The sequence below is a fragment of the Pezoporus wallicus genome, unplaced genomic scaffold, assembly GCF_028554395.1.
Source record: "Pezoporus wallicus isolate ANWC-B61680 ecotype Strahan unplaced genomic scaffold, APGP_CSIRO_Pwel_v1 contig_5418, whole genome shotgun sequence".
Taxonomy (NCBI): Eukaryota; Metazoa; Chordata; class Aves; order Psittaciformes; family Psittacidae; genus Pezoporus; species Pezoporus wallicus.
In genome coordinates, this window is record NW_026640709.1 from 610,415 (window position 1) to 754,130 (window position 143,716).

The 143,716-nt window shown below is 43.8% G+C and overlaps 4 protein-coding genes across 11 annotated transcripts in view; 1 reads left to right on the forward strand and 3 right to left on the reverse strand.

Annotated features, from left to right (window-relative positions):
- Window positions 1-5,462: 5,462 nt before the first annotated feature.
- Window positions 5,463-38,699, reverse strand: PLEKHD1 (pleckstrin homology and coiled-coil domain containing D1). Of its 5 annotated transcripts, none has more exons than XR_008973589.1 (16): window positions 36,890-38,699; window positions 29,792-29,884; window positions 28,800-28,893; window positions 27,831-27,920; window positions 27,231-27,307; window positions 22,679-22,770; window positions 20,295-20,347; window positions 18,233-18,327; window positions 17,283-17,376; window positions 15,819-15,997; window positions 14,787-14,919; window positions 13,468-13,612; window positions 11,427-11,576; window positions 10,733-10,856; window positions 10,027-10,261; window positions 5,463-5,703 (listed from the first exon to the last, which is right to left on the reverse strand). XR_008973589.1 is itself a non-coding variant. In XM_057420066.1 (16 exons), exons 2-16 carry the CDS (start codon window positions 37,039-37,041, stop codon window positions 10,192-10,194), a joined length of 1,641 nt encoding a protein of 546 aa, XP_057276049.1. In that variant the 5' UTR covers window positions 37,042-37,253; window positions 37,386-38,699; the 3' UTR covers window positions 9,985-10,191. The 5 variants fall into 5 exon arrangements, 4 of the variants coding, with proteins under 4 accessions (XP_057276049.1, XP_057276051.1, XP_057276050.1 ...); XM_057420066.1 differs by lacking the exon at window positions 5,463-5,703 and having other exon boundaries at window positions 9,985-10,261; window positions 36,890-37,253; window positions 37,386-38,699; XM_057420068.1 differs by lacking the exons at window positions 5,463-5,703; window positions 29,792-29,884 and having other exon boundaries at window positions 9,985-10,261; window positions 36,890-38,698.
- Window positions 38,700-46,031: 7,332 nt separating this feature from the next.
- SLC39A9 (solute carrier family 39 member 9) lies at window positions 46,032-66,043 on the reverse strand. Of its 2 annotated transcripts, XM_057420061.1 has the most exons (8): window positions 65,976-66,043; window positions 65,350-65,467; window positions 61,511-61,619; window positions 58,084-58,275; window positions 55,739-55,807; window positions 54,455-54,540; window positions 52,400-52,534; window positions 46,032-50,393 (listed from the first exon to the last, which is right to left on the reverse strand). In XM_057420061.1, exons 2-8 carry the CDS (start codon window positions 65,443-65,445, stop codon window positions 50,163-50,165), a joined length of 918 nt encoding a protein of 305 aa, XP_057276044.1. In that variant the 5' UTR covers window positions 65,446-65,467; window positions 65,976-66,043; the 3' UTR covers window positions 46,032-50,162. The 2 variants fall into 2 exon arrangements, with proteins under 2 accessions (XP_057276044.1, XP_057276043.1); XM_057420060.1 differs by lacking the exon at window positions 65,976-66,043 and having other exon boundaries at window positions 65,350-65,764.
- A 56-nt stretch (window positions 66,044-66,099) lies between these two features.
- ERH (ERH mRNA splicing and mitosis factor) lies at window positions 66,100-74,081 on the forward strand. The gene is made up of 4 exons (XM_057420099.1): window positions 66,100-66,226; window positions 69,792-69,879; window positions 70,902-71,022; window positions 73,585-74,081. Exons 1-4 carry the CDS (start codon window positions 66,224-66,226, stop codon window positions 73,685-73,687), a joined length of 315 nt encoding a protein of 104 aa, XP_057276082.1. The 5' UTR covers window positions 66,100-66,223; the 3' UTR covers window positions 73,688-74,081.
- A 16,012-nt stretch (window positions 74,082-90,093) lies between these two features.
- Window positions 90,094-143,716, reverse strand: part of GALNT16 (polypeptide N-acetylgalactosaminyltransferase 16) — a 71,560-nt gene continuing 17,937 nt past the window's right edge. For 2 of the 3 annotated variants that reach the window (XM_057420051.1, XM_057420053.1), the window contains exons 2-15: window positions 126,661-126,833; window positions 123,461-123,559; window positions 117,496-117,563; window positions 115,014-115,079; window positions 113,920-114,041; window positions 111,728-111,815; window positions 110,919-111,003; window positions 109,780-109,883; window positions 105,638-105,764; window positions 104,603-104,695; window positions 102,543-102,626; window positions 101,381-101,522; window positions 99,910-100,026; window positions 91,049-93,037 (exon numbers count right to left, since the gene is read on the reverse strand). In XM_057420051.1, coding sequence (XP_057276034.1) covers window positions 92,900-93,037; window positions 99,910-100,026; window positions 101,381-101,522; window positions 102,543-102,626; window positions 104,603-104,695; window positions 105,638-105,764; window positions 109,780-109,883; window positions 110,919-111,003; window positions 111,728-111,815; window positions 113,920-114,041; window positions 115,014-115,079; window positions 117,496-117,563; window positions 123,461-123,559; window positions 126,661-126,833 — 1,506 coding nt within the window. In that variant the 3' untranslated portion in view covers window positions 91,049-92,899. Of the gene's footprint in view, window positions 90,469-91,048; window positions 93,038-99,909; window positions 100,027-101,380; window positions 101,523-102,542; window positions 102,627-104,602; window positions 104,696-105,637; window positions 105,765-109,779; window positions 109,884-110,918; window positions 111,004-111,727; window positions 111,816-113,919; window positions 114,042-115,013; window positions 115,080-117,495; window positions 117,564-123,460; window positions 123,560-126,660; window positions 126,834-143,716 lie in introns of those variants that run through there. The other variant, XM_057420052.1, reaches the window with a different exon arrangement.

The following is a 143,716-nucleotide window of genomic DNA, read 5'->3' on the forward strand; positions in this document are numbered from 1 at the left end:
AGATGTGCAAGGAACCCCTTTAACCACGTCAAAGTCAAGCACTGCTTTACGTCTTCTTTTTGTGCTTCTCTCCACAGGGATGCTGCTGCAGGCTGTGCCTGGGTACATACGCCAGAGCTTGTTCTGGCCAAGTTACAAGCTGCTTCCCAGGAAGGGCAATGGCTACACAAGTTCACAGGTCAGCTGGGGGATGGCATGAGCTGCCTTCTACTTCCACAAAGTCCAGCCTGGCACCTCTGCTTAGACTGGTTTTCACATTTCATTGAGCTTCACCTCTTCCCTACAAGTAGGCTTTACCCATGACTTCCCTACATCGCCACCATGTTCCAGCTGGACAGCAAGGCCACCAAGGGCAGGGTTGTTTCTTCCAGTGGATTTCCCAGCCCCAAGCCTCCAAAGGCTACAATAACTAGCCTGAGTAACAATACACCTTTCCCAAAAAAATGGTCTGTGTTTGTTCAGATACAAACAGCCCTTGGAAAAGAAATGTAATGAAACACAGCCCCTCCAGCAGTGAGTGTGAACAGTTTGAGAGAGCTACTGCTTTCCTTTTCCCTATTAGAGGTGCTAGCTCCATGAAAAGTGGTGTGGCCTGAAGATCCATCCAGCTGCATGAGATGGGCTCGCTTGCACCAGCACCTTGGTTCCCCTTTGCCCCAATGCTGCCAGCTGGATTTGCAGGTTTCCCTTGGGCACCCCTCTGCCTTCCAGCTCTCTGTGCACAGCGAAACCACAGAGCCTGCCGGGCTGTGCACTCCCCGGCCAGCTGATGCTCCTAAACACCTCCTGCAGGGTTCATGCTGGGGTCTGTTTAGGTATGTGTTGGTCCAAGCAGCATTAATGCAGGTGGAGAAGTCCCCGGTAAGTGCCAGAGATGATGTGCTGCAGATCCCATTCCCAAGCCTATCTTTCTCACCGTAGATTAGAACAACACTAAAATTCACCCAGTGATAAACAGATGAAATGTACTTGTCTGCGGCATACAGAAGAAGAGATTAGAGGCTGTGGTGGTCTTTCCTAATGTTAAACTTTTCATTAAATCTCTAAAGATTAAGAAGAGAGGAGATGCCATCAAATAAAATCTGATTTGCCTTTGGTGCAGCTGTCCATGCAAAGATGAGTACCCACATCCCTCTGCTGTATAATTCGCATTTCTCCACACACAGCCTCCAAAAAGTGAGCTGAAGTGACTCAGTAAATGATCTTACTGCCGTAATTAGCATCTATAACATGTCAGGCTGTGGTATTGAGACTGTGGGGATCACAAACACTGACCCATTTCTCCTCAGAAAGGAGACAGGATTCATTTCATGTTACCTTGGGAACTCACACCTTACCACAGCAAACATCACCTGGACAGGCAAAGAAAAGGCAGAATACAGACCTGTCTGTCCTATTGTCTCCTGACCTCATACAACATGTCCTCCTTCCTCCATAATTGATGACTTCTGCTGCAGAAGCAGCCACAGCTTCTGCTTCTCTGGCTATCCCATTACAGCAGTAGTAAGTGCAAGCCAGTTATTCTGCAAAACAATTCAAATGTATTCACTGCCTTAAACCAGGAAAGCTTTCTTCATAACACCACCTCTTCTTCCTGCAGCTACAGGAACTCAGCAGCTCCCTCCCTCCCTTCATCTTTCCCACAAGCCCACCATCTGGGACACACACATGCCATCTCCTGCAAGGAAGCAGTTACTGTTCTCTTTTTCCACAACATTCAGAAATACTTAGAACATCCCAATGCGTGTAAGAGGGATGTGTTTCCAGGGCCCTTAGGATATAGTTGCATTTTGGTTAATTATGCAGATAGGAAAACGCTGAGGAAATTTCTGTCACGCCAGCTGTCTGACCTGGCTTATTTACATGATGTTAGAGCTGGGAAATGCACTAATTTCATAGCTTTTGTGATTTCAGACCATTTATCCAGAGCACAAAGGCAGCAGCAAGGATGAGGCACATCAGGCTAACTACACTCTAACTTCAAAACCTGCCTTAGCCCCGAGCCTCATGCCCCAGCCTCTGCCCTCAGCTACATGTCTTGAGCAGGTTACTGAAAGACTGGGAAAACTGAGGCCATGGTTGGCATGGCTGCTGCAGGGTGGAGGAGCCAGAATGGGCAGGATTAACAGGATGTTGTCCTTGCCAGGTCTGTTTGCCCATGTGCAGCTATCTCTGTGGATGCCAAGGGCAGCTACAGTAGAAGCACAGCCCCCAGGGTGACCTTCAGTTGCAGAGCGCAGCATGTTTCACCTGCAGGTAAAACTTTCCCATCTGTACTCCGCCTATGAGGAAAGAAGATCAGAAATTACTTTCAGGCAAAACAAGAAAAAAAACCAAAACAACACCTTATTAGGAAATACTCCTTTTGATAGATGACATATATTTGAGGTATGTATTTAATACATGTTCTTTTTATGTATGTGTGTGTATACATATGTGCATGCATGTGTGCATATGTATGTATACGTGTGTAGGAGAGGCAAGTTGGATTCAGTGCTCATTAGCAGCTTGCAAGGGACACAGGACCCCAGTCACCTTCCTAAAGTACAGGCCCACTGCACCTCCCAGCAAAGGCTCAGACCAGATTGATGCAGGCACTGGTTCATCAGCCTGCCCCTTGCCCCTGGGCAACACACTCGGACAGGACCTGGCACACAGCCCCTGAAAGGGTCCACACTGCAGGGTGTGAGGCAAGGGAGGACCAGTCAGCTTCCTGCCCATCTCAGCACCTACAACTCAAGCCACATGTGAGGTGGGCCTGTGAAGCTGGGAAGGAAGGTGCCTGGTTAACAGCCTGGGGTGTTCACTGCCATCGCTGTGCATTTTCTGCATGAAACACTCAAATCAGAAAGACTTTGTGAGCAGAATGAATAATGTTTTCTAGACAGGAAGCCAGCATTTGCAAAAGGCATGAGCAGCTACGGTCCTCTGCAGGCAATCTCTCACCTCCTTTGCACTCTCCAAGGGGAGCATCTACCCAGCTCCACCATGGCAGCATAGGCTTCCTCTCTGCCTGGGACAGCACCATCCTCCCTGGGTGCTGAAGAGCCTGCAGGAGTGATGCTGAGTTCCACTTTGCAGAGATAGCCACAATTAGCCAAGAGAATGAACAGAAAGCAGAGGGAACAGGATGGAGGGAAATGCAGGGGAGAAGCCAGCTTGCCTTTCACAATCCTGCCCAGAGCTGGGAGGGAGCTGGGTGTGCAGGGGCAGGGAGGTATTCTCCCTTCAGGAAGTGAATGGGAGAAGAACTTTCATGCCTGCTCACAATGGCCTTTCCTAAGGCTGGCTCATTAAATCCCCTCTTCCTTTCACCCTGCTGCTGCAAGCTGGGTTTCAAAGGCCTGCCCTGGCGCTCTGGGATCCAGCAGGCAGTGGGGAGCCTGGAATGCAGGAGCAGCAGTTGGCACAGGGGTCTTTGCTCCTGTGTGGCAGCAGGGCTGCAGCTGAGCTCCTGCTCGCTTGCAAGGGGAATCCAAAGGCTCCCACGACATTGAGCCCCTCTGAGTTTAGCTGGGAAGGGTGTCATGCACATCCTTTGCTGAGGGTGCTCCTGGAGCCGCACGACTATCACTGCTTTGAACACAGCTGTTACTCAGCAGCACTTGGCCACAGCTAGAGGGATTTTCTATGTGGTGAGCAGCCACCAAACCTAATCTCATGCCAGAACTAGGAGCCAGCCACAACCTAAAAGGAGAACACGGACACATTCTCTTCAAGCTCCTTCAGCATGAGCCAAACCAAGGGGCTAAAGAATCTCCTCCAAGCAAACTCATTTTCTTTCTGCCTTCAGACTTTGAATATAGTGTGTCCTGCAACTCCTCCCCATCCAATCTCAGCACGTGTCATAAGCACACTTCTACCCACCTGTGGTAACTTTGACTGGTTGGAAATTTTCTAACCTCATTTTGAAGCCCACGTTCTCCCTCTGTAGGGAGGAAAACCAGCTCTGCCTGCACGTTTCTTCTTGTAATCTAAAATAAGTTCCACATTAAGCCTCACCAGCTCTGTATTTGTGTGCAGGGAGAAACAGGAAGAGAAATTTAAGAACAGGAGCAGAAGCACAAAGAAAAAGAGAACGCCTTGCTTCATTGCTATTCCCTGCACCCCTTCATGGGTCAGATTATCTGTCTGAAGTACTTCACGCTTGAACAGAGAGGGATCTAGAGAGCTTGAGGAGTTTCTGAACACCCAATCCATTGAGAGCTGCATGAATTTCCAGACTCTGCCAGTCAATATTTAGATACCCAAAACTTTTCCAGCATCAAATGACTGACTTGTGATCCCTGCACAGCCACCGCTGCCTGCAGAGGAGATCAGCCATAAGCCATGTCCCCACATCACCCAGCTGGGTCATGCCAGTGCAAGCTCAGCTGTGTTTTCTCACCGTGTCTTGCTTAGCAGCAGTAAGTCACAGGGAGGTAAAGAAGGGCTGAGCTGCAGACCTCTTTTCTTTGAGCACCTGGAACTCGACTCTGGTTGGGACCTGAGGTGGTTTTTGCTTACTGAGAAGGACAGCTCTCTTTTGGTTATTGAGATGCACTTGCCAGAACACATTTTTGTTTGTTTGCTTTTTAAACACATCAACCTCCTATCACCGGTGCTCTAGTTTTCAGTAGCATCTGCTGCACTCCTGACTTTCAATCTCATTCCTGTCAGAGCCTCCTCACCTTCTCCTCACTTGCAGCAAACACAAGTGTTGTGCCTCCAGCAGAATAAGGAAAAGAAAGGAGAAATGAAAGCAATGGCTATTCCACTCTCCCTGGCAATCTTTGCGGTAAGTATCTTGCTATAAAAGACACAGCATTCCCACCTTCTTCCCCTGTTATTTAAATTCTTCTCACAGCCTTGAATGCCACTGAGATGAGTGCACCTGAGAGCACAGCCTACTTCTGTCACCCAAGGTCACTGTGTGCTTGTGAAGCATCTCAGACCAAGCTCTGCATACACACTCTGCTTTCAGCACTGACTCTAACACAAGCCTCCAGCCATACTCCATGAAGGCTGAGAAACCCAGCACTCTTTTTGAACAGGGCCTAATCCCCTTGCAGTAAATGAGTTTTCTCACACCCAGCATAAACATCTTGTTTTCAAGCCTCCTTATTGAAATGGAGATGCTAACTATATTTACCCCTACTTTGCAGATTTTAGAACAAAACAAAAACAACAAAACCCAGAACCTGTTTTCCTCATGCTGGAGGAACAGGGTCTGGCATCTCCTGCAGGCAGCTGCAGATGCATGGAGAAACAGTGGAGCTCTCACCTGCCCGCAGAATTAATGATGAAGAAACCAATGGGAGCAGCAGCTCTGGGAGAGGACCTTATCCACTCTCGGGTCATTTCCACAAAGAGGTTTGAGGTAGGGGTGCAGTCAAGAAGAACTCAAGGGTAAGCAGAGTTCGCTTAGCATTTTAAGCAATGCAAAGTTTGCATTTTTCATGATACATCAAAATAAGAACAAATGATCCTGCCAATTTATTTATTGCAACACCTCTGAGTTAGCAAAAGATGCCTTTGTTACCCCCACAAAACGACCTTAATCATTTTTCTCCTCTGAAGTGCCAGATGCAAAAAAAAGATGTTGGTTCCAGCACTACAGTGTACGCTCTACTTAGTACTGGTGGCAGAAAGGAGCAGGAAGGGCTCACAGACCTGACTGAGTACTCAGTTGGATCTTTCTCCGTTTTGGCTTTGGAGTTTAGCCTGCAGGAAGAAATAAATGTTACTTGTATAGAAGATGGATGTTACCTCAGTGGGCAGAAAGGCACTGCAAGTTGTTCCACAAACCATATGTGGTTGCCAAGCTCATGGTCCCACCTGAGCCCACTCATCGTGACTGTCACCCTGACAGGCAACCAGGTGACTGACTATAGCAAATTCATCTGGCTTGCCCACGTCTCCCATTCATGGCCACACATCAGACTAGGTGGATTACAAATTGTCATGGACTAGGTGAAAAACTGCAGAACTGTCCTTGTGCCAAGCACATCAGGTGGAAGATGACAGAAATAACAGCACCCTTCACAGTCACACCAGCACAAAGGAGCACTGAGTGTTGAGACAAGGAGGCACAAAAATACAAAATGTAACCAGTTCTAAGTAATGTTAAGTTTGTTGGCTTTGTAATGGAAAATAACTGCGGTGCTTGAAGGTAGTTGACATAGTTTCAGGCCCTCAGGACCCCAGTACAAAAGGTGTGAGAAAAGCAGAATAGAAGGACAGGACCTGGGGATGGGGAGTATCTGGGACTAGCAGATATCCAGGGTGGGCACAGATAAACTAACTGATAAGTAAAAGGACAGGATGATTGCTATGCTTGGGGTGTTAATAAACCCATTAAGCTGGTGTAAGCATCTACTAGGGAGTATCCCGGACTAGCAGATGTCCAGGATGAGAGCAGTTAAACTAACTGATAAGTAGAAGGCCAGGATGATTGCTATGTCTGTAATGTTAATTAAGCTTGTTGGGAAAAGTAAACGACCCTTAAAGACCACCACATTTTTGTATGCATGCCGGAAACTTTTTGGAAAATGATGTAATATGCTCAGTGACCGTATAAGGATGACTGTATAGCAATTCGGGGACACAAGTTTGGAGGAGCTATCCCCCGTGTCTCCCGGCGCCGCAATAAAGAATACCTGTTTGTCAACTTGAAACTCTGCTGGCAAGTTTGTTCCTGGAGTTTTCTCCGAATCAGTGTCCAGGCAATGCCCAGGACCTGCCTGAAGCTAAGCCTTGGACAAAACTGTCAGAGCATGGCCACCTTCCTGAGCTTACTTACTTACTAAGCAAACTTACTAGGCACAACATGAACCATCTTCTGTTCCTCTGGCAGCCGCAAAAAGCAACCGCATTGAAAAAACATTCAAAACAGACTATTTCTGTGAAAAACTATCATTTTATTTTCCAAGACATACACTAATGTCCTAAGCACAAAGCCTGCCTACCATCCTGAACTGAAAAACAAAGCCATACTCTGCAACTGAAAATTGCTACCAGCCTGTGTCACTTGTGTGCCAAGCACAGCAATGCATAACATGCACCAGCAACCCTTTATCCTTTATTATTTACTTCTGACCCCAAGGGCAGTTTCCATTTCTCGTCCACTTTCTCTGCTTTAAGAAGAAGCACGTACTGCAGGCAGCGGAGCTCGTGCTGCCTTCCTTTCTCTGCCATTTACTTCTGTGCAAGAGCAAAGCCTTGGGGCAGCGAGCGCCCTGTCCTTATGCAGGAACCACTCTTCTGCACTGGGGACTAAAACAGCCAGGAGGCTTTGGAGGTCTTATGTGGAGGATGAAATTAACCCTTAAATTTACCTTAGCAGGAGCCACCATTTGTGCTGTGAAAAGTAGGCAAGACAATGCAGAGGAGAATCAGTAAGCTTCACCTTTGGCACTGTCTACAAATGAAACCATATTTTGAAGTGTCTCCAAATGTGACAACAGGGAAAGTCTTCAGGGAGAGACAAGTTCCCAGATGATAGCCAGAAGATGGACATGGTGGAATAATTATCACAAGCTTTTCAGGGCCAATCTAGTTTTTCTGCCATGTCTGAGAAGAAATCTTAGAGGTGCAAACCTTCCTCTATCTTCTCCTATCCTTGGACATGAGGTAACATTTTAGGGAGCTCTTCTCAGTGGAGAGAGTGCTCATCTCATTCCCTGTTTTCCCAATAGGAGAAAGTGATCTGGCCCAAGGTCACTAGTGGAGGTTATTTGAACAGAGGTAGGTCACTCCCTAAGCCATCTTCCTGTTACTGCACTGCATTAAAAATATGTAGATAGCATAGAAATCAGTAACTCTGTCCTTTCAAACAGAATAAGGAAACAGCCACTTAATTAAAATGCTATAGTTGCACAGACCAAACTCTATGGTGACTCTGACTCTGAGCTTATGGAGTAGGTTTCCCTGCAGGACTGGTATCTGCAGCAAGGAACAACTGATGGCAAGCACCTTGCTGCATGTGGCTTAGGGCATGCTTTGCTGGCTACACAGAGAGCTGCTCACTGGCTTCAGGTAAGCAAGTGCGAGATGTCTTCTTTAGATTTGATACATTTTGTCTTTAACTTTATACATATTTTAAAGTGTATAGAGGTGGGTAAGCAGGGTAAGAGCATTTTACATACACTCCTTTTGAGAGGTGATGTTAAACACGTAACAACTCAGTGAAGCAGAGGAAGAGTACTGGCAGTAAATGAGTATGTCACAATGATTTGTCTCAACTCTTGCAGAGGCAATTTAACATCATTTCAGTGACAGTCTGTCAAGAACACACAGGAATTCACTCTAGTGTCAGCATAACTTTTATTTATTTATTGCTGTCAATATGCACAGTAAAGGAAGACCTGATGTGGCTACCTCCTGAGTACAATAGTTTTGTAAAGACTGATATTGTGGCTTTTGATGCTAATAGATCAATGGTGCTGCATTGACAAGCCACAGGGTGATTTTCCTAACTGCCTGAATAACAGATACACTCCCTGGCTGTCCTTTTCTCTGTCCCTTCCAGCATCACATAATATAGACCTTGTAACTGGAAAACAGCCAGAGATAATGTGATGACAGTGTAAAGGGGAAAACCAGCTTTGTATTACTTTCTCTGAGCCCTTAAGCCTTGTAGGAGCAAGAATTCATTTGTGGCTTTCTAACAAGCAAGCACGAGTGGGAAAAAAAAAACAAACAAACTAAAAATCACAGAAGCATCAGGTATGCTAAGGAGGGATGCAAATCCTCTTTTCCTATCACATTACCTGCCATCACAAAAACGACAGCTTTCAGTGCTGGACCCTCTGATTGTATAAAACCTCCCATTGCCTCACAGAAAGGTACTGGTCACTAACTGCCTGAAATGGAAAGTAGAGGCTGTGCTTTCAGTGCTTTTCCTCTGATCACACCAGAGTGATGCCCTCCAGGAGCATCACATCCTCTCAATATGCTCCTCCACACAGCATCAGGCTTCTCCTCTGGCTGGCAAGCCAGGGCGCCCCTCCTGTCAGCCTTATCTCTGACTTCTCCCTAGAAACAGCACTGAACCTTTAGGGAAAGAACTTAGGCAGACAGAATAGAAAGCCTGGGACTGGACAGTGTCCCAGCCTGCATGGGAGAGGTAAGCAGCTACACCAGTGTTACTGAACATATGCAATACCCAGCAATACTGATGAGCGGCACAGCCCTGAAAGCCCCAGAAAATCTGCACACAAGACCCCTTGAGTCCCAACTGTACCTCTGTTGCTAACTTTATTCACATTTGAATTGTTTATTCCTTTGTTTTCCAATTATACCATGGGGATAACAGCATCACTCTGAGTGTGCTTGTCAAGTGCTCTGTAAGCACCAGGCAGTGCTGTTACTACAGCAAGGGTTATTAGTCAGCTGCTTGCTTAAAATAGGTGGGAGAGGCTGCAAGGTTTCCACCACAAAGTGATCCCTCTCCTGTAACATACTTAATCACCACATTGAGGGCAAATCCTTCCCTGCAATAACCACATAGTGATCACTCAGAAGGAGAACACAGGCCAGCCAGAGGCCCACCTCTGAATAGGCTGCCCACAGCTCCTCTCCCAGTGCAGCCTTGGCTTGCCAGAGATCCCAGTTCGACCAAGATAGCCTAAATTGCAATCAAGAGGGCTGGTAGAGAGCAGTACAATGTCTTGGACACAGGCTATTCACTGCAGCACAGAGATTATTTTCCCCACTTCCATAGCCCTGACAGCTCTCTGCTCACAATGATTAATTCTCCAAGCAGTCATGGGGTTTGTTGCTGGACACTTTTCACCCACCTGTCCTCCAGCTTGTTTTACAGAGGTGGTGAGGAAGTCATCGGAGCCAGGTCAAAGGCTCCTCCACACAGAACCTGCCCACAGACAACACCTTCTGCAGCACATACCTTTGTTCCTCCTTCCAGCAGTGACACAGCCACACATCCCAGTACAAAACAAGCGCAAACGTGGCCCCAGGATATTTTGCCCACAGTCAACACAACACAACACAACACCCCTCCAGCTTGTATTGATGCCACTGAGTTACCTATAAACTCTCTGCACATGATCCTCCTCGGAGCGAAATCCTCAGCATCCTCAGGTTGTCTTCACCTTGTGTTGTAACCATTTGCTTGAAAGGGTGTAGCATCAAGAGGCTGCCCTGTGTGTGATATTATTGCCTGTGCTTGGGAGGCTGGGACTGCTGCGGTCTTCAGGAAACTTGCCAGGAAATGTGCCTCACCAAAGTGCTGGTTGACTGGGGGTGTGCAGCGAGCCATTTCCTAGGGGGGATCAGGCAGAACAGGGTAAGCGGCGCCTGGCTGGGGAGGTTACACTAGTTGGAGCGTTGGCTGACAAAGGACTTTCTCAGAAGCACTTGTGTTTGGCAGACAGACTAGACAGGAAAGGAAAGAAGAGGCACTTCCTAAGCTACAGTCTGTGGTTCAGTATAACACCGACCGTGGTGTCTTGGCAAGTCATGGCTTAACATAAGCGGCTGAAGCAAACAGATCTGGAGTGACCAGCAGAGGTCTGCCAGGCTACAGGGAGCATTCAAACTAAAGCAAAGCCACTACCTGAGGGAATTGCCTACTCACAACTTTCCCCCACTTTTCTCACCAAGAGGCAAACCTCCCCTCTGACCCTAGTGCCCAATGGCATAACTTTTGCAGAGCTGAATGGCAAATTGAAATAGGAAGACCCCTCCCAGCAAGAGTCACTTTTCATCCCCTGAAGCAGAATCCTTTTGCGACCTCATGATCTGATAGAGAGTTTCCCTGAAGTGCTGGTCCCGGCTCAGTCTTTTGGCTGCTTCTTTCAGCTCCTCAATGTTTTCAGCTTCTGCATGCGAGAAGATGAAGGACTGGGATTGCTTCACTGAAACAAGAGCGGCACAGAAAGGTCAGCACCATCATCAGGGACACAAACTGAAGACAAAGCTTCACTAGAGCACACCAGCCATGCGATCAATGTGACTGAGAACCTAGCAAGGGATAAGCTAAACATTGCACTGAAACAGCTTCACTGTACTGTTTTCAGAGGAGGAAAATGCTGATGGCATGGAAAGAGACTTTCCTTTTTCTACAGCTCTCTCTTATTTAGGGTTCTACATAGAACCTGATCTAACCTTGCAGGTAGCCACCCTGAATACTTGATTGGACAATGTCTAGGTGTCTCTTCCAACCTAAATCAGTCTATGATTAAGCATTCAGATGAAGCTGGCTTTGAGAATGGATTTTTAGGGACCCAGGACCATCACAGCAGTTACCTTTCAATATACCTGAAGAGACAATCAGCACACAGATGGGAAGCTCCAAGTTTCTCTGTAACTCTGTGCTGTTGCTAGGGAATATGAAATATGAACCACACGACCTTACTGCTCTGTCAGCGCCATCTGCACATATCTGCTCCTGCAGCATATAGAGTAAGAAGCTGCCCAAAACCTACAGTCATTCCACGAAGCACTGGCTCTCCGGCGGTGGAAGCGGCAGCTTTTTATGCGACGAGTGGCAGCCTTGTGGATGTACACAGAGTTCTTCATGATCACAGGCATCTTGGCCTCCAGCTCAGCATTGCGGATGCACTCTTCAAAGAACTCTGCAAGGGGAGAAGACATCACTGTGAACAGTGATGGGAGAGACACTTCAAGCGATGAACCAGTCATAAGGCACTGCACATGCTAATGGGCTGAGTCAGGTAATGACATTCAAGACCTCCCTAGATCTTCATAAACAGCAGTCCATGAAGCTCCAGAATATCATCAGAATGAAAAAGTTAGTAACAAAGCCTTCCAGTCCCCAGCAAGTACATACTCAAATTATAGAAAGAACTGCAACCATCTATTCCCCATACCACTCATGATTCAGCTTCTGTTACAATAAAACTTCTCAAATTTCTTGCAACAGAGGGGTCTGAAGCTTTGCTCACTGCACTTTTTTTGAAGGAATGCTGTGTGAAACCAAGCAAATCTAACTGCAGAAAGGGAGGTGTTGGCATACATGGCCAGGGATTTCTTAATAGCATAGCAAATACTGGCACTTACATACACACATTACAGGCCCCTTGCAAAGCCCCGTGTCCAAACTCTTAACAATGTTACTCTGTCCTGATCTGGCCCAGAAGCTGCTTTTCCTGGTCCATTTCTGCTTGTATGGTCTAACTGGCATACCTTCTGATGTTCCAGTCTTGCTGTCCTCCTGCCTGTCACTGATGCCCTGCTGTTCAGAGGGCTCATGCACTAATGAGCCCCAACTCTTACAGGAGAGAGCAGAGCAGAGCTTCGGGAATCACTTGGAAACACTGAAGCAATCTGTGGTGGGACTGGCATTAAAATGCTGCTGGTCCCACACTTTCTCCAGTGTCTCACTCATGAGTACATTTTTACACTTTTGAAGAAAACATCCCCTAAACTTAAGACTGGAAATGAGTGTCAGGAGACACTCAGTGCCAGAAGTTACTCATTTATATCCTGCGCAGGTAGCTCAGCTCAAGACGAATGTTGAGCTGAACATGTCCACTTTAGCTCTGTTTTTTTTTTTTACCATGACTCTGAGTCAGTAGAATGAAGTTCAGAATCATGCCCTTTTGTCTTAGTTTAGAAAAATGATGTAGAAACTACTGAATAATACTTACTTTTCTACATATATCAATTATAAATATTGTATATAAACTATTTATACATGTATTTATACTTATATATGTAATAGTGTTCAAAATGGCTTAGGCCTTTTTGACTCTTCTATATTGGCCCAATATATCCACCTTTTACTGAAACAAACCACAGATACATGATCTTCATAACAGCCTTCCCCTGAACTATACTTGAGGATGGAAAACAAGCAGGACTTCAACACAGTTGAAGCTGAAAGTGTCAATTCCCAAAGCTGACTCAAGCCAGATGCTAGGATCATGCCCCATCTTACCAGAAAAATAAACAAAACAAAAAGGCAAAGAAAGGGATAAGCTGTGAGGAACTTTACACCTGACTGCAGTAATCTTAGCACAGCAGTGCTGGGCTGATGCTCTCTTTTAGCTCTGAGTAAGGATCCAGACCTCACCGGCTGGGTCACCTACCAGCACGTTGCTACAGCAACCACAGTCTTCCTTAGACTGATGATGTTCCCGTAACCAAGGCTGAGAAAAAATTATCCTGAGGGGAACTGGACCTAGCCAGCCTTCACAGGTCTGCCACAGTTTTCCCGTTTGACATTCTGGAACGCATTTGCTCATCTCTGCCCCTAGGTTTGTCTTCCACACAACAAGGAAGGCTGGGATAATTTTGCCCTCCTTTGATGGAGAAACACCAAGTGCTGGCATAGCATGTCCTGGCTTCTCAAAAGGAGGTGTGGTTGAGGTACAAGGGATTGGGAGAGCACGTTATGTGCAGCTTCACTAACTTGGGAAGTTCTTTTTGTGTCTGGGAAGATGGGCAGAAATATTTCCTCTTTCAGAACTTGCTGATCAGTAGGATGATGGATGACTGACTTACTTCTCAAGTTACTGACATCTGCTTTCATCTTCTCCTCTTTCTCCTTGTTGCAATCCAGGGAATTTAAGCCTTGCTCCAAGCTCTGCAATGCTTCCTCAGCTTCTCTCAGTCTCTTCTCCAGATCCATGCGCACCTTCACCTCAGCCTGAGGAAGAGAGTGAGCATTGCTGAAAACCAGCTTGTGTCTCAATAACCACCCTGCTAACTCACAAGGTCTGTGAGGAGCCCCCCCAGCAAATGAAAATGAAAAGACAACAGTCGGGAACACCAACAGAAATATTGTAAGACAACACAAAAGTTGTTCCTCGTGTCTTCAGACACAATCTGAAATTGAAATACACATTATTTTAGTAATTCTCCTTTGCTCTGACTTTCACTGCTTCTCTCTCATTGTATGTGGAATCAGAGGTGGAATTTCAATATGTGAGTTCAAGTACTTGCAGCTGAGGAGGAGCAGGAAGACATCTTTCCAGCTGAGACAGACTTGAGATAAAGGCAATCAATTCCCACAAAGGGGTGCACAGTACTTAGTTTCAGGAAAATTTAGAAATAAAGGATTTTATCAGTAGTAACTTAGCAAATGAGAATAATTAATATAGTTCAGGTCAACATAGCTTTAGTTTGGCCAAGCGGAAGGTTACAGCATAACAAAATCTTGGAAGTGAAGGAAAAAGAAGAATTGGAGGTAAGGGGGTTTGGACAAAATATTTGTAGCAGGAGGTTGAGTGTCAAACAGCCAATAATAAGTATAATCTTTACATTATTTAGATTAAAATATAATAGCACACTTTGTCCAATTACCTTTGTGTAAATTAAGGTATCTTCCACTACTGGGATAATGAAGGAGGGCTGGTACCTCACCTGCATTCCTCCGCTTTTGAACTCAGGTTCATGCAGATGTTCCTGGAGATTTAAAATCTTAAGATTGATTCCCTGAGCTCAAGTGAGGAGGAGAGATTTCTGCTCAGTTCTGCAATGTCCATATAAGCATTTGTTTGAAATAATATTTATTCTAGATTGTGTCTACTTTCCTCTTTTACTTGTTTTTTCCTCCCCTCCATCTTTAGGTGATGTTTTCACAGGAGCAATTGAAAAGACTTTTACTGAATGGGTTAATCAGGCCTTGGAATAAGAAAATAAACAGTAGTGCTACAAAGATACAACATGTCAACTTCACATGTTACCATGATATGAAGATTTGTGACCACAAAATGAAAACAATAAAACCAAGTCTCCCACTTGATAGGGGATAAACTGAAAGGGAAAATTAGAGGACTCTGGGCCCAGGGACAGCAATATGTAACATGCACAGGGGATACCTTGAGGTCTCTCTCTGTCTGCTGCTTCTCTGCAGTCAGCTCTGTGAGTGAGTTCTGTAATGCTTGTGACTGGGAAGAGTAAAACTCCCGCTCCTCCTCCAGTGCTCGGGACCTCTCCTCATTCTCCTTCATCCTGGTACATGGCACAGCAAAGGAAGATGACCATTCCCACCCCAGCACAACTCACAGGAAGGAAGGGGCTTAGTATTGTGATGGGGCATGCTTAACTACCTGGCTGCCCCGAGCAAAGGGGTGCTAACAGGAGCGCTGTCTGTGTTTCACTTTGGTAACACAGGCATTGCTGGAGAAAGCCAGGTGGACAGTTCATAGAATCATAGAATGGTTTGAGTTGGAAAGGACCTTAAGATCATCTAGTTCCAACCCCAGGGACACTTCACACTAAACCATGCCACCCAAGGCTCTGGCCAACCTGGCCACTTGAGCTCAGGGATGGATGGATCTCTTCCTTGGGCAACCTGTAAAGTTCTTGAATGGACCATTCTCAACCCCTAGACAAGGTCCAGAAGCACTAAACACTTCTTATGGACAAGTCCATGAACACCAGATGGATTCATATGCCTAAGTCCTGATCTGAAAGGAGCAGGCCCAAGCAGCAACAAGGAGTCCAACTGTCCTGCCTCACTCTTTTCTGTCTGAAGTGTTTATAATATCAACTCCTACCATGGGAACCAAGCAAGCTTCCAGACTTGTCTTGCTCTGGCAACTGAAAAGCACATCAGCAGACAGTCACAATATTTGGCAGCACTAAGCCTGAGCGGGGCACAAGTGTCCTCTTCCTTCTACTGAACCCAAGAACGTAAATTAAAAAGAATCTTGCCTCTCTGCAGGTCAGGATAAACAAGGAAACAGTTTTGGTGTGACCCAAATTTTAAACCTGGAAATATTTGATTTTCTGATTGCCTCCCACCTGCAAGGGGGAAAATTACCTCTTTTCCCACCACCCTCTTCACACTGGATTGTATCTTCTCCCACACCCCTGTCTCTGGCACCACCGTAAGATCCCCACTTCACCTCTTCTCTGCCAAGAGCTTCTCCTCCAGAAGTTGCTGCATCTTCTCTTCAATCTGTTGCAGGCTGCAATGCAGTCCCCAGATGGGGTTTTGCTCCTTCCTGGGGCTGGTTGGAGGTGGGAGATGGCTCTCATTTTCTTCCAGCATCTCCAGCATTTGCTGCTTTTCTAGGGATAGCTCCTTGAAGAAGGGCAGAGGTTGTGAGTATCAGCCAAGTCTAACATTTCTGCTCTTGTTCCTGCCAGGGTTTCCCTGTTAAGTCCCTCCGTCCTTAAATACACGTGCTTCATTCAGGTTAAAAACAGGAATAACAAAATCTGGTTTTCATTTTGGACCTCTCTTATGAGGAACAAGTGTCCACCATAGCCTTTGCTATGGAAGGGGATGAGAACTGACAGGCTGTTTTGACATGACCTGCTGTAAGAACCCAGCTCAGGAACTGGAGCCTTGTGCTTCCCTAGTGCATCACTGATGCAGGCAGCTTCTCTGCCTTCCCTCCTCAGCTTGCTCCTTAGTGTTAACTAGAGGCATCCACTGTGTGGTACTTCTAGGACATATCATGCTGCTTTCCTGTGAGGTGTCCAGTCTGGTGGGCAAAGAGGGCTTGAATGCTCCTTCCCTAGCTTTCCAGTTCTTTCATACCCATAACTGTGGGCAAGGAGATGAGCTCAAAGGAACATCAGCAACAGATTTTTGGACAAACTTGCATGATCTGACATGAACTTTTGGGGCTTCAGAAGGCAAACTGTGTGGAAATTTCATAAACCATATCTATTTAGAAAAGCCACTTTCCACCAAGAGTGATACTAAGGAAGGAAAGGGTTTAATATGTCAACACGGTTTCCTAAATTCCCATGTTGTACACGATTGCCTAGGAACCATGCTCTCTTCTGTGAACAAGAAATGTCTTTCCGCTGCTCCAAATTCCACCAGGACTTAGTTGCAGTTAGTGTATATATATACACACATATATATATAAAGAAGATATATATGTATTGTTATATATATGTCAGAACATTATCACAGTTTTAAAGCCATGTTGGCTGGAAGGGACCATCCGGTAGCCTCTTGCCCAGCCTCCTGTTCAGAACTGGCATGTCAACACAGCAAGACCTGTTCCCCTGTGGCTTTCTACAGTCAAGTGGTGAAAACCTTCCTACATGTAGGTTCTTTAGCCTCTCCTACCACTGGCCTCCCTCTGTGGTGAAAAGTCTCTCCCTACTCTGCAACCAAACTGCAATTTGTGGTTATTGTCCTACATCAAATCACTTGGTACTGGTGGGCTCTGCATCAGTCATTCTTTTCTGCAGGGGATTTTGGCTTTCATATCATCCACACAGGACTTAACTCTGGCACTAGTGCGTGTTAGATTCATTCCACAGGACAGCATTGCTTTCAGCCCTGGTCAGTTCTCATGGATCATCCCCAGAATGCTGTCACTCAGAGGGGAGAAGTGACCACTCACCTCTAGAGTTTTCTGTAAGGACTGTGTCAGGCTTCGCAACACTTTCTTTTCTTCCTCCACTCCTTTAAGGGAGCGGGCTGTGAGCTCTAGCTCCCTAAAGAAGCAAAAAGGGTGACAGCTATTGCAGGGGAACACCAGCCCCACACACCACGCTCAGACAGCACAAACTGTGGATCTCTTAGTGCACAACCTGCGACCAGTGGTTGATACAGGCAGCCCCGGAGAGTCTGGAGCTTGCTAGGAATCATCACGGTTTGAACAAGCTACGGGCCTCCAGGAACTTTACTGTGCCTCCAGGTTGCAATGGGAAGAGCTCAGACATGGCAGTCATATCTAAACAGATATAGGCCTATGAAAATGAAAATGGTTTGCAAATTCATACTGTCTTTTCTGACATGTTATTTAGGGAGAAAAAAGGGAATAAGAGAGCAATGGCGAAACATAGCCTTTCAAACACTCAGGGAAAAGCACTTGGATCCTTCCCTTTCTAAATACATTCATTGTTCATATCTTGGCTAGCAAAACTACTAAAATTACAAAGTTATTCTTGGTGAGGCAACTTCATCATTCGGCTGACGGTGGAAAACCAGATTCAGATGTCCGGAGCCCACATGGCAGGACCCTTAATCAAAATAATTCCCTCTCTGAAATCCTTTAGGACCTGTCCACTGCAGTGCCACTCTGACTAACCTGGGGTTCATCCATGTCCCAACCCTCTGAAAATGAAACTGCTGGAGCTCTGAATGCAAAATGAAGCTAAGGTGGATTCCATTGGTCACACAAGTGATAGTAAATGCAGGTAAATGGATCTCAGCCATTCCTGGTTTGGTCAATATAGCATGTATAAAATAGGTGGATTTTGCAAGCTGTTTGGATTCACCACCACAGCAGCACTTCTGCCCAGTGTGGGAATTCATGTCCTTTTCCTGCCCTGTCCTTTTCCACCTTACTGTCTAATCTGTTCCTGCTCCAGCCGCAGCTCCCGTACCACCTCTTCAAACTGGTGCTTCTCTGCTTCCAGCACCTGGTTCAGACGCTCAAGTTCCTGGACAGAAAGAGAAGGCAAGGAATGTACTTTGCTGACATGAATAAAATTAGGAAAGGCTTCCCTGCTGCCAATGCCTGTGACTTTTAACCTGAGCTATGCAGAGCCACAGGGTGTCCAATTCCACCACCCTTTCTTCCAGGAGCAGTTAGAATGGATTGAAGGTTGGCTGAGGATTTCCATACATCCGGAAGTCCCTGCCATGTTACCAGGCACCTGGAAGTCCTGGATATGCTCCCTGCACAGATCAGCTCTGCTGCAAAATACAGAGGGTCCAAAGCCCCCTGGGAAAGCTGGACTCAACATGCATGTACCATTTCCAGGCACCCACATGTACAGGTACAGAAAGCCTGGATGCAGGAAAGCCTCAGCACTGCAGTGTCTGAAGTGTGATATTTCTACTATCTCAGCCTCCTTTCCCATCCCCGCTGGAATAGGAAAACACAAACTGCACAGTTACAGCTTTGCACAGTTTAATCAGCCCATCACTACCTCAGTGCTAATAAAATCACACTTAAAGAGCACCGAATACCACAAGCTATCCTCAAGCAGTGAAATAGCCTCTTACCCTAGTCTAGGGAGCCGCTTTACAGAGACCTACTGCAAATGAAGGGACACAGGGACAAAGTACAGCGAGGGTCCTGGTCAGGTTCCCTTGCAGCCTTAGCTGTAGGCAGAACTCCTGCTGCAAGCCCAGGAAGGTCACAAAACACCACTGACACCAGGTAAGTCCATAATAAGACTCTTGCTTCATGACGCAGATACATGGTTCAAGCTGCTTTCCTAACATCGTGCTTTGAAGCCTTCAGGCTCACAGCAGGTCACACCAGCGCAGCTCAGTGAGCTATATATTCATTCCTTCATCAGTACCAAACTCCTTCAGACTAACCTGGCACTATCTGATCTTTGTGGACAACAAAGGTACCATGCATGGCTTTGTAAGAGCAGAGATTTGTTCCAGGACCTTTAAACAAAGGCATTTTCCTCTCTATGGCCGTGAGTTGGAAGCAGACTACCTTTCCAGAAAGGGATGTCTCCCTGCAAAGGCAGAAGTAACTTAGCTCTAAAGAAGTGTCCAAGCCACCTTTGGACTTGATCTCTCCAGAAACATACCCAGGAAAAACGTAGGCCTGAGAAGCCTAGGTCAGCACTGCTGTCTTTTGCTAAAGAGGGGACACAGCCATTTTGGATTAACTGGAAAAGAGCATGCAGCAGTTTGGAATATTGCAATGTGGTGGTTTACATCCATGCAGGCTTTACTACCATGTAATACGACAACCCACTTTCAAAGTTATTGTAAAATAACTTTATGATAGTGCTATAAAAACTGGTATAGGTGTAGTAAAAACATGAAAATGAACTGCTTTTATTATATTAAGCAAATACAAGTTAGGAATAGTTTGGAAAACAATAAACTTGTTTAATTATGATGTAATAGTAACATCTAAGGGAGTGCTCTCTTGAGTTTTCCTCACTGCAATGTTTATTATTCTCCCCATTTCTTGCATGTCCAGAGAACAAACGATGTTGCTTTTTGCTGCTGCTTGTTTCTCACGGAAGTATCTCTACACTAGAAGAGTGTCAGGTCTGTTCATCTGCTTTCTAACTGTGGAGACAGACAAGTTGATTGCCAGTTGTCTTGAATCTGCCAAAAAACACGTGTGTAATTCAATCCAGGGAATATTCATTTAATGCGCTCTTCTTCCCTTGTTCTCCTGAGACATGTATCACAAGAACACTGCATGGAAAGTGCCTGGGAAGGGCAGCAGGGATACACCTCCAGGACTGATCTCACGACACAGCTCTTACTCCCTTCTTTATCCACAGGACCCAGAGGTCAGCTGGAGGTATTTTCTGGCTTCAAAGCCTCCCTCCCCGAACCCTGATATGCCTTCCAACCAACAACTCCCTGCCTTCCAGTCCTGCACACAGAAGTTGAAGGAAATTGGCTTGTGATGAACACTCACCTCTTTTTGCTCCCTCTGCAGGCACAGCTCTTCTGTTTCTTCCATTAGCTTATCTGCAAACACACACACAAAGGCCAAATGCAGAGAAAAGCAATTTATATTGTGGGAATATTTATGGGCATGAAACACTGACCGAGGCTTGAAAATGCAGTGTTCCCTATTGCTCTGTGTGTATCTGTCTGGGAGAATCCAAAGGGTGAGATGACAGTAATGGGATGTTCTGTAATTTCCAGGTTGCTAAATGACTTAATAAACTAAGCACCCATATTGCTGTGTACTCCTTCTAAGGTTTCCTCTCAGCGGTCTTAAAGAGCATTAAAGAACTAACCTCTGCAATCATCCGAGTCAGGAAATACTCTTATCTCTTCTTCTCACATAAAGAAGCAAATGCCCAGAAAGTAGGTGCAGAGTCACACACCACTGCATAGAGAGTCAGTTCTCCTGCAGCTCTGTGCCCCATCCCTACCCTCCTGGCACATCACCCTCTCCTTCAGGCACCTGCCAGCTCCCGTTTGTGATCTTGGCATGTGCCAGCCAAGCCCAGAAATCAATCCCCTAACTTAGCCACAAAATTCCTTAACCATTCTTAACTATTCTTGTTAATAATAGTTCCCCTCAACATCAGTTGCTCTTGTTTACTAAGGACACATGCCCACTTGGGACTCTGCCCTGATCCTTACACTGTGACCTGATGCACCTATGCTCTAACTGTAAACAGGCTCTGCCTTGGGCAGTTTTTAATTGTTACAGCTTTGTGGGGGACAGTTGAGAAGTAACTTGGGGGATCCAGGGGATTTCCTGGAACAGTGTTTGCTTTCCCCAGAGAGCCTTGAGCTGCTGCCAGGAGCAGCACCTGACCTCAAAGCTTAACTACAGGAAGCACACAGATCACTGAAGGTAAGGTTATTGAGGCAGAAGCCTCAGCAGTTATATAGGAATAAATAGACAATAGCTGTCAAGAGAAAGTAACCAACTGTGACAACTGACCAGCTCTGAATATTCTTGTCATGGACCAAAGAGCCCAGTGCAGTATGTATTTTATATTCCAAATGATCTCCCGTTTGCCACAGAAGGTGTACTCCTCTATTCTTCCATCGCCTTGTCTTGTACTGTGGCACCCTTCAGTTTCTTAGGCTTTTTAGTCTGCTCTGGTGTTTGCAAAATAATGTTTTGACAAAACTTTCCTGTTTCTAGCTGTCCTCCTATCTCTCCAGGTCCTCCTCACAGCACTCCCTGTTATCCCTTTGTCAGGTGTGGAACCTGCTTGCCTCATATATGAGGCCTACGTCAGCTCACATGTGTGACTGGCACTTAGATGGCGAGAATGAACATGCCTTGGTACTTGAATTATGATCGCTGTTACATGTGAGACCACATACTGAGATCACCCCTGATCAGCATGAATGCAGAAATGCAGGTTTTTCAAGATCCCTCCAATGGCTTGATCATTAGGAGTAGATACCATGAATCCCTGCTCAAGGCATCACCAACCTGAAGCACTCAATATTGCTGCTAGATTGTTTAAAGCAGATGACTGTCCAGACAAGCCACTGAGTTCATGCATGTGACCAGCAGCCCCCAGGTCAGAAGGGCTCTTACACTTTGGGAAATGGTCTAACTTAGGGGTTGTCTGGGTTAAAAAGGCTACTCTCCCTTGGCTCTTGCTATGGGCAACATGGGGAAGAGACAGCTGGACTGCCCAATGCAGTCAGAGTACCCAAGGTACTGCCATGCAGAGGCTGGTTTCCAAGTAGTGGATCGGACTACATAACGTTCAGAAGTCTCTTCCAACCTAAATTATTCTATGTTCACCTGGAGCAACTGCTCGCTCTCCATTGCCCATGGAGAGAGGAATGGCAAATTAGCCATTAACATTAGACACCTCAAACAAGCCCATGTAAAAGCTATCCCTTCCAATATGATCAATGTAAGCAAATGTAAAGACTGAGTAAGGCCAAAAAACCCCAAACATCTGGAGGAGGAAAACTCATGCATGAAAAGCTGTGATTAGCCTCAGAAATACCAGTCCTACGTGATTCAGGGAGACAAAGGTACTGGCTCTTTGCCTGATGAGCAGCTGAAATCAGCACATCCAAACTTCCCAGGGACAGCAAACATTTGTGCACTCCAGCCATTGGGAGCTGCAGGACTGCAGCATGCTGGCCAAAGCACGTCCCTTTCATGCTCCACACAGATGTCCAGATCCTACCTTTACATTTTCATGTTTTAACTCCCTTCAAACCTGAATTTCAGCTGCTGACTACTGCAAAGCTTCATCCAGTAAAAGGAAACCTGTAAATCCTTGGCTTGGCCACACTGACAACTCCAGAAAAGCAAAATGGCTATTTTTGGATTTATGGCTTTTGGAAGTAAGAGTTTCCTACCTAAGTATTCCTGCTTCTCCTTGGCAAGCTGCAGTCCTTGTGCTTCCAGGCTCTCAATCATAGCTTCTCCCAGCTGAGCATTCTTCCAGGTCCTAGGGAAAGCAGACGCAAAGCAGACAATGTAAGAGAGAACTAAGGGTCCCACGGAGCAAGGCAGAGGACTCAGCCTAGCAGTCTATCAAGACAGTGGCACTGTCTTGTGCAGCATTTCCAATATTTTTCTGCTATAGCCACTCTTCCCCTTCAAACTGTTACTAACTGTTCATTGACTCCTTCACACAGTCTTCTACCTTCAGCCTTTCTGGTAGTCATCATCCATCCTGGAACCAATCAATTCCTCCTCTGCCAAACTTGCAAGCCACTAGAATTTGGTGTCTAGCCCTACACCATGTGTTAAATGCCTTTCCCTGTAAAAACAATGAAGAACCTGAGATAAAAGCCTGACAAGACACTAGTAAGTAGGGAGAGTTAAAGGAAGCAGGCATATTCAAAGAGTACCCTGAGTTATTGTAGGACTTTGGCCTAAGGATCTCAAGGTCACGTCAACGTATTAGGAAACTAAGCTGCTAAAACGAGGCCTGTGGAGCAGAAGCCCATTACTGATTGAGCTGATGGACCAGGTTTAATACAGATATTAAATAACAAGGACAAGGACACACAAATCAAAAAGGGAACCAGAAATTGAGTTCACTGCTCACTTCTATTAATGTTCCATAGAAAACAAAATACCTAGACACATAAAATGCATACGTAAAATTCATCCCAATCTATTTATATAGACATACATACAGGAACAGGAATTGCTGCCCAGAAATTCTGCCATCTTCAGTAAATCCTAAGGGAGCTTATTAATATTAAATACCTGTTAAGCATTCTGGTACCAGGCCTCTTTGTGAACCATTTGAAATTACAGGTTTTCAGAGCCTGTTAGGTTGGCAACCTCTTATAAAGCAGTGTCAAGGCAACCTGTACTTCATCTCTTACAAAAGCCAGACAATGACACTAAAAACACATTACCCCAGGGACTAGGCGGCTCACAGCTCCAGCAGCCCAAGCACTGCCTTGTGCTCTTTGCAGACAGCTGGGTTTCTTTTCAGCTAATGAGCATCTAGGATATTCAGAAGTGCAGAAGAAATTAGAATGCTAATTAAAAAGGTGATGTTTTGCCCACAGGTAGATATCTTCATCTTGAGTGAGAACATGTGAGTGTGAATGTGTTTTTCCACTAATACTCTCTAATACAGGATGAATCTAACCCCAGAGAAATCAAGAGCAAACATCACAAGAGTGGGGTGGGGAGCATTACAGAGCTTATTTTATGATTATTGGGAAGGTTCCAAAACAGCTGCAGCCTTTAAGGTGTCTGTTTATTAGATTCACCTTTTCAGTGCGACCTCCCTTCCCCAGCCTAACAAGATGTTTCCCTGTTTGTAACTCAAAGGTTACTACACCCACTGCTGTATGACTCAGAAGATGCACTCATATCACTGTGTAGCATGTAAGCTTTTATTCCTTTTATCTGCTGGAACCATTACCAGTGTGTAACTGCAGCCACAGGGAGGTTCATGCCATGACTTCAACTGAGGGGAGAGCAATTTTGTATTTCTTACCAAGTGAGTTTCCATCAGAAAAAGCTGCACTGCTTAAGGTACTGGGAAGCACAGGGTCAGGAAGGCTCCTGGGACGAGTAGAAAGCACTCCTATAATATACTTGTGAAAACTACACCCCAAAGCTGTGTAGTAGCTCCATTTGCTCTTCAGCTCAAAGATCATTTATCCCAGCCCTTTTGCAGCATTGGGAACATCTCCCTAGCTTTGCCTTCATTTTACCTTTCTCAAGAGCATTCACAATCAGGTATTTTTGTTCCATGGGACATACGTACTATGTTACCTGTTTTGTTTTGTTTTTTTTTTCCTCGTTGCCCACTTAAGTCTGCTTTCAACCAGTGCAGGGAATGCTGCTATGGACATAGAGAGTGTACATGTGCCCATGCCCCCTGTGAGGAGCAGCAGAAGCCTCTCTGGGTGGGAAGAGAGCCCATCCAGCTGGCAGTCAAGGCTTTGGCATTTCTGAGAAGTTCTCCAAATCTGACCAGTGTGGTAAGTCCAAGCACACCATGTCAGGAGGCTGAGGAGACCATCAGCTCTCCTGTGCACTGAGTAGGGGGTCTCCCTATCAAACCAGGAGGCTGGGAAAGGAGTGAGGAGCAGAAGAGATCGCTGGGCACATTGTGATGGTGGAGGTACTAGGCAGCTGTGCAGGCACACGCACCACCCAGCCCGAGATGTAAAGAGGCAGCAGACAGAAGTTGAAACAAAGGAGAGAGGAAACATATGCTTTTGATCCTCGGTACATTTTTTCTTCTTTCCCCTATTTACAAAATCTCAGTCTCTGGACTTGGTGTTTTCTGAGGGTGTTGGTTTTGCTTTTGTGTTGTTGGGGCTTTTTTTTTTTCTTTGGTTGGTTTTATAATGAGGGAGCAGGATGATAAATTAAGTGCTGCAGTGCCACTGGCATTACAATCTCCATCTAGGAACAGCAGGACACTAAACCAGGTTGCCTAGAAGATCTCAGCTGTGTCCTTTTAGCTTTCCTGTTCATTGCAGATCAATTTACTGGCCCACGCTGTGCCTTTCTGGCTGCTGCTTAGCTCCCAGCCTGACCCTGCTAGCATAAATCACATAATCTCTGCTTTCCCTCACGCACAGGCTATCATCAGCACCGATTAGGCAGGCACTGGAGCTTCATCACTCTCCTCCTCTGATGAAAGAACAGAAGCAGAGAGGGAAGGGAAGGGGGAGTCTCAGGCAGATTGTCAGTTGGGTGCCGGTGGTCTGCTGTATGACAGGATCCACAGTCTAGATCTTTGTTTTAAACATTAGTACTGGAATACTGAAGCAAGGACTATACAAAATGCTGGCTCTGTGAAATAAGCAGGTACACATGACTTGTTTGTAAGATCCCTTCCTGCACTGTACAGCCATATTCCTTCCCTCCCATACACTCCTGAAAGACTAATTTGGCCCCCAGATTACTCTCCTTGGCAATAGTCGAGTATAACATTGGTGAAGGCAAGTGCAGACCTGTGCTATCAAAGAAACAACTCAAAATTGCTCTAGGGCTAAGTCTGTGTCCCTCCTCCTCTGCTGTGGCCAAGCCTGCTCCTGCTGAGTGGGTGACTGATCTCTGCCTTGGGTCTTTGTGTCCCATGGGGCACATGCTCCCATGAAGCTATAATGACCAGCTTTGTATTTACGGTTTATACAATACCATGGAGGTTACATCTTGCTCCAGCACCAAAGCCAGGCTCACTGCAGCAGCTCAGAGCTTGGCTTGGGCTGATCCACCATAACACTGCGCTCCCCATTAATTAGAAATGAACATTTTCAGCATCATAACATTGGAATTAACCGAGATACTACCTTTGCCATGCACACATGCATACATACACTGGTATTAAAAGTTCAACTTGCTTGAAAGAGCAGCTTTTGTCCCTACAGTCACAAGAGACCACATACACACATTGCAGTGCAGCCAGGAAGGACAGAGAAAAGTTCTCACTGCTTCAAACTTCATGGCTGGATAGTAGGCTCTGCAAGCTTCTGCCTTGCTTGGGAAAGTCAAGTCCCTCTTTAAGTGTTATTTCTTCCTGCATCTGCTGAGATTTAGGAAGATCCTGCTTTGGGTTTGCAGGACAGCTGCTCCCTGCACTGTCAGACATCTGGGTACTGAGGGATTGCAGAGCTGGTGGCCAACAAACTGCAGATCTCTCCAGTATTCTCAGCAGACTATGGACTCGGTGCTGTACACACACAGCAATCAAACTCTCTCACCCCTGTAGGTGGGCTGGAAATGCTTTGCTAACACCTCCTCCCTGGGATCTAGCCTGCCTCCGCTGTTCAGAATTAAACTGTCTCAAGAAACCAAATCCTGCTGCTGCATGGCCTGAGCTCCCTAGGACCTGAACAGAAGGAATGCGCACCCATGGTCACACAGTTGCTTCATGGCTGTCACTGACATCTCAGCATGACCAGGACAGCTAACGAGAACAGCGATGTGCCGGTGAGGTCACTGCTCACCAGTGAGGTGCAGAGCCACACAGAGAGCTGCTCACAAGCTTTGCACCTTGCCTGTTCTGCTCTTACCTTACCCCAAATTCATACACCTGCACCCAGGGAGGTTTTCTGACCCACAGCTTTGTCAAGCCCGTGGACCTTCCTTCCCACACAAAACGGTCTAGGGAGCTCCCACCTCTCTGAGCAAGACAGAGGGACAGCAGATGCCACCCGGTATATCAGTGTTCGAGATATGATGGCCTGGGGTTGGTAACAAAGAGCCATATTGCATACTACACCCAGGCAGGAAGATATGGGTCAATTTTAGAGCATTCTTGTGTAGGAAAGAATGAGTCCAGGAGGCAAGTGAAGGTCTTGCTGGTCTAGGGGAGCTTTTCTGCCTTCCCCATGGTCCTTCTAGTCAGGCTTCTTCCCCTTTATCCTTTACACATCTACAGAGCAGATCAAAGAGAATAAGGAATATAAAGAAGCTTACACTTTTCCAGACTCCTGTAGCATCTCCAGCCACTGAGCCTGCTCAAACTCTGATTCAGCTGCTAGAACAATGTTACCCTAGAAGAGGGGAGGGGAGGGGAAAAAAACCTGGATTAGAGAGGCTGGTGCCTTACACACCTCTGCACACCCAGGGCATGAACAGGACACAGGTAGCACAGCTACAGTGAGAGGAAAGCTCACTGCAGGCTTCCACCTCCATGGAGGCATCACATGGGAGCAAATATAACCCAGGTCTACCACACATTGGGAAGAGATGTGAATGGCAAGCGGTCATGGCAGGAATAAAACGGTAGGGCAATGTGAGCTCTAGGGCTCCTGAACATCTGTCTACTGGTTCTCTAGTATCATAAGACCTGCTGTCAGAAAGAGCAAGTTTCCTCACTGGTTGTCAAGACAAGAGCAGCAGCAAAGCTTTGAGGGGACTTGGGATGCTAAGCCACCCTCTCGCAGGGTAGTCTGCCTAGAGAGGGTAGGATACCTTGGTGGAGTGCGAAAGGCTACCGATTCAGCTCTGCTCATCAGCAACAACTTGTTTTGTGGTGTTTATGGGTTTTTTTTAGAAGAAAAGAAGTTTACTTACGTGGAAGTCTTCATGAGAGATCTTTATGGCATAAGGCATGTTGGGCTCTTCTTTGGGCTCCACGACGCAGCCTCCCAATGGTATGACACCCTGGAGATAAACCAGCGTGCTCCAATCAGTCATCAAAATCAAGTATAGCCATTAACTAACTAGGAACTGAACTTTCACCCTTCTTCACTTGTGGGCCCCTGACCTGCCTTGCCTATCCCAGGAGGGACAATACACACAGCTCCTGAAAATCACAGGGACTCCCACCACCCTCAGGAGACCTCCAAGTAGTATCTGAACTGGGGTAAAGATGGCTCTGCTGCATAGGGCTGGAGGTAAGGCTGCTAGGTAGGACATGGAAAGGGGAGCTCTTATCAAGGAGGAGGTAATGGCCCAGCAGGGCCAGACATTGCAGATTCACAGAGTGGTACCATGAGAGAAGCTGTGTATCCACTACAGTCACCACTAGTAGGTCAACGCCTCACACATGCTGTATGGGGATGGATGGGTGCCCTGCTGCCCCTAACCAGGCTGGGTGAAATCTACACTTCTGGGAGCACATGTGCTTCATCTGCCTCCAGCGACTGCAGAGGACGAAAGCAGACTCAGACCACACAGTCTCCTGATAGAGGCTGCTGCTCATGGCTGAGGGGTTAGCAGGGGATGGCTGTGACTGATTACGAGTGCAAGTACAAGTTAGGAGCAAGCAGCAACCAAAACTGACCCACCACTGGCTTTGCCAACAGCATTCTCACATCCACAAGATCACTTGATTAGGGAAACAAGGGAATACATATACTATTAAGTAAAAAAACATTGAAGCCATGCTGAATCACTGAGGAACCTAACGAGGTACTGACATGATTCTTGCATTTTTGGGGGCTTCTCTGAATTTGACTTACCTCTTCACTTACTGGGCCTGTGGAGGGGGAGGAAGCTAGAAAGAGAATAACCCCCCTTTCCCAGGCAAACGCTGCTCACCTTGGGGTGGATATTGAAGTATTTATTGCTTTCAAAACTCTTCTTCTCACTCTCAGCATAGTAGAGGAGGAAACTTTCCTTAATGATGAAGAACCTTTAAGACAGAGAAAGGAAATAAACACTGCTAGAACAGTGGTCATGGTTCCACAGCACAAAAAAATCACCACATATCTAACTCTGCTTTCTGAGCAGAAGAGTTTACTGTTCTCATCTATGCCTAAGGTGAGGTGCCTTACTTGGGCTTGTAGCCAAGAGCTAGTGCTTAACACCAAGTGCCAAGCTCAAGTGCTTTGTGCTTGCAGTTTGCCACAGCATGCACACAGAAACGTTTATTCACAGGGGAATGGGATGGTGGTCTGTGTCCAAGACAAAAGCAAAGCCAAAACCTTTTTGCATCTTGACCTGTACACGTTTTATCTAGCCCATGTGTTGCATTCAACCTCTTGAGAGAAAACTGCTTCTTTTTTCAAGGGTCTCTCTCACATGGGCTAAGAGCAACTAAAAGCTTGTTATTTCAATCTATTCCCTGCCACCCTCTTCCCTCCCATTCTGCATAAGCCAGAAGGGAAGTCTTTCCACTGTAACTCTGAGTCTATGTCAGGGAGAGTCATAGATCTGCATCATTAGGCAACTCAAGGCAAAAGATGAGCCACAAGAGTACTCAGGAGGAGGAATAAATTTTAGAGCTATTTTAATCAGAGCTCCTGGCAAAGTCTCCCCTCGTTGACCTTTGGAAATACAAAGTAAATCGATTTTTTTTTCCCCTCACACACATCACATTTTAATGTGCCTTGTTCTGCTCAGCCTTACGTGTGCTCTGAGGAACACTACAGTAGCCACAAAATATCACAGCTTCTGTAAACCAAGTCGCTAATTTGCTGGAGTGTGTCCTCAAAATCGTGATTAAAGGAGTGCCACTTTCAGCTTATTTGCATGTCCAAAATGCCCCAGGGAGAGTCCCTCTTCTCTTTGAAAACTGAGGCTACATTTACCCTGCAGGCAGTGGTAGAGGGGGGAGATATCTTACTTGACTTAGCTTCAATTTGGTCTGAATCTCTATAGCTCTCAAAAATGCTGAAGAACAGCTGAAAAAAAATGGGGACAAGTTTAGTACAGAAGTTTCAAAAGATTAACTGACAAAGGAAATGTGTTGCACTGTTCCGTACATGTTTTCTAATATGAGAAAAGAGGGATTTGGAAAGAAAGCGAAAGGCAGTAAGCTGAAAATTAATACAGAATGTCTTTTTACACTGCACAAAGCACTGCTGTGTAAATCACTTTCATGTGGTCCTGAGGACAAGAGCTCATGAGGAATCTGGAAAGGATAAAGCATTTCTGTGAACAATGAGAACAGCCCCAGGAAAACCTCCTGCTTCTGGGCAGAAAGCCTCCACTGGATGGGATCTGGAAGAGACTTCTCCGGGCAGAGCTTTCCAGTCGTGCAGCCTGAGGATTCCTGGTTCTTCCACTGAAGCCCCTGTTAGTGATGGGCTACTTGGCAAGAGGTCTGATCCATAAGAGCAGTTCTAATACCTCCACATGCCCATCACACCCCAGTCCTCTCTGGAAGCAGAGGACCTGTCAGATGAAGCCAAGCGCTGCCTCCAGGACAGATGAGCACAGCAATTTAGTACCAGTTTAGTTCCTAAAGCTAAAGAAAGAAGTGGAAGCTGGGGGAAAATTATAATACCAAAATAATATATATAATATAATTAATTATTAATAATAGTTCTCATTATTACACTGAGGGGAAAGCTTTACCACTTCCACCAGCTCCCATCTCTTGCTCTTCTGCCATGGCTCTGGTATAAACGAAACTGCCAAATGCCGTGGAAATATGAGTCATGGGCTCGCAGGGGGACCAAAAGATAAGCAAAGAACAAAGCGAAGCTTCTGAATGACTGCAGAAAGCTCAAGGCTCTCAAACTCTGGACCTATTGTGCACTTGCTCCAAAACATTTAAGAGTGGCAGTGATTGAACTTGTGCGTATTCATATCCAGAAACGTTCAGAATGTACAAACACCAACAGCAACTATTGTGCCCCAAATATTTTCTTCTCCTTGCCTACTTATCTATACGTGTTCATGTTGACATCAGAGGTGGAGAGAAGCCACCAGCTTGCTTTCTCAGCAAGACACACCGTCTTCCCATTTGCTACTCCAAAAACATCATGGTTGACTGCCTAATCTCACCTCTTGCTCCTGACCACAACCTGGCAAAATCTCTCTAAACAGAACAGCGCAACTCAGTGCAAAAATCACCCTTTTGCACTGAGCTCATTTAGTTGGCAGAGGACTGAAAAAGTGCTCATCCACAGTGCAGCGTGTCCAGCAAGTTATTTGACTAGGTAACTTGTCAGAGCACTTACTATTCACCTTTCACCCAGGGGACATCTCCCTTCCAGCCCAAGCTCATGTGCCACTGCACCTCCCAGAGGAGCTGCCTGTAACGTCCCCTCAGCTGGGAAAGCAACATGACCCTACCTGCGGTGGCTGTCCATACTCTCCCTGTAAGAGGTGCCTAAGATGGCCTGCCCATGGGGCACTACTTTCTTTCCCTGTGATGGAAATCTCCATGCTAAATCTCTTGCCACTGTCACAGACCAGGGACCAGAACAGTTTCTTCAAGACAGTAGGCAGGGTTGGGAAGGAGCATCCCAGAGAAAGTGGGGGCTGAACTGATGACACAACTTTGAGGCACCAGCCCATTTAGCAGATGCATCAGGCACATCTCTGTGGGACACAGTGCTGAGAGGGTGCACTCATCAAGGTCTCACCTCAGTGTGAAACAAAGATTGGTACTTTCAGACATATTTGCTTTCATGGCAAAAGCAGCCATGGCCCCTGCAGCAGGCTCAGAGCTGACCCTGGCCAAGGCAGATATCAGAGAGACCTCCACAGAGCAGGCAGGTTTCTGGTTCCTCCTGTCTGCATCGCTTGTGTGAGCAGCAGAAGCCTTCCTGTTTCATTTTAATTCACACCTCTGATCATTAACTCCATTAAAAAGTTTTCTTATGAGTAGCTGCATCTTCACTTTATGTTTCTAGTGCTCAGTTCAATGAGAATTTGATTTTTTAGAGGCACATGTTACCTCATCAGCATAATAAATACAGAAATAGTACCTTTTAAGATCAATTCTGCCTGGCCTGTGCTTGGTTCAGTGAATCAGAGTGAATCAGACACTGTGGCTATAAATACAAAACTAAAGTATAAAACTCAACACACCACATGAAATGGAGAAAGTCTTTTGGTCACTTTCAGTAGTCTTTTCAGGCTGAACAACCTTGAGAAACATTTGCAAGACATAAAGATCTTTAACTATATGTGATTTCTAATCTGTTAACCCCGGTTAAAGCCAGGCTTCAGTCTGTTACATATTTTTTGTCTTCTCAGTGCTCCCGATATCCCCATAGTATGCTCCAGTGGAAAACCAAAACAAAACCAAGAGTAAAGCCTAGCACAGATCTCTGAGAATTGATGAACCTCTTGCAGATTAATGAGCTTTTAGATCCCCAGTCTTACAGACGTGGAGAGAATCTGTGGGGATTTGGAATTAAAATGTATAAACTAAGAGTTAAAAATACAACAACAACAACAAAACTCCACAGCAAATAATGAAAGAAAAAAACACTGAAAAACTGGCTAGCTGATGAATGATCAGAACTTATTCCCTCATCTATCCCTACCGGGAAGGCAACACCCAAGCAACAAAGATCACTACTTTGACTTTCAGGACAAGGTCTACATACAACAAGACAAGGAAATTGATGCAGCATGATGAAAAGAGGCATGAAGTGACAGAGTGAAGGAGGAAGAGGTACAAGACTCAAGGGCAAGTTGAAGATTGAAGCAACAGCCAGGTGAGTAATAGCAGAAAGGGAAAGGATGGCCAAGGGTAAATGGGGAGATGCAGCCAGTTAAGACAAGAGACACCGAACACACTTGAATTAGGCACAGATGTGCCAGCAGAATTAAAGGGAGTACTGGAGAGACAGGGGAAGCTTTCTGAGTAAAAGCAAGAAACCAAAAAAAAGATATTTAAAAGCAAAGCAGCAAAAAGCCTAGAGAGCAGCAATGAAGATGGGAAGACCTGGTGCACACACTCCACATGCAGCTCAAGCAATACAGGAGCCATTCATGCATGGTCTATTTCTTTGGGTCACCCGTCTCCTGTCGCTAGATCCTGCACTAAGAAACCGCTGAAACCACAGTGTAATGAAACTGAAATCAGCAGAGGAGCAGTAACAGTCTTGAGTAACTTGGATCTATAGCCAGAGGCGTGATCTGCCAGGATTAGGCAAAACAACTCCTTACTGGACAAGTAGAGATACCTGATCTCTGGGGACAAAGTGCTTGCTTTGTGTCACAGAGGACTAACAAGATTAACTAGATAATCTTCGTAAGAGTGTTTGAAGTGACAGCGGCCCGAGTTAAGTATTTACATTATAAAACTGCAGCAGTCTCACTGGTCCTTCCTTCCAATGGTGGTTTTCCGGGCACCGGTCCAGGAGCGCAGGCAGCAAATCCCAGTTACTAGAGCAGCCCGGTTCTCTCTCCCTAGGGACAGCTCAGGAAAACGACGGGCAAATGACTCTTTATCAGCATGTCAGCTCAGAGACCTCAGTACCTGTCCCTCCTTGTTCCTCTCCTGACAGCTCCAGGTTTTCCTGTCTGCCTCCTGGCGCCTGGCAGCTGCAGGGGCAGGCAGCCAGGCAAGGAGCGGGAAGAGGTGGATGCTTCCTGACAGCAACCAGCCAAGTGGGAAGCTGAGAAGGGTAAGAGGGAAGCTTGACTCAGAGCACCGCTGCCTCAGCAGCTCCTGCTCCCCATGTGCTGCTCATGCACACACTGCTCTGCAGCCATGTGCTTTCTAGGTTTTTTTCAGAGCAGAAAACAGTCCAAAACAGTTATCCTTTCCATCTGTCCTGCGACCACATCTAGCGACTGTTGGTAACCAGTCTGCTGGAAAACAAGGTTATGTGCCTGCTTTGCAGTGCCACAGCCAGGACTGGCCACAGAGAAGATGAGATTTCTCTCAACTGTGCTGCATTTCCCTCCTTCCAGCAGTAACCTGGCATCTCTGATGGGTTTACTCAGAGGCATCAGCATATTTTGCAGTACTTTTTCTCCTTTCAATTCCCGATGCCCCACCTTGCTTTTTTGACTCTGACTGACCACTGGGCAGATGCCGTCCTGGAGCTGTTCCCCTTAGCTCCAGAGTCTCACACCTGAATGGTGACAGTCAGCTTAGAACCTGACATGCCTATACAGAGCTGGGATTATTCACAGCAGAGAAAGATGTGTCACTTCCTACCTACAAAGGTACAGCGCCCCGTTCATGGAACATCCAGAGCAGGTTTGTACCTTGTGCATTTCATTCCATGCCAGGCTGATGCCAGTACCAGTGCGACTTTTGTATTTGAATTGACTAAACTGCTTGTTATAAACTCAAAGGAAGAATGGAATGCAGTTGGTGGAAAGAGGAGAACCGTAAATCAAGGGCCAAGAATATGCAGTGACCCAAGCTTTGACTGATCAAAGCTGCAAAATCCCCAGACCTGGGATTTCAATTTCCAAAGCACTGGACACCATGCCTGGACTTTTTTCCTTGATCCATTATCCAGTCAGGCTCCATCTTTCCCTTAAACACTCACTTTTTTTTTCTCTCTGTGTCTCCAGCAGCACTGCTGCTACAGCCAAATGAATGGGATCAAGCAGTAAGTATCATGCATCTCGGCAGCCACATCTTCATGGCTGATGGCCTGATGTGGTCAATCCTCCTGTTACATGCTGGTTTATTTCCCATCGCTTGGAAAGACTTTCCTTAGAACAAGGAGTAGTTCTATTGTTCAGTCCAAGACGTCAGGACAAAATCTACATTGCTCAGAGATCAGATCCTCAACTGCATCTAGAAACAGTCCATTTTTCCCTCTTAATTTAACTGGAGTGGGAAACTTCTCCTTTCCATGAAATAATGCACTGACCAGCTGTGTCTTGCTGGGCATGGGTGGGTAGGCCGGAGAATGGATGAATTGCTCCTTATTCTTCTTCACAAACAACTTATAATAACATGTAAGCTTTTTACTCAAAGAAAATCTCTCCTGTGGTAAAAAAAAAAAACAACAAACTTATCGCTCCTCCTGTTCCAGTGGTTTTACTCCAGAAACCCCTTCCTTCCAAACCCTACAGACCCCCTGTGTTCATCTCCCACAGACCCATCTCTGGTCTCCAGGCCCCACAGCTGCTGTGCTAGCAGCTAACCATCCACATCATTCTTGCCCCATGGCCTCTTCCCACCTGCTAGCACTAAAATATTTACCACTTGATGAAGATAGGGGTGACTTCTAGGAATAGAACAGCACTAAATAAATAATGATAGAGAGAGCAGACACAAGCCATTTGCCTGCAAGAAATTTTTATTAGGAAGAAGAAAGCCTTTTAAGAATGTCTCCTCCATAGCAAATTACCTTCCCCTCCTTTAGTCTGTCCACTTGTTTTCCGTAACCCAGCCACATTAGCTTCCAGACATAATTCATTTAAATATCAGTGTTTGGGAGCTGAGTAGGGAGCACAGATTCCGTCTGGGGTGAAAAAGTCCACTGTGGGGGGAAGTACAGAATAAAACCTGCACACAAGTCAAAGGTGGCTACAAACACAAAACTGCTTCCCAAACGACATTTGACTATTTTTCAGGCTATGCCATCTTCATAGGTTCAGACTGGACAGCACTGTCGTTATTACACAGAGCAAAACTGGGAAAGCTAGGGCTAGAAATGGATTTGGTGTGTTTACTATGCAGCCTACAGCAAAAAGGTGCCCACCAAAGGTAAGTACAAGAGGCAGCCGACAGACATTGCTCATGTGCAGGTACATTTATTCTTCAAAAAAGCCTTGAGACACTCTTTACTACCAAGGCTACAAAACTGCCTTTCAGGTCCAGAAGTAGCTCAGGCTTCCTGTGCTGTCATTTGTTAATGACTCATTTGTGCCTTTCCCCAGTGGAAAGGTGAGGAGGGGGGGAAAAACAACATTACTTTGCTCTTATCACAGCCTTTTTCATCTGCAGATATCAAACTGCTGAAGGTGGGTAAGTACTGTTATCCTTGTTTAATAGATCATGACAACAAGTTCTGGGTCACAAAACTCATCTCTGGCAGTGGTAGCGTGAAAATGGAAGTTCTTGGCTGCTAGTCTTTTAACTGAATCATTTGCCAATGATGTCTACCAGCAGTGACATTAATCTGCCATCAAGGAATGCTGGAAGGCTTACTCCATTGGATAGTGTACTTCCATAAAGAGCCGTACCATGTTTCTGTGTGAGTACCATCCATAAACAGTCATCTCTCACCTTTTGATAGCCAATGGAAAACTCTCCCATGAGATTCACTGATTTGAACAAAATACACCAAACTTTAACCTCAAAGTGCCCCACTATTTCACCATTACAGAACATACCTCCATCCTCAGTAAAAGGTTATAGCAAATGCTTTCCAGCTCCAAACCTCCTGATTCTGAGAGATAACATGCAGCAGCTTACAACTCCCTAACACCAGATGGGAGAGAATTTGGAGCCGCCTTCTCCACAGGGAAGTGAGTCTGCTTTTGCTGTTCCAAGCATGCCATCACCATCGGACAGCACAGCAATACTGACACTGGTCCACAAGCCCCAGCACACTGTACACATGCACATACAGTCCCACATGCACTGTCAGTTCATCCTAGCCATCTCACACCCAAAGGACTCTAGCAGCTTTAACAAGTGCTAGTGAAAAAAGTCAAGCAGTTTGGGGGCAAAATACATGAGCTGACCCTTTTTCTCACTAAACAATCATAAGTATCTAGAGGAGGCAGCTAATCCCTATTACCACCCCAAGCTGCATGCAGCACAGGGTCTGGGCAGATAAAGAAAAGCACAATGGGGTGCCATGTGTGAAAAGCATCAGAAAAGCAGGGAAGCTATGCCCGAAGTTTCACCCCTAGTCTCTGCCTGGCTAACTGCACTTGAAGAGCCAAGCACTCAGGCTCTAACTTACCGCAATGCCCTTCGGCTTTGTTTTTCACCCGAGCATCCCTCAGCAACTGTGGCTTACCTCCTGGACCATTTGGCCGATTGCCTCCCAAAGGGTCTCTTCCAGAGCACACCGTAAAGCTGCACTTTGGTGCTGATGTCCAGAGCATCGGAATCTGTCTGCTCCATGGATGGAGAAGGGGATACAGAACTGGATTTTGAAGCAAACATCATAGATGGATCTGATTCTAACTCTCCCCCTCTGCGTGGCAGCTCAGGGAATCCGATTAAATGCAGTGAACCAGAAGGACGTAACCAGCCACTCCAAGAGGCAGACGGAGAGACCGGGCTATGGTTTGAATCAATAACTTGACTGCTCAGCACTCAGTCAGTAAATCTCCCCCTGATGCACAGATGATGAGAGTTTCCTCATTGTGTATTACTTCCTGATGCATTGCAGACAGCACACATCCCAGCCCAAGGAAAAAAAAAAGGAGCAAAGAGCCAGAGATCAGGAACACAGAGAAGCAGAGAGAGCTCAGAGAGAAAGCTCCTAGCAATAGCATAAAGCAAAATACCTCTGCACTAGAGCCAGCTTGGAAGGTTATTTCACTTGACATTGCAGTATCCCAGGCAGAAATCAGGGCGAGCTGGAAGTTTTACTGTCAGGCATCTCTTACTCTGACATGTACCCTCAAAATCTTGCACTGGGAGACAGGTTCTTCTCATTTGTCCCAAGGAAAAGGGGAGCAGACAGGGTGGGAGCCAACAATTTCTATCAGATTCCCTCTGCCATTGGGAGGCTCTTTCTGTGCCAGCCTAGCACTGCCCATCACACACAGTTCACGTGGCTGCTGGGCTCAGCTGGGCAGTGTCCATGCTGCACGTCCTGCTCAGCCTTAAAGGGCCATTGCTGATCAAAGCTAGAACATAGAATTCTGCCTGCCTCCATGCCTTGCTACATCTTGGAGATGTGGCAAGCACAGCCTCTGCCCTGCTTCTTTGGTACAAGCTCCTTCTTGGCCATAGAACAAGGACATAGGAATATGTCACACAGCTCACATAAGTCTCCATTCATCTGCTGTTTAGTACTCCCACTGTGAGCTTTTTATTCTGGTTCCTTAGGTCCTTGCTCCTCTCTTGAAACCATCCATCCCTGCAGAAATACAAACAGTCCTCCAAAAGAACCCGTTTTTTCTAATGCCCACAGGAAGGTACATTGGCATCAGATTGTTCCTTCCTGCACCCTGCCTTCCATCCATGATTAGGGTATGGGGAAAAACTGCCTTCATTGTACCTGGTAGAGCATCTGGAGTTTTGGGGTATTATATAACCAATAAAGACACATGCATGCTGTGAAGCATCTGCTTGTGTTTTAACCTGTGCCATCCTGCATGTATCGATTTTGATGCTGTACTTGCTAACTGTCAGCTCTTCCCAATGCAGTTATTCAGAAGTGACACAGTGCAGCCACACAGTCCTTTCTTATTCCTGGAGATTAGAAGCCTGGGAACTTGCCACAGGCTAGATCACAGCACAGGACATAGGTTCACTTCGTTTTGTATGGTCACAGGCACTTGCAAAGCATCTTAAATAGAGGAAACGCAGACAGCCTGCCTCAAGCTCACAGGCTGCATTTGGTATTAGAGAGATTATAGATGCAGGTCCCTGATAAAAGTCACTATTGATTGCTATATTGGAGAGTCAGCAAACTCAGTGCTTTGTTACTTAACTATTACCCTGGCTTTGACTGGCCTTTGGTCCCAGACAGGATATGTCCTGAGCAGCATCAAAGCCCATCTCAGAGTGACATTAAGGGGGAGGGTGAATAGGGGAGAGCAGCAGATACTGCCTCCATCTCACCTGAGCCCCAACTTTTGAACACAGTTGCAGAAGAGAAGAAGCATTAATGCTGTAGCGACCATTCAACATACTGCACTGAGAAGAAAATACTAATCATAACCAGGAGAGGGAAAAGTTCCTTGGAGTTATCTATCTTGCACAAAGGATAACAAGGATTCTGGGCCCAAGAGTATCACCTTAATTTATAAATGTGCAGTGAAAAACCAAAGAGCTCCTGTATAGAATGATCCGGTGCCCCTGCCGTTGTAGTGCATCAGTGATTCAAAGATCTGATTGCAGTGACCTGCAGTGAGGAAAAGCAGATTCTTTTCTTTGATTCTTTACTTCTTTTTATCCTGTGCAGACCAAGAGAAAAGAGAGGTCTTTATCTCACTTTTTTTTTAATGTTCAAAGGTATTGTTTCCTCTGGAGACCTCTAGGACAAGCAAGGGACCGTGCTTTCACAGCAAATTCTTTAGAATGGGCAGCTCCAGGGGAGGGAAAGAGCAACTTGCTCTTGTCGAGTGACCAAGAGTTAAACATAGCAGGAGCCAGCAATGTTAGGGCAATAAGCAGCAGCGGGGTGAATTTTGTTACTGGACAAAGTAATTTGTAATAACAGTGGTTATGTTAAAATTTCCTTTATGTGTGTAAATAAACCGGAAGCCTGTCTGAGGGAAAGAGCAGGAGAGCAGCACAGCAGGTCTAAGCAATTTGCCTCTCACACACAGAAGGTAACGGCATTAAGAGCCAGCTGAAAGGTTCTTCAATGTTACTTCTGCCAGATGCAAAACTTCCTTCAATGGCCAGAAATTTCAGGATCAAGAAAAGAGTGTCACAAATGCATCCAGGAGAAAAGGGTCCACCACAGGGTGGGTAGGGTTCTGCAGAAGTGCCTACTCTGAATTCTCTGGGAAAAAAGAAATCGTTAGGAAAGCACAAGCAGACTTGGTGAAGCTCTGGTGAAACCTAGCAGCCCAAAAGCACAAAGACATTTATACAGAGATAATCAATTAGTATCTAATCTGCAATCTTATTTAATAAGAACAGAGGAAGGAGACCTGAGTATACAAGACCTTAGTAGGACAATCCTGTGTCACCAGTGCAAAAAGAAAAGTGCAGTTGTGGTCTACATTAGAAGTGAAGGCAGACATAAACCCTTGTACCAGACTCACATGCGATCCCTTCTGTACAGTTCTGGCCAAACCGATTCCCTGGCCCTGAAGAGATGCAGAAAAGGACTCAAGGGATGACCACAGGTACAGCTAATCCATAGTATGGCAGGACACTAAAAGGATTTCACTTGTTTAAATGAGACCAAAGGGGAAAATCTGACTGCTGTCTAGTTTCAGGCACTCTTTCCCCTCTTAAATGTATTGGTAAAGGTTGATGCTTCCAATAAAACAAATTGGCCTAAATTGGCCATGAATAAATGAGAAGCTGTGTAACCATCACAGGGAGAGAGTTGTGGAATTGCCTTGCAATGAGAGCAGCAGAGGAGAAAAGGCATTACTTGGTTGGATCTATTACACGCACAGCAACCTGAGGTGGCCAAACTTCCAAGTATACGGATTAAGCTCACCTGCTTTCTTCAAAACATTTTTTGTTCCAGAATAATAAAGATTTTACATGGATGTGTCATTCATGATGGTTTGTAAGGGAAGCAGAGATGTGCATGCTGGAGAGAAAACACTGGAGCTTTACTCAGAAAACCTTCCTGCAGAGGGACAGGTTGTACTGATACAGGAATTATTTTGCTAATGTGTTGTCCCTATTTTTCCTACATATCAGGCCAAAAAAATTTTGCTCAAAATAACCTTCGAAGCAGCAGGCAGTACAAGGTAGTACAGAAGTAACGCTCCATCATCACAGGCCACCCACCAGCTGGAAGATGCCACTTTTCAGTTTAAGCATACACATATGGCTAACTGCAGCTGAGGAGAAGGCATGTATTTGTGGGGTTTTCTTTGAGTGAAAAGTTATACCTTTATGTTCTGGGCAGCCTTACAGTAGTACTTTATAGTAGAACAATGTGGAGAAATAAAAAGAATTTCCAGCTCAGGTTTTGGTTATGATATATCATTCTTGTGAAGATAAAATATCATACGTACCTATAAAAATGATGCTCCAGGTTCCCAGATGTACAGTTGTGTGCAGATGCTGTTTTAAATACAACAAAGGCAACCACCATCAATCCGTGTCTGCTGTGATAGATTGACAGTTTCTTTTACATATGATTAAATTTTTAGTATCAGATGGGAATTCAGAGCTGTCCTGCAGAGCTCAAAGAAAAGCTATTCAGCAAACAGGCATTAAAGAGCCTTTGTAGATATATAACCCCATCTGACATCATCCCTTGGTAGGAATCACATGCTCCTAGCATCCCATTCCAGACAAAGCCCTCCACCAGCTCCCAGACCTTCAAATCCACTCAGATCCATGCTGGATGGCCCATGAGTCATATTAATCAAACTATAGCTGTGGATATAGCACCTCCTCAGGAGACTTACAGGAAAACAGAAAATAAATTGTCAGTTTACTGAAGCAAAAGGATCTGATAGCATGCAGACTTGTGGACAGTAAACGCTCAGAGCCTGGCTTTTGGGGGTTCGCTTGATCAGGGGCTGACACCATAGCCAACGATCATTTCTCTCAGCATATAAAGGAGATAATTTTTGGGAGGAGGGGGGTTAATCCTACTAAGAGCTCTCTTCTGGAACAAGACTCATTCATTATTCATTCTGGGATTTTGCTGGTGGTGGTTTGGGCTTTTCTGTGTTTGGGTTTTTTTTTTGGGGGGGTGTTTCTTTGGTTTGTTTTGGGGATTTTTTTTGTAGGTGTTTTGTTCGGTTGGGGTTTTTGTTTTGTTTTTTTAAGGTTTCTCCTCAACAGCCATTTTTAGGGACTTTAGAATACACCAGAGTGGTCAGAATACACCAGAGTGATCAGCTACATTTGAAAAAGCTTCCTCCAGAAGCTAGTCCATAGGCTTCCAGCAATACACCATTTTTCCCCCTCATCATGCCTAAAAGACATGAAGTGATCACACAGCTTACACGAATGCTGGAATAGTGAAATAGGCTGTTTCCAACCAACAGCCTCTTCAAGAGCAGTAAATAAATACAGCTCTACCTGTTTGCTTTGTTTCTGTCTTTAGATTCTGAACCCACCAACACATGCTCCCTTCCCTTCCTGCGTGTCCATGGTGACTGGTGCCCAATCAGCCACACTGCTCCTGAGGCTGTGGTGGGCACAGCGGCCATGGGAGCACTCCTCCTCACTGGGAGCTGCTGAATCTCCGTGCACAGGGATGGGGAAGAGCAAACCTTCCCCAAAGAGGTTTTATAACAATGTTCAGAGCTGCTTAGCACGCACACCAGCTCCATTTCTACCTTTCCTATAGTATTTCATTTTACCTGTGCCTTACCTGCTTGCGATGAACATTATTCAGCCTTATCTCAAAGGTGACAGCAGATTGTTACCAAGGACATGGTTTGACTAGGTGACACAGCTCAGCAGTGACGGCTTAGCCAGCTCTGCTGGCAGCCTCCTGCACAGAAAACACTGAAGTCAAGTAAAAGGACTACTTATGACACACACAAGTAGTACAGGCTACATAAATGCCAGTGCAGCACTTTTGAAGGATTTCCTTACTCTTTGCACTCTGTGGTACCATGACACAAGATCTAGCAAGTAGATCAGAGACCAGGTTTAGAGCAGTTATTCTGGGGGACAGAGCAATGTTTCAAGGTGCAATTGCTTACTTAGTTCTATTAATTTTGAGGACAGAAGAAGTGCTGCCTTTGTAACAAGGGCACGGAAGCAGAATTCAGTACACTGGGGCTTAGTGTCCAGCCTGGCAATGCCCCTACCCAACTGAAGTATGTACCTTTGTTAGAAAAGGGTGAAGTTTTTACAATAAAATAATCATATAAAATAGTAAAATGATTATATTTGAAAAATTTATAAATCAATAGTGAGGCTTTGCATATTAGAAGACGTTGTAACCTTGCCGTTTTGTATCATAGTTACTCTATAACTAAATGTTACAATGGTAGTCTTGGTAGCAAGAGCTAACATAACTATATATGGTGAAGGGAGTATGGGTGTATTTAGGGAAGTATGTATTGTAAAACTCTACCCAAGCAGAACCTATGTTTAAGATCGCCAAAAGGACATACCAGAGGCAGTCAAGGGAAGATAAGAAAATGCTAGTGCCCACACAATGGTTGGGACGTATCCAAAGAACAGAAAGGTGAAAAGGACAAGCCGAGGAAGTCTCCTTACTTCATCCGAGGAAGACTCCTTACTTCATCAGGGCGACCACCAGAGGGGGCTGCGCAAGCGCAAAAGAGGCTGATGTCGTAATAGACTGACGCAGCAATCCTTGATGCATATGTATTAGTCAATGATGTAATCTGTGTTGAATATGTATTAGTTACGAAATTTTTAGTGTATAAATTGCGAACGCGATGTGACAAGGGCGAAGCCAGATTTGGGCGCGAGCCCCTGGTTTCCCAGTGCTGCAGTAGAGCACCTCACATAACCATTCCGGTGGTTATGTGTCAGTTCTTACACTAACACCTTGACTTCTCTCACCCACCATTCCTCACCTCTGACACTGGTACTAAATCCAGAATATCACAAGAATACCCATATGCATGCAGCAGTTTGGGTACAGTGGCCAGCCAAAAAAAAAAATCTGCAAAAATAATAATTTGTTAGTTTCCCTGGCAGAATAATGGAATGGGAAAACATAATAGCTCCGCATGTTAACACAGGGAAACAACCGGCACACCATCAACATTTTTAAGATCTGACATAACAGTCCAGCAAGAAGTAAATGAGAGCCAAGGCTACTGTCTGCCCACTGGAGATGCACACTCCTTAGCTGTTTTGACATCACTCAGTAGATCTTCATTCAGTAGAGGAAGCTGCAGGGACCAAGTCATGTTCACGTGAAGCTTCTGCACAAAAGCAGAGTTTCATTCAAGACCAGCGGTCCCTCAGTTTCTCTGTCAAAAGAGAAACAGAACATGGGTTACTCATTGCAGTCATAAAACATGACTTGCTCTACTTAGAGCTTCAAATTCTGGAGGCAAACAAGAAAAGCTTTGACTAAGAGGTACAGTAAGGCTAGGTGTACGATACTAGCAAGGTTCTAAGCAGTGTTTTTAGCAATCCTCTTCAGCCCAGTAGAACCACAAGTATCTAATTTAACATGTTTCTTCAGACAGCAGAAGCCCATTAACTTCTGCAGACTCCAACATAAATGTAATCATATAATTACCAGCATTTTCCCCTTTCTAAGAATTTCACCTCTGCTTTTAGACTTTCTAAATACTGTGTACCTTTGGTGTCAGTCAGCATAATACAGCTTATTTTTAATTAGCTCTACAAGCTTCCTGAATGAGGCATTTTCCCATCCATTTTTTCCATCCACGGAAAAGGCTTGTTAATCTCTAGACAGCTCAGACAAGAGGGAGAAGTGCTGTGATAAGGAGGGTGGAATGTTGTGCAATTCTGCCTGCAGGGATACTTGGGTAAGGCTTGCAGTAGAAGAATGGCTTAATTTGTAAGCTAGAACAATAGATGACAGCTCATCCTCTTGCAGCTGTGCTCATCCCTAATGAGTATGATAAAAATGCTGATGATTTTTTTTCCTTAACAAATGAAGGAACACTCTACAGCCATCACCAGGAAGCCTGAACCACTACAACGCCTTACTCTTTAGGTTTTTAGTGTTAACTTTTGTAATATAAATGCACTGAAATCACTTCCTCACATCTCCAAAAGGATTTACAACAGATTACAGTGGTTAAGTCTCCAGTTACTGAGGTGACGCTTTTATTAAACACATTAAAAAAAAATGTTAATATACAGCATAATGCTTCATCATGAAAGCTGAATTTTACTTGCCTAAAAACCAAGAGCCTATCTGGGAAAATACCACCTTCCCATCCTTGCTTTCTTGCATCTGCCTGTACTACCTATAACAGCAACACTCTCATTTGTTTCAGTTCTCCTACTGACTTTACATTAATTGCATTCTCTTGAGATTAAGACAGCATACAGAAATATTACACTTTTCCTAATCAGAAAATAAAAAGCTATTAGCTGAAAAGGCTGCTTATCGCTTGAGTGAAGTAGCTAAAACATCGTGTGACACTGCAAACCTTAAAAAGCCTGAAATGTCTTACATTAAACTTTTTTTTTTCCAACCAAATAAAGTACCCTACAACTGTCCCCACATGTTTTTGCTCAGATAACAGAATTCATTTCCAAACCTCTCCTTATATGCCCTGCCTGAGCACCTGTTCGAAATCACTACTAAAATTTAATTTCCAACTATTTTTTGGAATTTAAAGTTATGTCTGAGGCAAATAAAACCCTTCCAGGGAAATTCAGGAGCCTGAGAAGACAACTGTTCTTCACAGCAAGAACACAATCCACTTTCAGTTACAATGACTACCACGACGAGCATTAGAGAGAACATTTAGGTAACTATGGCTTAACAAAGGCTTTCATTTCATTGTATACCACAGGAAGAAGGTAAACTGCCTTACAGGAAAAACTGTCAATAGTAAAGGGTGAGAGCAGCTCTGGAGAGCTGTGAACAGGTAAGCAGTAGGATCGCAGGGCAGCCAGAAGGAAAGCTGAGCTGTGATTCAGTGACTGAAAAGAGCAGAAAGATGGATGGGGAAAATACAAAAACCCACCAAAACCACACAGAACAGGAGCATGAAAGATTTTACCAACAGTTTTCCCCCTTAACATAAGGACAAGAAGCAGGCTAAGGTTTTCTTCACATCTTCCCATGCATATTTCCCATACAGGAAAAGCTGCTTTGTCACAAAGTTTCCAAAAAGAATGGAGGGTTGTAGTGTTTGCATTTTGGGCTTGGTGCTGACAAGGTTGTTTTCACTCTATACTGGGCTCTCAATTTTGTTTAGCCCATGGTGACCTCCAGTTTAAAAGTGGCCTGGAGCAATCTTGAGCCTGTCATCTCATCCTGGCCCTCCAAAGAGGTCTCAGCCTTGCAAGCTTCAGAGATCTCCCTGGGGGGTGGGAGGAAGAGGTAGCTCCAGGGCAATGCCAACTCCTGAACACTCTGTGGGAGACAGAAACTGTCAAATTATTTCTGTATTTATAACTCTAAACCCATTCATACACACATCCAAACCAACCTGCTAGACTGCCTCCCAACATCTCCCAGCAGTTTCACACTTCAGGCTTCCAGGAGACACTCAGATGTTGTGAAGTAGCAAACATTTAAACAAAATGTACTGCCTGCATTGCGCACACCCCATTGAAGATTGTCACTGTTCTGTGATGGAGCTGTCACAAAACCCCATGCAGTAAATGACAAGCCAACTCCAAAGCACTGCACCTAGTAAAAATTTAATATAATAAAACAAATTGAAAATGGCAACATTATTTTAACCGTTCACAATTAAAGTGGAAAAATCATAAGGCAGCCATTCATGGAATGATTTTGTGTACAAATGGTTCTGAAAAAGAGATATTAAAATCACAGTTCCATACATGGAGTCAGGTAAACAGCTATGACCAAGCAATGTTTTCCCCTAGAAAGCCAGGGCTGCTAAGGGATGTAATAAAAGGACAGTAAGAAAAAAGAAATACTTTATTTTTAAAAGAGGTGAACAGGAATCTGAAATTCAGCATATACTTCCCCACCATACAGCAACCATTCCTTCCCCCACCACCCCCAAAAGAATATAAATACATTTCCTTCCTCTTCTTCCCAAGTCCCAGCACAGAATGGGATGGGAGTGGGAGCAGCAGCACCATTTATTCCACAGCATCTCTCTCATTCTGCATACAGCTGATATCACAAGGGTACACCTGCTACCGTCAAAAGCTCCTTGAAGGCTCTGAACTAGTTCCTGAAAAACACAGCAGTTTTCCCAGGTCTCTTGGATAGCATTAGCCTTTTACACAGTCCACCTGGAAACAGATATTTGAAGTCAACAGTGGGTTCTCTGTTTAACACCCAGTCATTTGACATGCCACAACTATGAGGAATTCCTATCCTGGTGTGACAGCTCTGCCACCCTCACTTAAATTAATGTCAGTGCAGCTTCTGCATCTGTCATCAGATGCTGAAAGAGTATATTTCCCTTCTTTATGTGAGGAGCAATAGAAGAATTAGAACAGTAAGGAAAGTAGCTGAACACAACAGGATCAACAAACAGCTTTAATCTAATTCCTATCATCAAATAAGAATCATTAACAGAAAATACAGCTGATGAGCAGATTATAGATTTCCTAGAGGAATTTACAGAAGGAAATGCACTTTGTTAAAGTGCTAGACTTGCTGCCACCTACCTCACAGTAGAGAACATGGGCAAAGATGGCTGTTACAGAGAGTAAGAGGAATTTGTTTGGACCAAGGTCCCCTGAGTAGAAAATGATACCAGATGGCACTGACTACATGTAGCGCCTGGATTTACTGTGACAGATGGTGAAAAAAGTAAAAACATAGCTATGATAAAATGGACCATTTTATTTAACTCCTTAAAATACTCTGCTTCAAGAAAATAATCCTCTATGTGGAACTAGCAATTTGGAAAATTTTGATCATTTAAAATTTTACATTCTCCTTATCACATAACCAAAAGCTTCCTTAGTCACTGCAGTTTCAGCTACAGAATTGAAAATAGTAGTTCAACACAGGGATAACAGAGGCAGCCAAAAGAAAATGCTATTGCTGCTTCTAAATGGGTAGGAAAAAATAGAAGTCTTCTACCACTTAACAAAGTTCCAAAATGAAAAGTACGCATTATCAGAATTTTTGTGCCAATTTTAAAGTGCCAATGTTTTAATTTAAAATCTCTCACCTCTGCTGTAACTCAGCCTCTCTAGTTCATGAATCACTAAACTGAATATTACCCCTTCTGGTGGCTGCCCCACAAATTGGGAATAGGATCTGAGGGCCAGGGGAAAAGAAAGACAACAAGACCTCTCAGCAGCAGCACCTCCGATGATTAATACTCCAGAAGTTACATCAGAGTGAAAAGGCTGGTTGCCACATCCTCATCAGTGCACACTGATGCTTGTAAGAAGGTACTATCGACATTCTCCAACACTGGAGCAAAAAGGCATAAAATGAGACCTTACCTATATACCTCCTGAAACTGTTGCTATTGTTATACATAGAATGAGGCAGAAGTGGAACCCAGTCAGGATGCCATTAAACTAGTAGGGTGGAAGTGCAAGTGACAGATGATAATTTAAAGAAAAAAGCTTACTGTTTTACAAAACATAAGCATCTGGTGCTGCACTATGCTATCTCCTGCTTCTGCTGCAGATCTTGCAAACTCTCCAGCTCCTGGAAACAGTTACGGGGGATGATTAAGCAAGGTAAAACACTGAGATTATCAAGGAAGAAGGTATTTAGGGGGAAATAAGGAAGAACACTGGGAGCTCTGGTGAAAACATCACTGTGCATCATTCGCATGTGTCAATAACCTGTATCACTGACCTTTTTAAACAGGTAACTTAGAAGTCACATATGTATGTTGTAAAATAAAGTGCAGGAGAGGATCTCATCTATGCCACTAATTTTGCAGTGGCTTTTCAGAACTTTTGAAGGTCTAATGTCAAAAATGCCTGTTTAGGCCTGATACACTAATTCTATCTGAAAATACTGTCTCGTGGGAAAAAATGATTTCTAAGAATTTTGCATTGATTTTATATAGTAAACCACACAAATGAACAAGCACTCCCAGAGATCAATACTAGGTTCAATCCTGGGATACACCTGTATTGTTACAAAGCCATCAGACAAAGTAATCACTAGTCCAAGAACCAGGCCATAACCATTACTGAATTACTAGACAAAGAGGACAATGACAAAAATGTAAAGAAGATCAAGTGGCACAATGGCCTGTGTAGTACACACAATAAACAGCATGAGAAACAGACACACTCATTCAGATGGAAACAAGAAGCACTTCAGTTAAGAAGATATTTCAAGCCTTGAAAAATCCATTTGAAACAAACAAACAAAAAAATATTTGGCAATGTTACCTTTAAAAAGTGCAGACATTACAGCTTAAAAAGGGTATAGCATTAAAAAGTTTTCCCCTAAAGAAATGATTTTTATATTGAGTGTGTTCATGTCAAGCTTTCATGACTTTTCAATGCACCTCAGTTATTAGAGTATAATATATTTTGCATAAGAGAAATGGTGTCTGACAAGAGAAGGCAGTGCCTTGGAAAGGAGGGATCTTCTATCACTCTTCTGCAGTGAGAGGCATCAGCAGTTAGCAGTAAGTCTCCAGTAGATTCACCAAAAGCAATGCTTACCAGAGTAAGAGGCAAATGCAGAGTTCCCAAAGAAAAACAAAATGCCTAACCGTTCCACTGGGAACCCACCAATTTGGGTATTTTGTTTGTGGGGTTTTTGTTCAGAACTGCTTTAGTTACACTTTGTACTCTATATGTAAGAAATATTTAGTTAAACATCTTATTTTGTTAGCCTTAACACCTTTTATTTAATGACTGTTATTTAAACCCCTGCACCCTCACTGATTTCAGCAGTTCAGACTTCTGAAAATGAGCTAATAAAGTTCTCTGGTCCCTCAACAGCTGTCTCCATCAGATTTCTACTCTTCAGAGCCCAGAGCAGCTCAGTTTCAATGGACACTATGGGTATCTCTCTTAACAGTTGCAGTAGTGTAATCACAGCACCGAATACTTAATTCCTACTAATGTTTTTGGTGCCTTTGCTTTCTGGACTTGGCAGAAGACCATCTCCCAAGAAATAGTGCCTTTTAAAAGTTTATTAACAGTTGTATAAACAATCAAAACACTACTCTCCTTGCTTCTATTCTCAGTCTTACTGGAATCCACCGCAAAATTTGTTTGCACTTTCTTAACCAGCTGATTCCCTACTCTAATCCTACACTTTGATTATATCAATTCTTTCCTATCAGTGATACTTCTGTGACAATTGCAGTGTTGTCCAGAGTTCTGAGTGCAGCCCACTTTTGCCATACAATTAGTGACAAACATCACAAGGACCAGTTGCATTGTCAGGACAATACAAAACCAATGAGGGGAAACCCCCTTCTTCATTAGTAAGACTTCAACCTCTCACACAGCAGCCATCCTTTGTTTTTGCTCTCAGCTGTGAAAGCTGAATTGCAGAATATTTTGGTGATAAGAAATTTCATGATGAGTCGCTACGTTCTTCCCTGCTCACTTTTCTTAAAGTCCAAATTCCATCTTCCCTGAGAATAGGGCCAGAAGTAACAATGAAAATAGCAAATGTCTTCAGAAAAGAAAGTTACACAGAATTACGTCCGGCTACCAAAGTACATTTTGCTACACTAAAAGCTTTCCCAGTATTCCTCATTTTGCAATCAACGTTCCCTCTGAACTCCATAAAGTGGATGGGATGGATGACGGGTAAGAGACAATGATAAAGGGAGCAGCCAACAGTTACTGCTCATGTCAGATCGAGGCGAACGGTGAAATTCGAGCATTTAGTGATGGTGTCCAATGGACAAAACTAGAGGAATAAGGCATCCTATTACTAGGGCTGCCACCTCCAGACGACTGAGTCCTTTTCCTCCATTTGATTCAGATTTGTGGCTATGAGCAATTCCTCCTACTTCTGGGAGGACATGAACTGTGGCAACGTAAAGAAAAGTCCCAGCAGAAAACAGCATAGCAACTCCGGTGGCATTAACTTCTGAAAGGGCTTCTTTGCTGCTCTGAAATGGAAAAAGACAGAAAGAACAAAAATAAGCAGATGTTCTTCAACCAATAATAAAATTCTGTAAGCGGCCAGACACAGTAGGACTTCTACCAACTCTTTTTCTATCACAGAGACAATGGTTCAATGTGTTACTTTGTGTCATGCACCTTATATGTAGCAACTAACACGACATGCTAAAGTTAGCATGTCAGAAAGGTACCTCTCATCCCAGTTAGCCCACTTTGGACATCTAGGAATCCTTAACAGAAGAAAAGAGTCAGTCTGTGCCAAATGAAACATCTTGTTTGAGCATCTCACAGCAACATAAAAGATGCCAAAATGACAAAGTGCACTTAAAAAAAAAGTTTATATTGCTAATCCACAAATTTTAGGAAGGACTCAAGACTTTATTCCCCCCACACTTTTTCTAAACAAAATGTTCAGATCAGATAGTAGCCTTTAAATATCTGGTCCCCTCCTGGTCAGCACAATATTTGCTAGATTTAAGTCCCAAAACATCACTCATTCAATATTTCCTTTGTATGTACAAGTGAACACCCAAATCTTTGAGAATTTCCATGCAAACTTGATAAAGACATGCATCTTCTGGATCAAATCCAAGTACCTCTTCAGTTTCATACTAGGATTAAGATCATAGGACACATCATTAAATGTAATGAAATTCAAACCCACTTGTGTCAGTTTCAAAATGCTTCTTGAACAATTTCCAATTCAAATGTGTTAGTCCTAAGGTTATTTTTCCAGACTGGAGACACATCTTCTACTCTGGAGCTATAAAACCACTGTGACAGCCCGTATGCCTTATCAATTCTCTGTTTGCAAAATGCAAACCCAACTCTTAGTAAGTCTACATCAGAAGAATACTCAAAGATCATTCTTATTTCTATTTACAAACCCAACCCTTCTGATGTCTCCTGTACTGCAGTATCAAATAAGTCCTTCTCATGAAGTAAAGAGATTAGCCCAGATGATTTACTTAATCTTTCCTCTCATGCCTTGATTTTCATGAGGTCACATTAGATTCTTTACAACACAACACCATAGTCTGTCACCAGCATGGGCCACAGCAATTAAAAATACCGGAGAGTCATAGGAAATGCTATGAGAAACAGAAGCATTTAATTTGGATAGAGATATAGAGTCATATGCAGTGGCCTACTTCACAGGCCATTTGTTGTATAAAGCTGAGACAAGACTATGGTTTTAAGGAGTCCAAGAGGCAAAAAGGCTGTTCTAGCTGAGGATTCAACCTCTGACATAGCACGAAAAAGACTTTGAACATACAGGAACAGTTCTGAGATGGTGGGAGAAACAAATATTACTGGGGGCATATAAGGATGATGAAGGGGGACTCTTCATCAGGGACTGTGGCGACAGGACAAGAGGTAACAGATTCAAACTTAAACAGGGGAAGTTCAGGTTAGATATAAGGAAGAAGATCTTTACTGTGAGGGTGGTGAGGCACTGGAATGGGTTGCCCAAAGAAGTGGTAAATGCTCCATCCCTGGCAGTGTTCAAGGCGTGGTTGGACAGAGTCTTGGGTGACGTGGTCTAGTGTGAGGTGCCCCTGCCCATGGCAGGGTGGTTGGAACTAGATGATCTTAAAGTCCTTTTCAACCCAAGCCATTCTGTGATTTTCTACCTGCACACTAAAATGCATGCAGCAACACTGAAAATTCCTCAGTTATAATCACCAGACAAAAGCTGGTATATGAATAAATTTTTCACAGTGGGGAGCACCCAAAAAAAAGTCAGAAACCAGCCTTCTACAAAAAGCTATACAAAACTCTATAGGAGTTATGTCACTGGTTCTGATGGAAAGCAAGGGTTATTTTTTATTTCATGCATTCATACTGCTACCTTTTCATCTACTTATTTTATCATCTCCATTCTGCTAAATTTTTCAAGCAGTTTGGAATAATGTTCTATGAAACTCATTGATTCCTTTCCCCAAACTCCACCACTAAGCTACATTTTAAGTACAACAAATCACAGACCTACCTTGCTTAGCCCTAAGTATGTCACCATTGACATAACAGGTGCTGCTAATGCAAAGACCAGCAAGTGTTTTCTAATTCGATTCCGTTCCAGCCCAGCGTGCATCAGGAAGGAAACCAGGCCAAAGGCAGCTGGTGCCTGCAAAAAACAATATTCACTTGTAATACAATACTTTCTAAAACCTTCTGAAAACTGAGATAAAGTTGAAATATGAATTGCTACACTGAAGTGTACAGAATTGGAAGAAATTCAGGCAGAGCACTAGCATATTGCAGTTAACCCAAATACAACAGTAGCCTGGAGACGGCCCTACCTTAATAACCATATGTAATGAAAACTCACATTCTGGCTATCAGAGTACATAGATTTGTGTAGTCATTAAAAATATTAAAATGTTCACTCTTACTTGAGCCATTGCTGTAATCCCCAAGTCTCCATAAACTTCTGTGATTTTTTTCATCCCGATAGTACTACACAACCTTAGATAGACAGTTTCTTTATCTACAGCAGAAAAAAATTCTACAAAATCCCCCAAGATAGATAACTGTCAGCCTTCACATGAACAAAGACTTAAGAGCTCTTTGACTAGTTCACCATTCAGTTTCACTTCTGTTCCCACTGGGAAGCAAACAAACAAACATTTCCTTCTCCCTCTGCTGGCATTCAGTTTCTTACCCACAAGTCATAGCTGTCCTGCACTCATGGAACTCACTATATTTTCACCTGCATAAGGACAACAGCAATCCACACTGACATTTTCCAGGTAAGACAAACTAAAAGTATACTGAGCAGTTTAATACACAGATTTTTATTTTTTAACCTGGAAAAAGGAAACCATGAGTGAAGGAAAAAAGCTGAGAAAGACAAAAACGTCAATCAGGATCAAAAGACCAGAAAAAGACACCAGAGAAGAAATGCGTTTATCTTTCAATACCAAAAATTTCTTTATAATCTTTCATAGAAGAAATTTCCCTCTTCTAAAGTTAAACAATTTTAAAAGTCAGTTAATTTGAACATCAAGAATAACAACAGGTTTCACTTGGCAACAGCCATAAACGAAGATTCACAGCAAGATGTGACACTGATTTTGCCACCTCTGAAGACAGTTATGTAAACCACAAGTTTTGTATGAACAGATACACTATGAACATATGACATATATGAAAGATAAACTAGATCAAGCTTTCCTAACATTTTGAACATGCAATTATACAAGTAAGGTTTTTGGAGGAATGTATGACTTACTACTGTAATATATGTATATGCTACCATAAGTCAAATATGCATCTGCACACGTGTTTAGAACCTACGTAGCTAGTAGGTATCTTTGCACAAACATTAAGGAGAAAGATCTTCCAATCTCCAAAACCCACTGTTTGCTTGTTACCATCAGAAAAATAATTTTTTTTTGGCATATGACTGATGTTGAAGCTACTACAGTAACACAGGTAACCACAAGTTACAATTTAGTACTCTGTTATTAAGTGGTTTCAAAAAACTAACCCTTTAAACCGTAAAACCATAACAAATACACTTCCCATTTTCTTAAGAACATTACATAATAAAGACCCTGCTGTGATCAGCATAAACCTGCTTTTTGTCCTTGAATACACTAGCATGTACTTCTGCGCTCCATCCTCTAGAACTTCTCTGAATACAACTCTTACAGCAGTAGGAATCCAGGAGAGGGGTTGTTTGAAAAAAACAAACCACCACACTAGCTTCAGAAAAAGTCACGTGAAGCTCCCACGTTTTCGTGGGCTTTTCTCTCCCTTCTTTTGGGACACTTTCCAACCACTGCAACCAAAGCAGCCAGCAGGCAGTCAGAATTCTCTCTCATTCATATTCTCTTCACACTTAGTACTCATCATTCCCTGTTTTGTCACACATCGTATCAGGGCTTTTTGGTCCTTGAAGCTGTATCACTAACCTGTCAATTCTGGTGGTGTTACACATTTCCATATCACATCACTAAGGAAACTTAAGATCTTCAGCAATTTCTGTATGCTTTAACAGTCTTTTAAAGAGCAAAAAAGATTTTTTTGGGTGATGACTTACCTTGTGCAACATAATTGCAACAAACACTATCAACTGGACACTAGTTTGAGAAGTTGAAGCTGCTGCACCCAATGCAACACCATCAGCTGAAACAGGAGTGCAAATTCATAATTATTCCTCCACATTAATTTCAGCTTTCCCATCCTCTCAACAGGTGATGGCACAAAACATGTTGATTCAAGAAGTCCTGTTACTCAAAATGCCATTAACAATACCAATCCAACACGATTCACTCCCCTTTGCTGTTAAGGCACAATAATTACAGGGTATTAGACAACCTTCAACAGGAGCTGTGTCTAATTTCCCAAGACTATAAAAATCATACACAGAAATACAGTCAGTACTGACACATTCTGACAAATCAGAATCAGGTAAGAAGTTTGGTTATTTTAGTCTTCTGTAGTAGAAGTGGTTTCTCTCTGAATTAGAAAAAAATCTGCTTTAGATTCTAAGAAAGAATTTTAATTACTACTTTTTAAATGAATTTTCAAATAAACTGTTGTAAATACTGTATTTTTACCTTTTAACATAAATATATTGTCTATATGAAGCAGGAAATGTATTCTATATTAATCCTTAATATAGAGACATTTCATTTAGTGAAGAAATCTTTTTACCAACATCTTATAACTTATCTAGACAATAACAATTAGTAGAAGAGACTCAAGAGCATATTTATACTACACATATATAGTGAAGAATTACAACACAAACATGGGTTGGCTGCAACACACATGTAACTTTTTAAGCCCTTGCAAGTCAGCCCAAATGTCTGTCAAATCTTTGTGTTCCACCTTATTATGTCCTTTTTCCCACAAAATACATGTTTTGAACTTAAAAGTTTTTTTAAATACACAGGTCAACTGACAAGCAAACCCAAAGGTGTTTCACACTACTTATCAAATGTGTTGGTGTGTACTGAAATACAGCAGCTAAAGCAGCCAGCAAAAGAACTGAAGAGGCACAGTGAGCATCACACAACTTTTCAAATGGGAAAAATAAAGTTACAAAACTGTACCCAAACAAAACTCCATGGAACATTCTCAGCACTGTAGTATGCTTTCCCAGTGAGTTTTGGGAAAGATCCTTAGTTCTCCCCAGCCTGTGTTTTTGCTGTTGTTTGGTTTGTTTTGGTGGGTATTTTTTGTTTTGGTTTTTTTTGGGGGTTGTTTTTAAATAAAAAGCCACCTTTAAGAAAAAAAAAAATCCAAGTGTTTTCATCACATCTAAAGTTAAGCTGCACAGCAATAGAAGTCCAAGTCCTAACAATAGGTCCCATATTACCTGCAGCATGGACTACTAGTCCCAGTGTTGTTGTGATTTTGGAGTTGCCAGATCTTGCAGCTTCTGGATCTGAAATGATGATAAGGAAGGTTAAGAGAACAAATACATAAATTATGCTGGAGAAATATGTATCACTGCATATGTGTCTACCAGCCGCTTAAGCAGTTATATTCAAAACTACCAGCTTTTGTATTTCTGCATTAGGTTTACTGTAAAATAGTATGATACTTAACACCTCCAAATCACCTGAAGTTCTATCAACAAGTGACAGAATCATAGATAATGCTTTTCAATTTACAGGATCATTAATACAGGCAGCAGGAGTTGTTTTTCTTAACCTCCTGAAACCAAATGTTAGAGACCTGTGCTACCAAGGGGAAGAATAGCTAGTTTTGCATGCCCAGAATCCAGAGGTGCTTGAAGAGTCAGGATGATTTTTTTCCCACGTAGCCCAGTGTTGGCATTTTCCTTCAGGTGACAGTCTGGGGCAGTCTCTGCTGCACTGATTCTCTGACAATTCCTAATAAGCAATAAATTCTACTTGTCATGGCAGCAGTTGCAAAGACTTCCCTCTAATGTCAGTCATCATAGAGAAGAAATGCAACTAGTGCTGCTTGAGATCCAGTGTTTTGACTGGAATTGTTTGACAACCACTCTGAGGACATTTGCAGGTTAGCTCATTACACAACACAACAGGGCAATGTCCACCACTATGCAATCAGCAGTGAAGCTGTACAAAGGATCACTGCAATGAACAGAGCAGGCAAGTCCTATACAGGTACAGAAACCTCTTATTGTTCAACTGTTTAACTCCAAACAGTTGAACAGCTGTTACTTCATTATACTAGTGGTAATTATACTACTAGTCTGCACTGTAACCGAAACAGAGAGTCCAGTCCTATTCCTTCCCTCCTGTTCCCCCACCTCCAGTTTCTCCCCAGTGCCCAGGCACCCACACAGTTGCCCAGTGAATCAGATCAGGGAAGGGAGCTGGCTAACAACTAATGTATTCTCTTCAGTCAGACTGATCCTCTGAATCTAGGGGAGCCTACTTGAGCAATTCACTGCATAAGCAGCATTTGGGCGACTGTGATGGAATACTCCAATCAAATAGGAGGAGATATTCACAGAGAATGTTTCCTCTGAATTTGTTTTAGATTGACCAGAACAAAAAACACTCAAAGAGAGCTACATTTGGTTTCATATCCCATTCTGGCTAACAGAATTTTTACTGTGAGGATGGTGCACTGCAACAGGTTGCCTAAAGAAGTGGTAAATGCTCCATCCCTGGCAGTGATCAAGGCCAGGCTGGAAAGAATCTTAGGCAGCAGAGTCTAGTGTGAGGCATCCCTGCCCAAAGATTCTCCTGTCAGCCTGCATCCCCTTGTCATCCTTAGTGCCACTGTTTCCTTTGAAAAGCTCTGAAAATCAGCTAGACATAACTTTGTCTCCATTTATGCTTCTTCAGGAGCACAAAGGTGTCACAGCCCCTGCACTGGCTTCCCATCTGTCCCACAACACTAACCTCATACAGGCATTTCAAGAGCTGCACTGTGAACTGCCAAGGATCCAACCAAAACATACCTCTGTGTGTGTGTGTGTGCGCGCGCGTGTGCGTGTGCGCACACGTTTTATGCTTCCTTCAAGACAAAATCCTTAATTTTTGAGGGACAATTTCCACCATCAGAGGAGATTATGTAGGAGAAAATGTGCAGCCAAAAGCAATAAAATACCTTTTCAGATGATAAAACACCTTTGGTGCACTCAGCCTGAGCGTGAAGCCATAGGCAGAAAACAAAGGCAATCGTAGGCATCTAAACAGTCTTCAATGATGTTGATTTACCTTTGCTCTAAGCAGAAAGCGTGTGGAAATAAGGCTCTAGACCAGTAGGGGAGTGCAGCTGTGCAGTTACAGAAAAGTACCAGAGCTTACATCTAGTAATTTCTGGAGTCTTACTTAAGGTAACTTGCTGTTCTTTGCAAATTTTACCTACATGTACAAAAATTATGTAGGAAAAACAAACAAAGATAAGACTAACCTGAAGGTTTTTGGAAAGCCAAAAAAATTCCCTATGGGTGATACTGTAAAACAAAGTGTTACTATATGTGCTCATACAGTTATTTCATGTTAGCAAAGCAAGCTCTCAAATTATGCTGAATTCCAGGACAGATTTTCAGCACAAACACTTCACCACAGACCTTGCTTTTTGTTTGTAAAGCACCTACTAAAACTCTCAACATGACTGATAAAATTAAATCCCAGTAGCATTAAAAAAACCTGCAACTTGCTAATTAAGACTAAGTCAATCAATCAGCAAGTCTAAATGAAGTGAATCTTTACTTACCATCTGTGGAGTGCACATGAGAGCTGCCTATCTGATCGACCAACAGCATGAAGACAAAGCCAAGGACAAGGGATACACCAATGTAGGCATGTAACCTGGAATGGTCATGGCCATACTCATGTGCAACTGGGATTTCTGCCACCTTCTCAGACTCCATCACATGCTGCATCTCACTCACCGGGTGATGCTTCCCTGTGGTAGGTAAGCAAACAGATTAGGAGACAGGATTAAACATGGCCAGGCTACTTTGTTTAAATGCTGCATTTTAAATGCATATTGATTGATAAAAATTGCAGAATAATTCATTTTGTAACTGAAATTGCCAATTTTGTCAGTATTGCGAGATACTGTCAAGCAGATTAAGTCATAATCTTTATTTAAGTAAGAAAATATAGAGTGAAGAAATAAAATAGGTTGAATCCACTGAGACCTAATGCGGCTTTTTAAGATTAACTTATCTCAAAGCATCAGTCTCTAGTTAAATAAATTAGCACTGATACAGACTAGAACAATTAAGTCAGCACACTGTCCTACAAATGTTAGTACCATCCTAAAAACCTAGGAAGTCCAAGCCCTGGGGTTGAATATTGTGTGGTTGTTTCCTTTCCCTACACAAGTTTTAATTCCATGCCCCTACCCCCAAGTTGTTTACTTTGTCTCACTGAGCTACCCTGAAACTACCTTGAATCAAGGTAATTATAATAGTCTGTATTGAACAACAATTATTATCAATTCAGACATCTTTCCTGTTTCAACCTTACAGTTTTAAAGTTTACTCTAGACATTTTATTTTTTTTTAAGTGAGTGACAGTACAACTTTCACGCACATCACTTTATGGCAACAAACAAAATGAAGCAGAGCATAAACTTGGGCTCCCCCAATATCTGTGGCTTACGTGACAAAAGTAAAGCTTTTGTCAATCTGGGGAGGTCTTTTGGTTGGCAAATACTCTTCAGAGATTTTAGACATTAAGAGCAAAAATTTGACTTATTCTAGTAACTTATCTTCTTGCTGGAGTATTCATACACCTTTTTGAATGAGACACAATTGTAATATCCATCCAACTCTACACAAAGTTGGCCAGTGCCATTACTACAGACAAAGCACATCAGAATAGGCTTGGTAGCCCTTGAAAGCTTTCACAAACTTATTTGTGCTGAATGAGAGTGAGCAATAAAATAACAATACCATACAGGACTGTTGACAGCTATATTAAAAAGAAAACTTTGCTTCAGATCATGTCAAGCCATATGACATAGTGGGTGACTTGGGACAATCTTTGTGACAGTGTTCATTGTCAGAGGAATTTTATTTGCTGGTAATACTCAAACCAAGGCTTCACTACACAAACACATAGGCTTATGATCAAACCACGATATGCTATTTGCTCTCAGCCTGTGAGGTCAAAAATTAAAAGTTATTTATTCTGTGGCCTGTGGAAAAATACAGAAGTAAATTACTTTTGTATCAGTGACAAACACCTGTTTTGGTAACAAGCAACCAGCCTCAGAGTTAAATTACAGTTGAAACTGGGAAAATAAAGGCCCCTCTCTTCCCTCCTGCTTCCCCCCGCTGAAGTTACATGAATATAAGTCAGTGTTCCTTTAGGCACCTTTCCAGGCTCAATTATGTTAATGTGTGAATTAAAAGAAAAATGTACTGAAAGCTGTCAAGTTCTCACAATCTTAAACTTCGCTTTGATTATCCTATGTTTATAAGAAAAATATTGAAAATATTTTTTGCAGTTAAATCTATCATAGCCATAAATCTTGCCTCTTCGCAATACAAAAAAAACTTTACAGACAGGCTTCAGACACAACACTCAGAGTTAGGAATTGAGTCTGAATTCATTCACAGAACAAATCCTGTTTTCCTAGGTAAATACTTCTGATATTACTACTGCAGTAATGGGAAGTTATCTTTTTTCTCCATGTACTAAACCTCAAGTAATAGAGCATATAGCTCTAAACAGCAGGCTGTATATTTCATACATGAACAGTATGTCCCATTTAGTGGAAGAAAAAAAGCAAACATTCACAGCAATTGTATTTACTGCTAGCCATAACATTACAAGGAAAGTTTAGTCTACTTCAAATTAGAATTGAATGGAGAGCAAACACATAACGACAGCTCATTAGAGACATCCTACATTAGAGTGCACAAATTACAGTACAGTATAAAAGCATAATCAGAGGTTCTTTCACTTCTTGATAAAGGATGATTTCATATTATTCTTCCATTTACTTTAAATCTAAGTAGAAGAACAAATTCAGTGGAAACTAAACCAAGACAAATTACAGCATATTTAAAATGAAATTTAAAACCGTGTAGAAACAAAAAATATATATATAAAAAAGCAGTACAAGAAAAGCACAGCATTAAAATTATCTCTCAATTGCAGATAAGCAATAATGGTACAGGCACTTGCAAAGTTCTGTACAGACTCAACTTTTTAGTCCTTTCCCCTGTAACCACTAAGTTGTTGCTGTTTATCTGCAGACAAATTTCTGATTCTTAGCATACTGGAAAAATCTCATACATGCAATGGTAATATAATAGCACAAGCTAAAGCAAGCTTTAAAGCACACTCAGAGGCAATGAGCCCTGACTATTTCAAATAATGTCATAACCTCAAACTGAGGTTTACTAAGACTTTGGGATATAAGATGTGCTCCACACTCATGTGCCTATATGACACAATTAGCATTAGCTTTGACCTATTCATTAAAAGTTATGAGGTTTTGAAGAATGGTGATAGCAGACTAGAACAGGATGCTTGAATACGGAACTATGCGTGGACATCTGCTTCATTATAATGAATGCCTTCGCTCAAGAAGGAAATGCCTCCTACTCTGTAAATTAGCCCTATATAATAATAATTTTCAGTCAGGTATATTAAGGTCATTTAATTCCAATATATTCTTCAGCTTCAAAGGCAGAAATTTGCATGAGGGAAAGTACATAAAGATCTATAAAACACTTTCTGCAATTGCTTTAATTGAGAAGCAGTCTAAACTGCAGAAAGCAACAGCAAATCATCCACAATTTCATTCTCTGCCAAAGGCCACCCTACACTTCCTTTGAAGTTCTATCAAAGTTAAAGTTTAACTTTTCCCAGAAAAAGGGGCACTACACATGACCTGGCATAAATAGCTGTGGTCCCATGAACAGTACACTACCTGGACCGGCAAATGACTGGATCACTCAGCAAGTCATCAATCCACTGCCTGATCACATCTTTCTGTCAAATCACCATAAACATGCAATATCATGCCTATTGCAATTTTGTGATCCTGTGACGCTTTTGTATCATGCTGCTGTGAAACCCATCAATCTCACGTTAAAAGCCCTAGAAACAATACTGAGTATAGCCTAACACCATGACCTAAGTCACCTTGAACAAGGGTGGCTGAGTTTGGCTCTTACCTTCCAAAATGTCTTCATAAAGTGCATGTACTCCTTCTGGCACAATGACAGCCAAGGCAGTTCCACACAGCAGCCCAGCACCCAGAACAGTCACCAACTTTAATCTTTCCTGCAAGCAAGTACAAAACAAGTATTACCTTTAAGAATAAAAACACTTTCTTTACTCTCCAGAGGTTGGGGCAGAGAGGGGAATTATCCACAAAACCTCTTGCTAATTTCAATTCAAGAGCACCAGTTACATAGTCCTATATTTCTAACAACTTTCTAGAAGCAAACATATCCAGTGTCCAATGCAATCAAGTGAAGCAGGAAATGAAAATTAAAGATGACCCATTGCTTACATCAGACAAGAAATGAAAAGTAGCATACTTGAAAACAGCAAGAATTGTTATATTTGGCACTGATGATTATATGGGTCTAATTTACCCACTGAGGCCTCATAATGTAAGGTCTGCAGAGTCAAAGACAGACTGAAAGCGGCTGAATTTTGAAGCATGTCTGCAACTCTACATTTTGTCTCCATTCTAGGTTTGTTCTCAGTATATTCTTCGTACTAGACATTATACTTTAACATTCAGGTCCCTTAAAAAAACTGCTAGGTATGGCACAGCACAAGATAAATTGCCTGTTCCCAAAAAAGCCAAACTAAATAATAAAATACAAGAAAAAAATAAATTGGCAAAGCAAAAACGTTAAGACAAGAGAACCAACAATGTAAATGCATCTATGAATACAAATACACTGGGCAATTAGGAGTGTAAACTGGTAAGTCAGCAAGATTTATATAACAAAGAAAAGAACAGACTTCCTTTAAAAACATAAAATTGTGGACAGAAAAGTAATTTAAGAGAAAGAGCTCCAAAAGCTGAATTATAAAAAAATAATTTAAAAAGGCTTACTCAAATGAGAGTTTGAATGATGGAACTGCACAAAACTGATAATGGGGCTAATACACATTTCGTGTCAGTCTTTTTCCTTTTTTTAATCTGACTGGAGATGGATAAATGCAGAGCAATGTGCATTGGGTTTATACCCACTTCTAAGCCTTCCAGTAGCATTTCAAAATGTAATAAAGCCTTTAAAGGCACTTAAGGCAATATAAAATGATATTCTGCTCTTCATGTCATTAAAGGCCACGGTAATTCCCTTTTCCCTGTGCAAAGGTAGGTTTTAAAATATATTTGTTACACAAGTATTGCAAATTTGCAATTAAACCGTAACAAAAAGTACATAAACTTAATGTTTTTATAGTAAAATAGTTTCATTCAGAATTTGTACAACATGATTAAAAAACACATGCAAAGAGTTTAAAAGTACTTGCTACTGTTAGTAAAGGTTATCTTCCTAGTTATATTCTAATCTGGGGGAAAAAAAGCTTATAGAAATATCACCCCTCCTGCACCCCTTCCAAACTGACTATATTCTGATTTACCAATATCAGAAGAGTTTACTATTACCCTGTGACTACAACAACACTGACAGGCTAAAGTCAAAGCCATGTACTGAAAATCCAATTATATAAACATCTAAAATATTGTGAAACACAACACCTTGCAGAGGCTGTTTCCCATCATTTCTGTAAGAGCCCTTATCATATCACACACAGCAATCATGGGAGTTTAGATCTTCATAACAACTGTGTAGCACACATTCTGTGGCAGAACTATTATCATCTTCCATGCATAGTGAGATGTCTGGGTGCTACCAAAATACTAATGTTCAATACCAAGGGCCCAGGGAGAGAGGTCAGTGTTTAACTAATAGGAAAACACTTGTTGCATATCCTTATTATGTCATCAGTTCTCCTTCATGCACCATGATGACACAAGCTGTTTACCTCACCCAAAGAGGCAACACTCACCTAGGAGACATAGGAGGCTCTAGAGAGATGCACAGCCAGCTTTCTGAAAACAAGCCAATGTGACAAAAAGGGAAAAACTGCAGCATTACTGGGGAATATTCAAATAGTAATACGCAAGAGATGAAAACACCTGTAAAGTTTCTAAAAGCACGCACATAGCATATATAACAACTATCCATGGTAATTCGTTATACAGTGGCAATCCATGTGAAAAGATAACCTTCAATACCAATTGTTCATAAAGTGATTTTGCAAAAAAAAAAAATAAATAGTATATTACAAGGAAAACCAGGATTATCTTAATACTGCAGCACTATAATCTATTTCCCATATGTACATACACACAGGGGAAATAAGCTTTAGAAGTAATACTGGTTTATTACAATCGCTTGCTTTTATTTGAGCATCTGTGAATTCTAAAGATCCATTAAAATAATGCAAACTAACAAGTTATTATTTCAAGAGAAGTCTCCCTGTCCTTTTCAGTACAAAATAGTCCAACACAGTCTAAAGTTAGACCAACACAGTACTTATTACAAACCAGCATTAGGCAGAAAGGGTACAACTGCATACACAAATACAGTGGAGCTCTATTCAGTCTGTACCTTTTTACCACCAGTATATAGTCATACCTGACTTTGATGGAGTTTTATACTGATCCGAGTCAAATGTAAACTGAGTCAAGGATTTTTGAGAGTTGAAAATACCATAATAAACTTGATAGCGTATGCGGGTACTGTTAGTAAAATGCTACACAGAGAGAAGACTATTAAGTACATGATCACTACTTATATGGTGTTGGTTTTGGATCCACAATAGAACTGTCTTTCTGCAGCTGCTGGGAGCCCCAAAAGGTTTAGAAGCCCCATGATTCAGCTATAAAAATATATAAAAAACCACATAAACATAGGTCAAGAATGCTACCTTCAAACACCACTGAAGATAAAGTCTGATGCAACAGATGACTATCAAGCAAATACATGAGAAAATTCAAAATTAAATTAAAAAGAGACAATACTGGCACACTAGGCAGTGCCCTCAGCAAACTTCCAAGAAAACCCTTCCTAGGCTTCAGCGCAAAAGTAAGTTTTGAAGAGACAGCAGAAGCAACAGCACTGAAGACACATAAAAGAAGGTCCATCAAAGCAATGGCAAAACAGAACTATGCTAATGTTTACGTAAAGACTTCAGAAGATAGTCATGTTTCAGCCATTTAGCTGAACTGTAGTGTTACCAAACACGATTGCCTTGCTTTCCATGCTGCTGAGGGTCTACTGCTCCCAAAGCCTCCTGGTAATAAAGGGACCAAAGGACAGGCGCAACTAGCTCTGTAACTTGACAGGAGAACAAATCACATCTCTCTTCCAGCACTTCCCAAACTTTTTTTCTCACTTTCCAAACCGCTGCTCCCAGTAGAAACGGAAAGTCTCTCATAAGAGAGCTCTTACTGCCTTAGAACAATTAGATTCTCACAACACACTTCTAAACAGCAATCATCAATCAGAAAGAGAAGAACCCCTCGGGCATCAGAGCACATTAGAAAACTTCCAGAGACTAACAATCATCATCACCTCCTTCAGCAATCATTCTCAGAATCGTTTTGAAAGTCCTAATTTGAGTACCCCATAGACACATAATAACAGTTAACCTCTGAGCTCAGTAGTTTCTGACACAAGCTTCCAAGAATGCGCAGCTTCTATTATGGCTTTCCAATACATGCTACGACTTTGCTTCACCTGTGGCTGAGACAATCTGGCTCAAATCTGGCACATTTAAATGGCTTTTACAGACACTGTAAAAAATAAGCGTAATTCTACGCTGCGATTCTGAATAAAAATAAGCACCGCATTCACAACTTCCCTAAAAAGCTTTAAATCACGACACCACCCCTAACAGCACTTCCATAGTTGCAAGGGGACAGCGCTAACTCTAGTTTCTCCCTTAGCAACCAAAGCGCATTTCAGCGAAGCTGTCTTACCTCGGAAAAATTAACGGCCAAAGGGATAATTCCTGCCACATAGCAGGCCACCAGCATGGCCAGAGAGAGCAGGCAGATGGAGCGGAAGTCATCCATTTCGCTGCGTTCTGTCCGGTCCCTTAAAGTGAAATTGGAGAGCAACTTTTCCACCTCGTCCGAACGCCTTAACCCGTGCAGACACCGAGCTCCCAAGAAGGGCTGCCAGCCATGGCTCTCTTGCCTGACGGCTCCGTTCGGCTCGGACCCCGGCAGAAGCCCCTCCGGGACGGGCGTACGGCAGCCGCAATGCTGCCGGGGCCGCCCAACACCGCTGCCGGGGATCCCCGGGACGGGTAGGCCCGGCCCTCACCTGAGGCAGCGAGACCTTCCGCTGCACCTACCGGCCCCGAGGGGAGACGGGGCTACAGCGGGCAGGGAGACGGCCTAAAGGGGATGGGGGATGGCGTAAAGCGAGGAGAAGGCACAAGGAGTCCCGAAATCGACGCCTCCACCCTCCCAGCGCTGCCTCAGACGCCAAGTGGCACCTCCGCAAGCCAGCACTTCCCCTTCCAGGGCACACTCCCACCCTCCACCCCGCTTCCCGACTTCAACATGGCTGACGAAGCCGAGCCCGCCCAGCGCCTCACGCGAGTAGCGGCGGGAAGGAGCGGTTCCCTCATCAAAGATGGCTGCCCAGATGGTTTTCCCCCCCCCGCCTCTAGCGGCTCGTAGCTCCCGGCATCCTCAGCACCACCCCCGCGCATGGCCGCCTGCGTGCGCGTGCGCAAGCTGCCACGGTCAACCGTTAGCGCGGCGCTTCCGGCGGGCGCGGGGGCTTGTGGGGGAATCGTCGCGCGCCTCTTGTCCGCGGCTGTGCTGAGGAGTGGGAGCCGTGATGGTGAGCGCAGGCCGGCGGCAGGGCGGGCGCGGCGGAGCCTGAACCCCGCCTGGCCACGGCGGCGGGAGCGGAGCGGTGCGGCGCTACCCGGGGTGCTTCCTTTCCCCGCCTGGGGCAAGGGGTGGCCGCCGGCGCCATGGGCGGGAAGGCGAGGCGGGTAACGGGGGAGGCCGCGGCCGCTTTTCCAGGCCCGAGCTGAGAGTGCCCAGCCGCCGGCAGGGTTTCTCCGGCACAACGGCCAGTTGCTCTCGGGAAAGGAGGAGGTGGGAGGAGCACCCGCCGTGGCGTGGAGCGGGCTTTCCCGGGAGCCTCAGCCCAGTTCCAGGGAGGCTCTGGGAGCGCAGCTCTTCTCGGCGAGCGCTGTCCTCGCAAATGCCTACCTTAAATGGCTGATTCGCGTTAACTGAGGAGGTTTCTGCTCGTGCAGCTTTCCTGGCTCTTTCCCAGCACTTGGAGGAGGGAAAGGCGGTAACTTGCGCTGGTGGGCTGCTTGAATAGCACGCTAAAGCACAAAGGCCTACCAGTCGCACTAGGTTGTTGCATTCATTTAATAAATTTGAATGTGTTGAAGCAAGTTGTTGACCTGCGGTGGAAGGGCGGCTGCTTCTGGGTTTGCAGCGAACTTCTGCATGTGTCTGGCACTTGCTCAAAAGCAGTTAGCTCCTACTAGGGTGAGCAGCCGCAAGCCCTGGCCCCTGTTGTCCAGCGTGGAATCATGTGACACTCAAACCACTTTTTCTGCCTTGCAGAAGTAACTGAAAGTCATTTATTTGTGTGCAATATACTACTTGTATTTGCATCACTGCATGTCTTATAACACTTGTTTATCTTCCTTTGTTTTGTTTGGGGGGTTTTGTTGATTTGTTTGGGGGGGGTCCTACTTTATCGTTGAATAGATTACAATTGGTGGAAGCCTCTTTGTGCAGATGCTGCCTAGCTCCTGCTGGTTTGACTGTCAGCAGTGCCTTAACCATTTCTACGTATTTGTGTCTTAAGTGACTGGAGCGCTTTCTAACGTACTCTTTAGAGGTTCAGAATTGTGGTATAAACCATGTGGTATCACATTCAGTGACCTGCGTAACAGCAGCCAACACAACTCCATTTTTATAGAAAATGCAAGAATGTCCAACATATGCTATCAGAATAATAAGAGTCTGTACTGGGCTATTCCAGACAACCTGGGCCTAACACCTGAAGGTTTATGGATCTTCCCTTGTTTAGTTTTCTTATACCCAAAGGAAGACATAATAGTTATTAATCACATTGATTTTTGCCCTGTTATCTAGCTGCATAGTCAGTAGGACAGGTAATAGCTGGAGGAAACTTCTCTCCGGCTTCTGAACAAGTTACTTTTTTTTTTACTTTTAGGAGAGAAGTTTGATCAAAACTTTTTTATTTTTCCCCTTCCATAAGTGAAATAATGGGAAGTTCCCAAAGAAATGTTTGATATGTAATGCATTAATTATATAATACAATGGCGCCAGTGGCATTCATTTCAGTAATTTCCACACCAGGATCTGATAGGGATATTGTAAACTGTCTGAAGTGATAAAAAAGCCAGAAACCCAAATAATTTCTGCTGTAAGTTTCTGAAAGAACTGTCTTATGTGTCTGGCTCACTTTTTTATTATTATTAGTTTTATTTATTTTTTTTTTCCTGTAATCTGATTATTGGGATAGTTTCAGAATATATACGTTCATTTATCACTCAAAGATTGGGAGGAATATTCTGGATTTTTATAGGCCAGAAAACCTAAAATTATTCCACAGCAAGATACTGAGAGACAAAGTACAAAATTTACTCAGTTATCAAACAGTTCAGTTTTAGCTGTGCTCTCTTAGGTTTTGTTAGGCAAGTAAAACTTTTTCTTAGTACTGAGTTTTGTTAAAGGAGATGAGTATGTGTTTGTAATCAGACTCCGAAATCTAGTTTGCAAGACATTCTGATGCAAAAAGACGCACTGACCAAACTGGCACCTGACACCTCATCCAATTGTTGTTATTAGTTAATCAGAGATCCTTAGTCATATGCTCCCAAGAAGTCAGAGTTGCAAGTGCTGGAACCAAGCCTAGTCATCAGTGACCATCAAGTAAAAATGATAGTGCTGGAAAAAGTATTGTATAATAAAATTTGGCAGTCATTCGAACTCGCTGATGGGACGCGCCTATTCAAGCACAATGCACTTAGGAACAGCCAGATACCAGCCCCCCTCGGGAAATTCCTTTCAAATCTGGCATCCATGAAAGTGAACTGCCTTTCATGATCTAGTCTCCTTTGTGTGATTTTTTTGTTGCAGTGTGTAGCTCTGAGTTCCCCTCTTTTTCCATTTCTGATTGGGAAAAGTCTTGCTGTGTAACTCTCTGTAACTTTTTACTGAGTTTCTCCAAGTTTCCTTCTGTCATGTTATTTAAGACAGAATTTAAAGAGCTGAAAACTCTATTCCAAGTGTGGGAACACTCTATCATGGTACAAAAATTTACTGTTTTCATGTATGTTCCTGGTAAATCCTAGTATTTGCCATTTTTCTGTCACTGCACTTGAACACTGAACTGGTATCCTCACCAGCACATCCAAAATGTGGGTCAGGATTAATTCAAGCTAAATAATATATTAAGGCATTTGTTTCCAGTGTGTCCTACTCCACAATTACCTCCATGAATATTGCATGTTGTGTGCTCACCTCATATATTAGCATTGAAAATGTTGGATCTGATTAGCAGCACTGGAAATGGTGTTTTGTAGCATGCTTGCAAACTTTCCATGCTGTGTAACCTGTTAATTAGATCACAGATTGTGTACACTTCAAAAGTCTTGCTTGTTGTTTGCTCAAATGATTTGCTGTAGCCAAGTGAAAATTATTACAGAAATAAAGCAAGCCACAGACTGTACAACCATCTAAGTCTTTCCTGCGGAAGAACAAGCCTTACAAATCCTGACATTTGGAACCGTTATCTGTGCCATAATTGCTGTTTCAGTAGACTCACTGAAGTATGAAAAATCAGTGCATCTGTTTTGGAGGAAATCATCTTGAATACTAAGTGTGGTATTGTATAATTTGCGTTCCCCTGAAGTGAAATGAATAACTCAAAATAGTCATTTCTGTTAAAATCTTTAAGGAGAGACTGATGATGAAGTTAAGTTGGATTCCTTCCTTGCTCTTTAATTGGGGTGTTTTAAATCTTACTAATAGCTTGCATTAGAATGGAGTAAGTAAGTGCACTAATGGCATGGCTTTTATGGGTTGACTTTATTGCTTTGCTTTTGCATTTAAATAGAAATTACCATTTCTGTGATACCTTTTCCAGCACAGTAGCTGCTTTCTTGGTGATTTTAGACATTTTAAAGTTATGTAAGGATTGATAGGAACCAGAAATTTTTAACACAGCTTATATGAACATTAAGTGCTTTTGAAGAATGCCTGTGTCCTTGATTGCTAGTTCAGTGTTCTAATATTAGGTTGCTTTTTAATGCTTCATCCAGATAAATAACTTAATTCAAACAAAAAAAAAAAACATTCAGATGTTGCAAGTAACCTGTTTTCTTGGCATTTCTTTTGTTTTTCAGTCTCACACAATTCTACTTGTCCAGCCTACCAAGAGGCCAGAAGGCAGAACATATGCTGATTATGAATCTGTGAATGAGTGCATGGAAGGTGGGTGCAGACATGGTAGTCAAAACTGTTGTTAAAACCCCATTTTGACATATTCCCAGACTTAGTAAGAAAATAAGTTGCTGTTTTACATTAAATGTCTCTGATTTAACTAGATGGAACTACATACAGTTTGTGAGAGTAGGCAGTATTCTTGGTGGGGTCATGCAGCAGGCTTGCCTGAATGCAACTCTTGCTAATTTTTGTGCTAGCCATGTAAAGGAAAGGTTGTTACAGGAGATAATACATGAAATGAAAGTGTGTGTGCAATTGATATATAATTTGCAGTTTTGTAGTATATATGCCAGAGAAGAAGTCCTCTGTGACTTTGAGACACACAGTGAGCTAGGAAAGAAAATTGAGATGTTACAGCTGTATGATTTAAATGTGGACATTCACTTAACATTAAAAATTCTAGTTCAGGAAGTTTTGCCAGGCAAACAAAAGCGTCATAAAGACTATGTAAAGCCTCTGTGCTCACTTTCCATGATATATTCTTCTCAAATGTATCTGAATTATTTATGGGTTAGCTTAAATAAAACTGATTTAAATTCATCTACAGGCTTGTGCTGTCACTCTTACCTCAGAATCCCTATTTGACTCTTTCATCAAGAATTATCTTTCTTCTGAGATTTGAGTAGCTGTATGTGATACTAGTTTTTCTCTCTGGTGTTTGTACAGTAGGAATATATGGTGCAATTGCTGTCTTAAATTTACCAGAAGGAGTTTCATGTTTCCATTGGAGCTTACTGCATGGAAAGTTACATTTTTGACAGAACGAAAACTTTTCCCTTTTGATGACAATGCTTCTTTCTATGCCTCTTACCTGATTTTATAGTATTATGTTTCCATGCAAATAGCTAAAGCAAAAGCATTTCAAATCCTCAGAATCTGAGTAAGATGGTTATGTCTCTGTTTTCATGGTAATCATCTCTAAACTTTCCTGATATTTGTGGTTCAGTAGCTGAAGAAGTTTCAGCAAATAACATTCGTGGTTTTTTAACGTTGCTCTTGTTTCTCTGTAGGAGTCTGTAAAATGTATGAAGAGCATCTGAAGAGAATGAATCCAAACAGTCCATCCATTACGTATGATATCAGCCAGTTGTTTGACTTCATTGATGACTTGGCAGACCTTAGCTGTCTTGTGTAAGTTGAGTCCATTTCAGTGGCTTAAAGAAGTCAGAAATCTTCCACCTAAACTCTTACATGTTCTGTGTGAAATCTGGTGGGGTTCTGGGTAGTGTATGCAGTAACTTTAAGGCAGCAGTATTGCGGCTAGCATGCCATGTTGACCACACCAATTAACTACACTGGAATGAAGCATCTGTAAAGAAAGCTTAGAAACTGACAGTTCCACTTGAATTTTAGTCACATTGAAGCTTCCTGCATTTAAAATACTGAAATCCAGCAGTTGAATACAACCACATATGTTATTTATTTATGCTAGAATCTGTTTAAATTTTGGCTGTATCTGCAGTTGGTCCAATTCTTACAGAAGCAGAATGATTACAGAATTTTATTCAGCTGGGGGCTGTACTAGTGGTATGGTAGAAGTCTATAGAAGTGCATGCAGCCAGCTGTTTATTTTGATCAAGATACAGCAAGATGAAAGTTTTTGTAAATCCTAGTGAAGTGATCTGTTCCTGACAGATCAGTCCTTCAGAGAGCCCTAGCTAATTATGTTAACTGTTCTTGTGAATATGCTATCTCCAGTGCTCATCTGCATTTTAAAGTTACAAACGAAGGTGGTCTTGTGTACTTTCAATTCTGACTGTACTGTAAAATCGGATGTTAAATTTCACTAGTCAAAACACAACATTGTAAAAAAATCACTTAATCCAGATCATGAGTACTTTCCACACCATACATTTCAAGGTAACAGTTTGATATGACAGTGATACTAACCACAAAAATTCTATAGGAATAAGGATACAAATCTCATATTTAAGTAACAAAAGACCATAGTGTTAGGCTTTTGAATATGAGAATTCTAGAATTACTGCTCCATTTGAAACCCCAGTGCAAGTACTTGTGTAGATGTACAGTGACCAGCCTTTGCCAGTTAATACATTTAAAATAAAAGGCTATTGAAAAGCACCAGAACTGAGCATCAGATTGCTTTCCTTTGCATTCTGATGTATAGAACCTTATGTTACTGGTAGTGACTTATAAATGGCCTTTAACAATGTTTTCGGTACGATAGGTTAAACAGGATTAGTTTCTGCAGTTACTTTTCCATAGACATTTTGCTGTTTCATCTTCAGGTTTTGAAGCACTGGGCTGACCCAGGTTGAAAGACACTTTGTTTTAATTTATCTAACAGGCTGAAGCCAGCTACTTTCTTCAGGAAGTAGTAACTGTTTCCCAGCAATATTCTGCCTTTCTTAATTAGGCTTGTAAACTCATTATCCTGCCAATTCTACTTCAGCTTATAGTTTTCCACCAGATGGCACACATAGCATACAGACATGTCTTGTGTTCATGAAGATTCTTAAAGTACCTGCTATGTGTTCTTGTGGTGTAGCATTATGAATGGATTGGTGTGGGGACATAAATCAGTAACTTTTCTGAAACTAACATTTCTTATACTGCAGTGGAAATGCTACTATTACTATATCAATGTATACTAAAACTTTCTGTGTCCTTGAATGAGTCATGCTGGGTTTTAAGTAACAAGGTTTTCTTAGAAACAGTATGCTTAGGGATTTTTTCTTTAGGCAGGAACTGTAATTTGTTGAACTGTAATTTGAGTTAACTCTGGATTTTTATTTAGCTTCTTACCAATGAAATCTCAACCTTCTCATCTGGTTAGAAATACATGTACCAAAAATACATGTACCAAGATTTAAAAACTGAGTACAACTTGAGTAGTCCTTGAGGTATGCAGTGAAAATACCACCTTTATCGAAAAAACATTCAACAGCTGAGGCAAAAAGGAGGGCATGAATCTACGCAGATAACTTCACACAGTTTGCTTTCACTTTTGGTCTAATTATGCTTCAATTCAGCAGTGTCTTGAGTAAATGAGTTCTCTGGCCCTGGCAAGAAATCTTGTTGGTGAACTAGTCTTATCAACTATCCCCAAGTAGCAAAGAAAACGAGTCTGTGGGTTCTTGTTTTCAGTTTGCTTTTTATGAAGTGTCCTTGTTTGGTAGAGGTAAGCTTGCCGTCACTGCAGCTGGTAAGAATCCTTTGTCATCCATCCATGAGTCTACCTTTGCTCCTGAAAGACTGTAGTTCTCACAAAATTCCAAGTGCCAGTGGAACACTTGAAAGCTTACATGAACACTTGCGTGAAGTAGTATTGGAAAAGTGCTTGGCTTGTTAAGACAAATTGGGTCATTTCCTGGTGGAACTATTCTTCATTCTGAGCTCAAAAATACTCAAGTGCTCTATTTGTTGTCTCCCATAAGCAGTTATATTCAGGAATTAAAATGTGAACACGCTGAGAACCAGGCACTCAGTAGTCCTTGGGGCATCTAGTTTTATTTCAGGTTCCTACTGATTTGCTGGGTAACTGTTTTTTAGCAAACAGGATAAATCTGTTTGATAAGCCGCAATTCCCATCTTCTTCTGATATTACTTGTGTTCTGCACACAGCTTTCTGCTTCATACACTCGAGGATGCTTAATTGTTTTGTGAAGTTCTTCTGGTAAACATACTACAGATCAGATTAATACTACAGGTGTTTTTTTTTTCCTTCTCTAGTTACCGTGCTGATACTCAGACATACCAACCGTACAATAAAGACTGGATAAAGGAGAAGATCTACGTCCTCCTCCGCAGGCAGGCCCAGCAAGCCAGCAAATAATGGGGGCACCATCATTACCTGGGTTTGGGGGAGGGCTTGGACAACAGGCGTGTACAGAGTGTAGTAGTGAACGTTTTGTATTATAGTCATCCTGTTGCCATCTTACTAAACTCTTTAGCCAGGACTGAATGTATTGTTAGAGATGCAAGGATTTTGTTGGGCTTGACTTTTTTTTCAGTGTAAATGGAGAAGAAAGTGTAACATCTTCAGTAGAGTTTTAATTTGTTTTTTTCCCTCTCACTAGCTGATGGTCCTACCTTATTTGAACCCTGAGGGCTGTTCACATTGTACTTTGCCACATTCACTGTATGTGCCCTTCGGGTGGGTTTTCCAACATTCAGTTATGTCCTCGAGACAGTCTTAATGGGGAATAAAAAAATACCCTTTCGTTAAACTTGAGTGCTGAATTTTGTGGATTTTGCTGAACAACAAATTAAGTGTTTCTTCCCTGTTTGCCAGGGAGCAGGGCTCACAAGGTTACGGTGGACTGAACCAATAGTTGTTTGCTCTATTACAGAATGGCTCAAAGTCTGTCCTGCCAAGTTAACTTCTCTGGCCCAATCTTGACTACTGTCTTTCCTGGGGATTTTTGGGAAGCACAGCAACCCTCTTACACTCTAAGCTTGATCTTTATGAGGCATTTGTAGTCAGGTGTGTCTGCTCTGGGGTAGGTGATGCATAAGAGCAGGCTGAATGTATCACACCACAGACCCCATGAACTAGTCTACTTCCAACCTTCCCCTGAGAAAGGAATAGGCAAATTGTTTTGATGAGGATCTGCCCCAAACTGCTTTTTCTCTTTAGAAAGGATAAGTATTTAACTGTTTGCATGCACTGCAAAATTACGTCTGACACTTGTTACTTTGAGTGCTGATATCTTTATAGTTTTGCTGTACTGAAAAAGCTTGGATTGGAGGACACGTTAGACTGAAACACCACAGCAGGTAGAAAAGCAAGGCTGACTTGGTACTTCATGGCTTTGCATTAGGCCAGAGTTTTCCTGCTATAGGTACAGACTGGAGTCTTCTACTGTACAGGTATACTCAACCAGGATTAACCAGTTGCAGGATTAACAGGATAACATTCTCTACAGTATTGTAAATGGGGATAAAGAGTAGAATCCAAACACCTAGTATGTCCTGGTATGGAAATACTTAATTTTTTTTTTTTTAGCACATTCATAAAGAAAGCCTAGCTTCCATCCAATGAGACATATGAGCCCTCATCCATTTGCCAGGAGTATAGGGCAAGTAAGGTACTTGCCTGACTTCTACTTGGCTTGTGGAGCCATGTACCATGCTGTATCTTTTCTAGTCATGGAATAGGCAAGTCGTCACATAGTCACTGGACTGCCTGCTACTGATTTCAAGTTGGGGCATGACCAGAATGGTACAACTCATTTCTTGGCATGGCTACTCACTATGTAAATAGTAAGGTGAAGTTCTGTGAGTTGGCTGAGCTGATCTAACAATTCAGTGCTGTTGAAAAGCATAGTGCTACTTCACACTATGTACAAAGAAGACACAGAGTGTTGGGGAAGAAGAGAATAAGACTGCCAAGCAGCACCAACAAGCAGAGGCTTTGAGAATAAGGTCAAGTGTGTTAGGTGCTGCTGTAGAAAACGGTAGATAAATCATTATATATAAATGACAAGTTTATCTACTGTTACATGCTACTGCCCATCAGTAATGTACTGTGGCAGGGGGTAAGCCCACTAGGATTAGATTTTGCATTGTATTTGACACCACTGTAAGAACAGGATTAGTTTCTTATAGGAATCCCACTCTGCAGCCTCTTTCAGTATGCTGAAGTGGGATTGTGAAAAGCAAAAATTGAGTTTGCATTCCTGCTTTGAGGGTGAAATAAGCTGGGGAGTTAAAATACTTGTCTACAGTTTCTTCCATCATCACATTCTTTTAAAACAGAGTGAAATCATGACATCCATCACAGTATATCATAAGCACAGCAGGAAAGCAGCATTCCCATTGCTACATCAGCCTGTTTTCGTGCTTAACTGTCACAGTGGGGAAAAACAGAAGTGTAAATAGTACCAAGACCACCTTGTTATATTTCTTAGTAACTAATACATGTGCTTGGAAGAACCAGAAGATTTTTCACTTGCATTAGAAATCTGTAAGAAAGTTGCAAGATTGCTGGTTGTGATCTCATTTCCATATGCCAAGCAATGTGCTAGCTTGTGATGCACTGAAAGCAAGGATGCTTCTTAAGTTGACTTGCTCTGAAGAGGTAGGAGGGGAATGCTCCAGTTACTTTGCTTTAGAGTACATAAACAGTTACGTACATTTGCAATTCCCACTGAGTAATGGCCCGATTGTACTGAAACTCAGCTATACTGAAAAAAAACAACGCATCAAGAAAGCTGATAAATAGAAAAATCCAGGGCAGCTGGATTATAAGTATAAAGTAATTTCAAGATCCTGTTTGTCAACTGCTATGAAACTGTTAAATTTCATAGACCATGCTAGACCATGGGGAGCGCTGAAACAAATAAAATATACATTCTTTGTCTTACCATTATCATGGGAGAGAGGGAGTATTTGGGAAGCCAGGGAGCATAGTTTATCAATTCTCCAGCAGAAGATGGGGGATGGCTAAGGCTAGTAAGAGTCTCAGATTCTCTGAGACTGAGCATCTGAGTTGCTTACCTTTGGTACCCCCTTGAAATCTGAGAGTATTGACTTCAGCATTTCTCTCAGTAAAATGATAGATAACTCGTACTACCTCTGCATAAACTGCAAGAGGAAATCTGTTTAAATAAAAGAATACTTTTGAGCTCTGCCATATAAGTCAATTTTCACAGGTTTTCTATACTGAATGTTGTCTGCTACAGTCTGACTTAGTGTTGGCTGGATATAACGTACCATTCACTGAAACAGCAGGGGAGTGAATTTGCCACTAAAATACACTGAACGGACATGTTTGAGTTTGTGTAGTACAAGGCAGCTCTCTATTCTGACCATTAATAAATGGTTCATTCTCACTGTGTCTGAAAAGGAGTAAAGTTAAAGTAAGACCCATCTGGATTCATTACAGGGAAACATCAGATTCTAGCAATTAGTTTTCTCATTACTGTAATCTGAACTACGTGTGTACGAACAGTTTATCTGGATGATGTTTGGGCACAGCTCCAATGTGCAGGTTTTATTCCTACTGTTTGTGCTGAGTTTGCATACTGTGCGCAAGTAGAACTTGCATGTTGCATATCCCAGCTGAATGCCATCATTTTTGAGTTTTTGGGGGTTTGTTACTAGTCTTACACACACCCTAGTTGACCTACCCTTGCAACCCCTGCACTCTCTCCATAGTCCTTCCAACTAAGACTGTTCCTACATACTGTCATCTTCGCATCAGTGTTCTGTGGCATACACACAGCTTCTGGAATTCTGTGTACCTGCTGCATGCCTTGTGTTTGTGCCATGTAAGTCAACAAGATCTGGAGAGGGGAAAAAATTGGGCTGTGTACTTAAGAGGCTGTGTTTCTGGACTGCCACTGGCTAAATATGACACTTGTATGGCCCAGATCTCTAGTGCACCACTGCTTCTATCTAATCTAGTGTGTTTAATTCCTGTTTCTCTTTCGCGGATACTCCCTTGCTGTGGGGAAAGAGCTTGAGTGCCCTTGTGAGGTTGGGAGCTATGCTGCTGGTGGCACATGCCTCCGGTAGGGTCTCCCATGCCAGACAGGTCTCAACTGAAGGGTCAGACAAAGTGTGTCCATGGGCAGGATGGATTCGCTAGCCTTCGGGCAGCCATCCTAGGAGAAGGCCAACTCTAACTTCAATGAGCAGATGGAGCTCGTTTAGCCCTATAAGGCCATCCATCTAAGAGAAGGACACTTTTATCAAACCTACGACCTAAGGACTTTGCTGTCACCGTCCAAGCTCGCTAGGCCCTGGCAGATAAACCTCAGGTGTAAAGGGTGGGGGCAATTCTGCGCATGCTGAGCCTCACCTAAAAAATCCACCGTGCAGGCCCGAAGGGTTTACCCACACTTGCAAAGCTCTGTAGTGACAAACAAGGGACGAAACGGCAGGTGATACTAGTCTCGAGGAGAAAAGACAACGTAGAAAGAGTTACGCCCCGCCTATACCACCCAAGGAGACCTTTCGCTGTGCTTTTTGCAGCCAGATTTGCCTATCTCACATTGGCTTTTTTAGTCCTGAGAGCACTTGTAGTAAGCGTGGGTAAAGCCCTTCCCAGATCTTTCTTTGCGAAGTCAAGCCATGATGATGATGAATTCCTGTTCAGGGAGCTCCTGCGTCATCCCGTTGACTGTGCAGGAAACAGGCTCGTAAATTTAAATTATTACCTTCTTAGTCACCAATGGCATTGAGTTTCACACACTCCCAACAGAAGCCTGCTGGCCCTGAGAGACTGGGGAATACCCATCCTTAGAGGTGTCCAAGACCTGACTAGACACCAGACTGAATGACCTGATCTGTTTAGACGTGCTTTGAGCAGGACTGGACTAGATGACTTCTGGAGTTCTTTTCCAACCCAAACTATTCATCATTCTGTTGGACTCACTACCTAAACATCCCATATCATGAAAAATGGGAAACCTGAGCTTTGAATCCCTGCTCTGACTAATTTCATGCAGGCATTTAAACTCAGTGTTCCCCAGGCCACCGAGAACAGTGCTGCAAATGGCAGGCTATCAAGTGGGATTGCATGACACAACATTCTTACCAGGCTATGAGAAGTGCAACTAATCCCCAGTGACAAAGACAGGGTGCAGAACAGTCAGATGTGATACTGTGCGATACTTCTACTGAGAATAATGCCTTGTCATAGAGGTTTAGTCCTGAGAGGTCATCAGACCTGCCACCCAGAAGCAACCCCTGTGCCCACCCTTTCCAGCCCTCAACAAATTAAAAAAAAAAGTAATCTGTATAAGAGATAAAAGGCCTCAGCAATCTGTGCTGTACTGATAGGGAAAGCTCAAGGACACTGCAAAATACTAGGGAAGGTAAGAAACAGGCCATGCATGACAATGGAGGGAAAAGCAATCCCATCTGTGCCCCTGCCTCCACCCCAGTGCCTCCTAATCTCACTGGGAGGCAAGAGCATCCTGATGCAATATCTATCTTGTACTTGCAGGGGAAAGTCAGCACTACCAGGATGAGAAATAAACCTTGCTCCACATTTCATTTTTAGCTATGCCTCCTCTCAGGTTCTGAGCAGGAAGAGGGGAGGGGGAAAGAAATCTCTCAATAAATTGACTCGGTCTCCAAGGGAATTCTTAGCTTGCACATCTATTCCACTGTAACACTGGAGTGCAGCAAAAGCACTGAGACAACCAGAGTATAGCAAGCAGAGCTAGCATTCAAGTCTTCTCTTTGGAGAAGAGAATTCTTATTAAAATTCTGTATTTCTCAAATACAGAATTTTTTCTTCTCCATGCTCATCATCTCTAAAATTTTACCTAGTGCTTTCATTGCCCGGCTTGTAGTGCTCTTCCAGAGCACACTTTTCAACTAATTAGTAGCTTTCTAAATCCTAGGCCAAGTGAGTTCAATTTCTATCCACTTTGTGCTAGTAGCATCTTTTTATATTTTCTCCAAGTACTTCTCCTCTCATCTGCCAGGAAAAGCAATCATTGCCCATCTCAATTTTGCCAGATTAGTAACTTGTATTTGGTAGTTTCTTCCTGTACAACAAGTTGCTCTGTCTCCTCATCCTAGCAGTTTTCTTCATCATTTCCTGTCTTAAGTTTGTCTTTGATCGAATATAGTTATCATTCTGGGCACCTGCAGCTCTAAATTAAGTTTACCAGTCTTTCATACTGTAGTAATATCTCCTTTGTCTTAACTAGGAATGAATCATTTAATGCCTCCTAAAATGGCATGTAGTTTTTTTCATGTTTACAACACAATTGTTCAGTAATCACGCAGTGCACCCTCTATCCCTTTCCTCTATCATCTTCAAGTAAAAGCACTCATTATTCACACAAAATGAAATAACTTCAGCTAGAAAGCTTGAGAAAGAGACATGAGAATAACCAAGCATTTGATCTTAATGAAGACGCTCACCTTGGACATTATGGAGAGCTCAAATCCTGTCTGAAATGAACAGAGCAGGGGCTGCATTAACCACAAAACTGTGTTGCTGTTTCTTGACAGAAAGGCACACAAATCAGGTCAGCCATAGCTTCAGAAAGTATTTCCCTTCTGAAAACACCAAAGAAAAATAGGGGCCTAGCTCCATCTTAAAATGAATGGGCTAATCATCTTGTTAGCATGTTGCACAAGCTAGAGAGCTCCCTGCTCAGCATGATGGCTTCTACCTTCCTCCCCAGACCCCATTCTCCCTATGTACAGGAAGCATAGGGACCTCACTTGGAGCCCCAGATTCCTCCTGTGGGGAAACAGCAGCCAACAGAAATTTTTATCAATCTCCTCCTGCCCCCAACATACCTCAAATAAAACATTTTAAGCTCCATAAATCTGATTTTATAGTTTAAACTGTTTCTGTAGAAAATTCATGGCTACCTCCAGGCACGTAGCCATTAGAAGTTAGACATCACTTAAATCTAGTTGCAGGGAGAGTGGAGGTCCAGCCTCAGAAGTGTTTGGCATGTAATTCAGATTGAAAAAACTACCTGTGTGACTTTGTCCAAGCTCTCTTTTGGCTCCTGGAATAATGGAAGAATAAAATACAGGTTCCAGGCTAATACCAGCTGAACAGCTTAATGCTGAGCACTTTGGTCCAATTCCCCCTTTCCCTCCTTACACAGGCATTGGCCTGATATTTCCTGCCCTACCTGCCATGAAAACCCGACACCCACCCTAACTAGTAACAAGTAGTGTTAATTAGTCAATGCAGAAGATCCTCTGAGAATTGGAACACACCCCTCTTCCTATTTACTTAGATAAGCCCCATAAAGAGAAGTCCATCAATGGTTGTTCAATGCATGAATGCCATCCCTGGCTGAGGATGTCAAAGTATGAATAGTTTCTGAGGGCCCTGGGAGTGTTTTGGGAGAGCAGCATAATGCAATTGCCCTTTTCTTACATTTTCTCCTAGGCACTTGGTGTGGATCATTGAGGGAAACAGGCTAATGGACTGGATGGGACTTTTATCCGATCCAACACACATAAGCACTCTGTGTTGGACTTTTTTGGGGGGGTTACTTGACTAAAGCTTTCCACAGATGTTTTGCAGGAAGACGAAAGTGTCCCTGCAGACCTAAGGTAGATAAGGAGTTGCAACAGCATCTTTCCCATATATTTTCCGCATATTTTCCTCGTCATTTTCACAAGTTTGGTGGTTTGGGCATGGTGTCATGAGAATGAGAGAAGCAGAGATGATGTAACTCTAGCTGATGTAGCTATTGTTTAGGAGCTGTTTACTCATAGGCTTCATGAAGACCCAGAAAATGCTTGCCCTGGAAATGCACTTGAAATATCTACTTCATAGCACAGAATGTTTTTTAAAGTGACTCCTAACATGGTAGATAACTTCTTTTGTAAACTTAAATGCAATGAATAATCCTGATTTAGCCATAGCAATGTTTCTTTGAAGTCTAATGCTTTGCCACTCTTGCAATTACTCTCCAGATGAGTTCTAGGGGCCTTGGCAATTGCTTGCTGCTGCTATTTTGATCCTATGCCCTAGGAGTATAAACTGAGTTACAGAAACTCCATCTGAGTCCCTTTTATGAACTACATGAATTAGAGCCCTGCAGTAAAGCCCAATTAGAAATGAGAGCACAGAGAATATTGATCCCCTTAAAGCCTTCTGCAGCTTTCAGGGTCTGCTTGGTCACTCATCGCTACAGCCAGCACTAAGCCTTTCCTGACAGTTCCCTTCATTAGCTTGCTGGGATTATGGTCAGATTAAGACTCGATTGAACAGATCAGCTGGTGGGAGCCCTGGGGTATGAGGGTCTGCCCCCAAATAACCCTTCTCACATCTGCTCACAGTCCTCTGGATCAGGTTTTATTACTCTCTAATTCAGAGGAAATTTCTACAGCAGTGCTTGCTTTTCCTCTGAGCAACACCAAAAAAGCCCTTTGAGATTTTGTAATCTGATTTACTAAGGGGCACCGTGTCTGGGGGTTCTGAGGTCACAGAGGTCACTGATGATAGCAGCATCATGCACAGAACTCCCATTTAAGGGTGCCGGTAACTCCAGCAACTCAAGACCTTCAGCCTTCTTGGCAGTGTATTACAGGATGAAGAATCCCCATGGTAATGAAGCACACATTATTTAAATGAGACATTTGAATAAGAACTTTGAGAAGTGTGCATTAAGAGGGATGTATGGAATCCTAGCAAAAACATAGGTCTCAAAGTCAGCTGATTTCAGACTCTTTCCCAGGCTGTACCCTAAATGGTGTATGGGGTCCATACAGCCCAGATCCAAGAGGTGCAGGTGGATTTGAATGGTTAACTCTCACACTGGAATCCAAAAAGCTTCTATCCAGCTGTTGTCCAAAGCTGGATTCACCTCAGACATGTACATCTCGGTCTTCACAACTCGGGATCTGCTCCAGCACCTACCCAGAAGTGCTTTAGTCTCAGCTGTATTCAGACCATCTCTGTGAGTAGGTGCTAAGGGAACTCTTAAACAAGGTGTTCTTCCATTGCCCTTGATTTGGTAAGCCTTCTGAGAGCACAGCCATTGTGAATCAACACAAAAACAGAAGGTCACTGCTTTCTCTATTTCACCAAGCTTCCCTGGAGTTGGCAGGAGGGAGTAGAGGGCAAAACAGAGTGGCTTATGGTGAGGCTCTCTTGAAATCCTTGGTAGGAATATCTGAGGATGACCTGCACCAGAAGGAAAGTAATTATGGTTTTATAGCAGCAGCTGGGGCATGTGCATGGTAGGGAGGTCCTGCATGCCAGGCACTGCTCCAAACCCTGTTCATGAACTTGAAGTTATACAGTTACAGAATAAAAATACAAAGTGATTCTTGCTCATCAGTGCAAAGCTCATCTCTGATTTGGGGACCTGGTTTAGGCTGGTGCCAGGTTGGTGTTGTTCACTGACACTATTTGTTTTTAATGAGATCAGAATTAAGCTGAGAGGGAGAAAAGAGAAGAGTTTCACAGAAATCCAGACCCCTGCTCTCAGGCCAAATGATTTGTGCTCAAGTGCTTCCCCGAGCTCTTCAGCATCAGCTCAGCAGGGGCAGGCACCTGACAAACTCCTGCCAACAGAGCTTAGAGTAAACAGAGGTGATGTGTGACACCTTAAATATTGCTAATGAACATCAGGTGTTTGCAGGGGAAAATGGCTCCTCGACTTAGATATGGTAATTATTTTAAAGATCTATTTAGCATTTAGATTGCTTAAGGGGGAAAGAGCTTGGAGCTCTTGATTGCCTTGAAAAATGCTTCAGTATTAAGTGGGTCTCTTTGAACACTGCCTTCATCTACTCAGACAGAAAGCAGAGGTGACACTTCAGCTTGGGATAATTAGAGGGACTTTGACATCATTTCGTTGCCCTTGTCAACAGCATTATAACAGGCAGCCTCTACTTAAAAAACCCACAACAAACTTTGCACAAGAGCACTTAAGAGAGTTAAAATACAAATACTGGAAACATGCTGCACTGACACCTTGAGAGGAGCCCTGCAAGACCCAGCATAAATGTTCGCACTCCACAGTTTAACCCCAAGCAGAAGACCTTTTCGTATGCTTAGACTTAGCTATATCTGTTGCATCTTCAATGCTCATTTTCAGCAACAGATATTTATGGCTGCAGCATCATTATCAGCTCTCGAAGGCGGAGTGTTTTAGACTAAACAAAACTCTTGGAGGTGAACGCTTCCATGAAAATCCCAGATATGGCAGGAGGTAAAAGCGATTGCTGAGAGAGACTGAACTCTCCTGTGGCAGCTGAATCTCTCAGCTCACAGCCAGGCTGCCCTCTGCTAGCCTGTGCCAGTAAGCCTGGTTTGATGGCTTCAAACTATTCAGAGCTGGCCAAAAGGACAAAGCAGCCTGCATGCCTAACAGATCAGGCTGAGCAAATGCAGCAATTTGTAATCAAGTCTCTGCTACGATTCGCTACTTTTGCTCAAAAATCTGGGAGATTACCTAGAGAAAAATTACTTCTGCCTCAAAGAGGTCCCTTCATCCCCGAGCTGCTGAAACACTGGATGCTTCCCGCACTGCAGCATGTTCAATGGCAAAGGCAATCCAGATGTTGTTTTAAAGCCCACATAGTCAACTCTTCATCTACGCAGCAGCTGTCATTAAGCTGATTTTGGTGGGAAGATGTATCAGCGTATTGAGCAGTGTTGCAGATGAGCAACCCGAGGGTATTTCAAAGGGGAGGAGAGGTGATGTTGGACACCAAGGGAGGACCTGTACAGAGCATCCCTTGAACACTGCCAATGCAGAAAGCAGACCCGCTTCAAGCATTAGCTGTATTTCTCTCCATCCTTGTAGCCACCTCAAGATTTAAGTGTCATATTACCAGTTTCCCTGTGTCAATTGCTGAAGAAAAATCAAGCAAGGTAAGCACCGAGCTCCCTAGGGGAGCCCTCAGTCTCACTTGCCTTGGGCCAGCTCTTTAATGCTGCTTCTGGAAAAGTCACAAAGCCAGTGACTGCTGACCGGCAAGCGTTCTCCCAGCCACTTGCATTTCTTAAAGCCAACAGTATTAAACTAATGGTTGATCTTAAAGGTCTTTTCCAACCTAGTTGATCCTATGATTCTATGAAAATGCACAGCAGGAAATCTAATGCAAGCAGGAATAATGATTTAGACTGAGTCCGTTTCCCAAATCTGACAAGTGTATGCACTAATGAATAACTCCCCCCCCCCCCCAACTCTGCAGAAAAAGCAGGAAAAATGCAGCAGTGAGGAGAAAGCCAACCATCAATGTCTGCTGAGAAAAATGTTTCTCTGTTCTGTCTCCTCACCCATAAAGTCTCTTTTAAGACCACAGAGGAGAAAAGCAGATGTAAGTGAAGAAGATGTCAAAACATTGGAGACTAAATAGAGCAAGAATTTCACCCTTGTTTTCCTGCCTGGCTGGACAGGCAAGGCAGGATGTGTAGGTGCACACACCAGATGCAGCGTAGTCACTGCTGTGGTCAGCACAGAGAGGGGATCAGCATGGACAAACTGCCCCAGCCGTGGCACAGTGGTCCAGGCAGCTTGTGTAGCCCACCCTGACTGAGCGGCAGGCAGTACCGTCTGCATTGCGAGTGCTGTGCCAGAGGGAGGGTTTGCTTTTCTCACACTCTGCTGTGAGTGCAGCAAACTCAGAGATTGATCAAGCAAAGAAAAAACCCAACGAAGAATTAAACAACTCACGGGAGAAAATCAATTAGGAAACACCAATAATAAAAGTGTTTCCTCTTTGCCATGGGAAAGTGTTTTCTAAGGTGGCTGAATTAAAGTTCACTTCATGTGGCAGCCAGATGGAACCATTCCCAGTTTGGAGAAGGGAAGGGAGTACTGGGAGCTGATGTGACCATTCTGCAGTCACTGAGAATCAGAGCTGACAGCAAAATACATCCTTTTTGCTCTGTCCCTTGGAAGGCCGAGGCAAAACTCAGAATTAACTGTCCCCATTATGTGTTCTCCACTGAATTTCCAGCTGTAGCACTGGTGGCTCTTGTGTTTGTTTTAAAAGGGAAGGAATCACTACAGTTAGGAATGGAAAAGGCCTTCTAGTTCAGGCACAGCCAGCCTTGGACAGTCTGATCCATGGAGGTGGGTGCAATGGGTTCCAACAGCCCCACATTCTGCTGCAGCCTGGGACACAAACACCTGCATATCAGTGCAGCCCTGCTGCTGGCTGTGTAATGTCTCTCCAGTGGGAGCCAAGCTTGGAAGTCCCAGCCTGAGCACTGGTCTTCCAAGTCCCACTCTCTGCCCAGCACAGGCCAAGCTGTCCCCTGAAATAGGAGGGGGATATCTTGCAGAAGGGCTGAGGGCAGCAGGGACTGGAAACAAGAGACAGGTCTATGTTGTCCTCAGAGCCTGACCCCAGTCTTCTTGTCCTAGAAACACCCCAGTCACTACAGGAAGACCCTATTCCTTTCACACCCTTCCTTCTCTACCCTGTTGTTCTGCTACTGATGGGGCTGAAGGGCACTCATCAGCCATCTTCCCATTCTTTCTGCTCTGGAAACTATGGCCACATTAGAGTGCCCTCATACCTATTTTAGCATTTCCCCTTTCACTGTTTTTCTGCTTGCCACAGCACTGGGAACACTGCTTCTCTTTAGCAAAGGCAAAATGCCGACCATCACCCTCAAAGTATACCAGCATTGACATGATTTCTGATTTGCCCCAATTATATGTTCAGAGGACTGGGAAACAAGGTGTTTTCATGGGTAAAGAATTTCAAACAAACATTGGTGAACTGTACAAAGAATTTTCAAATACTATTTCAAATAGCCTTTTCAAATAAGCTGTTTTCTCTGCTTTGTATTCAGCTGCCCCACTTCTTTGAAACCTTTGTGGTCACATCCGAAATCCAGCTGTACTGCAGGGCCAGTTCTCGTCTCCCAGCTGCTGAAGGGAAACCAGCAGCAAACCAGCAGCGTGTCTACAGGTTAAAACTAAATAACCATCAGGAGATCCCATGGCAGTCCCACGGGGCACTGACACAACATGCCAGGACACAAGGTGAGGAAGGATCTTGAGAGCTGGGGTGAAGCCTATGAGAGCTCACCACTACCCCACACTTACAGGAAGCTGAGGCTGCTACAGAGAAGGTGATACTGAGATCCACCCGTCAGTTGAGACTGAGGCAGGGAGAAGGTGAAACAGCCCAGGACTCTGACCAGGAAATTCAGGGGGAAGAGACATACCAGGACCCATGGGTAGCTTTTTGGGTCAGTGATCCCACCTAGTTCAGTTCATGCTCATGAATTTGAGCATCCCACAGGCACTGGCCAGCTCATCACCCAGCACACACTACTGTTACTACTGCTACACACAGCCCCACTGCAAGCAGTGGTAAAGAGCCTTGCTGTACTAGTTTCCATGGAAATCAAAACCAGAGAGGCTGTTTTCTACCAAAATCTCATTAAAACACAATTTTGTCCCAAGTAGATTATTTTGTTACACTTGTTCTCATTTTTCTTACTGCACCATGCAGTACAGATGAAGCTGGCTTATATTTTAATGACTCACACTTGTAAAGTACAAGTTTCATTGACAATGTCAAGCAGAAGCTGCTATCTCCATTTCTCCCTTTGGATGGGCTGTCCCTGACTCAGAAATAGGCAGGTCTGAATGCTTATCCAGTGTCATTTCCAGCACAGAAATGCTACCTTGTTTTCGCCTGGTTTTAATTACTGATCAGTCACTGGTGAGATTTAAGCAGCATTTCTCAAAAAGGTGCAGACAGTCAAAAAAGCAAAAGGTTGTTCACCTCCTGTTGCCCAACAGCACCTTTGAAACACAGTGCAGCACAGAAGTGTTTCTGACAGAGCTCTGCACTGTATCACAGGTGCTTGTGAAATACCTTCCAGAAAGAAAACCCTAGAACTGTGGATGACAACTCTACTACCTTGGACCCGAGTGGTGGAGGGGCAATACCTCCTGCCTACAAATGGGTACAGAGAAGCAGAGCCAGAAGCTCAGCATGCTGCAAACACTCCAATTATTTTCACAGGGCAGCACACTGCTGAGTTTTTGCTACCATAGCAGCCAAATAAACACTGGAACCAAGATTTGATTTAGGTATACCTAAACATCTGATTTCAACATTTGCAGTTCTCCAGGGCTTCTTTGCTTCCGCTGAAAATGCTCACAAGTCACAACAAAGGAATGAATCTCAGGACCCATAAGAGGGAAGGATACAGGAGCTGTTCAGCTGTGTTGGCCAAGGAGTATGAGACAGAGGGAAGAGCAGCAGTCAGGTTTCCAGGTGCTTCTGCAGTCAGCATGTACTTTTAAAATGCTGACGAGCTCGCATCAGAGGGATTGGAGATACCAACCTCCACACGCCCTGCAGCCCAACTGCAGAGGATTTTGAGAATGCAGACACTTGCATAAGGTCTCTGTATCAAGTAAGTTCCTTTTAACAGACTGCAGAAAAAGGAGATCTCAGATCTCCAAGCACCTAACTTTATTACTGTGCGTAGTCTGGAGAACATCTCTGTTTCTTGGAAAATAACCTGCTTTGTGAGTGCTGAAATGAACTATTTCAGTAGTAAAAAAAAAACCAACAGCAAACCAAACCAAACAAACTCCTAAAAAAACAACACCCAAACAAACAATAAACCCAAACACAACAACCAAACATAACCAATCCAAACAACACTTCATTTGCCTTTTGAGACAATGCATTTCCTGCCTTTGACCCAACTGAGTGACTGCTGTGAATGTAGTGCTTCTATGGCTTTAACCTACTGCAAAGAACTTATTCCCCTATAATTTCCCCCCCCACTTGGCTCTAGTTCATTTTGATGCAATTATTTCTACTCCAAACTCTCCTACCTCATTCATATGCCAGATCACTGCATGCCTGACCCTATCCTCCTCAGAGGGTAACCCATCCCTCACCCATTTCTCCTTCAATCTCAGCCCTGCCCCCCCCACCCCAGTTTGTCTCTTCACAAGAGCAGTATTTTGTTGCCTAGACAGGACTACTTAAAGTCTTCCCAGCCATCATTACAGCCTGAGAAACCTCCTGGTTGCTGTGGCACTTTGATGGTCATCACCCAAGGCATGCATGGCAGGACTCCAGAGACACAGCCCAGCTGATGTCCTGCTACAGAAGCAGCAGTAAGACAGAAAGCCCCATCTCTTGTCTTTTTTAACTGTCAAGTTCCCACAGCACTCCAACATCAGATACATTACCAGGCAGCATGGGGAAGCACTGGCTCCCTCCACACCCCATGACTTCCAATGCACCTTCAGCCTTCTTCCCTAGACAGAGGCTCTGACACAAGTGTAGAGGCAGATCCAGCTGATCCCTGTTTGAAAAAGTCTCTGGGGTGAACTAAGGCAGTTAAGCTCTGATTCTAAACTCAAAGCCTCCACACTGACACTGCTGGCTGGGCTTTTTTTATTAATAAAGTGAGATTAGGAAGGTTTACCAGCCTGCATGGGGAGTCACAGTATTCAAGGCTTAGCAATGCCTTAGCCAATGTGCTAGGAGGCATCTGTGGGTGGTGATGCTTTCCTGCTCTCAAGCTAGAGGCAGAAGACAGACCTTTGGGAGGCTTAGGAAGGAACAGGCAGCCTTACTAATCTTCTCCTATAGCCTAAGGAAAAGATTAAGGAGGGAATAACAGGAAGAATTAATTCCCCCCACTGCTCTTAACTTTTACTAGAAAGGATACTTGCCTGCCTAGCCAGCAGAAGAGAACTTTCTCACTGTTTTCACCTGATATACCACTGTATCCTAGAAATAGCTCTGCCAGCTCCTGCAGTATCACTGTAGAAGCCACCCAGAAACCCATGCAAAGAACTGTGGCATGCGTGTCTGGGGACACAAACCAAGTGAGAGACAGAGGCAGGGACCAGGCAAGAAAAGGTGGAGGGTTTTTTTCTGATGGGAAGTAAGGGGGGAATAAGAACAGGCTGAAACACTTGTTTCAAAGTGGATTTTATTCCAGGCATTAAACAGATTCTGGTACATGCTTTCTTCAAGAAAAGGGAAAACAAATCTTGGCTCCACATAAATTACATCTGGCAAAGTGTAACTTACAACTGAGTGGGGAAAATAAACCCTTTGGAATTGATTTCTGTACAACAGCAGTTTCAGCTCCTCTTAAATAAACCCGCATTGGTTCACAGCACATGAAATTACATTAGATGATCTGATACAACAATGGCTTCCTTGAGAGGTGTTAACAATGCAAATGCTCTGTCTTGACAGTCTGGGGGGCTGTTTAAAGTAAACAGGAAAACAAGGGTGAGCAGCTGTTTGTTCTGACTTAAAGAAACAAATCACTGGGCCAAATCTGAGGGCTCAGTCAGTTTGCTTTCAAAAAAACTCAACAGAATCCTTTTCTAAAACATGGCACTGCATGGACCTTGGGGAAAAAAGCACAGATAACTTCGTTCCTCTTTTCCTTCAGAGCAAGGGAAATGGAAAATATACCAATATTGATTTTGGACAAGACTTTGTGTATTCTGAGGAGAAGTTTAGCTTGGCCACGTTTGAAAGCAGCCTTTTGTAATCCACCAACTTTTTAGCAATTGCTAAAAGCCATTGGAAACCAATGGCTACCAGATGATGTGGGGCAAGGTCAGGGGTCTGCAGTGAGCCTACAGGAATGTCCTATGAGCAGTGCTTTAGATGACAGACAAGTAAACCGTGTAGAGGTGACCTCAGGAGAACATGTCCAAAACCAGGAAGAGTTAGGCATCTGGCAGGCCCTAATGCCGGGAGCAATATAAGTTACTGACATCTAGCATATGCCCACCTTTCCCTTTTCATCCCAAGGCTAGGACATCGTCAAATCTTTAGCTGCCCCAGCTCACAGCCCCAGATAATGCCAGTTCACACTCTGCCAGGTGGTGAGGAGTAGGAAGAGAGGCACAAATCAACACAGCTAGTCTGGGTACCTCTGCTCCAGGAGCAGTCAGAAGCCTCCAACATTGGAGCTAAGCACAAAGTCAAGGGCAGTAGCTAGTGTGCTGACAAGAGCCCTTTGAACAAGAGCTGGCCCAGAGCTTGGAGACTGTATGTAAGCAGAGCTTCTGTGGTCTGCAGCGTCAGGAGAACTGTTTGCAGAGGAGCTGGGTCTTGGTCCCAGTATGGTTATGAAGAAGGAACTGCAAAAAAGCTGCACACACAGAGTGGGAGCAAGGAGGAAGGAAGCAGTACCTGGTGGAGGAGTGAACATGCTGTTAGCTGCAACCCTTGGGCTGCTGGAGGGTGAAATGGGGGAAGCTCAGATGGTCCACTTAGGATGCATTTTATTAAGAACTTTAGTACAGTACCTGCTCAATGGTCTTTCATCTGTATTTGCATTATTTTTTTTCAAGCCAGGTATGTGAGAACTTCGCTATGTCTGTCTCCTAATGCTTAATGATGCTGTTTTGGAAGTAGCATCTCCTTCATATTCTTGCTTAAAAAAGCAGTTTCTAGTAGGATGGCATCTCTCCCCACTCATGGGTCTTGTCTGTTCTGCCCTCTTTCTATTCATAGGATTATTTCCTTTTCTTCTTTACTCTCTCCTGGCCCTAGTGGTTCAGGCCCAAAGCACCTCTACACAGGGAAAGAGAAATCTATGCAGGGTTGGTCCCCCCATTCCCACACAGAAATGCAGCTGCACAATGCAGTAAGCTTGGGACCAAAGGGAGCTGCCTCCTGAGCTTTCACAGTGTGGGCAGTTCATTCATCTGGTTAATCAGTGTCAAGATGGTGAGCTGATGTCAAAGTGAAGGGGGAAAAAGGAAGCAAGCTCTGGCCACATGACGCATTTAATTTTTTAAATAAAAGAACTGAGAACAGAAAACGAATTGTCCAGTTCTCACACAAGCACTTCTGAGCACATACAACATATGAAGAACAGTATCTGTTCTTTTGTCAACTGCTGGAGCTAATGCCAAGCTAGGAGAAAGAATTATAAAGGGATACAAACATGATCAAAAGCAGCCAGCTGTTCAGAATCCAAACGAATATCCTGTTTCTTCCACATCAGATCAGGAAGGATGCGGGCAAGCAATTGCCTACTAAAGGTCACCCGGCTATCTGGTTCCCCTGCCAGGTTCTTGGAGAGGAGGGCTGGTTTACAAAACCTAGCTCCAAGAGGAAAATTTAACAGATCTTGTAGGAAAAGGTGAAATTGTGGGGATTATTTTACTGGAATAGGTAAACTTCCCCTGGCAGGTCTGAAAATCCACACTCGGCTACAGCTGACTGGTAACTGGGAGCAGGACTGGGACGCTAGCTGGAGACACCAGTTGTCTTTGGTATTTCCAGAACACAAAAGAGAGATCTCTTGGGCAGGCCTGTGCTGTGGAAACATTTGTGCAGGGGGCATTTTCAGCTTCACCAACTAACCTGCCCATGGTTCCCATTGGAAAGAGAGCTGGGTGTCCCAGGTTGAGCAGCCCCAGGCCTTTTCACCTCCTCTGTCTCAGAGAGAGGGGGAAAAAAGAGAGGGATTGGGTGGCTTGTCATGCTGGGGTCTGTTCCATGCAGAGCTGGAGAGCCAACGAGGAAGCTGTGCTCCTGCCCAGACAGCAGCAGGATGCCTGTAATGACCTAGAGGCTGTCCTTTCTGCCTCATGCAATGGGGTACTGGGTGGGCTCTTGCCATAGGCCTGGGCCAAGTGCAATGGCACTGTCAGCGAGTGCTGCACACAGAGCTCTGTGCATCACCTTCACCGTGGCGTGCAGCAGGCAGTGTCCATTAGCATCAGGAGAAGCAGCCAGAGAACAGTCCCAGCTTCCCTGGCATCCGATAGTGTCAGCACCCATCTCTGACCAGCTCTGCAGGAATGTGGTACCCGGAACGCAGATCCAGTGGGCTGCCTGCAGGTTTGGATAACTCATGGAGGCAGGGCTGGCCTTCCACCCATAAAATAATGGAAGCAAGAATTCGACAGGGAATAGTCCCCAAAACAATCCCTGGTTATTACGCTGCTAAAACGGATCGTCCCTTTTCCAGCTCTTGTCAACATTATGCCAACCTCAGCTCATTTGGCTGTCGAGCACCCACTACAGGCAGAGGAAGGAACAGGCCCACCACAAAGAGGTTACAAACATGCCCCCAGGGTCTTCTAGCGCCGCCCCAGCCCTCCACTTATCATCATGGCTCTTCTGGCCAGTCGTCACTGAGAGAGAGACACATGCACGAATGATGCACAATGTTAGAGCAAAAAGCCAGGGAAGCCAATGAGGTACCAATGTTTGTACAAGCATTGTCTAATCTGGTGGACCAAAGGTCGTGGACTCTGCATGCAGAGGAAGGAATGGATGGATGGGGAGAGCTGCAAGGCAGTTCTGGTCACTCCAAGTGCTTGGCTGGGTCCTCTCCCCTTTCTGGGTGCAGCTGTGCATGGACATCAGCTACAAAGGAGAACTTAAGACAACAGATGGGAAGATTTCAACAACTCTCCTCATCCCTCTCACTCCCAGCTTCTCTGAAAAGCTCAGAAACAACAAATACTCAGCTGAAATGATGACTTGCTGATGGGCACAATGAAATCATTTAGGGTCAGACATACAAAACCATTCCTCCCTTCCCGATCCCTCTCTGTTCCCAAAGTCTCATGCACAAAGAAAAAAGGAGATCTCTGTGCTACCATCATGTTGCTTGTAGCAGCTCCCACTGTTGGCCAGGTACACCTGCTTGGCAAGGGTTGGTCACCACTCTCCCAGTCTGGTTTTCCAGGCAGAGACCACTGACAAAGTGTTGAATGAAACTGCCTTTCATCTTCCATTTCTGCAAGAAGACAGAGAAGAGACATGCTGTTACTTCAATTTCACCACAGAACTGTACCTCCAAGCAGCAGGAGAAAGATTGAGCATAAACCTCAGGTAAATCCCAGCAACTGGGGAGACTGAAAATCTAGGCATAGGCAGCATCTCTAAAGAAGTGGTTTCCTGTATTAACCAGACCTGGAGTCTGAGTTTAGATGAATTATAGGGCTAGATATTCAGAAGAATCTAGAAGGCAAACAACACAAAAATCAGCAAGTAGAGGCATTTTCAAAACCATCTAAGATCCACAGTTTCCCTGCCATTCTTTGTCCTGTATCTCTAGGCACCCAGATACCTGTCAAAACCTAAAATCCTTCTATGATTCCTTTCCAACCCATAGAAAGCAAAGCATTGAAAGCTCATCCAACATGAAAAGCAATCTATCCATAGAAAGGAAAAATCACACTTCTTGCTGCTTGACTAAATTGTATCTGTCTCCCCTCCATGTCACCTCATCTCTCAAGATTTTTATCAGCCCTACACTGAAATCTCTTCATAGCTCTGTACTCTTTTTAGCTGGCTCTTCTTCATAATTTTATCTGCCTTGCCAACATTTCAGTTTGTAACTGTCCATTTGACAGCTTTTCTGAACACAGTGCTCTGCTTTCTGCAGTACTGTCCTCTGGGTCTGCTCCCCTCAGAGCATATCCACCCTGCTTCACATGCAACCCTTTCCTGAAGGTCTCCTTTGGTCATGCTGCTTTCTAGGACAAAACATACGTCCTAACCTTGAATTGCAAATTCTGCTGGGAAAGGGCTGTAGCTTCCATCCCTGCTGGAAAGAACTTGGACCACTGTGGCTGACAGTGAAAAGAAGCAGAAATGAATCTGTAGACTTGGGATCTCACACGTGAGGCTGGCGATTTCCCTCCAGTGGGGCTGAGACCAGCAGGTCATTGGATTGAGCGTTTCAGGCTCCAGAGATTTTCCCATCACTCTTTCCAGTCACACAGATGACTCAGCTAGGATCAGGGTCTGGGCCCTCGGTCAAAAAACAGCTTAGGAATATTACGAAGATGTTTTGGCTAACCCATGGAACTGATTAAGAAAAAGAAAGAGCTTGACAACACTGATGTACCTCAAGGCTGTTGAAGAAATTATATACAAAGGGGGAAAAAAATCCTGCAATATTCAGGCAACGTCAAAACCTACAAACACTTTAATTCTTGGGTAACATGGCAAACAGATTGCCACATGCTGTGTGGTTTAAGATATCCAGTTATGTTCAGCTATTGCTGGCAGCTCTTCTCCAAATCTGTGTGCTGGTTATGTTTCTTAGAGGTCAAGGGCAGTTGCAAAGCCCAGAGTAATCTGTTGCTCCTGTATCACATATCCTTTCAAGACTAAGTATCAACAGCAGGATCACTTTGCCAGCACTGCTAGCCCTATCTGACAGGATACCACTGAAGGAGAGCTGTTTGCACAGCAAGAAGCTGGGTTTAATAGGCAAAGGAGCAAAGGAATGTAAAGAGGATTGAGAGGAAGATACAATGCAATCTGTGCACTGCAGTGCCCTCACCAGCTGCTGCAACCCCCTGCCTACACGGATCCCAGAGCCATCTGGCAGAAATCTCCCCCCAAAGAGCTGAGGAAGAGTTAATACCATAAAGCAGAAGCTGTAAGAATGGAGTGGAAAGCAGGAGGTCTTCTCCTCTGGAAAGCTGTGCACTCTGCCTAGCTGGCACAATCTCTGCGCAATGATCTCCCCACCACTGCTTCCCAGGATCATAGACACCTCCATGAAGAGCCTCTTGACCGTCTCCTGCTGTGCAAAGGAAAACTCTTCCTTGACTTCCACCTTCTCCCTGCCTCTGTGTACTTGTGAATTCCCAGCCTTCTCCTTCACCTTCCCTTGCGCACGTGCTAGAAAACGCCTGCCAACCAACTGTTCCATACACCCTGTAGCTGACCAGAAGACCTTGCTGCAAAGGAGTATGCTGTTACAAGATTTGAGATAGAGGGCAAAGGCAATTACTAAGAGACACTGGTTTTCTTCCCCATGGATCTTCAGGAGACTATTAGCACCACTGGGAGGTTTGCTCATGTTATTCCTCCAGATCAGAGGAATCAGATCAGAGACCTGCTGCCATATCATCTTTTCATGCTAAGCAGGTACCCTCTGTGATGTTTGCAGGGAGAGTCAACAGCAAGAGACACAGCAGGCCACCTGCAAACACTCACCAGAGCACGTTTGCTGCTGCTAACAAAGTATACCAAATCAATCCACTTCTCAGTGAATCACACCACTGGAAAGCCCAGCATTTCAAGTCATCCCATACCCCTATGTTTGAAAGAAAGTTGGTCAAAGATGGGAAAGGGGGAGGAGGAACACTGAGAAGTGACAGAAAGATGAATATAAGGCTCATCTGGGCTGCAGGAAGGTGTAATACATGGAGCTATTATAAAGCATACTGACAGTAAAGGCAAATTAGAGTTCCTCATCTCGCATGAAAGTGGTATCTTCAGAATGCTGGATTCCCTTTCCGGTCAGAAATTGTGCTTTGCTGCCCTCTGTGAGATAACAGAGCAACTCCCCTGACTTCACCTAAACCTTTCACTAGACCCCCCCTGCCTGACTGACCACAGGATTACCAAGGACAGCTCAACACCTAGCCCTGCAGGGACATGTCATGTCTCAGACCCTTGAGGATGGTGGGCAGTAGGAATGCGTGGAAACTGGAGACTGGATGCTCATCTCCCATTGTCACCCACCTCAGAGCTGGACAACTTAGTCTAAACTAGTCACCTGTGACATACTTATGGAAGTGATGCCAAGGTACAGGCACCTTCTGGGAGGGTCCAGCTTTCTCCACAGACCACAAGGAGAGCCTGGACAGCTAGTTTTTGAATGACAGTGTTGATGCCCATCTTTAGGAAAAACAAATGAACAGAGAAGACATTTCCTGCACACACAACCAAACATTTCAGGCAGTCCTCTTCTGTCCTACACCCAGACATTATGACTGGCCTGCACTTGGAAGGAAAGCTTTTGGAAGATATAAGCACTGCACAGTCTGAAAAATTTTGGCTTGAAAATCCTCCTTGTTTTCCCTTTCTTGTGCAGATAGGGATAATACAATTAACTGTTGGTCAAGCTCACGAAACACAGCTGAGAAGAGCAAATTTTGTTGATTAGGACTGAGAAGCTTCACACAGAAATGTAAGGAGAGCTGATAATTGGAATAGCCAAGGATGCTGCAGTTTGGAATTGAATGTATTTGCAGAGCCATGGGCAGCCTGAATCTGGTGCTGAAGACGACGAACACTAAAATTTTAATAGAGGAGCAGACAGAGCGTGGAAAATCTTACCCCAGCATCCAGCAAGTACTGTCCCCTTTGAGCACTTCAGTTTGTAAAACTAGGAATCACAATTGAGGGAAATGCTTGTCTCCTGAAAATTGCTTTCAAGTGATGGCATAATGCCAGTATTGGTTTACTTACTTATTACCATGAAGACGCTGAGTCAGGTGCTTCCAGGACAGCCATATTTTCACTTCTCTTTTCTGATAGTCTATATAAAGCTGTGTTTCTCTGCACTTTGGGTAATAGGATACATTGAGAAGCAAGGTGGGAAAAATTCCCCAATCACATCCAAAGGCACACAGGAGTTCAGATACTGTTTGTATCACAAGAAAACTTGATGTCCTCATTTTCAGGCTGGGGCCACATTCCTTCCTTCAGCACATTTTAATGAAGTATTTTAATAGGATTTCTCAGCATGTTTCTTATTCTGTTGGGAAATACTGTGCCAATGTTTCTCATTTCCATTCTCTTGTTTAAATGTCTGACTCTCACTTTGCCTGCTATTTGTCCTCATTATAATAAAAATTAAAACACCACTCCCACTGTCAGTCAGAGCCAAAACCAAAGCTAAAGGCAATAATTTATTGTGCATTCAACTAAAAAATGCTATTCTCCAAATAACATTATGGATAACATCCATCTGTTTTGAAATCTAGTTGTAATTAGATAGAATAGCTCTTGGCTGGTCTTCTGCTAGCAGTGCCAGCTGTTGCTATTGAATGATCAAGGGGATCATGGTGCCAAATAAATTTGCTCCTGGTTCCTTTCAACCCAAGGGAGAATAGTCTGACAGAACCAAAAGCCATCTAAATTTTGACTGTTGTGTTGTATCTTCCTGCTTGCAAAGTTTTAGACTTATTTTGAGGCAATACTCCAGATAAAATTCATAATACTTCAAAGCCTCTGCTAGACTATTACATACATGGACTGTAGTTAGTACTCAAAAATAACAACAAAATTGTCTGCCCTGTGGACGTACTTAATACAAACAGCTTAGTAGCATGTGCACAGATTCAATATGTTTGAAAGCAGAAAGCAACTTTAGGAGCTGTATGGTGTTGTCATGAAGATCTAACCCACCTACTCTGGTAACACTGAAGAACAAAGCCATCATGTACCCCATCTTTTGTCAGGAATCTTGCTTTTACATCACTCATAGATGTGAAATCTAGATCCAAAAACAGTCCAAATGTCTCCCACCACAGACCTCTGATGACAGTGACCCCAGAGATGCTCAAAGCTGGGCTTTCATCATGTCACTATCTCCTCTTAGGGTACTGTATGTGTGATGCACATTGCCAGGCTTCCCTTCCACTCAGATTACCCACTCAGGGCTCTTGCTTTTCACCTCCACCTCTCTGAAGTAGCTCAACTCCCCTTCCTCCTCTCAGCTCCTCTGACTTTGAGAAGCCCACTTGAACTGAGGAGTGGCTACACTCATGCACAGTTTGAAAACACTTTGGGCTGTGAGTACCTACAGGGAGACAGGCAAGTTGCAGGGTAACTGAGGAATTTACTCACTCCAGCTTTTCTTTCATTTCACACTATAAAGTGTCTACAGCAGTGGATGTCTCCTAGAAAATCAACCTCTTGGATACCAGGAGGAGAGAGAATAGGATAATTTGCAAAGATGACAAACTTTTAGCTGATTAAAATCCAATTTCAGTATTAACAATTACTGTTGTGTTTACAGAAGGGAGGGATCATAACAGCATTCCCTAAGATCACAACAAACTTAAGCATTGCAAGTAGAACAGGCTTTATAAGTAGAAATCTGAAATGGCAGTGTGGGACTTCCGGAAAAAAAACTGACATTTCAGAGCATTTCAACCTAAATTAGAAGAAAAATTCAAATGCACTTCTCCCACCTCACCCTTTCAGCCACAAGGCAGTTTGGAATGGCAGCTGTGATTAAAATCAGTCTGTAATTACTGGAAATGCTTAAACAAAATCTTTGCTTACAGTCAGTTGGCCAAATCATCTGCTAGGTCAAGTCCTTGATTTAAGTGCAGTTTGTTCACGTAAGGTAATGGAAAACAACAGATCACATCCTTAAGCGTGTATGCATGTCTTTATAATGAGCCTGTATATAATCAACACATCAAGGCTCAATAAATCCTATTCCAGCAGGAGAACAAGCCTGCTTGTGTAAGTGTGGATTAATCGCTCTTCTGGTTATAGCGCTTGGACTCCACCCCCCTTCAAGGGACTCTTGTACTTCCATGAGAGGGAGGTGGGGAAAGACAGCTGATTTTGGCAGCTGCTGAAGTCCTCTGCTGCCAGGGAGGAAAATGCTGCAAGGCACCGAAGGGGAGGCTAAGTGACCTAATTACACAGCAAGGGGGTGAGTGATTGCCAACAAGAAAAGAGAGCAGGCAAGCACAGCCCACTTGGGATATCCTTGCAAGGCTAATCCAAACTCAAGAGTTTTCCCAGCGTGCTCATGGTGACAACTCTTCAAGACATTTCTGCATTAACCAGCTCTCCAGAGGAATGTCTACACAGCCTTTCCATAAATGGGCAAGAGTGGATTTCAGTGCTTTCTTTCAGAAGTAACTGAGCTCAGAGATTCCTGTAGCATTAAGAAGTACTGACAAAAGAGGATGCTGCTGAGGACTGGCAACAGGCTGAGCAGTCTCCTACCTTGGGGTTATCAAAACAATAGATGTATCAGAAAACACAGAGTCAACATAGCCTCAGGTGGCAGAAAAAGTGCTCTCTCTTGATGTAGAGGAAAGCACAGGAGCTAGGGATGAAACAAGCCCAGTCCACTGCCCACTAGTGCTGTGTTGTCACCTGTTGGGTTTTGCCCAATTCTGAAAAAAAGGCACATCACATCTCTGTGAGGTCATCCTGGCCATCACAGAGGCCATCTCCTACCTAGTGCTGTAAGGCAAAAATCACTGATCTGTCCTGATAGACCAGGGATGGACATCTTGGAAACAGCATAAGAGTCACAGAACTGCATTTTGTTGGGATGACTGCTGCTGTGTATTTTCCCTCAGGGAGCAGTTAGGCTGGAATATATGGTGCTCTGTCAGTCAGTATTTCTCAAGTGAGTTACACATGTTCAGTTTTAAATGCCTGTTCACATGCCCAAAGACAGCACAAAGAACACATTTCTCTCACTTCCAAATAAGTAAACAGATGATAGCACACATCACCCTTCCCTTGGGTATTTCAAAGCATTTGCTTCTTATCTACCTATCTCTGATGCTGTGGTCCATCCATATATCAGTCTGGCTGAACATAAATGTATCCAAGAGTGAGGCTGGAGTGCAACTGAGCTGGAGCTACCCATGCTGCTGAGGGCCCAGGCAGAGTAGACATCCACACACTAATATGATCTGTGCTACCCACTTTGGTCACAGGCAATCTCATATATCTGAGCTTATAAAAGACACCAAAGAGGGAGATGCAGAAGTTAGAAGGGACTTTTATATACTTTGATAGTACCAGGTTCATCCCTGCAGGCTGCACTGATTAGTTGGAACACTGGTGAAGGGATTAAAAACCGGTGCAGTTACGTACCTGTCTGCCATCTTTTTGATTGCAGGCTTCCAATGTGATTTGAGAGCCAGTAGAGAAGGAGGTAATGGAAATACACTTGTCCTGCTGTCTAATTAAAGGGTCACTGAATACCCACTCCTTCAGCATAAGAAAAAAAAAGGTTCTATTAGGATCATAATGGTGATCAGATGGGGAAGGAAAAGCGTGATCTATCAGATATTTCAAAACCTGTATCCTTTGTTCAGCTCTCACCAAAGACCCCCAGCAGCAGTCTTCACCTGATCAGAAGTTTATGCTCAGGCTTTGTGCATCATGACAATTTCAAAGCCTGCAGCTGGCTCTCATAAGCACCTGAGCTGCCTGATTAACCTTGGACCCCATGCAACTCCCCACCTACAAAGCAGGGAGGACTCTGAGCCAGATTTACATGACATGCAACTGCTTCTGCATATTTTACACAGGAGACGTGCTCTGTAACAGGTATCTGGGACCTGCAGATTATCAAGCAAAGCAAAACATGTGCAAGTGTGTCCGTGGGCTAATATATATCACTGGCACACACAAAGCACAAACCACTTCATTTTTCCCTCCTCTCACTAGATGGATACCCAACCCAATCCACTAATAATATTATACTTTCCCCAAGGAAGAAATGAAAAATGCAATAAGTTTCAGAGGTTTCAAATGGTAATGGCATAGAACGAGTCAGATTGAATGGCATATTGAATTTGGCTGCAAACTAGTTTCCAACAGTTAACAGATGTGAATATGTATTTTCTGGCATGAGATATCCTACTGTGACCTTTAACTTCCTCAAGCTGCTTCCCTGCTGCTTTCAGTCAGCAAAAGAGGCTGAGTGCCGATCTTCAGCTGATACAAACCAGCATAGCTCCACTGCAGTTAGAAGAGCTGCACGAAATTACTACATGTGAGGTCTTGGTTATTCAAACTCTATTTGGGCTTTATACTGAAACACATCTGTAAAACAGCATAATTTCATCCATCTGCAGCTACAGATGAACTGATAGTCCAAGAAAAGATTCTGATCCTGGGAAAATCTCTTACCAATGTGCCAGGGTATTAACCATACCCCAGGACCCTTTCTCATGGGTTGTATGATGAAGCAGTGCACACCCAAGCAACATTCTGAGCGGGAACAGCTACATGACTCCAGTCCTGGTAGCATGCCTACTGAACAGACTAGTGACACCCCTGAGTATTCAAGTGCTACCTTTTGCCTTTGAGTGATGAAAACCTTCCTATTCTAAGCCTGACTGCTGGACCTGTTGAGCCAGAAGAGCTCAGAGTTGTGCACAATTTCTTTTTCTGCTTACTATTAAAATAACAGGTTCATTACTATTGAACTAACAGGTTCAAATTCTTCCTTCATTCACCTCTGCATGAACCCACCAAGGCCAGAGATGCCTTTTCATTTCCAGGTAATAAAAAGATCAGAAGCAGCAGCAAAACACTAAACTGAAGCCTGCCTTACCTGAGAGACAGGTGGATTGTTCACTGTCCCTTTGCAGTTTCCCATGCCAGCCAACATATTTCCTGTGGTATCCTGTGCCCAAGACTCCAGGCAGTTTCCTCCTTGTTTAATTATTCCTGGAATTAACTCCTTTTCAGGAATCCTTGAAGTAAAATGACAGTTGCACGGCACTTCATAAACAGAAATGTCCAAAGCACTTTCACATTTAGAAGGGAGTGTCTCGCCCCTGACTGAAACACAGTCCCCTTTATTTGACAGAAAATGAACTATATCAAACTGTCCCCTGGAAATGTCTGGAGGAGGCAAAAGTCAAAGGACAACTTGGTCAAAGGGCTGGTACCATTTTGTTTTAAACAGCATAACAGCATCTTTAGGTATACCCCAAGCAATTTAGTGGGATGTCTCTTCTGACAGAGGCCATTGCCAGTAAGAAGCCATATCCACACTGCTTTATCCTGTTTCTGCTTCCTTCTAGAGTCTTCCTCCCCCAGTGCTAGCACATATTCACTATCTCATTGGTGGCAATAGAGGAAAGATCTGTCTAGGCCAGACTACAGCTGAATGTTTTAGCCTCAACCCACGTTCGTTACAGACTGAGATGTAAAGATGCATTGCCAGGGTGTGTTAACTAGCAAGGGCTAACAACACAGCTCTACCCAGGCTACCTCCCAGCAGAGCAATGACACAACACTACTGCATCCTGACCTGGGGCAGGGGAAGCCCAGCTGGTTCTGGTATCCACCACAGTGTCCTCTGAACCACCCGCACCTCTGCACTGAGGCTGTCCGGCTCTGCTTGGCTCAACTACCTCCAGGCAGAGCACTCAAAAAGCAGAGACAAAGCCTTATCTGGGAGGGATGTAATGCTCTGCTACTTGTCCATACCCCACACCTCTGAAAAAACCACTGTTGCACATCTTTGGGGGACAGCTGTGTGGGGCAGAGCAGAGGGCTCCCAGTAGTAAGGATCAACAAACCTTTTGCAGGGTTGTTGTGATGATACAAGCCATAAAATCACAGGTTTCTCACCAAAAGGAATAATAGATGAAAACCTTTTCCAAGCATAAGTCTCTCTTTTGCCCGCTGCCACCAAGGCTCATCTTCTCATTGTGACCCACCTCCTAGTTCCTTCAGAGATTTCTACAAGCAGAGAAGTGACTCACTTGAGCTCTGGGTAGACGTTCTCCAGATACCACTGGAAGGATTTACAGTTCAGTTTGCGACGCTGCTCCACTCGGTCTGCAACACTGGAAACACAGGCAGGTTGTTGAGGATAAGGTAGTGAACACGAGGGAGGGGAACAATGAAGATTGGCCAGGAGGTTTGAGGGAGACTATACAACTTTTTCCCATTACTCATCCTCCCACGTTGTTGTTGCTGGGTTCAGAGCACTAGCAGTGACCTGAGGTGAAAAGGAGGAGAGAGGCAAATGGCAGGAAATAGAAATGGAAGACAAACACCTTCAGAGAACAATTCTTGCACTTCCATTGGCTCAGAATGATGGTAAGCCCCAGGTCCTACAAAACTACTGTAGGACCAGGAAAGCATTTCGGCCTCTGAGTGGTAGGTATACCATGAAACTTGCACAGCAATCAGTTCCTGAAAAGGCCTAGAAAGTGTTTGTGCTCAGGTATATACCAACAGTTTGCCTGTGTATGCTAGAGCACATCTCTAGGTCGTGGCAGCAGCTCTAGGCTCAGATTGGGTTTCAGACCTAAAGAACATCATTATTTGCTCCTAAGCAGTTTTGGGAAAAGGTAGGAGTATAAATGGAAATTAACTCCACATCTCAGTAACTGTCTGCTGCAGCAGTCCTCCCACTGCTGATTTGCTTGGCTTTAGTTGGCTGACAAAAAGGGCTTCCCATAAGCTGTCTTACTGAGCAGTGACACTAGGGACTCTCCTCTTCAAACTATAACACTACATTTGTGTGTTGGGAAGGACTTTTAACTGTACCCATGCTTCTTGTCATCCTCAGCCCAGAGAGGCCACTGTACTGCCCATACCTCAGAAGAATGTTCTTAGATCTTATATTCTCATAAAAATTGTGGGGAAGAAGGGTCCACTTTAGGCACAGCTGACAGTGATGGTGTCAGAGGCATCTGATTTCTAAAATCTAGATTTAATGCAGGTTCATAGGGCTGTTACTGCTGTCTGTGTGAACTACATATTCAGGTTTTGGCCCTAAAACACATATTATCCATGTCCAATATGCAATATTTCCTTCACAAGCAGCAGGGTTACTTGTGTTTTGGCCCCAGTCCACCTGCTGCAGTCAGCTCAAGGACAGATAAATTAGGTAGGCAAAGCTATTTGTACAAAAAATATGTAATGCATCATGATAATAAAGCACAATGTACAACAAAAAAGTGTGTAGGTCAGACCAAACCTGCTTGTCATCAAATAAGTAGGAGATGCATCATTACCCAGTGCACATAGCTACATATTTGAGATACAACCACATTTGCCAAGTCCTTACACTGATAAAATAGTCACTTACTCATTGACAGATAGAACCCACAGATGCAGACCACTTCTGGGACTTTTTACATTGATTTGGGAGTCATAGGGGTTTGTTAGCACAGAGGGCAAGATCCCCCCTCATCCCAGGTCTTGGTGTCAATCGCTGATTGATACAAAGAATGTCACAAAGAATGCTTAAGCCCATAACAGCAAATCCCACATGGCCTGGAGACAGCTATAGTGAAGGTGCTGTAAAGAACACAATTCTATACAGAAGTGGATTCAGAAGGTGATAAAGACAAGTTACAACCAGGTTGTGTTCCTAAATGAGATGTCCCACCATGGGCCATGTTCTCTCCTGCCCTACAAACCATCCACCACCAAAGAGGGGAGTGTGCCAAGTGCAACCTGCCCCATGTTCCAGCTAGCCGTGCTTGTCTTGGGGTTCTGCATCTGCACAGGAACTTTGGATCAAGCTCCAGTAACTGCATAGCTCACATTTTCAGGGCAGCTGCATACTGTGCTAGAAAATATTCTTGTCTATCTACTTAAAATGTCTGGCAGCGTCAGTGGGGGGAAAATAAAGTGAATTAGAAGTAAACTTTGCTAGCCAGACACTCAAGCTGCAACCTCCTTGGCAATCTAGCCATTCAGAGCATCTCTATTCTCCACACTTAGCCCCAGAGAAGATCCAAACTTTATTTCTTGCTAGCAATGGGGCTTACTAGAGCCCTCCAACCAAGATTTGGGGGCAGCTTACCTTCCAAATGACTTCCCAATGGCAGATGGCCGAGCCTCATAGTAGTACTGCTTGTATTCATCCATCCATACCTCTGCTGTGCGCTTGGTGTTCCTGCAAGGGGATGAGGAGATGCTTTGCTGAGTGCTGCTGGAGATCCTGTCCTCCCTGCGAGCAAGCACTGGGTGGGGCAGAACCAAGGCCTGTCTGTCAGGAGGGAGTGTGGGACAGTCCCACAGGAAAACCAGCAGGCAGCACAGATGGATATAGGCTGAATGTGTTAAGTCCACAAAGCCTTGCAAGGCTGCTTCGTTTCAGAAGTTAAAATTTTAAGTCGTAGCTTACCATGATTTTTTTCACACATACTTCCTCTGCAGAGACACCTGGAGTGAGGGTCACCATCACCCTGCTTTACAGTATCCTTTTCCTCAGATTAGCATAATGCTATAGAATAATTCAGCTTGGAAAGCATCTTTAGGTATCACTTGGTCCAGCCTCCTGCCCAAAGCAGACTAAATTCAGGTTGTTCAGGGTCTCGACAGGTCAGCTTTTGAAATCTCCATGAATGCAGATTTCACTACCTCTCTAGGGCCATACACCAGTGCTCAGCTGCCCTCATTCTGAAGCACTTAGTCTCATCTTTTTTCTTTTCCCACCTGTCCTGCAGTGGAAGTTGTCCTTAGGGCTTGCCTCAGAGCACATGCAGCTCAGTAAGATCTCTGGACTCAAAAGCACCTCAGAGACAACAGAGATGACTGCTGGTACACAGGGACATGTCGTAGGGCAATATCTACAAATGGCCAGGTTCTCTCTCTGAGCTACTGCTCCCCCGCCTCCATTGCAGGCTGAGGAAGAGCCAGATGCACTAATACAAACAACAGAGAAGGGAACAGTCTTTGTTCACAGGAAACAGCAAGTCATGATTCCCTTGAGATGCTCAGCCATGAGCTGTTCTCCTCTGTCATCAGGCAGAAAGACAACAAAGAATTCAGGCTTATTTAGACATGACCAACATTTAGATGACCTGGCTGCTACCAGGAACTACCCAACACCTACTTGATGTAAGTCAATGCATTTCCCTCTGGGAAGTCATAGGGATGGCGCTTCCTGAACACGTGGCCCACTCGACTGCAGGGAACAATCTCCAAGCTGCCACCGCACATCCACACTCGGAAAGATAGCTCTGGAAGAGATCCCAAGAGTCACACAGCTGCAGATGGGCAGCATTTCCAAGAAGAGCAATTCAGTAGCGTGCCTGAAAACCTTGCCCCTCTGATCTAGATGTATTACCTCCAACAGCAAAACCAGGAAAAGCAATGGCATGGTAAGAATGGAAAAAACTGTCCTTCCTTTGATCAAATGGAGGCAACCCTTGTGGCTCAGACACTTCCTAGCCTTCTCCAGTCCTGCTTTTCAATTTGGTCCCCTGGGCATTTCAGTGAGACCCTTTGACCAGGTCCTTGTGGTTGCTGATAATAGTGTGACTATAAAAATACAGAGAGAATCCTGCTACTTGAAGAAATCCAGCTGGTCCTGAAGCTAAATGTAAGGTTTTGTTAAAGGATTAGAAGAACTTTGATGTACAGGTGCTTATTTGCATCAGCTGGTCCTGAAGCTAAATGTAAGGTTTTGTTAAAGGATTAGAAGAACTTTGATGTACAGGTGCTTATTTGCATCAGAGAAGAGATGTGACCTCGCTCAAGCTTATACACTGTCCTTGCAAGTTTAATCACTGCCATACCGGAGGGACTTTCGCACTTTGTGTTTCATGTGGTGGTGAGAAGAGAAGAAAGAAGAAGGAAAATGAAAATTACCTGTGTAGTTTGCTAGTCCTTACCAAAATAGTTTCAGATTGTGTAAACTGATTACTTCAAAAACTTCACTCAGTTGGGATCTCCCTCCAGTAATGCCTGAATTATGGGGCTCTGATGTTTTGAAATTAAAAAGAAATTATGCATCCAGCTCTAATGACTGTTTCAAAGCATGTACACACACTCACATCTTCCCAACTTTCGCCTTTCCCCATAGCTTTCCTCTCTAGCTCTTGGGAAAGGTCGTTTAAACAGTGCATTTATTTTTTTTTTTTTTTTTTTTGGGGGGGGGGGGAGGGGGGAGAAGATGGTGTATTCAAAATAGCTTCGAAGTAAAAAAAACATTTTATTAGATTATTTTATGCCATTTCTTACTAGCTCCTACTAGTCAGTCTCTTTCTGACTCTTTCCTAGAGCTTATTATTTTCAGCCTCTTTTCAACAGACAGTTCAGGCTTCTGAGAGAGGAAGGGCTTTAAAAACAACAAAAAAAGGCCAAGATATGAGTTTCTGTCTGGAAGTGTGTCCAGCTGGCATCTGCCCTCCTGGAATGAGGTTCTGACTCACTCCAGCCTAAAACAAAAACAAAACTCTCAATCTAGCATGTGTAACTTAAAGTGAGTCCATTTCTCAAGGGAGGATTCTTCATGCTATGTTGGCATTTTAGGCATACAGACAGACCGCGTGTCCAGGTTTGCAAATGATGAAAAACTTTAAAGAAGGGGCAAAAGAATGCAGAAGAGAAAATGGAGATCAAACATAGCTTATTAAGGACTTCCATCTATCTGCTGATGGAAAGCATAGGAGAACTTCTCGCTGTGTATTTTCCAGGACATGACCTAGTCCATATGTGCTTTAAATGACTTAATCACTGTGGCTTTTCCCCATCACAGTTAAAAAAAAAAAAGGGTTTATCAGCTCACACCCAGCTGGAAGGACATTTAAGCATCTGGTAATTGTGGCTGGATCATTTCTGTGTATCTGCAGTATGTGCAGAGCTTGTTGGGCTCTGTGCCCTAGCCATACATTCTCTTATCATGATGATGATGGTGATGATTATCCTGTTTCCTCATGGAAAAAAGTTTCAAAGAAGAAGCTGATTAAAAAATAGCCTTTGTGGGCAGGGAGTGGCCCATCTCACCCACCCAAATTAGTCAGAACCACCCTCCCACCTCATTCGCAAATGGTGACCTTATTCAAACACTTTCTTTCCCCTCAAAATTGTAATTTGTAGCAAAACTACTGTTTCAGATCATGATTGACATTTTTACTTCATAACAAAACCTAGTTTTCAGTTAAATATGGAAAACTGGCTTTTTTTTTTTTTTTTTCCCAACGGGTCAATTAATCATTCTGAATACTACAAAGATTAGTACTTTTTGTTGTTAAATACAGGTTGGTTTCTACCCCTCTTATGTGCAACAGCAACAGGCCTGATGTAAAAGCCACTGGTCGATTTGTTGCCCCACATTATGCTGAAGAGCTGAACAAAAGTTAGCTTTAAAAAGGAAAAGTAGTCTGCTTTGCTTTTAAAATACCTTCCCATATCCCTCATCACAGTGGTGGTGAGGCAATGCACCTCATGGACAGGCCACATGAAACAGCATTGTGCACTTAGCTTTGCCCTCCTTAAGTGAAGAGTGGAGGTACAGGATAGGATAGGGGACAACAAATTTACAAGGAAACCTCTCAAGGCAAAACTGGGAAGCCAGTCCCACACAGCCTGGCCCTGCCGCTGCCAGGCTTTGAGAGAGCAATTTGAAGGAGAAGGAGGCAATTCTGTGGAGGTTTTAAGCAGCTTTACCTGCAAGAAGGGCTGTGGGTGTGCAGGTAATTTACTGCCACTTACGGCAGAGAGCTCTGCTTAGCATCAAGATACTGACATGCACACCAGACAGCAAGGCTGGGCTCCCACGTGGGCAGAAGCAGACAGCCAGAAGCATGAAGAAATATTCTTCTCCATTCTTTACAGCTTTTACACAGTTGCAGCTCAGAGGCTGGCAGGATGGTTAATGTCTGGCTCTGCAGCTGGAGTAGGATGAGTGACAACATGAAGCTGAGTTTGGCTGTGCAGAGGAGTTTGAGGGTCAGGAGAGAGGATCTTCATTGTTGGTAAAGGATGCCTCTGACTTCTGCCTACAGTGCTTGGCTGATGCTACCAGCACTGCTGAGATCCCAGTGCCAGCCCCATTTCATACCTCTGTTAAAAATCATGACTATCATAACCTGAAGTAAGACCTCAGAAAGCAGAGAACACAGCCACTCATTATTAGATATTTTGTTTTTAAAAAGTAGTGCCTTGATATTCTGTTATCAGCCAAAAACATTCCTGGTTTCAGAGAGGATTTCAGAAAGAGGCAGCTCTCCCAGCTGTATTCAGAGACACTAAAGTTCCCTCTACTTGACTATTTCTTTCTTTCTAATTGGTCCCTCAGGTGCTAGGAAACAGCATATAATTCTTCTTTAAAGGGTTTTATTTACAAATCTGTGACATTTATGGAAGTTGTAAAAACAGATTTTTTGGGGGGCAGTGTTAGCTACAGAAAAGTCTATTTAAGTTGACTGCAAAACAGTCAACAGGCTTTTATCCCTTCAGCTCCACTTGCATCATTTCTAAATGAATGCACAGAATACTTGAAGTATCCATGAACTTATTTTTAATACTCTTCTTCCTTTTGTCACTAACACCTAGTGACATTGCAGCATCCCTTCACACCAGGCAAAGAAAGATAAATGGAATACCTGTGCCTGGAATTAAGTGCAAGGAGATGGGCTAAAGCACCATGCCCTCTAAGATAACAGCACTTCAGTGTACAGACTACTTTAGGCCTCTGAATTCCTCAGATGCTTGTGATGCCCTAACCTGCTTCAAAATATTTGCATTTGGAATTTTTTTGTACCTGAATTCCACTTATAGAAAGCCTTGTTTTACTAGGAAAAAATATCCTTCTGACCTATCAAGCTGGGAGAGCAACACAGACTTATCTGGGAAAGAGGAGCAGGAGTAAGAAGAGAACATATGAGTGACCGTCTACTTCAGAGCTGAGACAACACAGACTGTCAAGTGCAGAACTGGAGGAATACTCTCCAAAAACAAGCAACAATTTAAATAACAGGAGGTTCCTGTTTCATACCCATACTGTGGAAACACCAGTGCATATGCCTGTAGGAGAGTGATAGCCCTAATCACAAAAAGCTATGTCCCGTTCACTTTGGTTGAAGCTGACAGCGGTAGAATTCTGACCAACATAGGGGTTACCTGACCATGTCCCTAGCCTTACACCAACATACAGATCAGATTGCTTAAAAGGAAGGTTCTGGTAGGCGATGAAGACTGGGAAGTGGTTCTACATTAGTGTGTCATTCCCCTGAAACATCCTAAACTTACCAAAATTTTCTCCTCCCCAGATGTCCATTTGAGTATCATATTTTCCCAGGTGGTTAAACCAGGACTTGTCAATCACAAAGATTCCTCCTGCTATGACAGGGGTTCTGGAAAAGAAAACAAATGCCCATACAAAATAATCACAAATATATGTGGCACCACCATTTTCATTTGAAAGAGGGGGCAATTTGTCCAGGCCTGACAAATCGTATCTCATTTAAAAAAGGAAAATAGTAGAGCTGGGACGTGAACCTGCAGCAGGCTTCTGAGACCCCCCTCACTCTCCTGCCTTTGTTGCATGGTCCTGCAAGCACTACATAAGTGACGCTGCGTCCTTTGCACTTATACAAATACGCACAGCGTGAAGAAATGGCAGCAGCACTGTCTCATGACTGTGTTCATCTACTAGACACAGTGTGAGAGTCACTGCTGCACGTTACTGCTCTTCTGTTAGCAAGCTGGTTGCTTCTGGAGTACAAAACAGAGGGTCGCAAACTACAAAGAGGAATGATACTTTTATGCTACAAACAGGGATCTGTCTGCCTATACAGACAAACACTAACTTTCTATATCAGGATTGGTCACATTCTACATTCCTGAGAGCCACATACACCGCAGCCAAGCTGGCAATAACTGTTCAGCCAACAGAATCTCTTTTGTCCATGGACATGCATATTTTAGGGGAGGAAGGGAAAAATTCTGTACCCAAATTACTAAGCAAGATTCAGTTGCCAGGTCTGCTTTACACTTGCTGGGTGACTGTTTAGCTGCTTCATTCCTTAATTCTTCACCTGGAAGATGGAGGTAATTAAAAGCTCCCAAAGGGATTTCTGAGGCATTCAGACTGTTGAGTGAATGAGACCACAAAAACCAACATATAGAAGCGGTGTCTTGAAGAGGTGGCACACCTGCAAGCCTAGGATAGTATATAATTGCTTTCTTACAATATTCAGAGAGTAATATGCTCAGAATTAGGATATACACCTCAATACATTCAGAAAACAACATGAAGAGTTTGTCGACATCAAGAGAACACTGTGGCATTCTGTCCTCAGCAAGGCAATCCCTGTGCACTCCTTGCCATGCAGGTAAAGACTTAGTAAAAGCATTTGGAGGTCTGCACACTGTCCAGCGTCAGCTACCTTATAGACTGAGTTGGGTCTGTCCTGGACATCTTCTGCTCTATAGGAATCTGCTCCCACTTAAAGTGAAGGCTCCAGTCAAACCCTGAGAAGCAAAAAAACCCATCAAATAGATTTTGGTTATTGTTTTTCTACTAGCTTCAGCAATAGTCCCCACCTTTACATCACAGGCCATCCCTACTTTGCTTTCCTGACCTCCCTCACAGTCTACCCAAAATGGCAAGAGTCTACCCTAACATAGAATTCACCAGCTTCTGTCTGGCATCCCTTAGCATTATAAATCTCTGCTCAATTCCACTCCACATCTTCAGAAGGGTGTTGTCAGTGTGAGATGCAATCGCATTTTGGCCAATCTGCCTTAACACCTCTCTGTCTGCCAAAGTCGTGAGGCTTTAATCAAAGCCTCCTTCAATGTGGGACATTACGTCTTCTGCAAAGAAAGGCCTGCAGATCACGGTATGCATCACATCTTTCAAGATTATAGTTTATTTATAGTTGGCTTGTGGTGGATAGTTGAGCACAGCACAGTCACTAACACTATACTGGTGCTAAGGGTAGCCACAGAACAAGTAGCCTTTAGGAGGCAAGCAGCAGAGCAGCTATCCTCAGCCATAGAAGAGGAAGAAAAGTACCGGTCAGTGTGGGTGACCACAACAACAACTGCAAGACTGTTGCAGTTGCAGGTAAAAGAGGACAGAGAATCCATAAGGAAAGACCATCACTCCGTTTTGTTGGAAAGATGAAGAGAACATCAGTTTTCAGGCACCATCCCTCAGGCCTAACTTACAGAAGCCACTCCTTATACCCACCTCCCCTTAGGTCTGCTGATGCTGCCAGGTAGGCAAAATTATCCAGGCTGATAACATCAATGATTGGACTCACCACCCGGGTATAATCCTGAGGGAGAGAAAGAAAGGGAAAAAAACTGAGTCTGGTTTTCCTTGAATGTCTGGCAAAGCTGCAAGAGATCAGAAAACACAAAGCTGCACATGTAAATCTTTGTCTGGCTTCTCCAGTACAGTTCTCATAGCTGAGCAAGGGATCCATGACCAAGACATCCAAACATGGCAGTACTAGCCAGCTGCATGCCACGGATGTGGGGAATGGAGCCTGGGACACCAAAAGCCAGGACTGCTGCTAAGAAACAGCTCTTTACTTCCTGCCCAAGTCACAGAGCATGAATAATTGTCCCAGATGTTTTGTGTTTGCTTTTGATATCTACTGACAACATATCTTCTGGTCAGCCATCCTTGAATTATCATCAATAATGAAAAATAATATAGTGAAGATAAATAAATGTTAATAAATTATTATAATGATAATAAAATTATAATCAGCCTCGAAATTATTAACCCCCTAATAAAGCATCTTCTGAACTAGTACTATGAATCAAGACCCCATACATAAGAATCATATTGTACATTGAAAAAGTCATTATAATATGAAGATATTGGGAATACTTTATTGCCATTAAGGGTATAGAAATTTACAGTTTTCCCTTGCAATCCTTTTAGTAAGTAGGAGTTCGGATTATAACAATTTTTCAACATCATGAGACAGGGCAATAAAGACAGTCTTGTGATAGCTCATATACGTGATGAAACAGCTGGCAATGCCAGAAACAGCATCTTGTTACCGGGTAGCTGCCAGCTCTGTGTCTTTCCTATTAAACCTTCACTTTAATACCTTTAAAACCTTTGCTTTGGTTCCTTCTGCTGTAGCACATTTGGCCAGGATGGCACGTCCTAGGTCACAGCTTATTCCCCTCTATGTTGGGATGGCTGTACAGCTGGAGTATGTCTGCCCAGCCTGAGCCCCCAAGCACCCACCTGGTGCTCCAGCCACTGATCCAGCCAGCTGACACAAGGATTGGGTAGTGTAAGACTGAAAGCTGAATAAAGATGCACAGCAGAAATATAGGAAGTGGGTCAAAAATAGCCTGACTTGAAATCTACTCACTAAATAATACTGGAGTTAGCACCCAAGCTAACTCCAGTCCATCTCAGATCATTCCCTGAAGAAACTAGAGAGGTCCTTTCTGCTTAGGGACCCCTATGCTGGTGTTTCTGCAGCTTGCCTTAAAGAGCAGTAGTAAAATAAACATTTATGGGCTTCTGACATGGAAGATTTATTGAGCAGGATTAAAAAGCAGAAGCTTTTAAGTCTTCAATCCTGAAGTTTCACCTTCTTCCACTCCTTCATATTACACCAACCAGACATGAATACAAGGCATTAAAGCCTCCACCCCTTCTTCTGGGGCACATTAATCCATGGCATCTTCCTTTCAGAGGAGAGGATAAATCTCAGCCACTTGCAAGCATGGCTGTGACTTCTCCCATCACCTCTCCCCAGTCTGCTCTTACAGCAGACCTGTATGCCTGCCCCTCCAGCCCTCAGTACAATCAGGGTGACAGCTGCCAATATTCTTGTCTCCTTTTCAGTCTTCCAGCCTCCCATCAATCCTTTGCCAAGTGAACCAGCAAAGGGACATCCCTGCGCTCACAGGCAGCTACTCTGTGCTAGGAAGCTGCCTACATGCAGGTGGGATGTGTTGGCAGCTCAGTGGAAGCACTAATGGAAGAAAGATTTTGGCAGTGACAAGGCAGACAGGAAGGTCCAGCAGCGAGAGGGAAGATGGCAACCATGGAAAAGTTTCACAGTGTGTGCTGCCAAAGTGGCTATCCTATGTACAGGTTAACACGACTGGGAAGCACAGTACCTCATGTCACCTGCTGGTGCACTGCAGTGGTTCAAGCATTCACCATTGCATCCTATCACTCAGCACCTCCTGCCCCACCACACTGGCAGATGAATATATTAGCCCACCCAGGATCTCTTGCCCATCTAGCTCGGGCTGTACCTTACTCTGTAACAGCCCGCCTGAGGAGTATCTGGGCAAGCTTTCTCTTCACCAGTACTGCTGGTGGCATCTGAGGGCAGAGGATCCACCAGCACAAGGCAGGCCAGCTCCATCCATACCAGGGAGGGACATGGTGCTCACCTCTTTTACTCTTTGAAGCATTGGCTGCAGCCACTCACTGTTGACTTCACAGTGACTGTCCAAGAATGTGAGGATGTCAGCAGCAGCCACTTCAGCTCCTCGCACACGAGAACGAATCAGCCCTACAGTAAGGAAAGGATACAGAGGAGCAGGAAGGTTAGGAAGGGAAACAGCTGAGCATCCTTCTGAGAAAATATTGTGTGCAGCTATCACAGGAAAAGAGCAGCACACCAACAATGACTTCGCCTGTCACTTCTGTCCATGCCACTGAGCTTCCATCGGGTTCCTGCTGTGATGATAACCCCCTTCCAGTCCTCCCCACTGGTACCTTGTTGCTGCCTTCTCAGTGTCTCTGCCATTAGAGCACCCTACTGTTCCTCTCACCACTTCCGTAGGACCAAGCACTACTCTGCTGCCTTTCTTACTGCTTATCTGCTTTATTCCCGTTGGTCCTTTATTCTGCCCTGTGGTCAGAGATGTCAACTTGGCTCTCAGATGTCTCCTTACTTTCTTACAGGCCATCCCACTACCTGAGATGTTCTTTGTGAACTAAACAATGATTCCTGTCTCCCCTTCCAGATCCTTGCTCCAGGCCTGCTGTGCACCAGCAATTTTAGACATAAGTCAGCACATGTGAGTCAAACTAAAGAGCAGCTCAGAAAGTCAGAGTTATCATTTATGCGCATAGGAGATACAGGAGAAATAACTTCCCATAACTGTAACTCTTTATGATATATATGTGATTGTTTTTCCTTTTTCCACATCTCCTTGGTGGCTTGTTAAACTCTGAGTTTGAAAGGACAGGATTTATATCTGCATCTAAATTTATAAAGATCTGAAAATGTAGTTGTTGTTTTAGCCACGGCCTCTGGACACCACTTCTTATTACTTGAAGTATGAAATGACAGCCCTGAAGCCTGAGAGTTGATAAGCCAGGTTCTCCCTCCACAGAGCCTCCAAACTAGGATAACAAATCCTTATACTGAAAAACAAGCTGTAACCATAAGAAACAACATGTAAGCAGCGGGCAAGCAAACCGGGCCATGTGGGAAAACCTGCACAATCTTTGTACTTACAAAGCTTTCCACACTCACCTTCTCGCCGGGTGTTTCGTAGACACTTGACCTTTGGGATCTTGGTAAGGAGATGGCAGTCCTCAGCTTAGGAAAGGCAAAAAACCGCACATTTGGCACACATGCATGAATTATTTGGCTTCAACAGAGAGCTCAAATTAACTGTTTTCCTGCTTCTCCACAGGAGGGGAAATTCTGCTTTCACTTAACGTCACATTAATCAGCCTGATGGCCTTAATCTTGCTGCCTAAAGAGCACACAGAAGAGCACTACTTGCTTGCTGCCCTCCTCGGACAGCTGAGCCTGTGTTTCCCAATACTCTGAGCAGCCAGGCCTTTGCCCTCCCGAACTCAGCATTTCACAAGAACAATGGGACATGTGCTGGCAATGTGGCACCAAGCACTGATAAAGCAGAGGGACTGTAGGGAGCCTGGGCTACAAATCACCAGTGCTAAGTAAAAGAATGTCCTGTCATATCAAGTTATCTCACCTGCTCTCTGCCTTCAACAGCTCATCGGGGCATTTCCCACCGTTTATTCTGGGGGCAGTTTCTGCTTGAATTCGTTTGATAAAGACCACAGGGATGTGACCCACTTCCTTGGAGACACCATTACTTTAATACATGGATGCCTAACCGAGGGCTGTGCTGGCAGCTTGCGGCATCCCACATTTACATTGCCCGGGAAAGATGATGGGAAGGAACAGCTCCTGGCTCTGGCCCAGCTTACCAATGAGCTCTGAGTCTTTAGTTCTCAAATATCATCTCTCTATTCCTGCCTTAGCAGAGGTCATAGGAATAACAATTTCTAACTTGCTCTTTTCCTTACTCCACCAAGTTCACCCCAGCTTCCATATTTATTCTGTGTTCCTTTCATATCTCGCTACCCCCCCCTTTCCCTCTGTCATTCTCCTGCAGACTGAGTGCTCTGGAGAGAATGCAAAGGCTATTACCCAAATTGCATCTCTTGGCAAGTTCCTGCACAAGCATTTCCATTCTCAAGGATATGGGCAATCTGAAAAACTGTGGGCATCTTGGCAGCTGCTGCATCATCCAAGTGAAGTGGAAGGTGTTCTTAATTACAGAGCATGAAGATTTTGCTGGACATCTGCTATAAGGGAAGGCAACACTCATCTTGGCCAAGTCACAACTTCAGGTATAAGAATCTACATTAAGTCATTCACCTCTAACTGGTGAATGACTCTAATGGAGCACATCACTCTAACTGTAACTCCTTGCCAGAGCTGACAGACTCTCTGTATCTTTGGAGAGACTGAGACGGACATTAAAGCAAAGTGTCAGACCTCAAATATGTTCTAAAGTGCCTCCATGCAGGTACCTCAGAGGAGTAGCTGCACCCACACATATCCAGCTGCCAGTGAAAAAATGAGAGTTGTCATGGGATGGAGCTTTTTGAAAATCTTTCTATTTTCCTATGAGCCTAAATCGGAGTTTCTGGTACCAAAAATCCATCACTATTGATCTGGAAACTTTGGCCATTGAGAACTGAGTTTTTAGGTGCTAAATGTGGAACACTTGTGGTTATTTGTTGGAAGTGCTCAGGAGCACCCAACTCCAACAGCTGAGCTGGGCGCAGCTCAGATGTTACCCAAATCACATTTCCAGGCCCTCAGAAACTTAAATCCCTAATGTCAGCATCCACTTTAGATTTTATTTATTTTTTAATTTGCCAAAGCTACATAAGCATTTAGTAAGAGCAATGCTTCCTTACCTCAGCAGGTCAAGGTGGGCATTCTCAGCTATCTGTAAAGTGTTCTGAAGGAGTAATTATCAATTATTATAAGTGGCACACAACTGGATTGTCCTTGAATCTAGTGCATATCATGATAGAAGCAAGAAGTCTTCTGTCCCCACCACCTCACCACTACTACACAACAGCCAGGAGCAAGAGCAACTGTACAGATGGAAAGAGTCCATAGCCTCCAGTCTGCAGGTCTGGTGGACTCATGCAGATGACACTCCATCCCTGTGCCAAGCTGCAGGAGAAGGTATGGTGCTGTCAAAAGCATTTACCCTTCCATGGCCTCCCACAGGGATACCTGGTTATCTCAGAGGCAGGCATTCTCATCCCAGTTTATCTGCAGAACCACAGGCAGCAATTTTCTGTAGGCTCCATAGTGTGTTCTTGCTCCCTCTTGGTTTGTAATTTCCCACTCTGCTCATGTGCACCATTGCTATATACATATCTGCACTAAACAGCTCACAGTACGATGCATACTGAAACTATACAAAGATCTCTGGCAACCTGGCCAAAACTGCCAAGTTGACAGAAAGGACAGACCCAATGGAAAGAGAAAAAGGTGAAGAGGCTCTGGCCTCTGCCATGCATGGATGTAAGCTAAACACAGGAAAACTTCCTGTTCTTTTTCTCTTGCATACAGACAAGAGGGAATCTCTCTGTAGGAGGGGGACTGAACAGAGCAACCAAAACCAGGAAAAACAGAAGGTAAGAAATAAGTGCAACGGAAATAGGTCCATACTTACGATCTGAGCTGAAGTCATCTACCAAGATGATCTCCTGGATGAGGCTGGGAGGGGTGCGGTTCAGGACACTGCAGGACCCAGGGAGGAAAAAGACAATCTTTGTGAGCTGCCATGACAATGTAGGACTGATACACCTCCCACCTGCCAGGCTCTGCACAGAGTTCTTCACATCCTCAGAGATTAACATGCTCTGGTACCCTGGAGTCAGAGCGGTTTGATTCTGACCTTTTTGTACCTCTCATTTCTTTAAAATGCTTGAACTAATTTTCCATTACCTTCTTCAAGTTCGTCCCCTGGTTTTACCACAGTTACACAGCATATTCAAGCCTCCTCTAATGCCTCTATGCACAGGCAAGTCCTCATTGCCTTCAACAGGACTGCTCAGTAACACTTAGGCACCCCAAGGCAACAGCTATTCAAACTTTAATATGAAAAACAGAGGCAAACATTGTCCTCCTAGTCCTAGCAACCCATCTCATTTCAGTGGCACCTGCTCTTCTGATTTTGAGCAATTCTGGAGAAAAATTGTTGGCTTTTTGCGTTTTTTGTTATCCACAGGAAACAGACAAAAAGAGTAATCCCATACTCCCAGGAATGGAGCTATAGAGAAATAAATTACCATCTTGCTAAGATGCATCATTGATGGCTTTGCATACAGAGCCAAAGTTTCTTCAGTTTGGATGGGTTTTCTGCTGTCTCATACAGCAAAATCCTGACTGCTCAGTATCACATCCCTCTCTATTTCAGATCTCTGCTGCTTCATACATCTCTGAGAGTATTTGCATTTTGGGCTTGCATGTCTGCAGATGACTGAACTTGCATTTTTCAAAGCTGAACCTCATTTTCTTCTCTTGGCTCATACCTTTCTGGTTATTCCAGCATGGCGGGGTGGAAGGTGGGTGCTGTCCCTCTTTGCAGATATAACTGCAGCTTCTCCCAGCATAGCCGTCATCTGCATATTTTACAGACAAGGGTGGCCTGCACTGAAATTCTTGTCAGTGCAAGCTGAATGCAAAACATAATCAATCCAGACAGGCTGCATCCTGCCGCGTAATGGCTGTAAAATAGTGTTCTACACCTTCTCCCACTAGCTTGACTATTGGCAATGCTCACATTCTCTCCACAAGTTTCAGGTCTTCCAGCCCAACACAACCAGGGAAGAAAAGAGAGCAAACACTTCATTCTCTCTTCCTCACCTGTCCACCAAGTCCCCAGTAGAGAGAAAACACTCCTCAAGCAGTTCACAGCTAATTGTTCAATGCCCAGTTCTTCTCTCAGCTCTGCAATAATTTGCTGTGAATCCCTGGGAAAGGTACTTAATCTTCTTTCCACTTTGTCTTGCTTATCTCTTTAACAAGAAACATAGTAATCCTAGTATTTCACTTCAGTGAGATGCAGAGACTGGCATGATAATCTATTACTATTAGGCACAAAATGCTATTAGAATTCAAAAGTCAAAATGACAATTGCCTTTTACAGCAGAAACACAGATTGTTCCCCCCTCATCTCATGGATTCCCTACCTCTTTTGCCTTTTCTTGCAGTATCAGTGTCTTTACGCTGTTGCATGACACCATTGCCAATGAGTTTCTCGCCTCTGCTAATACATCCATTCCTCATCAGCTCACAGATAATCTCCTTTATTCCGATGTTAGCAGAGAAGCACCCTGCTTTCCCTTGTTCCAAAATAATCTCTTTTGCCATTATTTAAGTTGTGATTGTAATGAGTTGCTATACCAAATGCTCTAGCACTATGACAGCATCCTTTTAATTAGAATTTGTACAGGATGTCTGCATAGACACTGACAGCTGTTCAAGTCCATTGACCTAAAGCCTAATTATTCACCTTCACATTTGCACCAAAACCAAACAGTCCCTGCAATACTTACTGAAATAAAAAATAAAGAAAGTGACCATACAACAAAGCAGTTGATTTTCCCTTCTGCAATAATAGTCACCGCAGAAGAAGTGATTGTATTGCTTAATAACTAATCAGACAAATATCAATCACACAAAATGCCTTTTGAGTGACAGTTATTTCTGAAAGAGAGCAGGATGCCAAGCAAGTAACTGGTTTAAGAGTGACAGATATGTCTTGCCAAGGAAAAGATACCATGCAGGCAAGCAGCTCTTGACTGACACACATCTCCTGCAGGACCAAAGACACCAGCAACGAGACATTTGAACTGGCATATTTACAGGTGCTGGTGGATAGCCCATTCCCTTTTGTTTTTTCCCCACTCCCCTTCTTATTCTCTTGCTGGACATATTTAACCAGTTGTCACCCACTACACTGAAAACAAATGAATAGTCTGAACGACTCCCTGCATGGGGCTGTAGGACCTGGGTCAGCATGGCCTGTTGGTGCACTGGCCTGGTCCTTCTGGCAGCTTTCAGGCTGGGCAGCAGGTCCTGATGCCCTTGCCTCGGGCAGAGGAGGAAGATGGCTGGAGCCCACAGCAGCAGGCAGGCACGCAGCACATGCTGCCTCTGGAGACCAGGAGAAACAAGCAACTGGGTGCTGGAAGAAGAAGTTATTTCTCCACAGAGTCACTACTCTATTTTTCCCCTCTCCCTCATACACAAACATCTCTCCCATCCTCAAGTGGCAACAGCAGCACATCACTCCTATTGCTTCCACCCAGCAGCAGAGATCCCAGGGGCAGAAGGGAGAGCCTAGCAACTGCTGAGCTGCCAGAGGTGCTTATGTGAGCCTTTGTGTGCATGCATGCAGGTGGGGGTTAGCAAGAAGGGTCTGAAGATCAGGGTCTGGTCCCTACAGCTGCTGTGTTTAGATCACACTGAAATGAACAGTGATGCAGGAGCCTCGCCCCTGAATCACTTCCCAAGACCAGCATTACCACTTAGCTGAGTTACCTTTCAGAGCTGTCAGAATAACACAGTAAGATAGTATCTGACTCAGGGGAGCACATACAGGCTCTCCGAGTTCTAATTTTACATCATTTCAATTCCAGTACCCTTTTCATATATTTCTTCCAAGAACTTCCCAACATTTTATAGATGATGTTTGAATGCTCAAGTTTAGGCACTCGACAGCCACGCTTGCAAAGATCTCAGGTATGAGAACTTCAACTGGTAGTACATATTCTGCTCACCTCTAAAGATTTGGCTTCTTAAAGGTTTTCAGCCATAGAATAATTTGCTCAGTGCTGCCTATTTCCATCAGCTGGCCTCTTCCACCCCCACTTCTTACAGCATTCCCTTAGCATAATTATGATAACCAAACTTGGGAAGAGGCCCATAACAGTGGAATCATATTTAACTTTCACCAGATGCATCTCAAATATTTAATTCTAATTATCTAAATAACCGTGCTCTACCTGGCTTAAGAAACCGCTTATGGATATAGAAATAATGACTAGCTGCAAGCCTGACTAGTCAGCAGGTAAGAAGGCAGTGCAATTTTATGCCTCCTGTTGCTTAATATCACTGTGGTTCTCAGCAGACACACAGCCAGGTCATAAAACCAAATGGAACAGAACAATTCCTTTGATAGCTGACTTATCCCAAAGTGCTGCAAACTAATTACACAGTATTTGGTGCATTGTCTGTGTATGTGAATTGAGCAATAATTACATACACAGCAGTAACTCAGCCTGGCATTCAAATGTGTTTTGCTGAAAGACAGGACTCTCAGGTTACAGAAGAGGTCTTGAAGAGCACTGTGAAATCTTCATCTCCCTCTGTAACATCAGTGTCAACATACAAGGGAGACTTAGCTTTATGCCTCTTCTATCACTGCAGCCATGACCTGAACCTTCACCTCTGTGCATGGTTGTCAAACCTCCCATGCCTCAAAGACAAGGCTGCTAGCTGAGGCTTGGTTGTGTGACACTGGAAATACTCTGGAGCCCAATAAGAATTCAGCCTTTGGGATCCCTTGTCAGGCAGGGATAAATCATAGATACCTCTGACATTTGATGTAAGCAAGGAGTAAATCAATCACATGCACTGGCTATAAACCATCTGGTAATGAAGACTCCAGCTATAACCAGAGGTCTGGGAGGTAATGCCATCCACCCCACCATTCACAGCAGAGTGCAGCCAGTTCCTCCCAACAGCACTCCTCTGGTGGCAGCAGGACTGAAGGGACCAATCTGAAAAGGTGGGTTATCCATTTTTCAAGGTCTTTTTGGGGGGCTCTGGGTTGCAGGAGACCACATCTGAGAGACTGGTAATACCACATCTTGAGAGCTGTGTCCATTTGAGGCTTCCCAGGACAAGAAAAAGTGGGACATGCTGAAGCAGGTCCAGTGAGCGACCACTAAGACAAGGGTCTGAAGCATCAGATGTATGAGGTGAGGTTGAAAGAAATGGGGCTGTTTAGCCTTGAGAAGAGAATGCTCAGAGTGATTGCAGAGTCTCCATTCTTGCAGATACTAAAAACTGATCAAGCGTAGGCAAAGGCAACCTACTCTAGTTGACCTTGCTTTGAGCAAGCAGTATCTTAATGCATCAGCAACACTCGTCTGCTCATTAGTACACCTCACCTCCATAGGATTTGGGTATCAGTCTCCCCCTCTATGCATTACTGCTGCTCTGAATATCATCTTAACTATCATGGCATCTGACTATTTGATTAAGTGCCTTAAGATTTTCTTAAGTATCCTACTACCATGGTTTCTGAACACCTAACCGTTTACTGTCTGACCTTTGCTGTCATTGGCAGAAATCTCCTCCCGTTGCCCTAGCAGCACTGTTGTTCCAAACAAATCTGCTCATTTTCTGAACATTGGCTCTGTAGAACTCATTTTACGGTTCAAATGAGAAGGAAATGATAGAGGTAAAAAGGCAAAATGTGTTAATGCAATATATAGAGGTCTCTGGAAGCACAGCAGCACCAAACCTGGAAGACAGAAACCCAGCCTTCTAGCCATAAGGCCAACTTGAAAAAGCCTGTTATTTATTCACGAAGCACATTTCTCTAAGCCCACAGGATATGTCAGGGGAAGAAGTAGTGATGATGAATAATGCATTTGTTAGTGATACCGTCAGCTCAACCTTCTACCCGGACAATTCACTCTTCCTTCAGCCTCCACAGGCTGTTCTGGGCCCACTTGCACGCTTTAGAGACTCTTTGAGAAATGATTTGAAAAGTCAGAGAGGGCAGATGGCATTTTTGTGTGTAAAAACTAAAATGAAAAGAACCTTCACGGGTTCTGCAGGGATGATGGAAGTGGGGGAGGGTGAAGGAGCAGCTGGGACATTGCTTTGTGGTACAGATAACTGCATGCTTCTGTCTACCTGGGGATGCTGACAGGCCCTATGCCACCTATTTACTTGGTTAGATTCACCCACAGCCGGTACTCAGATATGGGGAAACACAGGTACAAGATAGCAAGTGTCTTGCAGGTTCGGCAAAGCCTGTGTGCAAAGCCCAGGGAGCATCTGGTGGACCATGAGGTGCAGCAACTGTTCAGCAGCAATTGCTCAGACAACAAGGGCTCAGTCTCCATGAGACCTGAAGTTCATCACCTTTTGCCTGAAAGACTTGTGAGCTGTGCCCCTGCCCTCACTGAGCCAGCCCCAGCTCCTGCAACATGTGCCCTAGCAGGGAGCAGGCTGCTTATTCCTATTTATGGAACACAGTCCCTCCCAAGCCCCATTCCTTAGCTACAACTAACAACACACTGTGTCCCCTTTGGCTCCCCCTCACTCTTCCAAACCAAGTTCTATTCCCACCTGCAGTAGACCCTTTTCTGATACCAACGAATCTCTCCATAGAGGCTATGCAGCGGCTAACTGCAGATACCCTGTCTTTGAAGATACACCCACAGTGCCAATCCAAGCCCCTGACCCGTCCTAGTGGGCCAACTCTAAGGCAGACCACACGCACTTGGGGAACTACAGCCACCCTGCTTGGCTATCTGCTGTAAAAAGCCTAGCCCTCCACCAGTGCCCTTCCAGGCACCATCATCTGTGCCCAGCACCCTTGCTGAACTCACCTCTTCACTGTGCGGAGCAGGGTAGAGCGTGCCTCATTGTGGAAGGTGATGATGAGACTGGTAGCTGGCAAGTCTGTGTCATATCGTACAGAAGTGCACCTGCAACACAGAGGAGCAGAAGTGTAAGACAAACATCAGCCACCTGCAGCTAGTGCAGCAATGTAGAGTTTCTAGCGGAGAAGAGTGTAATATGCTAAAATCAGGAACAGCACAGTTGAGCTGCAGCAAGGAAGACCTTAGCAGCTCCTGCACCAAGGCTGGCAGAACTTAAAAAGAACTGTGACTGATGAAAGGCAAAGTTTGGAGGCTGTGATACCTAAACTCAAACGCTGCATGCTTAGGAGGGCATATGGAGTTTTATGGGGAACAAAGTTCGACATCTTGGGCTCTAGTCCCTGGATTCACCTGCGATTCATGTAAAGTCTTGTTTATTCATGCATAGGTCATGTACATGCTAAGGATGCATGGAGCTGGCACACCAAGGCATCACTGTATAAAGCACTTCAAATTGTTTGGTCACTGGACTTAACAGAAAGGAGAACACTATCTAGCAATGTGATTTGCATCAAGCAGTTGCAGAAGTTCAACACTAATACCTCAGCTGGCAATGGAAAGCAATTCCTCTCATCTTCTCATCTGACAGTGTAATGTTAGGTGCATACACTCATACTCGGAAGGAAGGGCTGGTTGCACCAGGGCTGCACATACCCTACGGAGAACAAACACTCTTGGGGAAGAGCAACTCACAGATGTGAACCCTGGACCCAACTGTGGCAGATACTAAGAATGGCAGATTTGGGCTGATCTGCTCCTCCAGAGTGTCTGTCTTCTTAGCTTCAAGCCAGTGTCAAACAGCAGTTAGTGTGCACTAATTGTCTGCCCAATGAAGAGCAACTGAAATTGTGGCCTAGTGTGTTTAACAGCTTAAGGCCACACATAGACTGAATCCACCCTTGGGAAAAATACAATTCAGTTCTTACAACCACTACCTGTACTTTCACATATGCTTACTATTCTTTTATGGCTATTACTAACCTGTTACTGTTCTTGTCATCACATTCGATCCTACTGGTTTATGACTGTTTCATTGCAAGATTTTATTAAGTGGACTGCAGTGTCTTTCAGCAATTTTAACACATATAAAGAAACCTTGATAAAGAATAAAGTGAAAAACCCGAGACCAGACAGGAGACGTACCACATTTATTATTGTTTTAAAATAACTCTATGAGATAATGCATATAAACTGTGTTGGGCATCAGGAAGTGCAAAAGCAGAAAATGCTGGTGTATATGTTATTTGGGGAATTCTTCTCAAAAACTCAGCATTTTTACAGCATCACAGAGGACAAGGACAAAGTTTGTGCTTGAAAGCTGACCCCTTCTTTGGATCAAAACCTAGCTACGTGCTAGGTCAGAGGAGCTTGTAGGATGTGTAGTTAAGTATGCCAACCTTTGCTTGGGTGCCTGAAGAAAAAGTGACATATTAGGGACCTATTGACCCTCCCACTCCTTAAATGGGGAGCCAGGTCCACCTGTGACACATAGATGGCCTTTCCTCAAACCACAGTCTAACATTTCCAGGGACAGTGATTCCACCACTTCCCTGGAACAGGCTCCCCTCCTAGGCAAGTGGTAGAATCCCCATCCATGGAAGTGTTCAAAAAACATGTAGATGAGGCCCTGGTTTAGTAGTGAACTTAGCAGTCCTGGGTAAAAGATGGATTCAATGATCATAGAGGTCTTTTCCACCCTAGTTCTATGATTCTGTTTCAGCTGAAATAAGTCCTAATCCTAAACTGCCACCCCAGCCACCATTCCAATAGTCTTACAAGACAAGGTATTCAAACACAGCTCCTTCATTCCCAAACTGCCACCTCTGCCAAAGGGAAGAACACAAAAATAAGTTTTACTGCTCTGATTATACTCTACTTTGGACTCCCCATTGCTGAAGGGAATCCTTGCAAAGCTGGCGCTGAAACGGACATACATTTCCAGGGAATCACCTGTATGGTTTTTTTCAGACTAAAGTGCATAGATAAGGCTTTTCACAAAAAACATGCTCTGCATGCTACCATGGATCAAATTAAACAGTAATTCACCTTTGAAGCGAGCTGATTTTAGGCCACAACACAACAGCAGATTAACGAAACAGCAGTTCTGCATGGCAGGGAGACTTGACAGTAATCAAGGACATGATACCTCTGCCTCTGAGTCATTAGAAAGCCAATCCCAAGGACTATGCTGGGGAACAGGAGCACAAAACTTTTATCTCACAACCCAGGTGGTGACTGCTTGCATTCACAAAGCACTGAGTGCTGTCAGTGAGGGCAGCCTCACAAAGCTCTAGGTCTCCTAACATCCCTTTCACAGTTTCAATTGGGTTAGATGCCTGTTTTCCTATTTCCAGTGGCTGTGAAGTTTTGCTTTGCAACCCTTGGTAGGGTTTAGGTTCCAGCCCAACTAGACAAGCATTACAGATATTGTTAGCTTGCTGGTTTTAATCTGTTGTCAAGTAGGCTGTTTTACACTGCCCTATCACTATCAAACCTACAGTTTTCAAGGTACAACATTATCTTTTTTGTGCTCCAGAAACTACAAAATAGTTACCTGAGCACTATTAGCAATTTAAGGATGAGTTTAGTCAGCAGAATAAATTCATGCTCAGTGAAACCAGACAGAACAATGAGCACTTTGCAAGCCATGAAATATTCACTGTTATTTGGCCATTAGTTTTATCTTCACCCAACAGACTTCATCCAAACCATCATTTCCAGGCTGGAAAGAAGGCACCAAACTAGCTTCAGACAGCCAGAGCACAGCACATGAAGAACACCAGAGTAAAGCAAGGCTGCAACAATGGCATATTTCACAGCCAGGACAGAGGGTCACTAAGGGAAGACATGAGCTTGAAGGGAGTTTTGCAAACAACTGTCAGATGAGCAATTTGATCTGCAATGGAGGGGCTGTGCTGAAACATCAAGATGATGTTTGGACCTTGGAGGAGATGCTAGAAAAGCAACAAGCTGGCACTGAGTTAGTCAAGGGTTTCTTCACATTTGAGACCTTTCCAGATTAACTGTGAAATACAGGAAAGAAACAGATGGATGCTGGTGAAGAAAACCCCCAACCACCCTTTGTCAACATTGCAGAGCAACAAAGGAGGAGGCAGTGGCCTCCCCACACCAAGGTTGCATGGTACCTGTAGTGCCTGGTGTCCCGAATGGGCCGATTGCTGCTGAGTTTGTCACTCTCTAGCTGATTAAAAGCATGCTGGCGGTAGGGGTCTTCTCCAGCCTTCAGCACCTTTGAGGACAGGTAAGCCTTCTCATCAAAACCTCTCCGGCTGTTCTCTCTCTGGGGAGCCCTTGTCATCTAGAGCAGAGACAACCATCAGAGCATTAGGGAGAACACCTAGCTCATGTTTAGACTCAGGTAATAATGTTCAGACACACAGACACTAAAGCAGGTTGTTTTCCACACATCTGGAAGTGGCTAAGGTAAAAGGGAAGGCATTACAGGCAAAAGCTTGGAAAGGAAAGCAGGAAACCTTCATAGATGTAGTGCTATATTTGCCCTTTCCAAGGAAAATCACAGGCCTCACTATCCTTACTGACTGAGCTTGGGATGAGACCTGCTGCTCCTGATAACGCAGGTAGAGCCAAATTCCCTTCAGCACTTGTTGCACAGAATGTGCAAGACCGCAGCCGCTTGGAAACCCTCCCAGGCAACACAGGTTTGAAAGCAACCTCCAGCCAATGTGGCTGAAACACGGTATTTTGAGGAAAACCAGTTACAGTCTGTCAGCAATCACTATCACATACAAGCAGCTGATTTCACAGGTTCCCTGCTGTGCCTTGCCCAGCTTTGTCCACTCCCACAGAAGTCCATGATAAAGCTGGAAGCTGCATGTGACTGTCTCCAGTTCCACACAAGAGCTAAAACACTTGAGCCATCCCTTTTTTCTGCTAATTTTCTGCTAGCTTCCCTAGGCCACAGAGTCAGTGCAATGCCAGCCCCTGAAGACCATTCACTAGGGCCACCAAGAGGGAGGACAGGCACAGTTGTAGCCCATGCTGAACTCTTAGATACAAGATTCTGGTTGGAAATAAATTAGAAACTGCAAAATACTGGCTTCTAAAGCAATCAGGACTGTTTCTACAGTAAAAGTATAACACATTGTCTATGGTAGGCATTTGGTAAACCGAATCATGAAAAAGCCATAAAGTGCTCCCAGCTTTGTACAAAGAAGTGCTAGATGGAGCTCCCTGAAAGTGCTGGAAAAGATGGATTCTGGTACATTCACATCTTATCCAAAGCGCTGGATAATCCCCAGATCTTGACATCATTCTCTGTAAAATAGCCCTCTAATACTAGGCTCGATTACATTTCTCCTTCTACTATAAGGCTCCTTTTAGGAATTTTAGAGGGCAAGAGACCAGGCACTGGTCCCCAGTATCACACAGGGTTTTGGATGAGCCACCTTAGTGGGCTAGGAAACAACTCAAGAGATCCAGCACCACAGCAAATTCCTTAAGCAGAAGAAAGCTTAGAAGAAGAAACATCTCTGCACCTTTTTCCAAGAAGGGCTACCCTGCAGTGCAGACAGGCATAGGACAACCAGGCAGTTGGGTAAGATTATGGCAAATGAATTCAGTGTAGAGAAGTGCAAGATAATGAACATTAGAAGATACAAATTGAATTACTCATACATATTGATGGATTTCAAACAACCATGACCTCTTGGGTTACAGATCTGAGTGTCCCCATGGACAACTCAATGAAGCCCTGAACTCAGTCTGCTGAGATGAGAAACACAGCAAATTGAGTGCACTGAAAATGGGACAGAGAGAACTGAAACTCTGCAAAACACTGATGTACAAAAATTAGTGACAGCTTAGCTAGCCATGGCCAGAGTGCAAGTTTTGCCAAGCTGGTCTTTGGAAGGAAGCTATTGGAGAGTGAAGACAAACTAAAGGTTAGAAGGTTGGATAGAAGATTAAGAGAGAGAGGGGGAAAAAAAAAAGAGTGGTCCATAAAATTATGCCTAATACAGCCAAGATCAGCCTGACGCTCAGGTGTCCCTTTCTTACCATACAAGAATAAGGCAAATGACCATTCACAGTTTAAAAAAAAAAAAAGCTCACCACTACTTTCAACACAAAGAAGCTTATTCAACTGCTGCACAACTAAGCTGCTGCATATAGGTTTACCCCATACAGCTGATTTCACAGCCTGCTGCCTAGACTCTCCCTTGAAAGTCTAATTTTCAGTACAAGGAGGAAAATAATTACTTTTGTACCTCCCCATAGCAGGTCTCAGGGCAGGACTTGGCAGCCAGGGATCATCCTACACATCAGACAGGAGTAGGGCAACTGGGGGGCATCAGGGCAGGGCCTATGGCTTGGCAGCACAGGGCTGTGGGTAGCTGAGAGCCCCTGGGGTCCTGGGCAGGGTCGGGGGAGCCCCAAGGAGTGGGCAGGGACAGGAAGGTCCATTAGTGCCTCAGGGCCATGACACATCTAAACTTGAACTTTTAGGGGCAATTTCTCTAGATACTACAGTTCACATGTTACTTCTATGTCAAATTTATAAAGCTGAAAAAAAGCACTGGAAATTAATTGTCAGTTAAGAACAATTCTCACTTTTATCTCAGCTAGCATCAATTTGTGCTCTCTTCAAACAGGGAAAAGGGAGGATTCAGGGGATGATATCTCAGAGAGCCTAGCTTCAGCTTCCTGAAAGACAGCTAATCAACAAGCAATCAAATATCAATCTATCTGTGAGCACCAAGAAGATAACAAGGTAATAAATAGGAGCCAACTGAGATTTGACAAAAAGCACATCATGTCAGACCAACCTAATTTTCTCCTGTGATGGAGTAATCAGTCTTAAGGGTGTGGAGGAGCAGGAGATAAACACATCACGACTTTGGCAAGGCTTTTGATAGAGGCTGGTAAGATATTATCATTAGCAAGGTAGAGAAATAGTAGTCTAGATGAAACTACTGCAGAATGGGTGTAACTGGTTGGAAAGTCACTGTCAGGGCAGAATTGCTAGCTGTTCACTGTCAGAGCAGAAGGGCTATCGTGAGAGCAGGTCTTCGGGGTTTGCTCTAGATCCAGTGTTATACAGTATTTTCGTAAGTACTTCGGATATTGAGACAGCATGTTTGTCATATCCATAAGAAATTCAGCAAAAATGTCAGATATGTTTGGAAACAGCATTAGAATTCAAAATTATCTAACACACAGAAAAAAAACCCACATCTGAAAACAATAAATGCCATTTAGTAAGGGCACCATAGACCTCTGCAGTTCATCAGGTCCATGTTAATACAAAACATGGCAGAAACAGCAAGGTAGCAGAAAAGCCTCAGAAAAGCCCTAGATACTATAGCTCATTATAAACCACATAACAGCAATGTCAGGTTAAGAGAAGAAAGCAAACACCATCATGAATGGAGCCCAGACAGAAACAAGCCTGGCAAAGCGAATATAAAACTTACCTTTAAGGACTGACTTGCTTTATCAGATTCTTTTCCTAGAATATAGATGGTTGGCTACAGGACATCTATCATTATTAATTCAAAACATACTTGACAGAAGCAGCACAGGTTCTCTATGAAATAAGTAGTCAGTCCCCTGCCAAATCCTCTGAGGAGGGTAGACTGACATCCACCCCCTTTTTCCTCTCCTTTCACATTGACACCTCTCACTTCAGGAAGAGGTCAATATAAACACATATGAGCTTCAGGCACATTAAAGGCACAGGATGTACAGCTGAATGCAGGGTCAAGTCTTTTATCACATAAGCAGGACATTCCATACCCATAAATTCTTTATGCAGCTACAGAACATGTACCTCCATGCCTGAGGCTGGAACTACAAGTGGGAGTTATGGGAACAGAAAAGCCCAGTTCCTTCCGACTGATGCTCTGTGAGAGACCAAAAAAGAATTTGCTATGTGAAAGCAGAAATAAATAGGTACTAGAAATGTGAGTGTCTAATACTCCTTTTCAGTAACAGAATGAAATAAGATCCTCTTCTGCTCTTGAAAGCACATTCTTATTTGTGTTTTGACATGGCTCAAGAGACCAGAAACAACTCAAATAGTGAAATTAACTTTGTAAGCATGGGATTAACGGAAAGGAACTAATGCCATGCACATCTATGAAAACCTGAGAGCCTCATTTTTCAACTAGCACCATTATACTCCTCTAGTCCTTATCACTTGTGAAAGAGCAAGGCTATAATATCGACAGTGCCACTCACCTCTGTGCATTGTCACTGTCTCATTGGACACAGGCACCCCAGCTCCAGTATTGTGCAAACAGTCACACTAAACCAGAGCAGCTGGGGACTTTAGGGCTCTAAGATACCTTTCTGTAGCAGCAGGCTTGGGCAAGTGAAAAAGGGATAGCCGTACTCCAACAGTCATGAGGAGTCATTACTTACTGAAGTAAGGTGTGCAAAACTTTCAAAGGTAAGTGCAATTAAACATTTTACACTTACTGTAAAATTAGTCCAACAGCAGTTTTGTATGACAGGACATATACTTTGCAGCTCTTGCATATCTTTCTTGCAAATGTTTAGAGCTAATACAGCAAATTGGAGCAGGGGACTGCCAAGCTTCTCTTTTGGTTTAAGCTCATTTTCATGATCGTGTTAGCTCTGTCAAACTCCAGAACAGAAATGCAATCACAAATCATCCCCAGTGAGTGTCTTTAGCTGGAAGAACTGACCAACCAGGAAGGTCTACTTGACAAATATGGACACAAAGCAAGCCAGGGAGTAACAACCTTGCCAAACCTTCCTCCCAGTTAAGGCCATCTTCAATTTACCCTGCTGCCACAGCCACACATACTGCCAGTGCCGCCACCCCAGTCCTGCTAGCACCTCCATCCCACCAGCCCTTCAAGTCCACCCTTCCCGCAGCAGACATTTCCCTACTGAACTGGTTTAATGTCAGCTTCAGCCCATTGGATTGCTGACTGAGCAAATCCTCTTCCCTCGTAGCAAAGATCAGGGCTCAGTCACCTCTGTAAAACACAGGGGAGCTGCTGGGGCTGCACCCTATGAGATTTTGCTCCATGGGCTCACTCCACTTGCTCCACAACGCTGTTCCAGAGACCTGAAGGCATGTCCCAGAGAAGACAGGACAGCACAGCACCACTACCAACAATCAGATGTGGTGGTACTGTGCAGTGGGGTAGTGCTTGGGGATGCTAAGAGATAGGTGCTGCTCAGCTCTGTGACCCATATGCTGGCACATGGATGGGCTATGCATGGCACAGAGCACAGCTGATTGCTGCAAGAAGTCCCAAGGAGCAAGCTACTCTTGATGAGCTGAATATGCAAGATAGTATCTTGTGAAGGCCTGTTGCCATGAGGATTTGTTTTAGAGAGTGTGTTGCATTTCCAGCTGGGTTTAGGAATCCCAGTGCACACAAGGCTCTTGTTATGTCTCATGAAATAGTCTGTATACTTCTCTGGAAAACTGCTCAAAAGACTTTAATAGAAAAGCTGTGCCTGACAGCACAGGGCTTATTTTATTCATGCTTTGTTTAACTGCGTAAATTAATTGTAAATGTGGTTTAGGAACCATGCTCTTATGGCATTTCTGCTATGAAACGTTAATAAAAACTACCACAGCTAAATAGAACCATCTCTGTTCTTCAGGAAGTGCAAGTGCTGACAGAGGAGCTCAGAGACCAATCTGGATGTTTTGTGTGTAGCTTGCACAAACTGGAGTAACACAATGGAAGCAGTAAAGCTACTTGAATTGATCAGCTCCCATAGGCAGTTAATAGGGCACAAGAGATTTTCTACTGCCATCAACACTGGACAATCTTGAGACATGCTGCCAGTTCAAAACTGAGCAGGAAAGACCAGTGGTGAGCCCCCAGCAGAGGCTATTTTCAGTGTCCTCTGAGAAAAGGCCATGGTTGCCAGCTCAGGGTTTCTCCAGGCCCTGTGAAAGAGCTGTGTTTGCCAAGGGATGGTGGGAGTGAGAAGCAGCAAAAGCCTGCTGCTTGCCCAAGGTGCCTCTCCACCTCTCTATTCTTTTCCACTGTCTCCTGGCATTTATTGCCTTCTGTGCATGCAGAAGCAACTCTGCCAGCTCTGCAAGACTGCATCTCTGCTCTCTTTTGGTTTAGGCCGGAGAAACTCTTTCTATCCCTGTCTCATGGCTGGGAAGTCACAGGATTTCACCAAATACTTTCTGTTTTGTTCTTCTCATCCTTCCTCACAGTTTTTCCAGGCATTGAGCTGTTGACAAGCAAAGTGTCCTCAAGCATCTGGCCTGAAAAGGTAGAAATACTGCATAAGGCAAGAAAGGAGAAGAAATTATTTTTCTGTGTCTGGTTTCCACAGCAATGTTCTCCCCTACTCATCAATTTTTGGATGCTACTTTCAGAGCCTCTTCCAAGAGACATGGAAGGTGGCACCACATTTTCCATGTTACTGCTTACATCCCAGATGAGGTGAACATCACACTCTCCTATAATGTCTGTCACAGACATGGATTGTTAGTGTGGAGAGTTTAGAAACAGGATATTGCTGACTTAGAGGTCACAGCAGTGTGTTGACAGACAAGCCTTGACCATAAATTTCAAGCAGACTTGTCATGGTTTGACAAACTGGTATTTCAGGAAGTTTGGGGGAGGCAAATAGGCAACGCAGGATGGGAAAACCATGTGGTGGAACTTTACAAGGGGGAGCAGCAAAAAGAAAAACAAACCGAAACCCAAAAGCAATTAAGTTAGTACCTCTTATCATGAGCAGTGGTTCTCTGATAGCTTCACCACCACTCCCCACATCCAATTTCTCAGCATAAAGAAAGGTGGTGTCTGTCCTACCACAGTCCCAGCTCCTTGCTTGCATGTGTAAGAATCACAGCCTTGCTTCTGGGGAAGCTAAGTGGCCTCTGCTTAATGATCCTACTTAGCCATCTTTTTAGTGAAGCTGATGAAGAAGCTTCCTTCTTGTGATATTTACCCTGACCCTGCATGTCCTTGTCTACAGGAGGAAGACATGCTTCCAGGAAGCACATCTGGATCACTATGTCCAGCTCTATGTATAGTAACATGGGTTGACAGCTGGGGAACAGCCAAAAGTGAGTAGCACACAGTGCACAAGCCCCAGCACCACAGCACACATCAGTTGCAATCATTTTGCAGACAACAGCCCTGGGGAGTATAGGGTACAGGCTGCCATGCTGGTTATATGAGCTCAGCATCAGACTGCATGCAAACAAGTCACTTCCACATGCAGTGCCTGGCTTTAGCACAAACTAAACCCTCTCCACCCCCATGCAGATTAACAATCCATACATAAATCATGCCAACTTGGATTTCCCTCTGAGTACAGTCCTGGTGTATACTCATTGTAGAATAATAACCTGAGAAGCTGGAATTTATTATACAACCTCATGTGTGACAGGTGTAGGATACTGGCAGTTATCATGCTTTACTGCTGGCCAACAAACATATAGCATATATAGATATAACATACAGCAGATGACTTCTATAAAGTATGTCCATCTTTGACCCAGCTATTTAATCCTGAGCAGACCTGAGAAGTTAGCAAAAGCTGGATCCTACGAAGTTTTCTAGCTCAGCAGCCCAGAGGCAGGAAGACATTGCCCATAACTGCAGGGAGGGGACATGATGCCCTGGGGCATCCTTCTAGTCTTTTGTTTTTGGGAGTCTTGAGTAAAGCACAGCAGTGGAAGCCAAAAGGGTTTCAAAGATAGATGCCTGAGGGCACTTTCTTCCAAACAGCTCTGAGGAAATCCAGACCCTAGATGAAGTAAAGCAGTTGCCAAGGCCTATTCCTTCCCTCAGTTTGAAGTCTAATGCACACAGATGCCCATTATGCAAAACTGAAAAACTATTAACATTTTTGGTTTTAATATATTTATGACATATTTCTGCATGTCCAGATACATATACATCTGGCTTCTACGTTCATTTGATCTTCATCTCATACCCTGCAGTATGAGCCATTTACTCCCTATTTGGCAAATTTTGTTGTGACAGGTACGCTGCCGTTTTTGTTGATAGAAACCTTTACTCTTTCATATTTTTCTCCAGGAGAAAAACAATGTGGAGGAAAACCCTGAAAAACAGTGAGGGAATGGTCTTTAAAATTACTGAATCCCAGAACGAGAGAGCAGTGTGAGGTCTGTGGGTTTTTTTTTTTTCCTGAAACAGCACTTGTTTTCCAAGCACACCTCTCTCCATCTGTAAATATGCATGATAACATCTGTCATCAAGAAGAAGACAGACATGACAGTACACTATTAGAATACCTAAGGGACTAGGCAATTCGTGCTTGTACCCACACCAAAACAGCAGCATTATCAGAAAGAGATCCCAAAGGGTAACCTCTGGGAATGAAGGATTTGTACAGAGAAATGATGGTCACATGGACATGAAGCTGTCTGCATTCAGACATCTGTTTAATATCACACAGCGAACCTCCTTAACAAAAGCCATCTAGGTTAGTTGCTGTATGTAGGAATACTGTTCTGCTAAAGATTATATACACACAGTTTGTAAAAGTGTGTTTCGAGGTCCTTTAGAATAAAAAAGGCACTATGAGAAGCTGCGTTTTTTTCTTGGGGAAAAATATCCCAGTCTTCATATGCCCTGGTTTCCAAGGGATTTTGAATTATTAAAATAAAGAAGAAAAATGAGCAATGTTTTGTTATTTGTCTTCTAAGTGCTAGATGTTCAGTGTCCATTTAGGCATTTCCTAACCCTTGATTTATAGCACCTTTATCATGACAGACTGACATACAGTATTTGGCATTACCTGAACCTTGATTTATAGTATCATCTGTATTATGACATACTGACATATAGTATTCTGAATTAAGACCGATAATGTCCTCCTGATTACCTGGTAGAGCTGTGAAGCCAGTAAGACAGTTCAAATGAGGGTGGTCTAAGTCTTCATTAAACATATCAGTCACATAAATTGTATCTTTATTCCCACTACCCCACTTACACTGTCTGAACAGATGCAACATATGTGCCTCCTGTTCTGATGTACTAATCTATTCCCTCTGAACTCAAGTGACCTACATTCAGCCTTTTTCTCCCAGTGAATCACAACTGTCTAGAGTGACAGATGCCGCCACAGATATTTTCACAGAGGAGAAAGCAACTTTAGACCTCATAAACTCCTAACGTAGTCAGCAGTTACCCAAGTTACCCAGTGGACTAGTTATCCAAGAGGTGTGCAGAGGTCAGCTAGCACTGAGGACTGGGCATTGCTCACCCAAAGCATTCAAATGCTTAATTATACTAAGCTTGGGGCTCATTTGCTTTGCCTTCAAGATCATGCTTCGAGGGCTTTTTGCTAAAGCTAGAGAAAGGAAGTTGGATTGCCTTTTTAATCATTCATCCTCAAGAGTTAGAGCTTTAAATCAGGATTAGAAGATTAAGAATAAAATAGTGTGGGTTTGCCGCGAGCCAACATTCACATTCTGCAGAAATACTGTGCACGTGCGCAGCTGAGCCATGAAGTCAAGGGGGCATTTCACACCCCCACCAGGGACAAACCCAGCCCCACAGCAGGAGGTAGGAATCTATCCCCACATTCCAGCAAGGAAAGATTTTTCCTCAACATGCTTCTGTAAGTAGATCTTGCTCAGACAGGCATGATTTTGAATATTATCCAATTCCTCATCAACTCTCTTCTCTCTCCCTTTGTTTATCAATCACCAGACAGATGCTGCTACAGCCTCTCACAGATGGCTGCACCACGCAGGTGGGAAGCACGGCACACCCTGCAGACAGAGCCGGGTGGCAGTCTGGCCTCAGGAAGCCACACTCCTGCCTTTGTGCCAGCTGCAGTACCACGCTGCTCCTGGAGCCTGCCCCACCGCCACAGAGCCTGCGTGGAGCTTGTGTTCCCAGGAAATAACACTCAGGCAGGACAGAGCTTTGACAAGTCAAGTAATTACACAATGTTCCACACAGCTCTTCCTCACATTCGCTTTGGGACATCACAAAGAAAGGCTCTTGGCAGGATCCGCTGGCTGAGAGTTAGCCAGGCCCAGTCCAAAAATGCAACTTATCTGTAAACCGACAACCAAACTAGCATTTAACGGGGTGACTTATATGTGACTCCTCATGCTGCTGTTGAATCTTGACCTGGCTTCTTAGAGAAGTTCAAGAATGACCTTCAGCAGGCTTGTATTTTGGAGGTTCTAAGCATTCTGTAGTGGCAATAGTGATGGATCCACGATATATTACAAAAATGAGTCCTCCTGCACAAGGCCTTGTTCACTCAGATATTCTCTCTCTGTGCATTCAGCCCTGAGGCATGCAACATTGTCTACTAATAGAGGAAAAACTCATTGTTTATTTGTCAGTAAAGATTTGAGAGTATCAGGCTGTTGGCATTTTGTTTAGGAGCCAAACGATGTTCCATTTTAATTGATTAATTTTTCAGTTACTGCATTGCTCCAGTTCCAGAACTCAGCAATCAATTTGAACTGACAAGACCCTCAGAGCCATGCTCTGCTCCTGCTTGGGTCTCCATTTGCAAAGGCATTGAATTCACTTCCCAATAGCAAACTTAATCAAGGATGCATACCAATGAGAATCATGCAACGGGCTCATATATGCCTGTCAAATAAGAAAAAACCCTGTGTTATGCTACATGGGCCTCTGTCATTGTAGACTTCAATCACATTATTAATAGAGGCCTCCACAACAGCCTCTCTGCTCTGTCATTTAGTCACTGTCAACAAGGAAAGAGCTGGGCTCATACAGAAGAGCAGAACCACTGAAGTGGGCATCACAAAAATACATTTAGGACAGGTATGGTCAAAACCACTGCCCACGGAAACACAGCTCTCCCCATGCACAAAGCACCGCGATCCCTCACACAGCCACTTGTTCGATTCTGCAGGTGCAAACTGCAGCAAAACAAAGTCAATGATTGTGATGAGCAGTAAGAATCTTTAAAATAGATTACTCTATCAATCCCCATCCAATACAAAAGGCAGCCATCATCTGACTGCACGCATGCAGTGCTCACAGTCCTGTTGTGAGCCACATGAGGATGCAACTCTTGGGTTCCACTGTTAGGAGAACCCATAGCTTTTCTTTTGAAAGGACAATTTTTGCCTTCATGGTTGCAGAAGAGAAACCTGGGTACCTAGAAATTCAAAACCCATAAGGTGAAGATAAAGGACATAAAACTTGATTTTCAAATGTTTGAATGTTTGTGGTCAGCAATAACACTGCTACAGAAACCTTAGGCTCTAGCTGGTTTTTGGCCTGGGTAAACCATAGGTGTGATCAGGCAGATTATGTGAGCTGCTGGTTTTGAGTTCATTTTTTAAAAGATATGCCTGACATTTTTTTCTGTAACCAGTCAGGTTTTGCCCAAATTTCATTTTCGGAAAGCTCCCAGAGCCTCGCAGCCCAGTCTCCCTTTCCTCACACCACGTGAAGACCGTACTCCTGGTAGCTTACCCCATCACACCTGGCTGGCTCACAACCCAGCCACCAGCTCAGCAGCTGCCACTCTGTGAGCAAGTTTTCAAACTCAAAGCTCATGCACTGGTGGTAACAAAAATGAGGGCTCCCATTTCTGACAACTGGGGCTGCGATGCTAACCTCCTGCTTCCCAGAGCACAACTCCAAAAGGACACCAGTGCTGTGATGGTCAAAGAATCTTGCCTGGGTCTTCAGCAGCCTTCCTAAATATGAATGAAAGCTAAACTAGACACGTTCAGTCCTGTCACAGCTCCATGAAAACCACAGGGTTGCTCACGAGGATGAGCTCTGCTCAGTGAGATCTGCTTTTCCCTTCTCCACCAAGAGCTGCATGAAGCCCAGAGGCTTTGTGTTTAGAAGAACGCAATGTAAAAGTCTAAATGTGCTGTAAATTACTAGTGAAATCTAGTGGCAAAATTCCCAGTGACATCAGCAGGACAGGATTTCAGCCACAACAAAAATATAAACAGAGAGAAACAAACACACAGAAAGCCCTCATTGAGGCCCCAGTTTTCCTCTATCTTTCAGTTTTTCACACTCATGATTTTAGTATGAGCTATTGGTAAAATCAAACTGCTTAACGCACCAACCTTCTCCTTCTTCCAAATCTCTATTTGCCCTGGAAAATAGCTAATGTTTAGAAACCATTTTAACTAATAAGTTGTTAAAAAGCCTTCATTACCCTGAAGACAAATAATGTATACATTTCTAGCTGGAGGTTGCAGTGGCAAGATAAAGATTAAATGCAATACAGCTTGTTAGAGACATGGGGTCTGTTACACAATTCATTTTGTCCCAGACAGAAAAAGATGTTGAGACATTCTTCACATTTCTGGCTCACTCTTGTGGGGCTTTAGCATCCCTGGCTCCAGAAGGGAACATAGAGATGAGCGAACATGAACAAAGGAAATATGCTGAGAGGTTTGTTCTAAGTAGGTTTAAAAATATTTCATAAAACTAAAAGCAGAGCTGTGGTTGCAAGAATGCGGACAGACAGCACCAAAGATATCACAAAATAAACAAAACACATACCCTAAAACAGAAAACCAACCACCCAAAAACTTGAAAGAACTGTTATAGACAGAACAAGATGCAGGAGGCCTACCCTTACATGAAAGGTAAATGTGAAACAGGAATTAGCCTCTAGTTCTGCATTACTGAGTATGTATGGTATAAACATTTCTTATTGTAGCTGGTTGGATATAACAGGTATTATCTATAATGAGTCTGAACACGACAGGACTATGGACCGACAGCTCCCACGCAGTGTATTCACCTGCACACCCTACCGCAGGCAGTCTATCCCACCCATGCTGCAGTTGGTCTGACCAGCAGCACACCCAATGTCAATGAAGGGCAACACTCTTTAGCAGAGCAGCACCTCCTACTGAAAACACAAACAAACAAAAGAGAAAAAGGTTTAACAGTTCAAATCCTATTTTTGACCAGCAGAAAGACAGCTGCTGGGGAGATCTCTGCAGCCACAGGGTGTGAGCCAGAGCACGCACAGCAGCTCTCTCGCCCATGGAGTAACGTTCATGGCTCAGGATCCAGTCAGTGGCCAGGACAGCATTTTTCATTCTTCCTTCCTAATTAACAGATGTTTAATCAACATGAGCTGATGAAGGGGCTATTCACTATCTGCCAATGGATATATCACTTTATGCAGCTTTTGCCCCTTCCCCCTCAAACCAATATTAAAAGGAATATTTAAGGTTGTAAAGTCAAGCACACAGCAAAGCTATCTGCATGCATGTCCACTGCAAGCAGTAAATGGCAAGACTGTACATAATTACATGCCAACAAGCTCCCTGACACAGGGACTCCAAGGACTGAGATCCTTGGAGTTCTTCCCTGGCTTCTCTGAACCACATGTGAAGTAGAACAGAAACAAGCAGCATTCCAAAAGCATCCAGATAAAGTCCCTAGTGATATCTCACACTCAGCAGCTTCAACAAATTTGAAGCCTGAAGTGGCAGTCAGGAAGAATCAGCCTGCAAGTCGGTACTCATGGGAGTCAAAGCAGCAGCAAGCCAGAAAGTCCTTCATTACAAGAAGCAGCTTTCTTTTCAGGATCATCCTTCTGAGAGCTGCAGAGAAACAAGACCTCTTTTAGGAGACAGCATTTTGAGGTCTTTTCTCCGCTTCAAATTCATGCCTTCTCAGGACAGGTCTTCTCTCAGGAAGCCAAGGTCTTCATAGACCTCATGGTCATAGCAAGGTGCCCTACACCTCCATAACTGCCCTGGTAGAAGCTCCTACCTTTTTTCTCCTGTCCTATTGCCCAATACTGTTGTGGTTTTTGGGAGATGCTTGTGGAAGGGAAGGTGGCAGAGTTATCAAAACACCCCATGATTTAAAGGGGCTTTGGGAGAACCTGGTCCATCTCAGCCAGAAACTCAAAGCTCTCTGCTGCTGGTACCTCCACTCCTACTTCACTGATTTTAACACTGCCCATAACAGAGTGAAAATGGAGAACAAGAGTGAAAACAAAGCAAAACCCAGAGCCACTGCACACACAACTAAACTCCATGCCAGGGAAGGAGCTGAGCTGTCATTGAATGTGCTGCTGGAAGCTGCAAATGACACATTATATGCAAAATGAACTTGCCTTCTACAAGTAGTTGTCGTGGTTTAAGCCCTAGCCAGACAGCTTGTTCACTCACTCCCAGTGAGTGGTGCCAGGCTGAGAGCAATAGAGCCCCCCCCCACCCCGGGGCTCTCCCCTTCCCCGCTCCCGGAGGAATGGGGAGGAGGACCAAAAGAGTGCAACTCCCACTGGTTGAGACAAGAACAGTCCAGCAACCGATGTACAACACAAATCACCACCGCTACCACCACCGACAACAATGATAAGGGAAAATAACAAGGGAAGAGAATACGATACCACCGGCCAAGAAACGAGTCCCACCCGGAAGCCCGTGTCCTTCTGGGTAACTCCCAGTTACCCCCCACCCCTGGGCATGACGTGCTGTGGTATGGAATACCTCTTTGGCTAGCCTGGGTCAGGCGCCCCGTCTCTGCTTCCTCCTGGCTTCCCCTCCTCCCTGGCAGAGCATGAGCCTCACAAAGTCCTCGGTCAGGGTAAATATCACTTAGCAACAACCAAAAACATCAGTATCACCAGCACTGTTCCCAGGCTGGAAGTCAAAACACAGCACTGCACCAGCTGCCACGAAGGAGAAACATGAGTGCTACTGCTGAACCCAGGACAGTAGTCAAAGTCCTCCCAAAACCCGATGAGAGGCCAAGATGTTCTTAAACTCAAAAAGCAGGATATTCCGGTGGTAATCCCATAATCAGCAATTTCTGATCAGCCATAATAGTGATGGCCCCTCACCTCTCATTGCCTGGATGGCTAGCAAACAAGCAATGACAGACAACCCCAACTCCTAGCGTGCCTCAAGCAGAGGGAGCAGTAGGTGTCATATTTGGAAAGATCCCATGGTGTCATAAACCCACTGTTGCTTCCCTTTACAGCACCATTTCTGTCTCTGACTGCCTATGCAACCACCAGGGCACAGGCTATAAAGCCCAAGCCTGCAGCTGATACAGAGATCTGTCTACATTTCTAGATGATTGTTACCATAGCAATACCATAGTAATTTTTAGTTTGTTTTGATGCTTTTGGTTTTTTTAATGCTAGGTTTTTATCCAGTGCAAACAGAGCCAGTTCCCAGTTATGTGAGAAGGAAATCAACACTTGCAGTGTGCTGCACATGCAATAGGGCCTGCTGCCTGGGAGCAGGACGCTGAGAGGAGATGTTCAGCTCCTGCCTCATGCCCTACTGTGATTACGGGACTCAGCCCACTTCATTCACTAAAGCCATTTCTGATGCCTGCACTCAGCACGGTGTTGCTACCTACCCACGCTGTTGAGTACCACACTACTGCGCCTCCTTACCTCCTCGGGAGCTCTTGTGATTAGCTTTTCTCAGAAGAAGCATCAGATGAGCATCCACTTTCAGCTTCTCCCCTAAACAGTTCAGCCAAAAGCAGCTTACAAGACAAGAACAAATAAGGTAAATCCAACTTTTCCTTTAGTGCTAGAGCCTACTTCCAGGGTCTGGTAATGATCTACACAAGCCTACAAGTATCATAAGGGTGTTTTCCAGACCTTCCATATCAACATACATTGGTCAACAGCTTGTGTTTCAGCCTGTCACTCATAGGTTATTCCAAAGAATCTGAAAAAGATGAAACAAGTGGACTGCCAGACATTTACTGCTCCAAATAGCACTAACTGTGATCATGTTCAGAGTCAAGAACACCCAAGGGAGAATCCTTCCAGAAGCAGGAAGAAAGGTACCCTTTTGCCACGAGATTTTACTTTTATTTTTAAAAAAGAATAATTTGGGAAAGCTGACCCTTTAGCAACCAATGCCTTAACTAGATGGAATAGAAGAAGATCTTAACAGCACACTTTTCATTAGAAACCAGCAGTTAGGTTAAACAATAGAAAACTGTCTCAAAGCATCCAATCTTTTTCAGGTGTGTACATCATAAAATGGAGTGATTTTTGCACACGTATCCTCCTGATTTGCTAGGCCTGCACGCTACCCATTTCTGTATGCTGGTTCACAGAGGATAACTGCCCAGGTCTGCTCCTGCAAATGAACAGACAGTCCTTCAGCGCAAGCAGTAGAGGGTTGTACAGCAAAGCTAAAGGCCTGGAGATGATATATATCTCTCAGTCATGCTGAACCACAGAATGAATAATTTTATTAAAGGAAATCAGAAAGGTATCTTTCAAAAGTCCAGTGATCTTTAATTATAGATTAGGGAAGGAATCATGTTTCTCTGAAGAAAAGTAAGTGACCTTCCTCACCAAAAGCGAAATTGTAGTGTGTGATGGACTGCCTCAGAAATGGTTGCCTTGGAGAGAGCAATTGACACAGACTATGCACCCTGGTGAAGGCAATGCAGTAACAATTTATATCTCTGCATTAACCAGTGTCACACAATTCAAATCCTACTGTGCCAGATCTGAAACATGATGATAGGTGTCAAGAGAAAAGAGATACCTACCTCAAGGAGGCACATTAACTTAGGAATATGGAAACATCTAACAATCTCATGGGTTGAGGTACTACAACTTCACTTCGCCACCACAAGCAAATGCTCATTTATTGCTGTTTTAATTAATGGAGTTGAAAGTGCTTCACTAGTTTCAGATGGTGGAGCTTCGGCTTCAATGCTCAGAGATCACCTCCCACTAAAGAGGGTTGCTCTACAGGCTGCAAGTCACTGCTGCCCTGCTGACTTCATCAGAGGATGCACACAGGAATCATCCCATCCTCAATAAGCCCACCTTCACAGAAGAAGGGACTGTAACCTGGCTCATCCCAGCTCTTGGATTCCCAAGTCCTGCTGAGGGATGTCCCAGACAAGAGAAACCCCAGAGGAAGAGAGGTAGCTGTGTTCTGGAGCCACCTGCCACCAGCCCTTTCTGCAGAATAGCTGTGGGGCTTTTAAAAGGTGTCCAGGATGGACCTTTGCTTGTCAGGGACAGAAGTGCACCAGCTAAACTGATCAGGCTTGGTCTCTTATTAGGTAGGAATGTCAGCTCCCTTGGTAGATACAGGAGATACAGGGAGGCATCCCTCTGACCTCCAATGGTTTTGCTCAGGTCAAATGGCTTGTCACTATTTTCATTCATACTCCTCAGCAGCAGGAAAAACACTAGATGTGAATCACTAATTTAAACAAAATAAGAAAATAATTACAAAGATGA

Bases quoted from the DNA above. Each gene is read 5' to 3' on its own strand.
- PLEKHD1 (XM_057420066.1), bottom strand. From the start codon at position 37,041: ATGATGTTTGCTTCAAAATCCAGTTCTGTATCCCCTTCTCCATCCATG. The intron at 28,894-29,791 runs GTAAATGTAGCC...TCTGTCTTAAAG, and splicing joins CCTCTACCACTGCCTGCAGG to GTTCTTCATCATTAAGGAAA. The intron at 20,348-22,678 runs GTAGGAAACTCT...GTGTGTTTGCAG, and splicing joins GGAGAAGCAGGAATACTTAG to ATAAGCTAATGGAAGAAACA.
- ERH (XM_057420099.1), top strand. The intron at 69,880-70,901 runs GTGGGTGCAGAC...GTTTCTCTGTAG, and splicing joins TGTGAATGAGTGCATGGAAG to GAGTCTGTAAAATGTATGAA. The intron at 71,023-73,584 runs GTAAGTTGAGTC...TTCCTTCTCTAG, and splicing joins GCAGACCTTAGCTGTCTTGT to TTACCGTGCTGATACTCAGA.
- SLC39A9 (XM_057420061.1), bottom strand. From the start codon at position 65,445: ATGGATGACTTCCGCTCCATCTGCCTGCTCTCTCTGGCCATGCTGGTG. The intron at 58,276-61,510 runs GTAAGAGCCAAA...TACCTACCACAG, and splicing joins TTATGAAGACATTTTGGAAG to GGAAGCATCACCCGGTGAGT. The intron at 52,535-54,454 runs GTAAGTCATCAC...TGTTTTTTGCAG, and splicing joins TTGCAATTATGTTGCACAAG to GCACCAGCTGCCTTTGGCCT.